Source organism: Cyclopterus lumpus, chromosome 17 (assembly GCF_009769545.1).
Source record: "Cyclopterus lumpus isolate fCycLum1 chromosome 17, fCycLum1.pri, whole genome shotgun sequence".
Taxonomy (NCBI): Eukaryota; Metazoa; Chordata; class Actinopteri; order Perciformes; family Cyclopteridae; genus Cyclopterus; species Cyclopterus lumpus.
The window spans coordinates 3,591,410-3,735,588 of record NC_046982.1 but is presented as its reverse complement, the minus strand read 5'-3'; the positions used below and the strand labels follow the sequence as shown (position 1 = coordinate 3,735,588).

At 41.5% G+C, this 144,179-nt stretch overlaps 1 protein-coding gene across 1 annotated transcript; it reads left to right on the top strand.

Annotated features, from left to right (window-relative positions):
* The first annotated feature begins 33,372 nt into the window (after positions 1-33,372).
* brinp2 (bone morphogenetic protein/retinoic acid inducible neural-specific 2) lies at positions 33,373-139,859 on the top strand. The gene is made up of 8 exons (XM_034555872.1): positions 33,373-33,725; positions 66,842-67,032; positions 68,794-68,975; positions 83,208-83,313; positions 99,528-99,764; positions 133,331-133,553; positions 137,401-137,707; positions 139,038-139,859. The coding sequence occupies exons 1-8, from the start codon at positions 33,373-33,375 to the stop codon at positions 139,857-139,859; spliced, it is 2,421 nt and encodes an 806-aa protein (XP_034411763.1).
* Positions 139,860-144,179: the final 4,320 nt, after the last annotated feature.

Sequence of the window (144,179 nt, the reverse complement as noted above, 5' to 3'; positions counted from 1 at the left end):
CTCATAGTTAAGGTGCATTTATGCTCAACATTTTTTAAGGTACAATTTCACAATTACAGTACCTGTGTTACTTATAAAGTAATGCAACTGGAATTGGTGAAGTAAGGAAGTTACACAACAAAAATAATGTAAAATAAGTCAATCTTTGGTTATTTCCTATGTTTGTTTAATCCATTCATATTGACAACTTTTTGATCGGACAGTTTTCACTCTGCATCATCACCACCCATGAGGAGGAATCAAAACGTCCTCTGACTGACTGAGGGCCACACCTTCTTTTTTGTCATATCCTGTGGCGTCACAAAGCAGAAAGGGAAGAAATATGAAAATGATTAATCAGTACTGCAATATAACTTATTTTTATGAATACCGGCGACCATGTAAAAACAGTATAAAAAAGATAAATACTGTAAAACTGGCTGTGCTACGTGCTTAGTTTAGCTCATCTTATCTGTCAAACAAGCTTACTGTCAGATACTCACTCCCATGATAGACGAGACAGTCTTTGCCTTTTAGCGGTACACAAATGGATACCCCTTTTAACCCCTAACAGGTTCCCACAGAGCCTTTAGGCTTGTTCTCAACCTATAACACAAGTTCGCTCACTGCAGCTGATCTGAAACTGAAATCTTTAACCTCTTGTGTCTCCTACTGGCAAAGCTGGCAAAGACACACATCCCTATCAGCAAGGTGGAAAGGTTAAGACATAGTCGTGACTTTAAGCCGCATAAAGAGTGGCTCACTTGTGTTCAACTCATTTAACAGGAAGGCGGCATATTTAATGTACTCGGTTGGGCTTTTTCCCTTCCTCTCCCTGTTTAAATAAAAATAAAATTCAAAAAAAGGATTCATGGAGATGGAGAAGCAGGCAGATGAAGCCAGGAGGCGGAATAAGAGCCTGAAAATGATGTTGCTCCTCCATTTCCTGTGAAGCTCAAGAGAAGATACGGAGAATGCCCGTGGATATAGATTCGGAGGGCGAGAGGAAAGCGAGTGTGAGAGAGGGAATGAGAGAGATGTGCGGAGCCAGACAGAACAGAGAGGCGGAGGGGGGAATAAGGAACACAAAGAGAGTAAGCGCGGGCGAGGTGACTGGCGGATACAGCACAGACGGGATGCGGCCGTCGCCACCATTGCTTTCCGATACATCTTTTTCCATAAACTATTTTTTTCTTCTTCTACCCCTCGGGAGCCACTTTAAACAGCGCCTCGGCCACAGGAGGAGGAGCGAGGCCATTTCCTCCTCCATGACTTCCGTGTCTAATCGTGGCCTCTGTGCTGTGGAGCAGAGCTGGAGAATAACAGCTTTCATTAAAGGGCAGTTCAGTAATCACTGCGGCCATTAATGGACACTTGTACAGACATTGTGGAGTTTCTACTGTTTAAGGTGGCCAGTCTCTCTATTGGAAATATATACATCATAGGAATTGATAATCTGATAAAGGGGATTGTGCAAACATTGATTACTACACACTGTTATTGGATATATATACTGTATATATACTTTGTGGAAGCTAAACTCCGAGATCTAGACGTTCAAAGAGCACTTGGGTCATTAGTATTTATAGGGCGTTATGTCTAATATTCACTTCTCTTTGAGAAAAGCATCTGCATCTTTAGCTGCCAGATGTTATATATACGTATATATACACACCGCTATAGTTGCTATCTCTTTTGTTGCTGGGCAGTGCTTGTATCCCTTTGTTTTCCTGATGCTCCTTGATACCATGTTCATGAGCTGCAGTCCCCAGAAACACAACTTTGAGCTAAAAGACCATTTCCTGCAGGATTTATTGACACGCGTCACATCACGCAAAGTCACTTCATCTGTGAGTAATGCAGCTTTAAACGATAGTATCACAAATTAATTAATTCTTTTAATTTGACTTCTATACTTTCAAGCAAAAAGCTAGATAATAAGATAAGCAGAATAAAGTACAATGCAGCTAAAAACTACAGCCTGACCTATTGCTTCACAGAGGCAGCCGCCAGCAAATTAAGCTCTTTTTCAGTTTGCTCTCTCGTTAAACCTTCCGGCCTTTATCTCAGTCATCTCTCTCTCTCTCTCATTGTGACCCTCTCTCTCTCCCTCTCATTGTGACCCTCTCTCTCTCTCTCTTTCTGTGGCCAACCCTCACTGAGCATCAAGAACTGAGAGGTGTTTGTTTCTCGTTAGCTGCTGGCTTCATCCTCCCGGGGGACTCAGCTGTTTTGTAGCGAAGCGGGACACATGATTGGAGTTGGCATGGCAGCGTTGCCAGGGGCGCTGTGCTCCCAGCATCACAGAGCCGCTCCTACACTGAGAGAAGTGACAGCGGACAACTTAAAAAAAGAAGAAAAAGTGCAACATTTTCACCTTCAAGTCCCCCCTGGCAGTAATTAATATAATCACCTCTTCTCAGGTCTGTCCGACATGCTTTTTTGCGTCTTTACATTCTATGTTAACATCACACAAGACGTCACCAAGTGACTCAATATTTTTTTTAAGCGACTGACCTTTCCTCTCTGCAGCACCTCCTTTCTCCTCTCTTACCCTGGGGGCCAGTAGTTGGCATGACAGTGCTGCTCCAAGGTTCAGCACCCAACCCACCTGCTCATAATTATTTAACGCCACAGTTTGACAACGCTGGAAATAGTGCACGGCGGAGCCCTAGAAAAACATCCAAAATGCATTTGTGCTTGTATGAATCCAAAATAAGTTATGAATGTGCTGCGCTTTATGCAACATTGATAAACAGCAGGAACGACTTACCGCTTTCTCTTCTTGTCTTTACTTTATCTAACCAAGTAAAAGTCTCAGAGATAGTAAATGCTCTCTCAAGAGAGAAGGCCGCATTAAAAACACAACACTGTCAAGACAATAACTACAATATGGCATAAAGAGAGTGGAAAATGTTACTCATGGCATAACAGAGCATAAATAAATATCTGCTTTCACTGATCATAAAGGTGCATTAGAGTTACTGTGAGGAACCTTTTAACTGGTTATGAAACAATTTAATACTGATGACCGTCAGCGAGAATATTTGCTATTTCTATAAAGCAGTCTCACAAAAGGAAATTCCTTGTCGGAACTTTAACTCGAATAAGACACAAATACTAACCAAGAGTGTAATATATCAAATCGTTAAAAACATTGTTTAATAACCTTTCATTCCAGCTGGAAGAGGGTTTCTGGGCATATGCATACAAGTAAGGATGGAGCTCCCCAAGGAAGGATTATAATACTAAAGTCAATCAGTGAGTTAAGACTATTGTGTTTTTTTTTCTACAAATACAATGCTATAATGACATACACATTTCTACACACAGGACTTTATATACAGTAGTAACAGAATATTCAACCAAATGAGTTTCTTAAATGTAGGTGAGAAGGAGTGCAGGGAGAAACTAAAGGGACAGAACAAAAATGGCTCAAATTAAGAGAACAGTTAAGGGAATATTCCCAGGCCCACGACACCACTGCATACATAAATAAGAGTAGCCTTGTTTAGTAGATACAAAATGCCACTGCTGCTGTACTGAAAGAAAGCATGCGACATCCCTGCAGAGCAGATAACTGTGAGCGGCGGAGATTCTGATCATTTCTTTGCAATGAAGTGATTTCTTGGCGAACCGACACTATATATGAAGAAAATTAATGCAGCTCTTGAAGTGCCATCTTCCACATCCTTCTACGCTCACATCGCTATTTATTTTGAACTCAGCTCTCATGAGGTCAAGCACTGTATGTGCTGAACAAGTTTAATTTCCCCGGAGCGTATGATGATAGATACCAATCTAAAAGCTAAATTTGGAGGCAACTTCTCCCATCAATCTCTGTCTACACTTTGTGTTGAAAGTTTCTTTTATCCAGAAGCATCTTCTCTCAACCTTTCCTGTCTTTGTCACACACCTGCTTCCTCTCTCTTTTGGTGCAAAATACCAGCAAAGCACTCTGGCTATTTATTGATCTGTCTCCTCAGCCTCCCCCCCCCCCCCCCCCCCCCCACGAGTTGGAATTGGAAGTGGGAGGGGAGGTAGAGGGTAGTGTACCGTCTGAAGTCAGCTGCCCCATGTGTTGTTAGCAGATAATAGGAGGGGGTGATGGGAGAAAGAGGTCAAGGAGGAATACATCTTTAAAGAAGGTGGACCAGGTTTGAAAGGGATTTTCCACTTTAGTAAAAAAAAAAAGAAAACTGAGGGAAATGTAACATTGTGAAAGCACAGAGGTCCCAAGCTCTTACAATGCATCAGAAACAGGAGCAGTTCAAGACATTTTGAGCGAGTATGTAAATGAGCTCTTTTTGTCTCTTGTATCTGACAGAGTACAAGTCTTTGTACTTGTCCTGGCTCCTTGAAGCAGAACACAAATTTCCAGACAAAAACAATGACACACAAATACAGCTCATCTAAGTAGGTTCTCAGAGTAACTCATAGCACTCGTGCAAACATGTTCTTTCTTATTGCACGATGGATTTAAGGGCAACGTTCACATTTTATTTTCGTCTTTTCTCGGACAAAGTTTGAGGGGTCCAAAGGGGGCCATTAAGTCTACCAATTCTTCCCTGTCTGTAAATCCCCCCAAAAATGTTTTGGGCAAATCAGCATGTTGATTAATATCTGTATTTCATGCGCATGATCTGAGATGTTAGCTGTATCTACTACGGACATTTAATTGATCTAACAGCTCTTTAATTCAACTGGAACACTCTTTGTCCATTATAGTGACCTGATTTTACTCAGCAGTGCCCTCCTCCCCAGTATTGTGTTATCTGTGAGGCCATCACCAAGCTCCTTCGGTCCCACTCTGTTTTCCTCCTCTCTGCTCAGTTCAGCTCAGCTTTGTGTCATTAGGGGTGGAATGAAAGTCCATGTACACAGCCACTTTACAATCGCATCACTTTGGGGGAAATGAATCATCGAATGGCTCCGGCAATTCTAAAGAGCCTCGGGTAAAAGTTCCGACGTTTGCATAGTGGGAAATAAGCAGCTATGACCAAAAAAACAACAAAAATAAAACCTATTAGAGCTGCTTAAATCTGGGGCCTGGGAATAGTTGGGGTGATCAATTTCTCTTGTCTGAGATCCAGAAAAGCACCCTCTCACCGATTTCTGATAGAGGCCCCATTTAGCAGCCAGTTTCCCTCCTCAAACAGGTGCAGGAAGGAAACCGCATTGTGCACTCACCACACACATGCAGACACTGCAGAGGCGCCGGCGGTCCTGACCGGCAGAATCGAGCAACTTTTACCGATTGCAGGAATAAATGACTTCCCTAAAGAAGCATTTTTAGCCTCGCAACTGCACTGGAGTCAAGCACGCCAGCCCGTGTGCTAATGATTCAGAGCCCCATGCAGAAGTATTGTTATATCGATCAACAAAGTGCAACCCCAGAAGAAAAGCTAATACATGTGTTATTGATAAAAAAAAGAAATAGCGGCATGACACGGCAAGCTTGGTACATACTGCTGAAGCCAGAGTGAAAGATAATAATATCCGTGACTCAGTATGTTCCTTAATTCAGGTGAATGAAGCCAAACCAGTACCTGTAATAGTAGCATCAGCACAAGCCACTAATGATGTGGCCACACTAGTTTACTTGGGAGCCCAGGACCCCAGATGTGAGCATCTGTTGGGGATGTTCCTGGTTTACTCATGGCATAATTATCATTGATCATTTGAGTAGATATATTTAGGGGACATTTGTTTTTTCAGTTTTGTTTAAATTGTTCCAATGCAATATCTTCTTGCCGACTCAACGTGTCACTAGTTCACCATCTTTCTATTTGTTCGGCTTTTGTAGAACCTTTCCATATCCGCTGCCTTTTCATCTTTTTGCTGATCTTCGCTGGATATTGCAGTTTATTAGAATTAATTCAAGACTTAATATTGTCAGAGTCTATCTTTGACAAGGTAAGACCGAAAGAAAATTACATTATTAATATTAACTTTAGACCTTGGACGAGGTCTGTTGCATTTAAAATTGGATTCTTTGAACTTTTTTTTTTTTTCAACCGGTTCACCGGTTCAAATGCAGATTTCCGTGCATTCGATACTGTGATCAGCGGGGCATGCATTGAGTTAATTTTAGTGTTTTCTTGTGGGTACACCAATATGCTGAATTATCATAAAACATAATACATTTCTGATTAGGCTGTGAGCTAAGTTACGCCTTTCCAGAGGCTGAATCCAAAGACTGCCGAGGCCCCACTGTTGGAGTTCTCCTCTGCAAACATCAACATTTGGAAAGCTAAGCTATCGGCAGCTATTAGAAGCCACCAGCATACATGTAAGCAATGCTTTAGTCCAGAATTAACAAATATTAGATGTATTGCCCCAACATTTCGCATTGACATTCATTATGAATTCTAATGACTGTTGCTATCATGGAAGATGAACCTTCATTCATGACCTTGGAAACAGTTATTTTGTTTGTTTTTCATGCTAAACAACAACATTGTGAAAATTAATTAATAACTCAAGGTTGCCTTACTGAGTTTTTCTCAAGCTTTCAACCAGGTGTCATGGTCTTGCTCAGCATGTGGTTTGCTGAGCAAAAATAGCTAGTACGTGGACAAGATTTTTACTGCCAATTTCCTACCATTAGTTACCATTGCATAAAGGTACAGTTGTCTATCCAAATGAAACATATTCTAGAAAGACAATAGGAGGAAACTATGGTGGCAAATTCAATGAGGGACAGTGGGACTCTATATGCCCCTTCCTGGACATAACCCATGTGTCTCACTAAAAGCTCTGAACCATTTGAGTTAAAAGGCCAAGTAAGACCAGTTAGTTGCCAGTAATTGCTCAAACCCACAGCACACATACTATATGCATATCTAAACATTAATAGTGAGATGAGATAACTTAATCCACTAAAACACTGCACTTGCACTGGGACACACAGTGATAGATTTAACGTCACCTCCAATATGACAACTGTAGCTTCCTTCTCACCCACAGAGACACTCTGCCATCTTCCTCAAAGCTATAAATGGTCTGGAGCTAAATTAGAGCAATTTGCATCTAATTTAAATCATTAACAACATTTCAATATTTCCAAGTCAGACTCTTTCTCATTGTACTGGCAGGAATAAAATCAGCAACAGAGCAGTAATGTGCAAGTAATGCGTTTGAATAATGTGTTTCATTAACAAGGCAAACGCATCGAGATACAAAAGCCTTTCGGTATTAATGTGCTCGCCAATAAGTTGTCTGCCCGACAATGTTCTTCTTCTCACAAAAAGTGTTGAGGTTAAAAAGATAAGATAATAAAGTGCTGCAAGAATGAGTCTTAACACCTGGAATGAGTCAGAGTTTTTTGCAATTCCTCTTCCCTCGTCTCAAAATGTTTTTTTTAATGAGTTTTTACGGTTAGTTGTCTGAAATGTCTGTGGTTAACACAAGCTTTTGATTTCCAGATCCTCCTGATCTACAACATACAATAAGTCAGTAGATACCCCACTTGTTAGATACCTCCTTTTTAAGACATGTAAAAGCTTAACAATTCACAAGTGGCTAGATGAGACTACAGAGGTGTTCATCAAGCTTAGTGGTGGTGAAGTGAAGCCAGGCGACCATGGTGTAGGTTGTTTACAGACGGACATCAGTACTTTGCTTGTGGCGATTGAATTTACACTTCAAAAAGGTGTGTTAATTTACATTTGTGAAGATTATTTTGCAGAACGAAACATAAGTATCATACATTTGTTTGCCACAAAGATAATGATATTGCAGTAATCCAAACTCCAAAGGATACTTCCCATTTGCCAGGGCGCCATCCCTTCAGCAACCTATAATAAAGAAACAGTACGAACAAAAGGCAACAAGCCGAGAGAAAGAACAGGCATAACAATATCCTGCCCCCTGCCATAACACCATGTGTTCATGTAAAACAGAATTACTATGTGGACATCACGTGGACAAAGAGGGAAGGGGACAGGAAAAGAGCCCCACAGAAGAAAGAGTAAACTTCAGTCCACAAGCGAATGATAACTTGGCCCTAACATTTCGGAGACATTTACAGTCCAGATTCCATCGTAAGCACAACAATACACTTGTGCACGGCCCCTAGGATTTCAAACATGTTCGGCTGTTTACGGACATCTACAGGGTCCTGAACTGTCCTTTGGTGTGTGGAGGATTACAGAGACTGCAGATACAGCTTAGAGCAACGAGAGGCTGGGCTGACGTGAACTGTTGTTCTGACTGACAAGATTAGAAGCCCTAATGTCAGCAGATGTGGCAAGGTTTTTTGAAAATGTTGTAGACTGATAAGTAACTTGAAAGCAAACTCACATTGTTTGTCACAGTTTTGGTTGGATTTTCTCAATAACAGCCTGTGAAAGCAACGCGCAAGGGAACTGTTGCCTGCATGTGCTGGTCTTGGTCTGCATGCACACATTTCTCATAATTGAACATTTTATTATGAGTTTAGTAAGACGACATTGTTGACTCTTCTCTTCGGTCTTTTTTTATCAAAACGATGAGACATGATGTACCCTCTTAATCAGCTTTGTTATTCTTTTTGGACACGGCATCCGGCATGTTGTTATGAAGGTATATTTGTGTCTTTATTACGCAAACAAACAACAAAATGTTTTGAGAGCAGATTTCTCATTTGTAAGTAAAAATATATAAACTGGGAATAAAATGATTTGTTAGTTTTTATTATGAAACTAGAATTTTTGGATGCAAATCAAAAATCGTTGCTAAAAAAACAACGTTTGCTCTAAAAAAAAGAAACATACACAAATATACCTTCATAGTTTGCAGTCACAAATGGTTAAAACGTGTCATTTTGTGGGAACTTGAGTATTGTATTCTTAACTGCCACTCACCTATTGTCATGAGCGTCGAGTTGTCTCCTTTAGAGGTTTTCCAGGCCCATTCAACTGGGATATGGCTTCAAGGTAGACCTAGAACAAGCTGCAAAGATTATGTACCTCATCTGGCCTGGGACGGCCTAGGGGTTCCCCAGGAAGACCAAGAATGGATGAATCCAGAAGATAATGGATGGATGGCTGCTGCACATCTACTTTGCTCACAACCTAAATCCTCCATCGTGCATGTGTGTTAGACAGATATGTAAAAGAATAAATAAAAAGAAACCTTGAACAGACCTCAGAAACATCATCTGCAGCAGGACTGAGTGGATGCACATTGTAACCTGAGGGGCCGAGAGGAACAAGACCGTGATAAAAGCTTGCACACACACCTCATGTGAACCCGCGCCCGAGACATCAGAGGCGAGGCAGCCATGCTGAATGGGTAAATAAACTTGCTTGCATTTCAGTTTTCTAAAGTGCTCATAGGAATGAGCACAAATGTGAATGGCAAAATTAAAGGAAATGTAGCGCACCCCACCCCCTCTCTTTTTAGCGTTAGCTTCAAGATCGGGACGCAAACTTGCAAACTCTGCCCCGCGTTGCTGTTGAGATGTGACGTGAATACCGTGGCGCACTCTTTCAGTAAACTCTCATTTCTAGTGTGAGGAAGAAAAAGGGTGAGATAAGGTGCGTCTCCACAGATGTCTTCTGTTGACAGTATCTCAGGTGGCTTTGGGGTAATCGCTCTTAACGGGAAAAGTGCTGAGCATTCAGATGGAGAAATATTTGCCAAGGGCACTTTTGAGCAAAATAGCTTTGATGTAGTACATCTTTTCTGTAGCAATTAGTAAAGGAAGTAAAAAAATAAAAATAAATTACAAATACAGTCCACTTTTTATTTAAGATATATACATATATTGTATTTACTTTTGACCATGCTTTTAGAGCTGAAATTGCTTTTAAAGATTCAGTCTTCCCTTTATTTATGATTGGCTCCTCTTGAAATTAATCCTCGTCTTGTTCTCATGTTCTCATCAAGATCTTTGAAGTGTGCGGTTTAGCCAAGTTGTTTCTGTTGTGTACTGATCGTCGAATCATATTTTTCCTTTTAAAATGTTGCTCATTGATCCAAATTTGGAGTGGACCAACACAAAGGCTCCGTAGTATGAAATCATTCAGCACCCCCATGGAATGACCAATTGTTTCACCCCTAATTTCATCAATCCAATCCCATTGCAATTTAATATAAAATTTAATTTCCCTGAATGAAGTAAAGAAATAAAATCCAGACTCAATGTAATAAACATACAGTACAGCTGGGTGGATATATACAAGAAGTATGAGCAGTTGTGTATTTAGATCACTTGCATGTTGGTGCGTCTCCTTCTTTGGAGACGCACCAACCACTCGCACATCGTCCTCCCCAACGTGCCCGCTCCCAGACTGTCTCAGTGATAGAGCGGGGTCTGTTAGTCCATGTCGATGTGTCCTTGGGCAAGACGTTTAACCCTAAATTGCTCATGTAGCTGTGCCTATGGTGTGTGAATGTTAGTTACTCCTGATGGGCACCTTGCATGGTAGCCCCTGTCATCAGTGTATGAATGGGTGTGAATGGGTGAATGATGTCATGTAGTGTTAAAGTGCTTTGAGTGGTCGGAAAACTAGAAAAGTGCTGTACGAGTACAGGTCCATTTACCATTTACCAGGCAGCACCCTGGCTCTAGTGGTGGATTTTTGTGTACGATAGCCTATGGCAATATGAGTGGCTGCACTGGTGCTTTATGTCCGCGGGACGTCGATGTATTGACCCTTTCGACCCAGAAACTGGAGTAACGCTCCATTAAACTAAGTGGTGGGGAACTCTCGCAGGACGGTGTCAATTAAAAATACACATGCCTAAACACACTCACCTATATACAAGTAGAAAGTCAATGAGTTCTGCCCTCTGACTGTATTGCGAGTGGGTTTTTTTCTCTTCAAAATAGTGGTTGGAGTCATTTAGAGATATGTCGATGGATGCATCGCCATTGATCCCTCTGTGTTAACCTTTACCACCCATCCTCCCACCTCACGCCATCTAAATCTCATCCACCAGAGTGGTAAGGCGAGGGTGAGAGAGTGCACTCTTGCATTATGGCTGCGTGAGCGGAGTTACACCGAGTTACAAGTGTGTGAAGTTGTTGAGTTTAGGCACTCGTTTTAAAGTCCGCGATGCGACTTGTAGCTGCGGTCTGAAATCCAGCTCTGAAAAACACTGGAAAGATCTCTCTGTGGGTTCAGTGTTTTCACCTTGACCCCCGCCTGCAATCACGGTAAAGAACGCCTCGGCTATCATTACGTCTCCCGGGTGCCGTCACATTAAAAGATCCACCAGACGCAACGTCTGGCGCACATGAATGGTGAAATTATGGGAAGGAAGCGACACAGACCGGCAAGGTTGTTTTGAAATATGCTCTAAAAATTACTTTTTAGCAGCCCAGTGGTATGGAATATTTAGCTTAACCTTCAGAGTTTTACTCTCGCTCTAAGTGAAGGCTTCAGTGGATCTTAATAAGTCGCACATGAAGGACTCAAACCGTTTGCTTTTTTTACTAAATAATTACACTGATTAGGAAATATGAGCTCCAGTAGTCTCGACCAATGCTCAACATCACTAATGTCTTTCTGAAACGCGTACGGTTCAGCAACGTGCTGCACGAGTGACTGGAATTATATTTTAGTCACCACACCTCTGACTAGCTGCCCACATTGCCGACCTGTTGAGGGATGGGGTCATACCCACTGACAGCTGTTTCCTCCCAGATGTTGCCGTCATATTGTTCGACCATAGTTTAGTGGTCATCTTCCTGCGGGTCTGTATGAGATCGATGCAACTGTGCCGGCTATTCTCATTATAGTGATGATAATTCTTTGATCAATGCGATGAACATTAAGTTTCTGCCAGTGCACCTCCGGTGTTGACTGAAAACGCTGGGTACATCACTCGCCGCTCATTGTTCGGGGCAGGCGGAACTAAATAACCCCTCACTAACAAGAAAAATGGCTGACATGAAGACAGGGGTCAGGCTGAATGGATGATGTCTGTTATTATTTCGTCTTGCTTTGGACCATCCGTCTTACAGGTGAGAAAGAGAGCAAGATTTCCCTTCCCATCCGTTTCTATGTGAAACGGGGCGAGACACAGGCGTGACACGCCTCCGTCTGTCTGATTGACGAGCAACATCGGCAATGATCTCCAATATCATATAATATTGTGGTATGGAGGATTGTGATATCGACCAAATGTAAAACACGGTTTGGTCATATTTGACAGTTCTTTGATTGTTGCAATTTGCGTCGTAGCGGTCGTCTTGTTTATGTACATTATTTTAACTTTTTGCTGTTATCTGTGTTTGTATGCGGTGCTTGTGTGAAACTTTGTGCTGTCAGCCATCTTGGCCAGAACCCGTTTGTAAAAGAGATTATATATATATCAATATCAATGGCATTATGCTGGTTTAATTCTAATGGATGTATTCTTGTTTTTTTTACCACTATCATCAGCACTGGCTATTCTTCCTGGGGTCCACACACACTCATTGAAACCACAGAAACATGCAACAAAAAAAAGCTCACCTTACTGCATTAGCAATCAAGTACTGAATAGAAACAAAAGGGCATTTCTGTAACACACAACTATATATCAATTATAATTATAAATCAATCACAATTCCTAATAAATTCCGAGCAAACTGAATAAAAAAGAAATGCAAGCGAGCGAGAGATGAAGGGCTGATTGGCTGCAGTGGGTTTATGGACAGAACAGATGTTATGGACAGTTGCATATTTGATAGAATGCTGTGTGATTTACAACATGGTGTGCTACGATTCTTAACAGAGCCTCAAACGCAGGGACAGACATGAGAGGCAACGTCTTGACTGTAGAGATAAGCACAGGTGGCAAACAAATATAGGCAGGGAATATGCAAAAAAATCCAATAACCAGGGGCATGATTTCTATCTCACTGCCGCTTTTGACCATAGACACCAAGTTGTTTGGTATTCCTCCACCAAAAACTTTTTTTTTCAGTCGACACCGCCTCAAAGCGAAAAGGCCCCCATGTGTTAATTATAAACTGATACAGGAATTAATTCTGCCGCTGTTAATTAGGCTCTCTGAACCTTCTGCCGGGCCCGACACGGTTCAGAGCAGCAATGTTTCTCTGGGACGGCGGCAGAGGTTTTAGGACGTTTTCCGTGAGCGTTTATCCTCATTACATTAATTGTGGTTTGGCAGGGTCCCGTCGGTAACTGCTTGCTGTAAGAGTTGCTCATGAGGCATCATAAGCACTCAGGCTTGTTATTGGGAGCTTAAAGTACATTGTAGTCTAAACGAAGCGCTGGTTATTCTCACAAAGCGTCTCAACTTGCCTTCATCTGGTCATTTTCCATCTGAAGGGGTTGGAGGCCTCGTTTACAGTGGCCATTTTGCTTTGAAGCCTCCTTACCCACGAGGAGCCGATGTGTAAATGCCTCTATACCCTTGAGGATATTCTGCACTTGTCATTATGAGTATGTTGGTGCTGCAACCACAGGAAACACAAATTAACAGAATATCCTCGTGGGTATTACCACTTTATTTATATACATAGTGTGCAATGGAAATACAACACGTTAAAAAAAACACCTCATTAGAAATTCCAATTAGATTAATCTATCTTGTAATGCATTGATATGCATGCTTTTTTTACGAGGTAGGAGTGTATGGATGTTTTAAATATGTGTATTCTCAGAAGTATTCAGATCATTTACATGGTTAAACGTACTCCTACCACACTGAATATACTCCACTACAAGTACAAGCCCAGCATTCAAACCCTCAATTAATGAATTATATACAAGTATCGAAGTATTAGTGTACTTAAAGTATTGAAAAATGTAAATATTACTGCTGGAATAATGCATTTTACAGCAATGCATCATATTCATACATGTTTGTACCCTGGATTTTCTAGCTGATCCAGAGGTTTTTTTCCACGAGTTTATTTAGCTTTGGAAGTTGAATAATCAACACAAAAAGGAACACTTCATACTTGAGTTCATCACAAGAAGAGAGGTAGTGAAGTAGAAGTATAAAGTACCACAACACGGAAATACAGGGGTGAAGTAAAGTTCAAGTACCTTAAATTGCTATTCAAATACTTCAGTAAATCTACTCAACAGTTCACAGTTCTGCTTAATGTGCGTATAGTTTGAAAGTTCAGAAGGCCTTAAATTCCTTATGGATTTCACTAAAGTGGACCATGGAGACATGACAGAAACTCATAACTGTTACTGAAAAGGACATCTAGCTCTACAGCATTGCCTGTTCACTTGAGACCAGATTTAAGTTTCAGGAGTCCTGCACTCCTTTGTTAAAGGAGCTAATCACGAAACCTATTGCCTCTCAACATGACGACGGCTGAGCACCGAGAAGCTAACAGCACTGACAGAGCCAGCAGTGTTTATCTGAGGGGTTTCGTATGATGTATCATGAAAGGTTTCACCTGATTTCTTCACACATACAGTCTTTTCAAAATGAACGTAACACAGGAAAATACTTTGTTAGGTTGAGGCAAGGAAAATATTGTGAAATACTTTGTTAGGTTTTGGCAACAAAACTAATTTGTGCACTTTCTGAAAATGTTGTGGTTTGGGTTAAAATAACTACGGAAGAGCAGCCTCCTGGCTAAACGCCTTTTGCGGTCTTCATACTTCCTTGATTATGATTACATGGAAAACATACGATATGATTTTGTGTGGTATCTATGATTTAGGAAACCTTATTTTTTGTCTGTATAGCTACGAAAGCTGGAACTGCCAGCGTAACCAGCTTTACCTTAAAGTGTCAACATAGAAGCCCCTGGATTCATCTCTCCTCTATGCTTTCGGAGATGTTTGTTCATTATCACAAATCTAGACTGAACAGGCTGCTATTAGGTTTTTCAATCATGCATTTCACCATAAATAATGACTCTAAGCTTTGTGCAAATTTTTAGCCCTGCGTGTCGCTTACTCGATAATTGGGCACTCCTTGGGGCTCCGATGTTACCGGAGCTCCCAAGCGCTAATCCAGCCATGCTTGAAGAACAGAACAGTGCTGCTAAATGGTTTACAGTAGATTCTCCTCAAGGTGAAGATTGCAGAAAGATAACGCTTCATATTCACAAGGGCCAAAGATGAATTGTCTGCGAAGAGCGATAATGAACTGTGTGGCAAATCCAGCTTGGAAATGAATGCGAGGGCAAAGAACAGCATGTGGCTGTGAAATTACATGTCTATCATGGCTCACAAGGTTAATAACGGCCTTACACGTGTGCGTATCATTTTTTCATAAGTTACCGATGATAAGGGGAAATACTTGACTGACACTTTTGTGTTTCAACTGACCTGATTTAGATTGGTGTGATGCAATTCAGGGAAAGGTTCAAAACAGCCACTGTTGTTCTATTGGAGGTTGAATACAGTGCAGATGCACCAACGGGCCATTTTTAGTTTAGCAGTTTCCCGCTCGGCCGAATGAAGCCTTACCGCTGTGGCCTGGTGAAGCAATTACAAGATCTCTTCTGGCTTTATTGAGGAGCAGCGCTGCTAACTAAATGGTTTTCTATAGGAATCCCGGGGGAAGGGATCATTAAGAAATAGCTCTCAATCTATCTGTAATGCAGTGGGAGATACACTCCCTGTGTGTGTGTGTGTGTGTGTGTGTGAGGTATCCATACCCACTGAGACCCAGAGACTGTAGAGTATATCTGTTACAGATGAGGAGGCTTCTTAAACACATTTCAATGAACTGACGCTAAGCTGCTAATGCGTTCCCGTAAATGGAGGCAGGTTGCTGCTGGTGATGTTGAAAAGAGGAATAAGCCTTCAATCAAGCCTTCTCCTTCACCGTGGTCCAAGAGTGTTTCTCTCTTTTTTTTGGGGGGGGGGGACAGATAACTCTGATGCATCTTGAACAAATTGAGCCGGCCTGTAAAAAGGCCTTGACTTGCTAGTCTTAGGAAGCGCAAATAACACACGTGTCAAACATGCGCTACTCTGCTGGGAGGGATGAGACGATGTCCTCGCAATTGGCCTTGATTTCCTGTCACCACCGGAAGCGATACAGTTACAATGAGGAACTTGTTTCTGTGATGACAGGGTCACAAGGGTTCCTGTCCTGTCACGCTCATCCCCCGTGAAGACGGGATCAGCTAGCACTATGCATGCCCCTGGTGACTGGCACGGCCCACAAAGATTTTAAACAACACATCCCACACATGCACTGGATAAGGCCCTATTCTCTCTTAAACTATGTGCTGGGACATACAATATTTCACGGCCCTGCGCTCTACTGGGGTTCCCGAATGACACCTAGTGGCAATGAAAAATGAGGCTGCTTCGGCCCCACGGGATGGGATTCCATTTTTCATTTTGGTGTGGAGAGGAAGTTTTAGGACCTCTGAATTATGCAACAGATGCTCCACTGTTTATCAAAAGCACTCGGGTGTAGAGGTTTTTTGAGAGTATGGACTTTTTTCTGAACAAAAAGATGAATCAAGGTTCCACATAAAACCTTTTCTCCTAATGATAAAAGAACTAGGAGTACTAGAACAAATGCAATGCGACCCTTATGATGAGTACAATGAAAGGATCATATATTTGTCTGGCCATGTGGAAATAGAGGAAGCAAATGAGAAATGTCTTCATAAAATACCAAAGTAATGAAAACAGAATGTAATGTTTACCAATGGTGACTGGTCTGGCCCCACACGCTTAGTAAGGAGAACACAACACATTGTCTGGGCCCAGAAACTATTTGATATAGAAGAGAATGATCATAGTCAAAGCTAGGATTTATCACTGTGTTATTGGGAGGATGGATAAAGACATCAAGGAAGAGGCCATCTGTAGACCCATGCTGTCTAGCCATGGTAAAATTGGTATGCAGCAGTTGACACTTGACTGGGGTTGGACAATGCAAAGTTTCGTAGCTTGTGGTTACAGTGCAAGAGACCGATCCCAAAAAATGTAAGTGTTGTATGTTTCTTCAAAATACGTTGCATTTCGATGTTTCTGGTCCAAAAATGTGTGACAACGTAGCGCAACAACGTAGCATAGCAATGTAACTACAGAAAATAAAGTACAACTGCCATTACCAGGAGAAACTGAGACCAAGATGGAGTAGTGCCAGTGAAATGTTTGTGGCTGCAGGAGTTAATACTTTCCAAGCTGTTTTAAGAAATCTAATTATTTTGATTGATGATTGATACCAGACTTTCTTACATAACTAAAAAAGACAATTGTTTGCGTTAAAATAATAACTTAAAGCCACATAACATCAGTGACATCAAATTACCGTAAGACTTTCTTACGTTGGATTAAAGTTTAACAACCAACAAAGTGTTGAAGTGTTAAAATGATAATGCCACAACGTGATTAACTACCATAAATACAAAACAACGTTACGTATGAGGGTGAAAATGTAAACAAGTGTGAACTCAACATTTAAATGTGGTGTTCCCTGGGACAGCAGTCTCCTGGGTGAAAGTCCAGTGTTTGTTTGACCAATCCACCAGCTTTTATGCAGGTATTGTGTCGCTGGTGCAGTGTCAAAGCAGCTGGATGAGATGAAGGTACATGAACAAGTGAAGTCCTCTTACAAAAGGCACATAGCTGGTAGTTTAGTGATTGAGAATAGCACTGGTATTCATTTTTGTTCTCCAGCAGTTTGATGTTGATGTCAGCCCTGGGACATCTATTTTATTTTTATTATTTTGCTTTGTTCATGCAGCCTCATCAGATAACGAGCAGTCCGATACTGTCAATGTCGACACTTTACTCTGTGTGCCGTAATCTGAGCAGAACCTCACTGCCCGTTTTGTTTGCTGTTTATGTCTTGTTCTCTCTCCTAGTTTATCTTTTCTTTGGCCAAGTCTTATACAATTTCCTTGGAAATTATGCAAAATTAACTTGTTTGCTTCCCTGCTAAAAGGCAATCCTTGAGATTGCAGTCCTGGTAGATTTAGAGTCTAAATTTGAGTGAAAACAAAAGGGATTGTGCAGGCTGGAGTCTTTGGCTCCCTTCAAATTTCCATATTAACTTTTGTAGAATTGGGTGCACAGTAGTGTTTTTCCTTAGAACTGCAATACTTTCCTCAGTTGGGCTCATTTAGTGAAAGGAAAATCTTCAAGATACCCACTTTAAGTAAGAAGATCATTACCAGTTGTTTGTGCATTCAATACAGAAGTTGTCAGGTGACATGTAAAGCCTAGTTTAGCAATTGCCAGAATACATAATCTCTGTGGTTTTCAACCTTTGCTCGGCATCCTTCCAAGAGATTTATCATCCTGAAAGTGCTTTTTTTTCCTAGGCGAATCTGAAATTTCATCTTTATTTACTCTTAACCAGTAACAAATATACTAATATTTACACATCTGAACAAAAGCACACATGGGTTGCCTTTATTATAACACAAACATTATTCAAATAGCCTTTGTGGTTGCTGAGATACACCTTTTTTAGTTTGGGTATGTTATTTCAAGCAGAAACCTAAAAAATAGGTCGATTTTCAAAAGGTTAAATTATTTTCAGGCTCTGAGAGATAGTGCGTCTACTATTCTCATGCCTGTACAGTGGATATGGATCAGTTGCCACCAGCGGTGTAGTTAAGCTAAGACTTAAAACTTGATATTGCATAATTTTTGATTTGTGTAAAGATGTGATATTGTTAGGTTCACTAGCTTCCTGGATTTCTGTTCTCACGTCCTGTAAAACTGCTTCATTAACTAATTGGTCTTTAGTGTAACCCTAACCATGCTGTAGTTGCCATGTGCAGATTTTGTAGGAGGAAATTCTTTTATGAAACGCAGATGTTAAAAACAAACAAATGTTGGCATGCTAATCGGTTGTTTGGAATCTGCCACCGCACCGTTAGATGCCATGTAATTCCTCCACATTGTCCCTTTCAAAGAAATACTTTCCTGCATCCTCTGTACTATGACAATTTCAGGCCCGTAATGTTATTTTGACTGAAATTTAACATCGCAGGTACAGCATTAAACATGACCAGGAGAATTAACTGAAGTATGCACTTTTTATAACTTGACATTGAAATAAAGTTTTGATGTCAATCACCCACTTGGTCATGCTTGCTCTGCAGAGTTCTTTAACACCGTGCTATAAGTGAGAGGACAATTAAGCTTATATAATTGAATGAAAAGACACGGCACAGCTAAACGTGGCTATTACATGTTATTAACCTTCGAGGTGATTGAGTGTTGTTTCATAGGTCAAGCAAAGAAACTGTAAGATTAAACTGTGGCTTAGCAGCCGTGTGGGCGAGCGCTGAATGAGCATAAACATGACAGTTTTAGAATAAACTTGCTTGCCTGTATAGGCTGCCAGACGGCCCGTGGCCCTCCACCTGCCTGCTCAACACTTATTGAAGATGAATGAGTTCCGGGTTGGCCATTACTTACCTTGTGAAATAGCCTTAAAAAGGGATGGCATAGCCCTGTCAGTGTGAGTGTGACCAAAACACCATAAAGTCAAACTCATTTAAAAAAACATCCATTATGTCTAAGGAAATGTCAGCTCATAATGCACTAGAGATCCAACAGTAAATAATAAACAGGTTTTCCGTCATGCAGCAGAGCATGAAAAAGGTCAGTTATAAAGTGTAACAATGTGTTAAAAAACAGTGTTTTTAAAGGACATGATTAATAAATGTTCAGTTTGATATGATTTAAACATACAACTACAATTTCTGTAAATATATATAGCTGTCAGATTAATGTAATGTAATAACGCATCTGAAATATTTTAGTCGAGCATGTTAGTATTGTAACATTTGCTAAAAAGCACTAAACATGAACTGCAGCAGAGGATGATGGGAATATCATTTGGATGGCTGGTATTTACTTTATCAAAGTATTGGACACATGTATATTGACCTGATGATGGCACTACAAGGGAAGGCACATTTTCAGTAAAGTAATGTAGAGTAAATCTCATGACATAAAAGAAATAAAAACAGTCAATCTCATGTTGGCGCTAGAGGAAAAGTTGGTCTATTACCATAGTCAGTAGGACTTGTTAGGGATCAATGTCACATTTTCATCGAAATAAATCTAATAGCTCTTTTTAATATTTCAGTCTGGACCAAAGTAATGGACCAACCAACTACCTGTCAAACCAACACTGCCATCCCTACAACCACGCCTAAAAAGTACAATCATTTCAACTCAAATGTAGTGAATTAGAAGTACAAAGTAGCAGAAAATCGACCGACTGAAGGACCTCACATTTGTATTTATAGGTACAATACTTGATTAAATGTACTTACCCCACTGGCTGTGGCTTCCTGTTGGATGGGTCTTTTTTAAATCCGAGCCAATTTAATGGCGGAAAGTCACATTCCCCTAAATCATGCACATTAGAAATTAGAAATTAGAAATTAGTCCACCTCAATTTCCAGGTTTGTCTGTGTGGATCAGAGCAATTTGGCAAGTGGGAACATTGACCACCTTTATCACTGGACTCATTGGAACACCATGGTTGGCCCATTAGCCCACATATGGCCTGCCTGGCAATGTTCTGATATACCATCAGAGCTTAAGGCAGCACATTTTTTTTTAACAGCCAACCGTTCCTTGAGAGTATTCCTTTGACATGAACCAATATACCCAGTCGGTAGTGCTAACTGTTCCATCAGTCCCATTAATTGTAAACACTAGTACCGATTGTATAAATAGCTTCATAGATTTGTGGATGACAGTACTTTGGCAGCCTTTAGCTGTGGCTGGCCTGATGAATACAACAACATAAAGCTCAGAGATCACATGTGAGCATCATCATTTATTGGGTAAACGACTGGTGGAGGAGCTTTATTCTATTTTCATAGTCTGGAATGACGAAACATGAGGCGTGGGTTTGTTTGAGTAGCAACATATCCTGCACACCGTCCTGTGGTTGTGGGTTTGGCTTGTGCTTTATGTTTGTCAGACTATCAGGATAGCTTCCGATGGCTGTAAGTGATCATCAAGTGGTAAATATCCAGCTGTTTGGTTGGTAATGGATTTTCTTTAAAACGCGATGGGCTCTTTGCTATGGCTTAATTCAAGCCATTAATGGTTTATATTGTCAACGTAGCAGTATTGGCAGATGGCAGAAGTGACTACACGGCTGATTAATGGACGCTGCCGGTCAACCCGGCTGCAGCCGGCCATCACAAATTGCAGTATCAGAGGCAGCTGAAAATATTATTAGACTGACACCATCACTGATGCTTTTAACCAATGCAAGGGGATCTATATTAATGGTAATTTGAAACACCTCCAAAATCAATCCACCTTCAGACTGACATGAAATGTGCCAGCAATCTTCAGTGTAATAACAAAAGCATATGATTGCACACAATCAATCAGGGATTGGGATCACGGATTAAAAACTAACCCCATGACTCCAATATCATCCTAATTTCATACGCCAAAGGCAGCCTAGTTAGACAGTACCTATTTATAACTCTCCAAGTAGCACCTCTGCAATCCTACAACTAGAATCTGGAGGCAATGTACACACACTCAAACAGCTGTGTGTCCCCAAAAGCTGCCATAAGCTCATTAATGGATGTGGACGGTTCCCAATGTGGTTTCTATTTGTGGCACTGAATATCTTCGGAATCAGCTTGTCGAGCTATTATCACAACATTGTGGTTAGTTAGTGTTTTCGGTCAAAGCCCTTTTGTCTGCGTAATAGTGGGAATAATCACTGCAGCTATGATACTGCTATGTATGTCATGACATTTTAATTTTGATTCATTATATTTCTCTTCTGCGAGCCTGTGCACTGGGAAAGTAGAAACTTCTCCCCTCCAGGCAGTTAGCGTACTGAGGGTATCTCCTTCAGCCAACTTCCAGGCAGCTAGCAAACCTTGTTAGCTTACATATAGTTTAAATTAGGCAATTGGCTAACTTCATATTGTAAAGTTGTAATGGCTACTTAAATATAAGCAGACACATAGCAACAAAGCATCCTTGTGTGTCTGGCCAGCTGACAAATATTCACTTTCCTTTCACTTCTGTTTTGGAAGTAAAAACTTTGTTTTCCAACCCCTGAGTGAAATATCTGCCCTGTTAGCTTGTAAATGCTGCACTATGGTTAGCTAACGGCTAACTTTGTCTCTTTGTAGCAGAGGTTAGTACCCTGTTCATGTGGCAGACTTGAGCTCAAGTCTTTAGAGGCACATCTGGCCTCAAATGAGAACAATAAGAATAACGTTTGCGGACTGTAAGTTGCTAAAGTTAAGGGTAACTTCAACATTTGTTACACACACATGAAAAAAGAGTGATTAGTCCAGCTTTACATTTTTATTCAAAATGACGTATTCACGTATTTTTTAAGTACTTGACTTACAATATTTGCCAGCTCTCATTACCATTCTGCCACGTTTGGGTTTTATTTTATTTTTATTTTCTCCAGGCAATTTTCAATGTGTGACGAGTGACTACTCTGCATCATTGCAGAAAAGCAGGAGAGCAGATTGTTCACGCCAATGGATAGATTGGCTTAAGTGAATCTCATGTATATTCCAAGCAGAGCCTCAGGTGAGCCCATAGAGCTGTATGCTATGGTGTAATTTGAGTTTCCCCCCATCCCCTACGGCCCTCTCTGCTGCCGCCTGCAGAATATCAACTGAGGCCCAGCCGACTCTGTGTGGGCCTATTTGGAAGGGATTAAACTAGCAACTGAAAAAGGAGATGTTGCAGTGTGCATGTATGGGACTGCATGGGGCTGCTCGACTACGTAGTGGGCAGCTTGTGTAATTATTGGACTCAAAGATGGAGAAAAAATGAACGAGGGAGGAGGAGAGGGGGAGGAAAAAAGGAGAGAAATGCTCAGAGACGGGAGAAAAGTGCTGTCATGGAAGGAGGAGGGAGGTAATTTCGGGATGAATCAAAGAGATTTACTGATATAGTTGAATATACCTGTATTCTCCTTTATGGAGAAGAATATTATCGAGTGAAGAGGACTAACTGGTTTCTGTTTGGAAGTTGGTTGTTAGGCCTCCATACAACATGTTTCAGTGCTTACACTTGACTCCTTACAATTGAAGAAGAAAACACTACAGGTCTTTCTTTGTTTGTGTGTGTTTGAGCCCAATTGAAAAGATGTACATTATTGTGATCTGCAACACTGTATCTGTCGGGATCTGTAGTGGATCTGTAGTGTTGTGTCGTGTTTCCTGTTTTATTTTGAAGTCCTTGTCTCTCGTGTCCTCTGTTTCTCTGCACTTCCTGTCCCTGTGATTGTCTGCCCTGTCCCTGATTGTTTCCTCCTGTGTCCAATCACCTGCACCAGCCCTCTGTATTTAAGTCCTGTTCATGTCATTCCCCTTTGTCGGTTTGTCTTGTCTAGATCATGGAAGATCATGTGAGTGAGCCTGTTTTGTTTGAATCCTGTTGAGCAATAAAGTTGCCTTTTCCAGTGTTGACGGCGTTTGGGTCCAGTGTCCTGCAGCTGCGCACATAACAGTATCAACTCAAACATTTGCAATTACAGTGTGGAAAGGGTACCTTGGCTACGTACAGACCATCTGGTGAAACTCTTAACCAAAAGAGAAAAGGTTGCCTCTCTGTGAAATCATTCATAATTCAAGAACATTTTACAAATAAAAAATTAAATAACAAATCTGTTTTTAAGCTAATCTCTACTACTTCTCTGATAATCCTTTTAAGGTGCAATGACACCAAACAACCATGTCCCTTCCAGGAATTTGAAATAACACTACCACACGTGCATGGAAATTCCATTTTAACAAAGATGAGTAATGCGATGTTAGATGCAAGAAGTGCTTTACAGTTATTTATACATTTAGAGCCCAGTTATTCTGCACATAACTGATCGATATCAGATTGTTCCTCTGATTCTTAATACCAGTTTGAGGCAGGTAATCAGCAACTTGTAACTGATTGCATTTTTAAGCCCACCGGCTGACTACTTTTTCATTAAATATTGAAGCTTTACTTCAGTACCTGTCAACAACCTTCCAGTGGATTTAATGAATGAGGCTGTAACGCGCCAGTCATTTGGGGAAATGCTCGTCTGTGGTTGGGCCTCTGCTTCTATCTCACTCCGGCTGATGTGCAACATACGGACGTCATACCTTGCAGTCTATTTATGAATGAATCATGCAGTGTGTTGAGTGACTGGTGACAGATTCCCAGATGCCCCATAGTCCTGGGATTTGCGGTTTATTAATGGATCTATTTCTACTAATAATACTTTAGTTTATATTCACGTATTGGCTTGGATGGCTGAAGCGACACCCATGTAAAGGAAGAACCAGAACCAGGCAGACTGACAGACCCTGCAGCAGTAGAAAGACTGATATTCCTGAGGGGAGGGTGCTCTGAACACCGACCAGTTTTCTCTACAGAGACAGACAAATTCAACATTAAATGAAAGTTCCTCATAGTCGTTCTAGATGAGAAAATGTCATTTTTTCTTTGCACTTTCTTTCCTGAGTAGTACCATGAGATTTTTTGTCAAAACCAAAACCAATCCGTCTTGGCTCGAGAACAAGTTGGGACCAAAACCCAAACTACAAAACAGGGCCTATTTCACATTTTAAATTCTTGTTTTTGTGTCATGATTTCTCCTGGTGAACTCATCAGAAGTATTTTTTTCTTTCTTGAATTAGCCTGCTAATTTGAGACAGTAAAGACATAATTATGACAAAGATAATGGCTAATACTGTGTGATAAGTCAAGCAAGGTCTTAACATTTTGTTACGTGAGGTGGGATAATATGATTTTCAGCAATGCGAGCTGCTGACAGGCTGTGCTTTTCTTAATTATCAGCCGGTAAAGATGTTAGCGGAGGTATTGATGGGCCTTAATTGACCATATGGCTGCTTGTTTGTCTAGCTGGAGGATGACCAGAGAGCACTCTGATGAGGCGGTAACACACATGGATGTAACATGTGCTGCACAGGGGCGTGAACACACACACACACGCACGCATGCATGCACGCACGCACACACACACACACACACACACACACATACACATACACACTTCCATCTCCCAACCCCAAACGCATCAGAGTGTGCCTCCCTACATTATCGCCATTACGCTGCTGCTCTGCTGCTTCGCAATCCAGATGTTTGTGTGTGTGTGTGTGTGTGTGTGTGTTTGAGATGGTTGAGTTTCCACTACCTGCTTGTTTAAAAACTGAATCAGTCTGTAGGCGTTCTGAGGCTGAAAAAAAGGCAATTACATGTTTCTCTTTTTCTTTTCCTTTTTTTAATCAGATGCCCTCTCATGCCCCTTTCTATTGTCTCCTCAGCTGATTAATCCCACTTTTTAATTGCGGTAAAACAAACATCTCCATCCCTAATCTTTCCCTTTCCGCTTGATTGTTAACACATTTTTGTGTTGTTGTTTTACGTTTTTTTCCGCCCCCTTGAGGCCAGTTCAGTGGACGGGGCCTCGGCTCCTGAATCGTCTCCGAGGGTTTTGGAGATTGGAGAAAGCCTCATGAAATATTGACGGCTAAAAGTCATTATTTCCCTGCTTGACTCCTGTAGTTTTTTCTGAAGATTTACAGTCAAATTACCTCCTTGCACTGAGAGAAAATATTACCAGCTTTCCTATCATAAGACCGTATGACTGAACACATTGGCGCACAAGCCGTGTTTTATTATTCTATTCATTCATCCGAGGACTTCTTGGAAAAAAGGCGGAGTCGTCATTTCCTAAACAAGCTCGGCAAATATCACTTTCTGCCGAGATGATTGCGCTGCTCATAAACGCTGGAGCATGCGGCAGCTAGAAGATGCGAGAATGTGGCAGGTTTTTAAGATATTAGGAGCCAGGAAAAAGATCCACATGTGCACATCGGTCTACGCACATCAGCTCATCTTCCCTTCTGGTTTGCTCCAAGAAAGAATGTTGCCCACACGTGGAGGCCATTCCGGCCTTTCTGTGGAAATAAATTATTCTTAAAGGATCTTGAGCTGCATCAACGTGTGGCTGGTATTGTTATCACCTAGTAACTGTGTGTGTGTCGTCATGGCAACATGTGGTCCTGGAGTTACCTGCTGCAGTGGGAACTACCAATAGAGGAGGTTTTGAGAACTTTTTAAAGGTTTTCATATGTCTGTGTGAAGAACGTCATCGGTGTGTGTGGTTACGATCACAATGATGGCAGAGTTAGAAGATGGGGCGTGGTTCGGAAGTGGGGAGTGGAGAACCTTTCGACACTGATTCGGCATTGTGGTTGGATTTAATCTCAAGGTGGTCCCCTGGTTCTCTTTCCTTCTGAAGCGTCAGAGATCAATCTTGTAGAGCTGCAGAATAGTTTCATTTTTGATTGCTGAATCGTTTTAATCTGTGAATATAGATATTCAGTCGACAGCTTCTTTTTGCATGGAAAATTGCCGCAACGATGAATCAGTTGACTTGGATTCATTTGCAGTCGGTCAATTTCTTAGAAGAGTGGTGATGACCTTCAGTTTGTCCCGGGTTCCAACAAAACTGTCAAACACTCCCAGAACGTTTCTCTCATGGAAATCACTCGCTTCTATGAAGTAAATAAAAAGACGTTGAATTAAATAAACTTGACAACCGAATGTTGGCGGGAGGCTATAGGCCATAACACGTTTCATGCATTGAGCAATTTTCAAGATATGTCATATTATTGTGACTTTTTTACATTTTGATGCTTTGGCAACAACAACTCCCATGCCAATAAAGCCACGCTGCAATGAATTAAACTAGAAAGAAAATACAGATTTAGGTGATCATTTTACGACTAAATTCATTGTTAGGTAATGCCTCATTGGCATAATTAAAAACATAAAATGTCTGAAAACCTGTAATACAAATATGAATTTCCTTGATGCAAGTAATCAGCTGGAGAGGTTTCATGAGGGTATCTAGTAAAACACCTGTGGTGTCCCGGAATATAAAGTGGCTCTTCTGTTGTCCTTTCCAAGCAGAGAATCCTTGCTTCCACTTCATGCCCTCCAGCCAGCGTTTGCTCTTCACCCCCCCCACCGACTTGAAGCTCACGTCAAAATGTAGATGGAATCTCCTCTCCGTCTCAGCCGTTCTCTCCATGTCTCCTTTGTCTCTGCCTCTGGATGCATACGTCTCTCCTTCTGTCTCTCCCTCTTAACCTCCATGTTTGTCTCTCCTCGACTGTCATCCCATCCCGTTAGCGTCAAACCTCCCCCTCCCCCTTCCGCTCGCTTCCGTCCAGCTCTCTCTCGGTTTTTCCCTCACCCCCTCCCTCGGCCTCAGTGTGCGGTGATCCTAAATTACAGGGCAGGAGCAGGTGTTCAGCTGGCCGCCTATTGCTGCATGCTGACTCGCGTAATCGCCGAGAAGTGAGCAAGTGAGGCTTGAGGGATACAGCTGGCCTCTAATGCTGATGGCCCCCCTTCTCCCCCCGCCTGGTATGATGTTTGCCAAGGGCCCGGCCAGGTGCCTCTGTAGCATAAGTGCACACACCTACACACACCCACTCACACACACACAGAATCAGCGCAGATACACAGGTCCGCAGCGATACACAGATGCGCATCAGATCTAATGAAGGATTCCCAGCTGCTGTAACGTTCTCTGCGGCAGGGAAAACTGCAATTTTATTACTTAGAAAATATATTTTTTAGATGTAATAAAATAAAAAGGGTAGGACACTGGCGTCCCCGTGAGTCAGGAGGCGGAGCTGCCGTGCCCTCGGTCTCTGTCGGTGACCCGGGTGAGAAGTTCGATAGCGACGGGACAGACTGAGCTGCATTCTTCCAAGAGGCACATTTTGTTCTTCTTTTTCTGCTTAACATGCTGTCAATCTGTGTGTGTGTGTGTGTTGCCCCCCCCCCCCCCCACACACACACACACTTGTCTTTTCATCACTGTTACAAGCTTTCCATGTTTCTCATCATTTCCCCCCCACCCATCCTCGCCACCACCCTCCCTCTTTGTGCAAACAGAGTACTACAACTCTTTGCTCACTGAGCTCCGCGAAGGCGACGAAAGGAGAAAAATAAAGAATCCAATAAAACATGAGCCGCCGCTCCCCCCTTGACTCTCCGAGATGTTGTTTAAACGCGACACGTGGTCGATTTTTCCATTCCACCGGGACGACCTATCCTTCTCCCTCTCCCTCTCCCAATATGGATTCGGGATGTTCAGTTTTTTTTTCTTACCTCTCTTTACCGTTGGGAGAGAGAGGGAGAAGGGTAAATACGCAAAGGGTGTGTGAATAATGCAAGACGAACATTAAATGTCAGGTCTAAGAATTCACCATTTCTAACCCCCCCCCCTCGCTCCCTACATTGTCTCGCTGGCATTCGCCACATGTTTTATGCATTTTATAATTAGCAGGGGGTTGGGGGGGGGGCAGAGACTCGGGGTTGAGGGAGGCCTGGCAGTTATGGGGGATCACTTATTTCTGAGAGGGGAGGTGTTTTTTAAAGGACTTGCAGAGCTTCATTTGAAAGGCAAATCTCACAGCTCCGCGGAGTGGAAAAACCAGGGCACGAATTCTCCTCGGAATCAATACCACTTCCAACGTGTTTAAGCTGCCTCACATATACGTTATACTGCTCCTCGTAGGAAGGAATCTGTCCGTCTGGGAGTGTGTGCTCCGGACCCAGAGGGTCATTTGGCCAGATGAAGGCGCTACAGCAATGAACTTTATGCTTTGGTCTGGAACTTTCTAACTGCATCTCGGAAACAACATTTTGCTCCTGTTTTTTTTCTTGTGGGTCCAGACCAGGTGGCAACCTCCTGCCGAGTGAAGCCGATGCGGAAGTGTCCTAAACCCTGCATTCTCTCTACTGACCAGCAGGGGGCGACTCCTCTGGTTGTATAGAAGTCTTTGAGAAAATGGCTCTACTTCTCTCTGGATTTATCCTCTCAGTAAATATTGTAAATATGAGTTTATGGTCTCAATCTCTAGTTTCAAGTCTTCTTCAATACAGCATGATGTTCATTTAGTAAATGATGGTCCATTTAGAGTCAGATGGACCATAAAAGCAGAACATGCTGTAGGGCGGGCTTACTGTGATTGACAGGTCGCTGCCACTACAAGAGCCGTATACGGCGTCTCTACATCACTCTTCAGCATTCCAAATATGTTAATTACCGTTCATTGGTTGCCAAAAAACAAACTCCACAAATATATTTGCAAAGGCCACGCCCGTTTGGGTCTAGATTGATTTTCAACCTTTTTGAAATTAAGACCTCTTCTTAAGCGATTGTCACAAGATTTAGACCAAGACTCCCGACCAAGCTGGAAATAGTCCCTTTTCCGCCCCTTCTTGTTTGCTCCAATTTTACAACAAGGGTCACATCTCCTGAACGCTTCATGCTAGTGTGACCACATTTGGTTCGTCATGCGTAGACAGGATTTCCGAGTGACCATGATACATTTGGTGGCATTTGGCCAAGAGGCGACGCTGTAGCAGCATCAGCTAACTATAAAAAGAAGGACTGGCCATCTATGTGTGACTTTCCTTACCTCGCCCACCGTCCATCCAAATCGACTTCACACTTTGGGGAGGTAAGCCGCCATAACGCTCAACTCCTGGGCGCTGTGCTAGTATTTATAAAAAAGGAGGAATGTAAACGAAAAGCGAAACCATTTTCAGGTTTTGGTTCAGGTTTTGGGGCGGATAAGAGAAAGAAAGAACAGAATGAAAAGTTGGAGAACAGGCAAGAATAAACTAGGGGAGAGAGGAGAGACTGGTCTGCATTCTGCAGCTCAGTGGTGTACAGGGTCGTCCTTCAATCACAGGACCGGCGGTTCGATCCCCGTCTCTGCAAGCCCATGTCGGTGTGTCCTTGGGCAAGACATTTAACCCCAAATTGCTCCCGTAGCTGTGCCTACAGTATATGAATGTGTATGAATGTTAGCTACTCCTGATGGGCAGGTGGAACCGTAGCTCCTCCCATCAGTGTATGAATGGGTGAATGATGTCATGTAGTGTTAAAGCTCTTTGAGTGGTCAGAAGACTAGAGAAGAGGTCCATTTACCATTCTCTCCTCTGTATCTCCTTTGTAGAAGAGACTTGACATAAGTGAAAGTGCAGTATGGGCACACACTCAAGGTCTTTGAGACCAACATTCCTCCCTTCATTTCTCCACTCCTATAGATTTAGCTTCTCACTGTTCAATCCCGTCATTATTTTCCTCTCATAGGCTTTCTCTCATCTTCGGTGCTTTTCTTTTCTTCCCTTCCCATTATTCATCTCACCTCCATGTTTTTTTCTTTCCAAAAGCCTTTGGCAGAGTCGTCATTTGTTGTTTCAGTCAGCTTCATGAAGGTGCAGCTCAACGTCTCTTTTCAGCTCAGCAAAACACTCTTATACCGTCTTAAGACAATGTGGTCAGGCTGCAAAACTATTTGTGTTTGTGACTCAACACGTCACGAGATTTGTGAAAGAGTCGTTATATGTCGTGGCTTGCTGGTTGGTTGGATTGTGCTGCTCTCACTTCTTTTGTATCTGAAATCTGTATGCAGCGTGGATCCATTGATCATGATGAAGATCATTTTTTGTAAAACTCAGATAGGACCGACAAAAAATATTTTGCTGTTTTACAAATATAGACACACACACACACAAGAAAGAAGAAAGTGCAAGAATACAAAAAAAGTAGCATTTGTTTTCATACAATAATGAAAAATAATTTTAAAGTGAAAATGCCTTTCAGGTTATGCTTGCACTCGTATGTATGGTCAGATGTAAGCTTTTCCAAGTCTTTTATGACATAATAATAATGGCAGTTTCAACCAGGTCGTAATAACCTGAATGGACATTTGGTTTTCAATCAGTGTGAGGTGAGAGAGGAAGGGCAGATTTATTGGAATATAGCCTTACTTTTCATTTGTGAAAACTGTCTAATGGTTCAAGAAAATTCACCTAAAATGACCTAAATCCATTAAATCAAATAAAAAGCCCAGGAGCTAACACCAGCCAATTATTAAAAGGAGCCACTACCACTCTTGTCCACAGGGGGTGCAGGAGAAATTGTGCAGAGCAGAAGCTTTTTTTCGAATTGTCCGAATACAGCGCTTGTGAATTCGTAAATTTTTGCAAATCCAAATGTAAGTTTATATGTTACATATTATGCACTAGTACCTGTAAACACTCTTTTCAGTATCATAGGACACATGTTTTTGTTATTTCATAATTTTCAAAAATTAAAATAGAGAACATTTAGGCTATTTACTTGTTGTTTTTTGCGTGGATTGGGTGGCTTTCTTATTCTATGGTATGTGATTCCCTCAGAAGGACACAGCAAACAGAGAAATCAGATATCCACCAGGCAGCACATTCTTTATTTACACCAGCTTTACCTTTGAGCCAGCACAGTACACGGAAACTGCATCAGCACACCGTCCCATTCATCGAGCTCTCATCTGGCTTTTAGTTGTATAAATACATTCGTTTGACAGAGGACTTCGCTAATTGCCTTTTCAAACTGCAGTAATCTCTTGGTGCAGCGAGCGAAAATTAAAAATGCAGTGCCCCGAGTATTGTTTTTTTCATGTCTGAGCCTGCATTTATCCACCTGAAATTAATTCTCTAATTTGTTTGTACGATAAACAGGGAATACTCTGCATCCCAATCCAGTTAAAGCGTTCTGTGCGCTGCTTTACATATCCATTATGATATGACGACTTGTCCCTGAAGACTCCACCCAGCAATCCTGCGAAATGAGGGGCAAGCCTCGACTTTTCTGAAGGGCACCGTAAAGTCTTGAGAAGTGTCACCTCGAGGAAAGCGTGAACACAGTGTGTGTTTGTCTGCACCGACTAAATACAAGCAGATGTACACTTGAGCCGTGGTGTGATTTGTGCCGGTGTGTTTGGCACGTGTGCTGATGACACCCCGGATCACATTGGAGGCGGGTGATGACATCGCTGTCCAAACACACAAAGCATAAAAAAATAAATAAATAACTGAAAGCAGTCAGTATTGGCGGTGTGGCACACGTCTTACACTGGTGGGCGAATAAAAAAAAAAGAAAGAAAAAGGATTGCGTTGCTTTTCCGTTAATAAGACAAGGGTGAAATGCACCCCCAACTGCCCCGGCAAGCATCTCGGTGCTCCCTCGTGATATTTGCACATATTTAAAAAGGAGGTAATATGCAGACATTTGGTGGAAAATTGGCCCCTTTCTATAAAAGTTAGATTAGCATCTTCAGAGTGTTGCAGGTACCTGAAGCACATTTGTAAACTGGTCTCACGCCTTTCCAGTGATCATGGTAGAATTGAATTATGCTTTTTTTTTTGTCCACTTCAAATCATGCCATCTTCTTTTACATTCTGAAGGTAACCCCAAATATGTTTTCCGTCTGTCACGTTTAAATTCCTTGCCTGAAGTTTGGAGGAATGCCTCTCTTTGTCGGTCAAGACCTGCAGCTAACATTTAATCTTTCTTTCTCTCAATTGTTCGGTCTACTGTGTTCTCGGCTCAAATAACAACCTTTGTATTGCCCCGACCCATTACCTGCAAATTAGAACCTCAAAGTGTTACTATTCCTCTTCCTAATACCTTTCAATCATTCAGACACTTTTAATGAGGTCATCAACTATGAACTAGACAAACACAATCCAAGAATTAATCGATTATATTGGACACCGTCAAGATTCGTTGGAGACGGTTGGGCGGTTGGTTATAGTACACCGATTCATTTCTTATGAGAAATGAAAACTTTATGGTGTGCTATTCATGAAAATATAAAAGGCTAATCATAGGCCAATATATATTCCTTGTACTTGGGGTCCATTGCCGCTAAATGACCTCCCTACACCTTCGGCCGTTATGTCGGGTATGAAGATCCTTGTTCTCCCAGTTTAGAATGATAGCAGCCCATGAGAGATTACATTTTAGGATTAACTATCAGGTGGATGATTTAGTCTGAAGTGTAACAGAAACCTCTGTCACATTGAAAGCCCTCACAATCAACAGCTCCTTTGATATGCCACATTGTGTTATAATGACCGGCTTAAGCTCGTACACATGACCAACTCTAATAGATACATGTGTTTAAGTGGAGTGCAAATAAGAGTGAATAAAATTCACTCTGGATTTGTCCAGAAATGAGAAACTCTGAATGGTAAGCGTAAAAAGACAGCCAAGATTACGCAGTGCCCTCATCAGTAATATCTCATTTCTTTGGAGGGATGAAAGCAACGCCCGTCTGATTTGTGTATTTTATTAATGCTCAAAGGTTGCTAACAATAATTATGCGTGTCTTTGAATACCCTTCATGTGCACTTTTAGAGCTAACATGAAGACGCAATTATTGATGTTATTTTGAAGAATACCACTTCGGGGAACATTGTGTGTGCTGCCTTCATTATTCTGGACTGGAATCACAATAGTAGTTTCCACCAATGACCGTGACTCAAATTTAAATGTTTCATCATATAAGTAAAGCCACTTTTCTTCTGTGTCTTGTTGTTCAGGCCAGTGGGAGGTGACTGTCAGAAGAAATGCCGGTCCTAGGTGCCCTAGTACATCACCACCTGGACCATGGCGACTCCTTGGCCAATGAGAAAAAAGAGGTGCTCCGCCTGCCTTGCTAGATGGTCGGCGTCCTCCTTGATGCTCCTATGGTTGCCGTGGGTGTTGCTATGGCTGCCGTGGACCGCACAAGCTGAACAAGTGGGCGGGGTGAGCGGTGGGAAGGTACTCCACGGTTCCCTTTCGTCCTCCTCATCTTCTTCCTCGTCCAGCTCCTCAGCATGGGGCTTCAACACGAGGCAGAGCGGGGGGCAGCTGGACTGGCTGCTGTCGGAGAAGGGACCTTTCCACAGATGTCCGGAGTACATGGAGTTCAGAGAGAGATTCCAGCAGGGATTTTCTACCAGATACAAGATTTACAGGTGAGAAGTGTCACTGTGTGTGTGTGTGCATAAAAAGACCTGAAAAGTACATGTTTTATTCGTTTTTTGTTTCTTCGAAATGACCAGAAACAGCAGGGTTAGATTAGCCTGGAGGTCCATTGTTGGGAGTAAAGGAGTGTATGTGTGTGTGGGAGGGAAGGAGACTGAAAGATACTTTGTGTATTTGGATTTAAAAGAACAACGAGCGAAAAGAAAAGGGTCTGATCTCACTTATATCTCCGTATAGCTACCTGCCAATTTGTTAGACCTTCCTTTCCCAGAAAAACTCCATACTTCCATTTCTTTGTGTGAATAAAGTGTCACCTTTACAGATAACGCCGATGTTATTAACAACTTGACACACACAGAACTCAGTATCCAGCCTTTCTTAACAGGAGAAGTAGTACTCCTAGTGGTTAATATACTGACCTTCATGTGTAAAATTGAGTACCGCGAGGTGTCTACTTGGAACCTTTCGTCGCACATTGAACGTGAATGTGCTGTGAGAGCCGGATCTCCTCTTCTCTTGTTGAGTTTCAATGGTTCTTAGAGCCCTGGAGAGGTTAAATGGTCCAGTATTCAACAAGTAATAGAAGAAAAATGTACTTCCCACGTAGATATAGTCCCAGATTTGTATCCATCTCGTCTGCTGCAGTCCAGAGTTAATGCTGGCCCCTGTCACCATCATCAATATTCCAAATTGAATGTCCAATGTGATATACGCCATGTCCGCTGTGGCTGTAATTTGAATTTTCATTTCCTCTTAGAATATATGTTTTTAGAGGTCATAAAAATAGATTCGCTTGAAAGTTGTCACGAACGTATTCGCCGTCAGATAAAACTAGAAGCTCTGGCAATCTGGAAGAGCAGCACCCCCAGCTGTGTCAGTGACCCCTGGCGTCTGATACCAAGGCAACCCTTTAGTGTCCGTACGCCACGCACTGGGCCTTCAACGAACTCCAATGGAAACACATCTGTGTCAATATTAGACGGTCAGAGCAACGGGCGTCCTTCAGTCATCGAGGAAGTCAAACAGTTTTGTAGCCTAACTAACAGACTTTACAAACCATTAAAACTAAGTAAACCTACGTTTGAATTGTATTTATATAAAAAAGACTGAGCATGCATTCCAGTATTTGTGTCTGTAATTACCACTGCTGTAATTTGTGATTTAAATATACACTCTCCACAATTGGCGACAAATCACACACACTCTCTCTCTCTCTCTCTCTCTCTCTCTCTCTCTCTCTCTCTCTCCCAATTTAATTCTAAACGATCATTCAAACCCCAGAGTCTTATTCAAGGTCATAGACAAGGTCATAAACCCCTCCCCCTGTCATTTTTATTGATCCCTCACAAGAGATGTGTGAGAAGTTTTTACATTATTTTAATAATAAGGTAAATGAAATGAGACTAAGATGATGAAGATAATAAGATGAAATAAAATACCCCCCCAACCCAAGTTTTATATACCAGTAGGGACATTCAAAACTATTTTAGTCATTTTAAGCCTGTATCATTGCCCTTTTTATCCCAAATTATGAAACTTATCCCAACATGAAATCAGCCACATGCAGCCTTGATTTTATTCCTACTAAATTTTTCAAAGAGGTCATTGGCACTCTAGGGCCCAGTATTTTATTAATTATAAATAGCTCCTTAGCAAGTGGTACTTTCCCATAGATTTTTAAATATGCAATCGTACAACCTCTTTTAAAGCTTCATCCTTCTGTTGTTTCCAATTTTAGGCCAATTTCAAAACTTCCATTTTTATCAAAAGTTTTAGAAAAAGTGGTTTCAACTCCTAGCTTTTATGAATCATAATAATATATTTGAGAAATTTCAGTCAGGTTTTAGAGCACTTCATAGCACAGCAACTGCCCTCCTCAAGGTAACTAATCACCTCCGTTTAGCAGCAGACAGGGGGGAGAGCTGTTTTAATTCTTTTAGACCTTAGTGCAGCTTTTGATACTGTAGATCACGCCATTTTAATCGATCGCCTCAAAACCTGGGTTGGCATCAAGGACACTGCACTTCGCTGGTTTTATTCTTACCTTTTAGAAATATCGTACTCGGTCACCATAGGTAATCACTTGTCTTCCACAACTCACATTACCTGTGGTGTACCACAAGGTTCAATTTTAGGTCCACTTTTATTTTCTATCTACATGCTTCCACTCGGCCAAATCCTCCAGCGACACAATGTATCTTTTCATTGCTATGCAGACGACACACAGATATTCCTTCCGCTGAGACCTGGTGACCCAGAGAGCCTGGCTGTTGTCTTAGATTGTCTCTCTGATGTTAACTGCTGGATGGCTCAACATTTTCTTCAGCTCAATAACTCCAAATCAGAAGTCATATTATTCAGTTCCCCAAACAATAACACCAGTCTCATCAAGAGTCAACTTGGTCCCCTGGCTGCTTATTTAAAACCTGTTGCCAGAAATGTGGGTGTAATGTTTGACTCTCAATTAAATTTTGAATCACAGATCAAAAAAATTGTCCAGTCCTGCTTCTTTCAATTAAGAATAATCTCAAAAATCAAACCCATATTGTCACGCTCAGATCTGGAAAAAGTCATTCATGCACTCATTTTGATGTTATGTTTTTACCTTGCTTCTATGTTGAGCACTTTGTAAACTCTGTTTTTAAAGGTGCTATATAAATAAATGTATTATTATTATGTACATACTACAATACACATGTACACACAAGGGAAAAGGAAAAGGCCCAATGAAAAGGCAGCAAATCACGGTGCTGGCGGCGGTGGCGAAGCAGTCAGCTGGGTGGATCCATGAGCTGTCAGCTTATGGTCAAACACATATTGGCTCACAGCCGTGTCTCCCTGGCTGCCCAGGGGCTGCTTAAGAGCAGTGGGTGACGAGTCAGCAGTCCTATGCAGTTCGTTGCTGCAGGTATGGCAGATTTGCCCTGGACAGACACAGATGTGCACACACACACACACACGCACACACAATCTCACTCGCCTGGCAGCGATCAAAGTTAATACTCTAAGCATACATAAGGGCATAGATATTTTAATATTCCTATTTGATGTTGAGCAGCCAACTATTATTAAAACAAACATCACTGAGTGAAAAATATATGCCACGTCGTGACAAGATGATTAACATGCACAGAAACAAACGCTGGAGGTCAATATGATGATATTTATCTATTCAGCTTTGTCTTTTGTATATACAGAGAGATCCGTTGCAGCACTAACATTAGAATTCCATCAAGCCCCCGTTTGTGTATGAGAGCGTTTCATAAAAAACATGCAGCACTTGTACTCCGAATGTGCATTATTGTGAAAACACAGCTCGTCTGGATTCAAATAAAAATATATTTGTTGTGTGGAGGAAGGATCCCCAATATCCCCTTTTTCATTCTAAGATGGTCCTTTGTTTCCAGTGCTGGAGGAGAATGAAAGGGAAGAAGAGAAACTTTGGATTTGGAGAGTCCATTAACTAATTACTTGGATTGTTTGTGACTGAATAAGTGTTTTAATTTGGGGGCAAAATGTATTTTACTTTTTTATTGTTCTTCTATAAGCTAGAGTAAGGCAAACCTTTGTGATGACATACTCTATCGTCTCTTTTTTTCTATTGAATATAATCTGTTTCCCTTACTTTGATTTGACTAATTTTATTGTTATTGTTAACCTATTATACTACTCATAATAATAATAATACATTTTATTTGTTTTTTCTTCACAAAAAATACTGGTATCGTTTTATTTATATTGTTTGAAGAAATGACTTTGTATCATGTACATGAGTCGATGAAACAAGTCAATAAATTAAAAGTAATTTTCTGAAAAAGAAAACAGATTTTGCAGTAAGCTCATACTCGTATATCCTCGCTAATTTAACAACATGAAATGCGTTAAGAGCCTTTAGGTAAAGAGCAACCGAACAGAGATCAGAGGAAATGTAGAAATTAGTATTTTGTGTGGTAGATTAAAGTCAGAGCTTTAAATACTTTAAATCTGTGAATAGATTAAAGAGGAGCCTTTGTTCATTTTGTGCGGCGGGCGCAGAGAAGAGCTATGAAACTAGTGTAGGTTGTGAGATTTCTTTTCCTCCAAGGGCCGGGCTGAACCAGTTGAAAGAGCATTTTATGAGCAAGCATTACAACTTGTGATATTGAAGTATATATTCATTACAGTCAGAGGAACATGACTGTCCATGCATTCAACTTTCACTAATCTCAGGCGACTTAGACTTTTTTCAAAAAAGGTGCCGACCGCACATACGACTTTACAGTCTGGCTCCGGAGGAAAAGCGGTAATCTGGTATTCAGAATCCCCCCCCCCTCCCCCCCCCCCCCCCCTTCCATAGAGGCGGTCAAAGTGTCCTCCACCAAGACTGTGAATCCCTAACCTCCTCATGAGTGCATCAATCAATGTATGAATTGTGTTGCATACCACTTTGAGATAGAAAAGGACTTTATAAATATCATTTTTTTATTTTGATTTACTCACTAGTATTAATATTTGTTTATTTCCTTCATTTTTTGTCTTGTTTTTTTCCCCTCTCAAAGAAACTGTTATTGGTTATTATTGCTTATTTCATGGCATGTTCTCTGTCTTGTTTTATTTATATTGTATGAAGAAATGAGAACGTGAAAAATAATTTGAAGAATAGATTGATATTGGTGAGTCCCAGCTGATGCTCACTGATATCACGCGGTTCTGTTTCTGATAGCGGAGTACACGTTTCCGTTGGAAATGAAGCTTGAACACACGGGCCTTGAGCAGGATGAAACATCCACTCTCCACTCTGGAAGGACGGCGACAAAGCTTTTTAGTTAGAAAAGTAGAAAACAAAACCCGCCTTCTTTTTAGGCAGGTTTTAAGAGGAGAAATAATCTGAATTTATTAATTTACTGACATATTTTCCGATCAGGAAATGAAACCAGCTGACATAACCTTTAAAGTTATTGATGTTAATAATGATAATGCAAATCTTGGGTTGTAACCTACGGCAGGGTCTGGAGAGAGAGGACACTGTGTGTGTGTGTGTGTGTGTGTGTGTGTGTGTGTGTGTGTGTGTGCGTGTGCGTGTGTGTGTGTGTGCAGGCTGTTAGCCGCGCGCTGTATGAATAATGCAGCCAGGTCCAGAATTCATGCCGGCCCCTGTCACCATTATCCCAAATTGAATAGCAAAAATGTGACGGATATACGCCGCGTCAGCTGAGGCTGCAATTTGAATTTTTCATTTCCTCTACTACGAAATATATATATATATATATATATATATATATATATATATATATAAAAATAATCGGTTTTAACTTACCCCTTCTGCTCCCTCAAGGAGCTCTTTAAAAATAGATTCTCTTGAAAGGTTTTGCAGGCGTTTGTACTGTCAGAAATGTAGAGAGCTATGCGCTCTAATTATTGGGGACTTTTCTTTTGTCTCTGCCTTTTGTTTAGTTATAATCATAAAAAAGAAAAAAAAGTCTGCTGACGATGGTCTGTTTTTGTCTCGCTGGTAACGGTTACTCATGCACACACATGACCGATTCCTTTCGCCGTTCCCTCTCCGACTTGAGGTGTTCCTTTCACTTAAAAATAACTAACTGCTCTCTCTGCGCCTCAAGTTGAGTGGAATGGAGGTGACAGCATCACTTACAGATGAGGGTGTGTGTGAAATGACAGGTGACGGTTCCGTGACAAAAGGGGGACAGATTGTCAGGAGTCTGCCTTTTAGCTGCGGGACACTTCCTGTGATCACGGCGAACTGAGGGAACATGGCAAACTCTTCCTCTCTGCTTTATACTCAGAGCTTTTACATTTTCTCTCCAACCAAACCAAAAAAATATATTTTTTTCTTACAGCCAGAAAATGTAAATGCAAAAAAAAAAAATGCAATTTTCTCGCTAGGTTGTGTGGTATCCCCGACATGGACTATTTGTATTTATGCTCCGCTTTAGCATTATAATTCAACAGGCAGTGTGTGAGGGATCGGGTTCAGCTTTAATGCGGCGTATGAATGAATGAATGTTTTTATTTCAGCCAGACAGAAGAGAAGAGCAAAAGTTCTGAATTATTTGAGCGTCTGATCACAGGAGGCTGGTTTATTGGTAGTCCTGAATCTTAATTTTCTGAAGACTGTAGTTGAACCCCTGATGTTGTCGTGTTTCGTATCGTTCCTCAGATTAAATGGGATGGACTTTATTGATCCGATGCATGCGTCACAGCAAAACAAGGAAGTGCAAGATCAGCTGCATGTTATAGAGAAGTAACTCAAAAACCTACAATAGGTTGAGCATTACTGGTAGTAATTCTACATCAATGAGGGCTTATAGATAGGCGGTCCGGCGCTGCAGGTGAGTAGAGACAAAGATGCTGAGTCTTTTTTTAAATTTTTTTTACTAATAAACACAATGAACCAGAGCAGAAGAGCAAAAGCCCTGAGAATATTAAGAGCAAACTTTTTCAATTCAGTTTAGCCCAATATCACAAATTACAAATTTGCCTCAGAGGGCTTTACAATCTGTACACATACGACATCCCTGTCCCAGGACCTCACATCGGATCAGGAAAAACTCCCCCACAAACTTGAGCTACGAGCAACCACTCACTCCCTAAGTGGCTTTATATATTCCCCACCTGGCCTCACCCTAATTGGACTGAACCACTGCATGAGGTAAACCAGCGCGGGGACTCCCCACTGAAAACCTGGTTCTAACAGGAACATAGCAAACACTTGAGCTGCAACAATATTTCAAAGTGAGCAACTATTTATGAACTGTTCCCTGCAGGATGATTGTTACTCAGACTCCTGACATTTCGAACAGCAACCCCTGTCACCAGGCTGAGCCTGGGACAAGATAAACAGGGAGACCTTCTTACAAGTACGTTGTCATATTCATGTAATGTGTTTATGTAACTCTGTAATGCTGTTCATTCTGTACACATGACATCTATTGCATCTGTCCATCCGGGGAGAGGGATCCTCTTCTGTTGCTCTCCTGAAGGTTTCTTCCCTTTTTTCCCTGTGAAAGGTTATTTTTGGGGAGTTTTTCCTGATCCTATGTGAGGTCCTGGGACAGGGATGTCATATGTGTACAGATTGTAAAGCCCTCTGAGGCAAATTTGTAATTTGTGATATTGGGCTATACAAAATAAACTGAATTGAATTGATCATTTGTGTTGACGCACAATCGCAAATAGTTGGGGGACCGTTTTAGATTGAATTAATAGTTATAGCTCAGAGCTGAATTCAGATTGCTCAAAGCAAGAGGCGTCATAGTGTCTGTTCCTCCTCTAATGTTATGACACCTCCCTTTGAGTCAGAGAAAGAAGTAGTCCGTTTTTCACTTCCTTTTACTGATGGAAATGAAGTTTCTCTCAGTTACTCAGCAACCAGCACAACAGATTGAAGCATTAGTAGGGATGCTGCATGAGGTCACTCATCTCTGAATGAAGTCCTAAAAGCGAAAGCAAGTGCCTCCATTTGAGATCGGATCAGGTCACGGCTGTAACGGCTTCCTGCTATGTCAGAAATGACTGCTGCTTCTCATCTCCTCCCCCCTCGCCCATCAGAGATTCCTCTTTGCGTATGTGCCTTGCTAATACGGCGGGATTGTTTTTTTTTGGCCTTCGATTTGATTTCTGCATCCCCCCCCCCCCCCCCCCCCCCCCCCCCCTTTCACGCTACCCGCCACAACAAAGCACTTGCACATTTCAGCCAGCGCGTCCCACTCAAAGTATTTCTCCAGAAAACTGGCACACTTCCTCCCAATTTGTATCAAAACAATGACAGTGGCAGTGAAACAAGGCCAGCGGGGGCCTGACAACATGTGCTTCAAGGACACAGTGCCAGAAGACTTTTTCACAAGACACCCCCCAAAAAAACTATTCCTGTTTCATGCTTCGCATCCAGATAGTCACACTTTTTTTCTTGCATAAAAAAGGCCCTTGTTGTGACTTTTAATATGATATATTAAACATTTTACATGCTTTTCCAGTCGGATCAGTGATGGTGGAGATAGCGTCTTCGGTAGAACAATGGATGGCTGACTGAAAGGACTGGCGGTCTGGATCAAGCCCATAATGTTTTGCAATTAGACCATAATTATGATCCTACTTATTCTGCGTCTGGTGGACAAGGGCAAGAAGCGAATACGGCAACGTCGCATAGTCACTGCGGAGAAAACAACACATATTGTCTCCTTCACATGTGAAAAGCACCTCCCTTGTGCTTCTAATTACACTCCTGTGACTTTATTGATATGTGATTATCATTCGGGGGAAATAAGCGCCGGCAGTCTTTCCTCTGCATTAGCCTTCCACAGAGTGGGAGCAGCAAAATGGGCTGCTCTCATTAGCTTTTTAATAAGGGGTAATGGGGATGGGAGCGCACGTTAGCCACATCCATCACTTACATGTGCTCACCCACATCCCATTCAATTCTTTAATCTCGTCGTTGATATCGGCCTCAAACAAGCTGGTGAGCTACTGACGGAGGGGTCGTGACCTCTGCGCTTTTCCTCTTCTCTCCGATGGCTATTGGTGCTAGAGAACTCAACGTTATTTTTTGCTCTTGTAAATGTGTCCAACGAGAAGAAGCAACCGAGCTTGTTTGTTTCCAAACGGGAGTCTTGCATCCATCAGGACTCTGCAGAGCTTCTATGAGCAGAGGAAGACGAGTCTCTTCCTCTTTCTATAGGTTAGATCAGTGAGACCAAGAGTTCAGACCAAGTGTTTTTTTTCCATATTACAATATCAGCTGGAGAGCTGAAATAATAGTTTAATAATTTGATTAATTCGATGAATGAACAGAAAATGAATCAGCAAAAGTCAATTATCAACCAAAATAGGCAAATGTGGCTGCTTTAAGTGTCTTAAATATGAGGATTTGCTCTGTTTTATATGATAATTAAACTGAATATTGGGTTGGACAGTCTGACAATAGAAAATCTAAGAGTTCACCTTTGGCTCTTGTGGTAGACTTTTTTAAAATGTTTACAAATATCTGAGAAATATCTAGTCTATACTATCAATTAGGTAAGAACATTTAAATAATATATTAATTAGTTAAAGCCCTAATCTGTGGCCATCGTTTTTACAATTTTTTGAAACCTTGATCCTCAAACATCCCATCAACCAAACAATCTATTTACTAATTACATTTTTATTTCAGTTCCCGCAGTTATTAATTGGTTCCCAAAATGAAACCCTGCAACTTTCTTTCCTATTGTGTCTTTGCTGCTGTTTATAAAAAGCGTGCTAATTTATTGTATGCATTTATAGTGTCATGTTTGACACTGCATACCAATCAGTCCCATGGACCAAAGTACCCCGTCTAACCCCTCAAACACCCGCAAAGAGGAGTAAAGAGCCTCCTCTGGGTGGATTTGGATGTGAAAGAACACCGCACCGAGCGCAACAATCACACTCCTTTCAATTTCCATCTTTCCTGAAACGACAAAGACAAGCCGTCAAGCGGTTCTTATGGGGACAGAGGGGGGGTCTCTGGCTAATTTCCACCACTACTTATGGGAGACTTGAGGAAGATTGGCTGCTGATGAAACCCACAGGATGGGGGTGGGAGTGGGCCTTTTTCCTGAGGGCTTCTTCTGTGGCCCGCAAGAGACACAGAGCGCTTAGTGGGAACTGAGCAGCGGGCTCTGTGATGGAAACAGTCAGGAGGCAAGTCGCGGGGAACAGTTGTAAGTTGGTCACACTGTGTGTGTGTGTGTGGTGGCTGACCAACATAACTCTCACAAAAGATCACGTGTCACACACTGCCCTGCCACACACACACAACGCAGAGTGTTGTTGCTGTTTCTGTTAATCTCTTTATTTTATAAAGTCGTGCAACAAAAGAAGCACCAACTGCTGCACATATCACCATTGGTCTTTGGGCCTTTTCACACCTTAAAGTCCGAACGAAGAGCCACTTTTTTTTCTTTTTTCTTTGCCTCCGCATATTATGCTATCAGGTTGTCCGTCTATCCATCGGGTCCATTCCTCGTGAAAGCGAGATCGGGACATTTCTTCACATTTTGCACCAATGTCCTCCTGGACTCAGGGATGACCAGATTAGAATTTTGAGGTCAAAGGCCAAGGTTACTGTGACCTCAGGTCCGTCCCATTCTCAGCTCATTTTGTTCCGTTGTTATACTTTTTTTCTGGGTTCCAACGGTGGCCGGCCAGAACTCAAAAGTCTGAACCATCCCGAAAAAATGTCATTCTAGGAATAAACTGATACTGATTACCACTGGTAACACTGTCACGTGATCATTTGTCTTGTGTCGGTTTATCGACAGTTCTCCCTCATGCTGCCGCATCCAAAGTAGTCTGACGATGTTTCGCTCCACATATGCATACATGTAATTGAAAGAACAAGACAGATGCTACTCGTTTTTGTTTCAAGCCACTGAAGGATTCTTTGAGCAGAAAAGCACAAGAGGCTTCGATTGTGCGCTCATAAAAAGTCGAGTGAATTCAGAAAAAGGAAGTCATTGCTACATCAGAGACTCGTGTAATGCATTAACCTGCGCTCAGGGAGATGGCCATAATGACTGAAGTATTACCTTTTTAAAATGAACAGTGATTGTGTGAACTAAAGCGTCTGTAAAGCAGCATGTGAATATAAAAGAGACCTTGTCCCGTCCTTAGAAAAGTGAATAACTACAAATTGATTTAAGGCTCTCTGAGAGCAAGATTTCCCATTAACCTTTAATATAAGCCATCAAGAAGAGGCATTGCTTTTAAAAATGGAATGCAAAGCCAAATCTGTCAAAACAAAATATTTCTAGAAGACTGAGTGAGAGATGAGTGTGTGGGTGTACATCTGTATACATGAATCTTTATGCCTTTCCATTTGGCCTCTATCCAACTGAAAATCAGGAAATAACTCTCAGTGAAAGTCTTCACTGAAAAATGCCTCGATTCCTCGGCTCAGAGAGTTCACAAAGAGCTGCACATTTAAAAAGGAACAGTCCATTGAACATCAACAACTCAAAATGTGCCTCTGAAAAGTTTGTATCTCGCTTCTTTGCAGATGACACTGCTACCGTGCATTCCAATGGCAGCGTAGTGTCAGTTCATATCAAAGCCTCCGTGGGCCCTTTTTCAAATGACTGCTATAGCATCAGCCACTCCAAGCTTACAACTTATCGTAAGCCAAACTATGATGTGTTTTCGAGACCTAACCGCCAGAACGCTAACCACATATTACAACGTTGGCCACCATCGCTTCACAACGTTAACCATGCGCGAACCTGCAGCCTCAAGTCACTGATCATCAGGCGACTCGGGGTCGACTGCAACTCAGTAGTGGAGCAGGGTCGTCCTTCAATCAGAGGATATGCGGTTCGATCCCCGGCTCCGCTAGTCAATGTCGATGTGTCCTTGGGCAAGACACTTAACCTCAAATTGCCTCCTGTGAATGGGTATGAATGATTGATTAGAGTCATGATGGGCAGGTAGCACCTTGCGTGGTAGCCCCTGTCATCAGTGTATGAATGTGTGTGAATAATGACAAGTAGTGTGGTCGGAAGACTCGAGATGCGCTATACAAGTACAAGTCCATTTACCATCTGGAATGTTTATCTTTGGTCCAATATCTATCCCTGTTCTATAAAACCATCCTTTCTACACATTTCTAACCTGGGTGTGACCTTTCATATTCAGGTCCCTTCTCTGTCGACTTGATCTTGAGAAAGTCATTCGTGCTCCCATTTCATCTCGGTTAGATTACAGCAATGCCCAGTATTGGAGCCAAAGGACCAGCTCACACCTGCAGCTCTTAGAGAACGCAGCAGCCCAGCTTTGAACAAACACTGGAAGAGAAGGTCACATCACTTGTGATTTACTTCATAATGTTTTACAGTAAGTACAAGCATGACAATGGGGGTAACATACACAGATTGACAGCTGCTGAAATGTGAACAAAATCAAATTGTTGTTATGAATTTAGGCAATAATCTTCCTTACATGCATTCCTTGTTTCGCCTTAACCGACTTTGCCGCTCGCAAGCCAAAACAGAAAATTGGAAGGAGGCCTGCCTTGGAAACACGTCTCATGTCTCACGCCTCACGCATTGATCCGCACACCGACTAACCAGAAGGTGCACAGATCGTACGAGAGAGTAGCGGAAACTGCATTTCCTAGTTCCAACGCACAGATTCCCAGTAGTGCCTTGTGCGAAATGCAAGTCCTTTTGAGAACAATCAGGCCACACACACACACACGTACATTTCTAACACACATTTACACCCTCAGCTTCCTGCTGTGTATGTGTGTGTGTGTGTGTGTGTGTATGCCTTAGAGAGAGAAAGAGAGTAGAGAGAGCGAGAAAGAGGGAGGGATGTGAAGGAAAAGAACTCGGAGCTACACAGACAATAAAACATCAAAAAGAGCTTTCCGTCAAAGAAGATTACATTAGATACAACACTGATGGGATGAAAATCCAGGCAATATTTTCCTCTTTTTCCATCATCAAAAGATTAGGTTTTCTGTATAAAAACACCTACCTCTCCCCCACCACCACACACACACACACACACTCAGATAACCACAGCAGAACACAATTGACTTCTCTCCCCGCCTCCTCTCTGTGCATCTTTCTCCAACAGCATTGCGCGGAAGAGCGGACAGGTTTCAAAGAATCAGTCGATCTGATCGACGGAGTTTGGAGACATCTTTGATTAGCGAGCTGCTCACATTCACGTCCAATCAGGCTTTCTGTTGTTGTGAATGCCAGTTAATTGCCCCCCTCCACCTCCCTTCAATATGACACATGAGAATATAATTATTATTTGTAGGGTATTTTACTGGAAGGGATGAGTTTGACCTATGTTTTTCATCAATGCATGCATTGTCCTGTTTTGTGCCATGCGGCGTTACTTACAGTCTACTATTTAGATACATGTATACATTTGTATATCATTTGATAATTATAATGGCGTCTTATTGTTTGGGCATACAGGGACATTTGAACGCATTTAGTCTGTGTGCATATTTGCTTGTCACATTCACACAATTTGCTTTCAACAGTCCACAAGTTCTTCTTCTTCTTCTTCTTCTTCCCTACTGTACACTTACCCTGCATCCTGCTGGTCTTTCTACAAGAAACTAGATGGGGTTGAGTTTGACTTGAGACCCTGAGTTACAATCAATTTAAAGAAACCTTGTATGAATATGGACCTTTTACCTTAATAAAAATGATGGGGGTAATTGGTAAAGGCAAACTCACATGGTCCTTTGTTAATTCAAGTAATTTTGCCTTGATTGAAACCACTTCAGGGGATTGTTGTAGTGCCATGTTTTTTGCGCTCTAAAATCCATTCTCACAAGAGCAACGCGGTGCGCAAGCGTTACCATGACTCCATTTTTCAGTGTTTTTTTAAAATGCTTATTAACAACAGGCGGGACAGGATTGAAACCCCCCAAGCACCTCAGATAAAGGGATGAAAGAGGCACCGCTGTTTGTTTTTTCCCGCAACGTATGAATGGCAAAACGTTGTTAGAGTTGTGTTCATCCTAAAATCAAAAATAGATATTTTTCCTCTTAGCTGTAGTGCTATTTATCTATTCACATCAGCCTTGTCCTGAGTCTATAAAGAGTCAAAACTTGGTCTTCTTTTGGGTGTAATAAGAAACCTCCAAGTATTTGATTTTGAAACACTTTAATTATTACCAGTTTAAAAACTCTTTGGAAACTTGGTGGTGATGAAACGTTGGCGGTATTGAAGCAGAAGGCAGAGGAGGGTAGCTGCAGCTTTCTGGCTTAATAAACGGCCTGCTGATTAGTGATTGGCACCATGCAGTGGGTGCAAGCATTTGGGAAGGTGGTTTTGAACCAGAGGGGAGTTTCCTCATGAATTTCAAATTGAGGGAAGCGAGAAAACATGTAGATTGGAGGAAAGCCAAGAGGCAGAGCTGTGATGAGTCTCTGATTTAACTTCGGCTAATATACATTTAACTGATTTGAAAATTCAAATCTCTGTGCCGGTGGACGTACGGCGCTTTGGAGACGGACCCGAATGTTGCGTTCCCTCAGTAATTAATGGGACTCATATATCGCCTGGTTTATGTATCACCGACAGAGTGTGGCTGTAGTAATTGCCATTAGCAACACTGTCCTCTAATGCAAATCACTGTGGTATGTTTATTCTTCATGGGACACATTTCTTGATGCGCTCAAATGATCAATCACCACGCTGGAGAGGACGAAAAACCAAGGATAGAGCCAGATGGTGACTAAAGGCCCAACACGTCGTCAATTTCTTTATCTTTACAAAACTGACAATGCAACTTTAACACCAACTTCTGGTAAAAGGAGAGAAAGGGAGGATGGACACTTTATGAATGCCTTTTCAGGAGAGTGAGTGTGTCGTAAAGTGTGTGCTGCTATCCCCATCTTGTAATTATTATTGCCAAACTCTTAATTACTTCGAGGGACGGGGGTCAATGTGTATCCTGTTCACACCCGTCTGTTTGAATTTGTTAAATCAACATATTCTCACTCCCAACTTGTCGGAAACTGACTCTTTGTCTGTGGCCGTCTACGCTTTAGTTGCCCCTCTAGCATCAGTGTTTGACGTGTCAATTTCATCTCGTTAAATGCATTATGTCCTTTCAAAATCGACTCAACCAAAGAGTTTCCCACTACACATGACTGAATTGAGAACCGTCCGTTTGAGAAAGCCAGGAAAAACTAAATGCCAATGTTCTGTTCTGTGTGCCAAGGTGGAGGATCAGTACATGGCCAGCCTGCGCGCATCATTAACCACTAAAGTTCTCTTTTTAAATGGTCAATCGCCAGTTTTGATTTGGCTGCCTCTCGTCCGGCTACATTTCCGTCTCACATCCAGGAACAATTTCCTTGTTTTCTTCACTCACAATTTCTGAAAGCCTTTTAGAACAAGTTTCAGTGTAATGCCTCTGCCATGGCCTTTAACAAATACACCGTTCAGTTCAGCAGAATTATGCTCTTCTTTCTCCAAGAAAACCAAGTAGAATGTAACAGTCTTTAGTTTCAGCTACACAGCTGCGTGATCAATGTAACCATTGGCAACCATCCTCAGAAAAGCTCATGACAAACCCCAGTTGGGTATTTCACATTGTTGCCATGGACGTTGGCATCTGATGCTATTTTAGCAGTGTTATACAAGCAGGTTGACACGTTTCTACACCCTACTGTGTCTTGAGGCAGGATGACTCATGATCTGTCTGACAGAAAGAAATACATAAAAGGCACAATTCCACTGACATCCGTTGTTACACTGATGGATGTAATATTTGGCAAGTATGTCAAATAAACCAATTTTGATAATGATTTTTTTTAATTTAGTTTTTAACACAATGTTGAGTCAGGAACTAGGCTAACATAATGTAATTTTCCTTTTTTCTGAACTTACCCTCTCGTCTGCTTTCACTGTCCAGAAAAAGAAAACCCTGACTCTTCTCCCCATTTCCCTTTCATTTATGGCCTTAACTTATTGTTGAGATAACGCTTTTTGCAGCAGTCATTTTGCTTTGTTTGCGCATATCCCTCGCTCCCATGATTCACGGACAAATCTCTGGGCAGAATACACTCCCCGGTTGAGATAGCCAAAGGGCTTACTTAGCAACTGACTTTGAAACAGCATACAAAAGAGTTTCTCTAAACAGCGAGACACAGAGGCAACCAATGGGCCAAACGCACGTCCATATATTACGAGAGAGAGAGAGAGAGAGAGAGAGAGAGAGAGAGAAAAAAGACAGGAAGGAGGTAAATTAACAAGAAAAAGAATGATTGGTGAAAAGAAGAAGAAAACAAAAAGTTAGGATGCCAGTGTTGTTTCTTGAAAGGGGTAGATGTGGTTGTGTGTGTGTGTGTGTGTGTGTGTGTGTGTGCGTATGTGTGTGTGCTCATTTGTTTTCCCTTCAGTGTGAGAGCGGAAGACAAATTGACCATATGGATAAGAGCAGACGGTGGCCAGGTTTTGCGAAGAACCAGTTAGTTCTTCCACATTGTGTTGTTTGGCAGCATGCCTAATGTTTAGCACACTGGGAACTGGCAAACTAATGGAAGCAAGCAAACTGCCACGGCACAGACTTTTGAGGGCTTTCTAGGACGCTGCAAGGTGCACTTCCTGGCACAGATTTGGTCCGCTGGAGCTGCAGAGCAACGGCTGCATGCAAATGCAGTATGATAATGTAATTAGATAAAAATGCTTCACGGCGATGCCAAAACAAATATAGATTCAGTTGAAGAGTGGGCAGTGTTGATTTGTGGTCATTCGATGGGCCCCGTTGGAATTTCATACATTCAAATGTAGCCGAGGAAATAAAATGGAACTAAAAGCCTGTTTTATAAATGATTTGGTCACAATACATGAAATCCAAGTATTACACTATACATGGAAAACTACAATCCTAAACACTAGAAAGTTGTCAATGTCCATTGACATCCCTAGCTTAACTGAAAATACAGATTACATTTTTACACGGAAAAGATCCACTTCCTTTATTTCACAATGAAAGCCCCAGCCATATAAACAGTATAACTGTTTACCAGAGGGAATTCAGATTCACTCAGCATCACTTCAGCATTTCGCTAAACAGAAATAGCCTAAAGTAGCTTAGGCTATTGTTAATAATCAGACAGACTGCCAAATCCATTAAAAAAGCATCACAACTGTCAAAAAAATTGCATATCATGAACAGTTTAGACGCAAAATATTTGCAGGCGAGTATTTCACATTTGTGTCTCTGTCTCATCAACTTGTTCCCAGCTGTTTTCAGTGATAAACAAACATGCTACCTGGCTTCCACCAAAGGGCAAGAGATAGCTGGTGAACACAGCAAAACATATTGATTTATCAGGAGTTGGTGGAGACCAAAACAGAGCTCAGAAGAGAGTGACTATTGGACGTGAGGCAGAAAGAAACACACCCCTGACTATGAAAGGAATGCTATTGTTCCTCTTTGTTTACGGGCTGTGTTAATTGAACACTGTTTGAGACTTCTTGTCTGTTTCCATGTTCCAGTGACATGTGTGCGTCTAAAAATCAAGTTACAAAACCAATGGCTTTTGGCTAACATGCTAGCAACAATAATGTTGTTATTTGTTTCAGGTCACCTGTAAGTCTATTATTATTCATGATCTACTCTCTTGTTTTTGTCCACCAAGTTCTGAGATAAAACATCTGGCTCTTCACCTGAGAGACAATGTTCTTCATTAGCTAGCTGATGTTGTGTGTACAAGGGTTTAATAATGCTTTTATTGTTGAAAGCAGCTGACTTCCTCCACTAGAAACAAGGTGTAAACCAAGACCGCCCGCTTAAAGAGCTTTGATAAGGTTTGTAGAGGATGGGTAATGCATGGATAATTCATTTTCATTTGTTCTTTTATTTATTGTTGAAATAAAATAATATTGAGGAGCGGAGCTTTAAATTACTTTGGACCATACACTATTATAACACAAGTTATTGCTTTTTCTTCACTAAAGCATAAGCAAAGATCAACTGATCTAAACCTGGTTGGTTGCTTGACGCAATATATTGCAGCGAGCACCGTGTTAAATTGGAAGTAATATAAGAGCAGTTGCCTCCTGTTAGAGGGGCGCTGCATTTATCAGGGCTGCCATCAACCGCTTCTAATAACCATTATATTTTGGAAGTCTTTTTGCAGCAGTCAATCTTCACCCCATACTCGTGCACCGGGATTGGATTGTAATTGGTCTTCATGCCCACATATCCGTGCACGATGTGAATGTGCAGGCAAAATGGCATCACACCAGGACATAGTCAACTCTCACAACAATAATAAGTGCCACCGGATCTGTGTTTTAACACGTACTGAGTCGATTATTTCATCCCAGCTGGAAAAATGAAGAAATTAAAAACACAAACAAAGCCATTCCTTGTGATTCTGCAGATTGTCTGTGGGGAAAAGCCTCCAGGGCAATACAGTAGGACATTTAAAACAACACACATTTGTATGCTGGCTACTGGTGCATGCTCTCTTTTCATTTAAATCACAGTCAATTTGAATTATGATTCCGAGGTTCAGTCTCAATTCACAAAGTGGTGGGTGGAAATTGGTGGTGGAGGTCACATTGGTGGTGGAGGGCAGGTGTCTCTCACAATGCCAGATCTTATTTGGTTGAAATTGTCCCGATAACAAGATAAGAGAAACAGACTTCTCTCTTTTTTTCTTTTGTTGGCAAGCTGAATTATTACTTTTTTCTGATGAAGCAATTTAGGTTTTCTGACAGGGTTTGTTTAAGTGGGACGAGAAGTGGACTATCGAGGATGGACCAGAGAAAGAGAGGCAATGTGGTGAAAATTGAAGTGGTGTAAACTAATACATTATCATACATTACTCGGAAATTAATAGAAAATGTCCTCTTAACAGAAAAGTTTTGTCCATGTCTTGTTCTTTTGATGCAATAACATTCTGCAATATGAGCCAATTAATTATAATGGGCCATTTTTTACACATTTCAGACCCACTTTACATTCATCTGACTCAAGCCATTGAAACGTCTCTGGGGCTCAATGCGAAATGGGGTTTGTTAAAGGGCAATGACAGCTAAAATAAAAATTCCAAAATATTATTTCCATGGCCCAGGAAAGTTCAATCAATATTTGTGAACATGAGCTTCTCTCTTTCAAAGCCAGAAACCAGAAAAGTAAGTCTCAAAGTTAAAGCTGCTCCATAGACAATGAAAGAGATGCTGATTTTATGGAAAATCAGAAAGTTTGTTTTCTTTTTCATAACATTACTTTATTCTATTGCAGCGTTCTCTGCTCTGAAACAGAAGATGTAGCCATATACTCAGAACATTCCCCTGGGTGCTCTGTCTATAACAACTCTCTCAATTCATTGTATACAGAGCAGTTCCACACTTACTTGATGACATCAGTAATTTGAGTTCTAGCACCCTCACACTTTTTGGATTTGGAAGGTATGTTTAATAAGTTTGTATACTGTCTTAGACCATAGAAATAACATGTATGCATTTTCAAAAACATGTATTCTATAAACATAGTGAGCCACAGGACACACTGTTGAGAAAGGATGTATTCATGTATTGGTTAATAGCATTGTGACAAGTATCAATTGGTTTCTGAATGAGGTTTTCTTTCTTCATTATACAGTATACACAACCTCCAATGTTTCAAGACGAATTATGCAATAAGATGCAAGTCAATTCTGACTTGTATTTCCCCAATGTTAAGTCCTTCTTTCCACTATTTATATCCAGCCTGAACATTACCAATTACAGGTTTTATTTAAACTTCCTATCACTTCCTTGATTTGATGGTGAGATGAGATGCTGTATTACTGAATTAGTGTAGCTACTTGTGGCCAGTTACACCTTTACATGTTTGTACGAGGAGCATAAATGGCAAACATGATCTAATCTACATTCTGCATATGTGGAAGTTAAGGTTGGAGCCCTGGAGTATCTATAATGACAAGAGTTGAATTAAGCTAAGATTACATTTTTTATATATTTTTTTAATGTATTTTTTGCAAAGGCCAGGCTTCCAACAAATTTCATATATATATATGACGTATAGTTGTGAAATAAACAGCAAAAGAAAGTAGCCATTGTTACGGCCCTACTGCAGACACTGAAACATAAAGCAGCCAGCAAGCCACACAGACCATAATGAAGAGCGGCCTGACAGAGGAGCTGAGAGCTGCTTCGCAAATATATCCCAGTGAGTATTTTACCAGCTCATTCTTAATGCTATTAAGCACAAGGGAAAAGGAATGTGCTTCTAATTGGCCGTGTCTTTTCCATAAATATTTCATGAATGTGCATGTGCCCGCACGCAATCTATGTAACCACACTGTAGTACGTTCATTCCATTACTTTAAGAACTTTCCAAACTTCCTCACCTTGTGATTTGGGGATACCTATGCACATCAATAAGTAATCTGCCCTTGCAGTAGGAGTTATGAATAATGCAACTACCCATATACATAGCGATGCCTTTTTAGGAATGTGCTATTGGAAAGCCGCAGAAAGTACCACACAGTGACAGACAGAGGGTATCTCAACAAATGAACAGTGGCAGGGCACTTTTTATGTCAAAGACAGGCAAGATATTTAATCTCAGTTTCCTTCAAAGCAATTATTAAGCCTGAGAAACAATCAAATTGAAGCCTTCTCATTTGAAATGAATCCATTTCAATGCAGACAAGGGTGTCTCATGGTGAAGTGATAGACCTCGTCTCTCTTCTGGGCACTGGAGCAGTGGATACAAATATTAATAAACCCAAAACCTAGTTTTTGTGTGTGTTTTTTTTTATGTTTTAAAGGGAAATAGGACACATCAGCCTCCTCTCGCACACACACTCACTCACTCACTCTCTCTCTCACACTCACACTCACACACACACACACACACACACACACACACACACACACACACACACACACACACACACACACACACACACACACACACACACACACACACACACACACACACACGTGGGGAGATTGGCTGCGGCACTCGAAATAGCTCCGAGAAACTTAACAGGGAAAGGTTCAGCTCCTTGATTTCTCCGGTATGATACTAATACAGGAAGGCAGGTAGGTTGGCGAGCAGAGTCGGAGCACGCCATGCATCCTCTGGGTTAACTTATTCTTTTTTTTTAATCTTTCTCTGCAGAATGTGTCCAGAAAGGCTCTGTTAAAGCTGGAATAAGCTCGGCAGTATTGAATCAACACCATGTCAAGCCTTTATTATTTCAGGATGATTACAAAAAAATATATATATATATATATATATACGGTATAGCCAGTGCACAAGACCACATTGCTGCAGTCTATTACATTCTTTATCTTCTGATAAAACTGGTATTATTCAACACGACATATACATTTTTAAAAAGGAAAAGGATACACATGTCAGGTTCTGGACATATGTTCCATAACACATCTATCCTACTTGTATTTCTTCTGTCCTCTTCTTTTTACTATTATGTCACGTCCACCTATAAAACTGACCGTTTAGATTTAGTGTGACCTTAACATGTAATTCCAAAGGTTATGTGGAATGTGGAATAAGTACTTTACTGAAAGAGCACTTAATACGCTCTTTTCATAAATTTATGTGGACAAAATAACTAGATTTTCAATGGAAAAACAAGAGAAATTTGGTTGTCGTACCATAAAATGGGACACGCATCAACTGATGATGTCAGTATGTAACAATGTCACATACTATGTCACGTACGTAACCTAGACACATAAACACTTATTTTAAAGCCATCCAAGTAGTTCCATTTTACAACATAAGCCACATCCAGAAGTTCATATGTCGTTTTGATAGTCCATCCACCTATATGTATGTGTTTAAGTGTAATAATGTGACTGAAGTTGTGTTTATTGGAAATAACCATCTCATTTGGTACTAAGTATAAGACAATGTAGATGTTTTTTCACAAAATGGTTATTGTATTCACGTTATTAGCCGTGTTAAATGTAAACCTGCAGGTGAGGCAATTTGAGAAAACAACTTTGACATCTCACCACAGTGTGAATGGTTTATTTTCTTTTTTTTTTACATTTATTTTGTAGAAAACAACTGTCTGCCGACAAATTGAACATTTTCTTTTGCATTTTGAAGTCATGGTCTGGAGTTTTTGTTACGTTTGTTTCCCGTTTCGGTTTAAAAGTTCTCTTCTTTAATTTGTCTTATTTTACTTCCTGCCTTTGTGTGCTTTTCTGACCCGTCATGATTTGCTCAGTTTTTTTTTTTTTACATTTTGCAATCAGCTTTTTGTTATTAAAGCGTTTTGTTTGTTTAATTCGACCTGCCTACTTATTCTTCTCCATCTGGGTCCTCCTTTGAACTGAATAAATACTTGAAAATAATTCATTAGAACACTGTCTGTTTTACCCATAATTAGTGCAAAATTCTGACTCTTTTCTAAGAAATGAACTAGCAAGTGAGTCAGAATTTCCAGACCTGCAACGTGAAGTGTAACCCGTCAGTATTGTATCATTGCTAGTGCCTGTGTGTTTGGTAGAATTCTGTGAACATACAGCATCCAGCAGCAAAAGGCGCACAGCAGTCAGTGAGCCGCAGCTGGTAAAAAAGCCTCTAGTGGGTTGACCTGCAGGACTAAGTCCACTGAGCCCTGAAGCCCCGCCCCCTGCTCTTGGACACAGCATTAATATTGACAACTTTGACACTGCACGTCCTTGGGTTCCCAGCAATACACCCACACATGCAAAAGACACACACACACATATGCACATAGATGTGCAAATGTACAGAGTATGAGATTCCTGCCTTTAGTTAAGATACGCTGCATTTCTTTAATTAAAATTGCTGGTGCACGTAGCATTTTAATGCTACGTGCACGTGTTTATAGTACTATATTGGTAGTACTATAAAAAAAAGTACAACATTTTCATCTGAAACCATTTTCAGTATATTTGATCTATGTTATTACATAATTATAATTAGGACCTTATTACTTCTCAACCTTCAAGTGAAAGTTTCAACAAAAAAGCCTTATGAAGTAAAAATGGCTCCTTCAATTTCCTGCAATGATGTATAAATAAATCCCAGCAGTGTCCTTGACATATTGTATAAAGTGTGGTGTCTTAAGCCAACAAGATTCAGCTGAAGCGTGACACATTTTTTAATAGCTGACAGAGACACTCAACCTAGATACGCCAGCCTGGTAAGTCGGCAGGTGATGCCTCGTACAGATTTAGGACACACCGTTCAAATTTAACATTCCCACACATTCAAATTGGATTGACTTCCCCTGCGTGCAATAAAACTCTAACTTGAAACTCACTAGAAAAACTTTACCGCGCTCACCTGGAAATACTACTGAATCAATCATAAAGCGATAAAATAATCTGTAGCTTTCCCTTCCTGTCATTAGCTGTCATAACGGGATCCCCGGTCGGGGTCCCTTGCAGTCAGCCTCTAGTTTAATCCCTTTCAGGAGACGTATAATGACTCTGGTGGGAGCAACTCAGACATCATTAAAAAATCATGCGCTGGCTTCCACCCGCCGGGCTGGGCGGAGGGTCTATTTCTAGTGGGCTCCCAAAAGACAGCAGGGACTTTTAATGAACTCAGATCTCAGGACAAGATAATGGACTCCGGCTCTCGGTGTTTAAAGAGTAAAGCGGCCCTGGTTCATTTATTTAGACCATCGGGGAGGGTCAACTCTCGGTTGAGCGTTTGACATGGCGGTTTGACGAACGCTAGGTCATTTTGAGGTTCAGGGGCTTATGACTCCTAAAAAGTGGGAACGTCATTCCAGACTGGGAAGAAAGATTTCAATTTTAAAAAAGTTCACATTTTAGCGCTCCAACCGGCTCCCTACATTCCTGAAGAAACTTGGGATTCAAATAGTGGCATCGAGCTCTTAAAAAGTCGGAACCCGTCAGCCTACTTCCAGATCTTCCGGTTGTAAATGCGTAAATGATGGGACACATCTGTCACATAATGATGCATCCAAATAGGTCATGTACTGCAGCATCCAAGAAGGGTCCAAGAGCTGTTCGTCAACAATGAAAAGATAATGACAGCAGCAACACACATCGGGGTTCTGATGGCAGCTCTGATAATGAAGTGAATATATACTGTAACATTCAAGTATACTTTTGACATTTAACAAAAGGGTCAAGTTTGTTACCAACCAATAAAGTACGTCGTCCGTGGAAACAACACCGCCGACCTACCAACATGGATTCATATTTAAAGCAGATTAAGTCACGGTTGAAAGTTGAAATCATGTTGCATCAAACTTTTAAACTAGTTAACAATTGCGAAACAATTAACTTTGCACTTAAAATGTGATCCAGTTGAGGAGATTTAACTTTTAAAATATGCTGCACTTTATTTTAGATGAAAAATAATCAAGTTCCTCAAAAAAAGGTTAAAGGGCAAACTCAACCCCGTTGAGTTTTATGACGCTGTTGCTGGATTTTGAAATCGTGGAGCTGAACAGGGAGATTGGACCACCGGGCTGTGTCTTTTTTCCTCACTGCGAATCCACCCCTTACTGTCGGCTTAATTTTAATCCGGATTTACTCATTTAAACAAAATTTAGCTAAACTCTGATTAGAATTAAATTTAGATTAAATGAATCCTTGTTGGTGCAGCCCAACCTTATTTTAAATGACTATGCTAATTGTGTTTGCATGTCTTAGCTCCTTAACTTCAAATGATGTGTAATTTACATCTTTTGTTGCCCGTTTTTAAATACATCATTTTAGATTATTTCCAGGCAGCCACTGGTTGCCATGGTTTTCAGTACAGCATGACAATCAATGAGCTTTGTAATCCGGCACAGTGAACATCATACTTTTTTGCCAATGTCAAAAGAAACTTCAAAAAGAAACTTTTGTCAACATAGTTTTTGGATTTCCAAGTGCATTTATGTTCTTGTCAAATAGTCATACCTGTTGTTCCTCAGGCTGTAATTAATATCATATATGTAATTAAAAGACCCAATGTGTATTTCCTTTGCCATGTCAAACGACCAAGATGGCGGCGCGTGAACATGGCGAGGCCCGGCGTCTCTCCAGATGTGCAATTTTACTCTCTGTTGCACTTCTGGTTAGATGCCAAACTGCATTTCGTTCCTCTGTACTAATACATGTGTAATGACAATAAAGTTGAATCTAATCTAATCTAAACTACACAAATCAACTGACTGATAAAAATATGCAGCGACATGGTTTGCATTACATGCAGAACCAAACTCGGCGGACATGTACAGTAGCTACTATACATTCAAGGTTTGTGGAAAGATAAAACACTAACACTCTGCATTCAAATTCAACAATTTGATCTAAAAGATCCTGATTTGACTTCCAATCTCACGTTCATATCCTTGCAGTGGCGGGAAAATGCGGTTATGAAAATGTGCTACCGTCATCTTGGCCGTAGCCTCAGAAAAGCTAAATAACAACTATTGTTTCAAGAGTATATTTATTAGTCGGAGCGCTCACTTAAGAACATAGAACGATCAGATGGCTTAAAAAAAATAGCACAAAAAAGCAACATTTTACATTATTTTTGTTGTTGTTATTATTGTTAGCATTTTTACATTTATATTTATTCATAATTCTAGTGAACATTATTCCAATCCCACTCTCAGTAACAAACACTGCATGACAAGAGTCATATCCGGACAGGGAGACAGCAGCAAATATCCCAGATTACTTTGGGTTTAGATTGAGGACAAATCTGCAGATTATTATAATATTTTTGTATCACCCCTCCATCTCGCAAAACCAGGCTCATCTCCGACCGAGGATGAGGGTTGAGAGGGTTGAGAGGGTTGAGAGGGTTGAGAGGGTTGAGAGCGCCGGAGCTCGGCTCTCACGGTGGATCTTGAAGGGTGGTGCGCTCCTCCACCAACAGTATCTGGGCCACGAGTACCCGATTCAGGTGAAACTGCTCATTATAAAGTCGCAGCTCTGTTCACTTTCAACACCACAAACCTGTCATCATGACTCCGAGTTCAGAACAAATAGGCTTGTGGCGTGCGGTTGGAAGGGGGGGAGGAGTGCAACTGAACTCGTGGTTTCTCTCACCTTCTCTTTGTTTCCTATTTAATTAATTTCTTTAATGGAACGCTCAACCTAATTTTACTTTTCTCCTTTACCTAAAAAACATATTTCTCTACTTAACAATGATCAAAGGATGATGGTGATGATGGCAAACACTCATTTAGAGATTCACGTATGCTTCTGCTGCTCGATACACAGTGTGTGGAAGCTGAAATAGAAGCAATGTGATTTACGATTAACAACGTGACTATGAATCAGCTTTTTACGGGCGAACGCAGTGAAACTTTTAGCAACTCGAGAGATGGATGTTTTTCCAGGTCGTTTCCGATTGTTTTTCCAATCTTATTAATACAGCACTTTTCAAAATATAACAACAGTGTGCTTTATATAGATTATACAGAAATAAAATCAGACAATTAAACAATACAAATGAAAATGTCAATAAAATACCCCAAAGACAGAAAAGAACAAAGCATTAACATGAAAAAGGATTCTACATGTTGGAATTCAATGGATGTACTGACTTTATTAAAAAGCTTTTTTTTTTACCGATCTCAAAGAGTCTCCAGGTCTCAGATGGCCCAGGATGTGTGTGTATGAGTATACAAGTACTGACGTTAGTACAGCTAATACTTACTGTGGCTTTCAATATTTTGAAGAGAAGAAAATATTGATGAATCAAACAAAAGTAAATGTGTTGCTAAAATACAAGTTCAGATCAATGCTGTGCGTATGGATGTTTGATAAATGATGCCCGGTGTATAGAGCAAGGTAACATTAAACAATGCACTGACACATGTAAAACACCAGAGGCCCTCTCAGTGGATCCCCTCTCAGTGGATCCCCTCTCCTCGCAGCTGTGAAGAGTTAATACATACAATCCACAGCTCTCTCTGAATCTGATAGCTAATAGCGTCCAGATGATATTTTTTCCCCAACACGCTTCCGGGAGGAACATCCAAAGGGATGTTTGTCCCCTGTTCAAAAACATAAATAAAACCAAAGATCCCCTCTGCTACAGCGAAACCGAGCACCGGAGCTGCAGGTGCAATCAGCGCAATGCTAAAACCTTTTAATTAACACCATCTATCACCATTAGCCAAATAGGCAGCCCGACGGTCTCCCACGTTAACTGTCGGAGAAGCGAATGATGCACCGCTCCCCTCTGCGTCTCCGGCCCTCGTCGCCGTCGGCTCTCCTCGGCCGCGCTCAGTCACCGTGTAGCGGCTCAGAAAACACACATCCGTCTCCATCAGCTGCGGTTAATCAGCGCGCAGCTCACGGGGGCCACCGTCCCGTGACTCGCCGGACTAAATGCTGAGCTAAAAACTAATGCCTGCTGATGCGTACTGCAGACTAATTGTTGTCTCATATTCAAATGAGATTGACCTTTTCGCTGGGGATATTTGTCATTTAACTGCTGTTGGAAATTAGAATATCTATATATGTTCCAACCAACACAGTTGGATTGACTTTGGCCAGTTTTTATCCACCCAATGTCATAAAAAAAAAGAAAAAGTATTATAACTATTAAAATAGAAATTGAAAACAAAAAAGTCTCTGGTGTGAAAGGCTTTCTTTTTGAATTTGTATATTTGGATTTGTCGATACAGTATGTTGACAATATAATACATTTTCCTTGAGTTCCCTTTAATCAGAATTGTGGAAACCAAAACTTTTCAATTCAATTTCAGTTTATTTTGTATAGCCCAATATCACAAATTACAAATTTGCCTCAGAGGGCTTTACAATCTGTACACATACGACATCCCTGACCCAGGACCTCACATCGAAAAACCTTTTCTCTACACAGAAAGATCAACTCAGAGACCGAGTTATCTCTAAATCTGTTCGCTTATGAAGTCCATCATATATCTTTTCATAGAAATTCTGCACGAGGAACATCTGGCTCCATCAAGTCTCACTACTTTATGAAAATCAATTGCTGGAACAACACTGCTGATGATCAGGGTTGCTACAATTCCCTTTCAATGTCATACCAAACTGTATGAAAACTGGCATTGTCTCAGAAAATTAAATGGCATCAGCTTCATAAATGGTGGTATTTCTTTCAGATACATTGTGTCGGTTTGTAACAGACCACGGCAGATAGCAATCGCCTCCCTCCTATTGTGTCCAGCCTATTTTTGAAAAACAAACAGGTGTGTGTTTGCAGCAATCAGCAGGGTCGCTGTGACGGATAAAGCGGCGAGGAACAAAGAGTGGAGGGGAAACTCATGCGGTTATCAGCCTGGATAGAGTAAGATTTCTTGGATCGACTGTAATAAAAGAATGAACTGGTAGGTGGATGAAAAATGCATTAAACTGTAGATGGAAAACCTCACAGTTATTACTCATGTGGCAGGAGTGGGTGTTCAGAAGAGAGTCTCCTCCGCCGCCTTCAACACGAGTGAGTCATATTTAAGCTCCCAATAAAGATTGAACTCAAAAGAACAGGAAAGAGGGAGCATATTACTGTGGCATCATTTGGTTACGCAGATAATTGTTCGTTTTAATGCCATTTATTTATTTTTGTTGGGATTTTCAGTCCTCGTGTTAAAAGGAAGTTGCTGCATCTCACCTTTTTTGTTTTGTAAATACATGATCGAGAGCCTTTGGACATATAGACATGCAGGCGAGGACAAATCTGGAAGCGTGAGAATATGCAATACACCTCAGTGAAACATTGATCATAGGAAAAAAGATACTCTGAGAGGAAAGTAAGAAAACAATTAAATGTAATAAAAATAAGTCTGCTCTACATTGTTTGCTCTGTTCTGTTTTACGACATAAGAAGTGCAGTAAAAACTGTTTTGCCAGGAACATTTATCCAAGTAACTTTTCCTTTTTCCCCATCAGTGATTGTTTTCTTCTTCTTTCATGGTCATTTTTCATATAAATGTTTGTTGTTGTAATTATTATTTCGGCCACAAGAGGCTGGACTGAGCACTGTTCTAAACAGGACTAAAAACATTAATGTTTTTGGTCCATGCACACTAACATATATAGTTTGTAGTGCACTTCAGCCTCTTGTGGCCGAAATGAGAAAATGTTCACCTCTTTTTACAGATGTAAAAAATAAAAAAGACAAAATTGGAGTCGTGCTGAGTGATGAAAGGGAAAATTTCCTCTGGAAAGAGAGTTTTAATAATAATAATATTGCTCTCTTTTAACACCCTGTTATAAACAAAAAGGCAAATTAGCTCCTCTGGTGTGAGCTTTTAGTTTCAGGTTCATGTAAAATGATAAATTATGATCTAGTAGAGTGCAGTTTGAGTAAGAGATCTATGAGTTTAAAGGCTTATCAACCACTAAAATACTACTCAGCTGTTTATAATACGAGACAGGGTTTCATCACAAAGTTATCACAAAGTCAATCATTGTATCATCCGTCACAGTGATTGAAGGTAAACAAAAGAATTAAGCTGCTCATGTTACAAGGTAATCCAGGAATGTGCACTTGCATTAACAGTATTTTGTGTGATGGTTTAAAACTAAATGGAACGTGGGTTAAGGAGTAAATATCATGATGGTCCACTGCAGTATGTATTATGATGCACTCACAACCAACAGCTGTTCACAATTTAAATATATAAAATATATCAAGTACTTTCACCTGCGACCCGATATACATTAAATTGCTGCTTATGTGCCCAAAAAAGCTACTAAATATAAATAAAATATACATGTGACTGAATCAACAAATGTATTATTGCAAATATGGTGGTCACAATTCAAGGATAATTACGAATGAAGTGCTCATAAATACCAAAATTAAGAAACCCTGCACAACCCTCTTTTCTCAACATATTGTAATTGTGAATGTGAGGTTCGACAACATTGTAGAACATTATTAAACAGCTTTTCATCCCATTTACTCAGCCAACAGTTATAGCTGATTTATAATGAAAATGTGAATTCCAGACTTCCAGAGTTTTGCTCCCGAGTGCCTTGCCAGTCCTCGGCCCTGTACCTCGCTTTCTGGCTCACGTTATTGCGAGCAAAATACAACAAATGTGAGTTGGCTAGCTTGCCAAATGACTTCCCCAGTTATCTTTATCCATGATACCAACATATGTATTATGACAAAGTGTGTTGATTTAAGCCAACAATAATGGTACAAAGCAAAGATTTGACTAACATTTGCGCGAGCCGAAAGCCATTGATTGCAAGGTGGGGACGGCCAGCTAGCTAACCGTAACGTGACCTAAGGTTAGCCAGCTAGCTGCAATTAGCTGTGTAGCATGGACCTAACATTAGCTGAGAAAGTTAGCTAGTAAGTATCACTGAGCCAATGATCCAGATTAAATATAGGAACAATACAGATAGTAATGTTATTCTAAATATGATATCTGTAATGTAATGTCTTGTTACTGTTTTGTTGGATGCCAGGATGACTGCAGTTCTCTTTATGGCCACAGGTGTCATTAACAAAGGATCTTCTGAAAGTTACATATAGTACCTTTTGAAGTCTATATTTGCGGTTCATGTTTCTATAGTTTTATGGCAAAATGTGGATTGAAGGACTTTCACTTGTAACATGTGTTTGTTGTATTACATTTGAAATCCAAGAACTGCTTTGTGGGATAATCATTGAAAAAAGTTATTTACAGTATGCGAGATGGTTCGGATAAAGTAACGGCCACACACTGCGGAGGAGCAAACAGATAGGTGTTGGGAAGGCTACGACAGCTCTAGCCCCTCTTGTGTTTTCTCTCTAATTATCCCTCTACACGTTTCGCTGACAGCTCTGAACTGTGCCCTCAGTCTCCCCGAGTTGCCCTGCTTTCATGAAAGAAAACAACAACAGTGCGGCCAGAGTTAATGATACAAGTTGCACTGTGATTGTGGCCGGGCCACAGACATTAATTGGTGCATAATGTGACAATGAACATCCTAATGAAGCACTAGTTTGACCATATGCTCCCGAGGGAGGGGGGGGGGCTTACTCATGGTGTGTGCTAAATGGTTAGAAATCTGAGCTTTCCTTTGAAGACTAATATGCAACACAGCTCCTACAAGCTAATTACAGCCCATTGCTTGCCCTTTACAATGCTGCTGTCTCAATGCGTGCGTATTATTAAGAAACTCTGCCTATTGTATGTCTTCCTGTGTTGTCATAATGCAGTCAACAGCATAATTACAGTATTGTGTTGTCGGTGACAGTAAACTATTCACCGCAAACAGGCACTGTAAGAAACAATGATACAGTATATGTACCTCCCTCTGTGTATTTTTCTTCCTAAATGTGTGTGTGTGTGTGTGTGTGCGTGTGTGTGTGTCGGGGAGAGTACTTATGGGAAAAAACTGTGGCACCGCTGGTATTTCGCTCAGAGAGAATGCATACATAGTGTGCTAATATTCAACGGCTCTTGTTTTACCAGCAAAATTATGCACATGAGGTGGATCTGTACATTTTCTTCTGGTATTTTCATAATCTTCATGTACCATGGGGTTCCACTGTGGCAGGAGTGAAGTGGTGAAATGCTGACCAGCTGCTTGAAATGGACGCATTTTCCAGACTCATCTCTCTGCGCATAGATAGGACACTGCTGTTTAGCATGTATCTTGTTGTCAACAAATCATCTGAAAACACACCAAATCCAACATTAAATTGATCATACCTGTTGGGAGATTATTTCTCTTTGCAGTGTGGCTCATTATACATCAATGAGCCACACTGTTCCTTCATGAACATACAGTACACTGCGTTGATGCCTTTAATATTGTAGAGCACTAAATCTGCGGCTAAAAATTGCCCCCGATAAATACACTGTTTACTTCTGAATTAGAATTTTTTGTACAAAAATTCAAAAACAAAACTTGATATATAGGACCTGTTTACCATAGAACTCAATGGACTGAGAGCCTCAGTCATGGTAAGCAACATTGGCATACATTTAAACAGAACGGGGCATATGGATGCTTTTGGTGCTTACTACGTCAGAAATAAATTATGTTCAAATAACTAATTACAGAGAATAGACAAAAACATCTTATTTTATTTGTTATTTTCGTCATATACAGATATGCAATGAGGATTGCTGGGTAATATGTTTGTCGTCCAATGTCAAGTATACCTTTGATCACGTGAGAAGTGAATACAATGTAACTCGCTAGTTTAGGTCCAGAAGCGTAGCATCAACCTTCCCGTCCAGCCTTAGGGAACACTAGTAGCTAGTGTTTTGCACTGTTGGTGCTATTAGCACAGTTAGCTTCTAGCTGCGGGCTCAGCCATTATACATATGGCGTGAATTTGCCTGGTCAATGATGTCCTCATAATGTTTTTTTGTTTGATTTTTAACATTATCATATTGAGAGTAATTGATTGACATTGGAAATACCTGACTGGATTTGAGTTTTTGGCGAATAAGGGCAACATGACTTTGCATTTGAAATTTGCAAATGTAATTTTACACATCGTGCACAGATTGTTTAGCAAGCACAGAGCAATGTTTTCATTCATTTTGTGTTGTACTTCTACACTAGGAATTACTTACAATATCCATTCTCCTTTTGAGCTATGTTTTGGTCTCCACCAACACCTGATAAAATGCTTGGCTTTTTAGCTGCTTCATGCTAAGTTATATTTACCACCTAGCTGCGTGTTGCTTCTGGAAAAATATTTAGGACAGCTGTGAGACTGGATCAAAACAATTTGCGAGCTTTAAAACCAAAAATAACCATCTCAAAGTGTGAAAATGGTTTGTGGGGTTGTTGATGAGCAACACCTTTCACTAAAGGGATTAGTAATTTGACCTTTTTTCCACATAAACATACCAGATAGTGCCGCTTTTACAAGCGTTTCACTTGAATCAAGACTTGGCATTTCGATTAGCACCTTCCTCGGCAGTGACTGATCTAAAGGTCCTAGATATTGATCCCAATGATATCACCAGCAAAAGGAAAATAATCTAATTTAATGTTCAAGTCCCACTGTTAACCGTGTAATTATGAACTCATTGAGAAGTCATTGAAATAAATGTTAACAAAAAAGATCCATTACTGAGGATTCTGTTGTCTCAAGTGGCCCTTACGTTGCAATTATATATGGGAGCAATCAGGTTGGATTGGGTGGGATATTCCGTTCGATTGCTTGTATTCTGTGTCGCGCCCCCCCCCCCGACGAGGCATCTATGCGTTTCTTTGTTCTTGTTCGTTATTGTCTAGTTGATAGCTACCTAGTTACACTGCTAAATTGCATATGTTATTCTTCTTCAGATGTTTTTGGAAGTTACCATGTAGACTTCAGGCGCATAACCATCCCTCTCTGAGCTTCAGCGCCAAACCTAATTTGCATTTAAAAGCAAGACAGATTGCGGCTAACAGAGATGCATATATATGTGGACATATAGATTATATCCTCATACAACACACTGGAAATGACAAGCATGCATTGTATGGCACGAATGAAAAAGGTTTAGGGCAGATATGGTCACAATTAATTTGGACAGATATGTAGCACCTCCTGCCGGAGTACATTTCCAGCTTCTTTTGTGTTTGAAAATGTCCATATGTCCATCATTCTTACCTGAGATTTGAACTTGAGCCAGTACTCACCGTTTTATCGCTTGCATCATTTCAGGGAGTTCAGCCACTGGAAGGTGAACAGCCTGGCAACAGAGAAGAGAGATTTCCTCAGATCTCCGCTGCCTTTAGCGCCGGAGTTCCTGCGCAACCTGCGGTTACTGGGGCGACGGCCGACCCTGCAGCAAATCAACGAGAACCTCATCAAGAAGTACGGGACCCACTTCCTCGTCTCTGCTACCCTGGGAGGTGAGGTGACACACTCGCCTTTATTTTCGGGGAAATGTCGGGATGCACCAGAAATAGAGGAGCTCCTCATTATACGTCTCAGAGGTGTTGTAGCCCATGTAAGTGCACTGCTGCAGAGGAGTGTGTGATATACTGTATGTGTGCGTGCTGGGTTCTTCTTTTCGAAGGGGAAATGGTGAAAAGCAGCAATATAGATAACAATATAACACCTTGCACCTGCAGCATTCAACCAAGTCTGTTTTCCACAGTAATGTTTAACTCATCCTTCCCTCTGATGAACGTTGCGTGCGACTACGAGAGCTTTACAAAGCAGGCGGGATTAAATTGACACATTTCTCAGCATATGTCTCTTTTTATTGGATTCCTTTTCAGCCTCAATCTCCGAAGACAAAAGTAACTCACAGAACGGAATCGCGAGCCGTATCGATCGGGTGCCTTCCCCCCCGCAAAACAGGACAGAGACCTTTGTTGCGTTAAAAAGGGATGACCTCATGATACAGTATTTATACACCGTTGATCTCATAGCAGCCCAGATACACAAGTACAGTTTTTACAGTCGGTTGGGTTTTTTAATTTTTTATTTTAATTTTGTTTAGAAAAGGGACTTTGTAAAATAAAATTGATAGTGAGTATAAATATTTCCGCATCTAAGCATTCCTTTAATCAGAGTCAGGGGGATAAATAAGCCAGGCTACTCTGTAAAACCAAGCGTCAACCTCTGGTTTTGTAAAGTAAAGACAACACGGAAGTGCTCTAACCTGCATTCTTTCTAATGTCCATCAGGGGGCGACTGTGAGAAAATGATGATGTTCATTTCGTAAATTATGGTCCATGTAGAGTCAAATAAACCATAAAGCAGGGTATGCTTTAGGGGGCAGGGGCTACCTTTTGATTGACAGGGTTGCTACCTGCGTTGTCTGCTGTGGGTGCTATCAATTTATTTTGTCTTTCATAGTGTTCATAAAGTTCATAAACTTTAATTGAAACTATTTGGCTGCCAAAAGTGTCTTGTTTGCTCACCCTTCTTCTGTCACCTACAAGATGGTGACGGACAAAAACCAAGATGGAGACAGTCGAAATTCTGAACTTGCGGCTTCAAAACATCCACAAACCAATGGGTGACGTCACGGTAACTTTGACTTATAGACGGTAAAACCCCACAGTGAAATTATAAAATGATCTCTGATTTTTACACTAACTTATAACAAATGTAATGGGCTTTATGGACAAAACTGAATCATTTGAAGCCAATATTACCCATTCATCTTCCAAAACAGGCCACGTTGGCTACCATTGAACATTTCATCCCCGGCCATCTAACTGTGGCACCAATTATCACTGGATGTGAGCATCAGCGTGGGAGACAGAGGATAAAGATGAATGCAGCGGCAGACTGATAGTTAGATTCTATATGTAATTAACAGCCTCCACTAAATGGGCTGAGCCTGTCTGCATGCTGATTAGACCGTGGCTGAGCGACTGCACAATGATCCACAATCTCGTTTTTCTTTTCTCTTTTGTTCTTTTTTGCTTGCTTTTATATGTCCGTCTCACCAGCCGGGTTTACATTGAGCTGTGAAGTATATTTTGCTGTTTATAGGAAAATGATTTACACACACACACACATATATAGTCAGTAATGGCATGGTGAACTGTTAAAAAGGAAGTCACCCTTCAGTAATTCTCCCATTAACGAGATGACGAGAGTTTAGGTAACTAAAAAAACTGACCAGATTTATCCACTGATTATTGATTCTGCAGGAGAGGAGTCTTTGACCATTTTCCTGGACAAGCAGAAGCTGAACAAGAAGTCTGAGGGTAGCAGCAACAGCTCGGTGGTGTCTCTGGAGCTGCTCCATCAGCTGGCCGCTTCCTACTTCACGGATCGAGAGAGCACCCTGAGGCGACTGCACCACCTCCAGATTGCCACCGCTGCCATCAAGGTACTGTACAGGCCGGTGGGCGACTGAGCCTTCTGACATTAGGCGCCGTGTCCACATATATATTCTACACTACACTGTCGAACCGAGCTGGAACGTGTCCGTTTCAGTACAAAGCCCCGGTGAAAATACTGTGTTTATTTGCTGCACGCAGACTTCTGAGTTTGCAGTCCTCCAGGTCCACAAATGGCCACGCTTCAAGTTAGATGCACAAACATTAAGGCTCCTATAAAACTGTCCCTTTTGGACGTATCACTCCGTGCTGCGCCTGTAACAAATAGCCCCAAGAATCCCCTCGCTCTCAAGGTATGCACACAAACAATCCATTTAAAAAAAAGATTATTTCCAAGGTGCATCATTGCTCAAAAGCTGCGGGAGATACGAGAGAGGCAAAGAGAGAGAGAGCGGAGAAAATATTCTTTATTTTTTTTTCATAAATGGCAGGCTGGATTAGAAGCACACTGCAACCCACAGAGGCACTAAAGCGAGGCAAAATGTCAAGTTTCTTTAAAGTCCCAGTTGAGGGGGGTAGAGTGTATTTCTGCATACTGTACTTGACTGTATGCCATCTGAACTGGGTTACAGGCTGGTGTGCGCTCTCCCGTAGGTGTGCGTGTGCACGTGGGGGGTTAAAAACACCTGGTCATTTTCATCACTTCTGATAAAAGCTGCTGGATTTATAGCACAAAGTGGCACTATTTCTAGAATTTTAAGTGGTTCAACAAATTAATTTTTTTCAGCACGCAAGTCAGTTCTTGTTCATTCTGTGTACCATCTGCACACGAAACTCGACTCACCTTGACACGGTGAGGCGTCATTCACCCGAAACCCATCACCGAGCTTTAGCTCTTTTCATCGTTAATTGCAAAGAGGAACGGATTTATGTTGGAAATCCACTCCAAGAACTCCGAACAAATGAATCCCATTATCTGCTGCGCCTGGTTTCACCTTGTTTTTCTCTCGACGACTAGAGGCAAAGCAGAACCAATTGCTACTTCTTTTTTTTTTTTAGAGCAGATCGGTTGGCGCTCGTGCCACGGCAGCAGGTGAGTGGGTGGGCGGACTGTGCTTTCGTGCTTCAACTTAAATAGCTAATCAGATTTAAAAGGGTGCATGCTGGGCGCCAATACCGTGCGTTAACGGTGCACGCTTCCAAGTCGCCGTGTGTACACAGGTGAGAGCGACCTTTTACATTGCCAAGAGTTTGTTCGAAGATGAAAACACTTGATTGCTCAACACATTTTCTCACAAAGCCTTGAAATGGTTCTACATGTTAGAGACGTGATTTGATGTGAGCACATTCAATTTGAATTTAAAGAAAGTCTGTTGTAGATAAACTCTAATCTAACTAATACAGCTTTTGTATCTATTGACAAGCTTTATCACAAAAAAACACAATTTTGATGGGGAAGCAGAAGTAACACAGTTTCAAGTATGCTGCATCACATAACAGCTTCAGCATGAGGCCACAGAATAGGCCACTGCATTATCTGCACAGCCTGTATTAATAAGGAATTGAAATCTTTGCTACAAATTTGCTACATTTGTGTCTGTGGGGGGAATCAAGTTAGTGGAACTGAATCAATCTCCTTATCTTTTGCAAAGAAGGCTACAATTATAAATAAATACGTTGAATAGCAAGCGACCATTAAGATCTGTTTACCGCATCAGTTAGTCTGGTTTCAATCGATCCAGTGATATTTAATAAAATACACTCAGAGCTGCATTTGTACAATTTACCAGCATGACCTCAGTCACTTTTTTCAATTCAATTCAGTTTATTTTGTATAGCCCAATATCACAAATTACAAATTACAATCTGTACACATACGACATCCCTGTCCTAGGACCCCGGATCAGGAAAAACTAGAAAATAACCTTTCACAGGGAAAAAAGGGAAGAAACCTTCGAGAGAGCAACAGAGGAGGATCCCTCTCCCCGGATGGACAGAAGCAATAGATGTCATGTGTACAAATGAACAGTGTTACAGAGTTACAACACATTCAATGAATATGACAGAAATTATGAATAATTTGTAGTAGGCATGGACCACGATCCAGACCTCCACCAGGCATCAGACACCTCCAGGTCCAATGGACACTATGAGACATGAAGTCACAAAGACTCCGGGGAGGAAGCAGAGTTAATAAGGTGCAATGGAGAGATGTAAATTCATCCATAAGGAGAGAGAGAAGAGGAGATAGGTGCTCAGTGTATCCTAAAACATCCCCCAGCAGCCTATAAGCCTATAGCAGCATATAGAGGGGCTGGACCAGGGCAAACCTGATTCAGCCCTAACTATAAGCACTAATAAAGAGGAAAATCTTAAGTCTACTCGTAAATGAGGTGACTGCGTCTGCCTCCTGGACTGAAAGTGGAAGCTGGTTCCATAAAAGAGGAGCTTGATAACTTTAAGACTCTAGGAACCACAAGCAGCCCCGCATTTAGTGAGCGCAGCTCTCTAGTGGGGCAATATGGTACTACAAGCTCCTTAAGTTATGATGGTGCATCACCAATCAAGGCTTTGTAGGTGAGGAGAAGAATTTTAAATGTGATTCTTGATTTTACAGGGAGCCAGTGCAGAGCAGCTAATACAGGAGTAATGTGATCTATTTTCTGAGTTTTTGTGAGTACATGAGCTGCAGCATTCTGGATCAACTGTAGGGACTTAAGAGACTTATTAGAGCAGCCTGATAATAAGGGGGTTGCAGTAATCTAGTCTAGAAGTAACAAACTGCATCTTTTTGAGACAAGATGTGCCTGATTTTTGAAATGTTACGTAGATGAAAAAATACAGTCCTTGAGATTTGCTTCACGTGGGAGTTAAAGGACAAGTCCTGATCAAAGATAATGCCGAGATTCTTTACAATGGCGTTTGATGCCAGGGCAATGCCATCTACAAGAAACCACATCACCAGATAATTGATCTCTGAGGTGTTCAGGGCCGAGTAAAATAACTTCAGTTTTGTCTGAGTTTAACATCAGGAAGTTGTAGGTCATCCGTATTTTGATGTCTTTAAGACATGCTTGAAGTTTAGGGTTCTTGTTTGTCTCTTCTGGTTTGATCAATAGATATAATTGAGTATCATCTGCATAACAATGAAAGTTTATGGACTGTTTTCTGATAATGTTGCCCAAAGGAAACATATATAAGGTAAATAAAATTCAACAGAGAGGTGCCAATTAAAGGCAAAACTTCTTTAAGCAGCCTCGTTGGGATGGGGTCCAAGAGACAGGTAGACGGTTTAGAAGTAGAAACCGTTGAAGACAATTGGTCTGGGTTAATGGGAGAAAAGCTATCCAAATATACACCAGGGCATACAGCCGTTTCCAAGGCCACTCCACATGAGGACAGATCGGCACTAGCTGACGGCAAGAGATCATCAATCTTGCCTCTAATAGTTACAATCCTTTTATTGAAGAAGTTCATGCTACTGAGGTCTATAGGAATACACAAATCCACAGAGCTGTGACTCTCTGTCAGCCTACAGTGCTAAAGAGAAACCTGGGGTTGTTCTTAATTTTCTCAATTACTGATGAGTAATAGGCGGCTCTGGCATTACGGAGAGCCTTCTTATATGTTTTAAGACTATCTCGCCAAACTAAGAGTGATTCTTCCAAATTGGTGGAACGCCATATACTTTCAAGCTTTCGTGATGTTTGCTTTAGTTTTTGGGTCTGAGGGTTATACCAGGGAGCAAACCACCTTTGACTCACCGTCTTCTTCTTCAGAGGGGCTATCAAGTCTAGTGTCATTCTCCGTGATCCTGTTGCACTATCGACAAGATAAACAATCTGGAACGGACTAAAGTTAGCACAGGAGTCCTCCGTCACATTGAGACGTGGTATTGAATCAAATGCAGAAGGAATCACTTCTTTAAATTTAGCTACAGCACTGTCAGTTAAACATCTGGTGTAGAAACTTTTGACTAACAGTGTACACTCCGGGAGTATAAAGTCAAAAGTTATGAGGTAGTGGTCTGACAGAAGAGGGTTCTGTCGGAAGACCTCCAAATGCTCAATGTCAATGCCACATGCAAGAACAAGGTCGAGGGCGTGGCCAAAGCAGTGAGTCGGTTTCTGTACTCTCTGACAGAAGCCATTTTCTGACAATTTGTCAGATTCTGTAGTTCTGTGTGCGTTTGCCAAAAATGATTTACCATATCAATTTTATTTGAGTGGAATGCAAAAGTTGCAAAACGATATGGAAAGTCACATATAAAGCAGTGGGAAATAGGGGTATCCTAAAAGTAAAGGCACATCATGCAATAACAGTTAAGATACAAATTAATCTTCCTGAAGGGCCCAAACAATCCCAGGTGTACTATATGTCAAATAGTTGTGATTTTAATAGTTACACACTTTCTCCACAAAATTCATGTATCAGTTAAGATGGAACCATCATTATTCTCACCTCCCTTTCAATTCACTTCAATTCAGTTTATTTTGTATAGCCCAATATCACAAATTACAAATTTGCCTCAGAGGACTTTACAATCTGTACACATACGACATCCCTATCCCAGGACCTCACATCGGATCAGGAAAAACTCCCCAGAAATAACCTTTTCCTCCTGCGGGCCATGCAATACGGCCTGGGTCTCTAGCACTTTAGTGTTGGTGTTGCCATGATTTCATGTGTTTTTGTGCGAAGTCCGACTCGACGAGCATTAAGAATAACCATATGAAAATAGACAATCTTCTCTCAGATGGTCTTGTTTACTTATGTAGGTCACATGGAGTTGTCGCTATTAAATTGAGACTGTTTCAGAAACAGTTAAAAGTTCCTCACTTTGTGTCAGAAATGAATCATTATAAACCAGGCAACTGACCTGGATCCCAAAACTCCCAACGGCCCTTAAAGTCCGAGGTGTAATTACTTTATGTGAAATTGTCGTACATGATTTTTACAGTTTCACATTTTCTAAGAATCAATAAAAGTGGATCCAGCCTTGGGAATTATTAAGTGGCCCTGTATAGCACCTAGTTTTTGTATTTAGTGAATTAACAGCCGATGAAAGATTGTCTTTGCGTTAACCTCTTGTTCTGCTGCCAGAGAACAAATTGGCTTTTATCTTTGCTGCAATACGCAAAAATGCTTTAACTCACGCACTAAATCATGGATAGCTGTGTGGGGCCGTTATGACTGTATCCATATACATCTCATTGTAAAAGACTGGATTAGCCCTTCCAACAGACCAAAGCCCCCGGTCATGGCTCCTGTTTTTCTCAGTGGTAATTACTCACTGTGGTAATTTGATTAATTACAATTGTGTTAACAAACATGCACCGCTAGTTTACTTTTCCTCCAAGGCTTTCCCCTTGTCAGAAGTTAACACGTTGAATTTAAAGATTAATGGGCATTGAATAAGTTTTGGAAGTAAAGTTTTATGTTAGATTGCCACAATTAGAGAAATATTAAATGATGTATTATATCCTAAACCTTTATGTTTGTGTGTTCACCAACAGGAAGCAAAATGCATCATGACTGGGATCATTAAGGGCGCTTTGACAAGCCACAGTCGTCTAGTCTTGTCGTCTGAATCAGAGCGGAACTTGATACCTTTTGGTTTGTTTTCTATTTAGTCTGAGGCGGTTTTTACAGTACGCAAATCACAGTGGAGCAAATTGATAAATGAATATGCTGAGAACGGCATGCACGAGGGAGCACATTTATATTTTTGTTTGTTCTCTCTTTGACCAGGTGAACAAATCCCTTCTCCAGTTGATCTGTTAAGTCTTCATGGACGTCACTATTTTTGTGCACTGCCATTGGGTCCGATTATATTCTCGATGCCAACACTAGGGTTCTACCCAAATGAACCGCACCCCGAGTTTGATTAAAACAGACTAGATGTCGGCTTGTGAAAGCACCCTAAAACTATAGTTGTTCAAGTTTTAAAAGATGGATTAGTTTCAGAATTTCATGGTAATTTTTCTGTCTCGTTGTATCATGTGTGATTCTTGATAGTATTTTAACTCTTGTTTTCAAGGGAAAAAAACAACAGCTTAAAGATCACTCTGCATCACGGTTCCTGTGCACAAAGTGGAGGAAAAGGACATAAGAAAAAATAGACTTGCTCTAAAAGGCAAGGTGGCATATTTCTTCAAATTTCACCAGCTGTCAGCAGCAATGACACACCGACGACTCTTTAAAAAAGTAGAAAGCCATCCACGTCCGTCCACCTCGTATATTTCTAGCAGTTTTGCAACATTAGTAAAAGTCACATTAAAATGTTGAGAGTTGAATGCAACAGCAGAACATGAGGCAGGAAGACAGCCCTAGAAGTACCGTCTGTGCAACGAAGAGAGAACCCGAGTGATCACAGCCAGAGCCCAAGACACTCCGAGAGGACGGGAAAATCAACCCTACATTGCAATTCAAATGTGTCCGCTCTCTGAAAAACAACAACAGAGTCTGAAACGCAAAGAACTGCATCTTCAGTGAAGCAGGCGGTACGGTATGCCTCGTGTATGAGTTGTTTTCCTCTGGCTTAAGTCTGAATGAATCAGAAAGGAGAAACCAAACCGAGAATGAAAAATTAGTTGTAATCCCTGAACACCACGGGCATAACGAGAGAGCAGAAAAGTCCAAGCTGACAGCTCAAAGTGACGGATAAGTGATCTAAATGACCAGCTGAAGACCAAAGTTAAAGCCTGGAAGGTCCATTGTGTCATCATTATTTGAAACAATTACTGAAACAATATCCACTTTAAATTTACAACTTAAAGCTTTTGATAGATGTCAGTTAGTGTCCGGCTGTGGTTGTATGTCAGAGACAAAAAAATGGATTGCGGGTATCTCTACTCTGTCTCATTTGATAAAGACAAAAAATTCCCCCGAAAAATAATTCCAGAAACCCCATTTACTCAATCAAGTGCTTACTATGAGTAATGCTTACTATGGCTCATACATAACACATACAATTCCCCAGTTTTGGTTGGTTATTATTTTACATACGGAATTGTTTTATAATTAATCTATTTATCTCTTTTCTGCTGCTTGTCTGGGACCAGGTCACCGTGGCAACAGGCTAAGCTAGCTAGCTTCTTTCCAACACATTTCCAAACAGTCATCCAAAGCAACAAATGATTGTTGGTACCTTTACTTTGTCTTTTATACTTCTAAATATCCATACCACCTTCTCTATATTGCATGTAAATACAAAAATGTGTGAAATGTTTTACACCTGAGGCCATGTATCAAACAATTGTTTGCCTCCCACACCACAGTTCCCCCTTATGACAAATAATAATGATTCTATGTGCCTGCAAACATTTGCATATCAACGATATAATGCAACAAAATGGATCTTCATGAAACAATTCAATTGTTTCAACACCTTAAGAGAAGATCATACCAAACATATGTGCACAGAGATTCAGAAATGTTTAAATTACCACATTTTTTTCACTCTCATGGTCATTAATGAATCACTATCACCTGAATAAAAGATGAAAAAAAACGAAAAAGAATCACGTTGATGGGGACAGAAATAAAACAGTTTTCCTCCTTGAAGACAGTTCAGGTAAACGCTCCAATTTTCCAGCAATTTCATTGCTAACACAGTGATTCAGCATGCCCGGCCTACACACACACACACACACACACACACACACACACACTTACAAGTGCAGAAACACGCCACCACTCCCACTTTAGAGTGGAGCATCCTTTGCATGTCTCTGCTAAATGAGGATCTGCTATGCGAGCCACCTGCTGCGTGCGTGTTCTGCCAGATCAACTCATCCCCCAAGAGGAAAGCGACACTGAGTGGGAGGTACTTGACCTGTGTCCATGTACGCCTCTGGGCTCTGTGTCGCTGCCGAGTGAAATACACTATCTTTATCTCTGGCAGTAACGCGCAGGTTCTCTCAGTCACGCATTTAGTTGAGGCTCCAGACAATAAAAAAAAGGAGCCTCTGTAACACCTGTGTGCAATTTGCTGTTTGGAAAAGAGGGAGAAACTGGCTGCGTGTGGTGCAAAGGAGTATTTTTACCGCAGCGCTGCCACTTTCTAGAGCCAAAGTCAGCGGGGAAACTGCAGCCAGGCACTTTTATCCTCTATAAAACCTCATCATGTTGCAGTAACAAACATTTTGTACCGATGAACATTTTTTATTGACCGATATACTGTTAAAAAAAGAACTGAAAAAGAATACACCTTTGAATCTCGACACCTTCACTGCTACTTAAATGTCCCGTAATGATTTGCGGTGTCAAAAAAATGCCGTTTGAGGATGTCATATAACAGGAGAAGCGACTTCTGGGTAGTGAATCTGTGTGTTTGTGCACACATTGTGCTTTGCAAATCACATTTCTATTAGGTCCGGTAGAGGACGTGGAGGGATAGAAAAGCTTGACTTTTCTTTTTTTTTAAACTGTACATTTGTAAGATTTCACCAACGTTTTGCTTACATTTCCTGAAGGATCAGGTATAATTCTATATGTTTTGCACAACCAACAATGTGTCAGTCCCAAGCCCATACAAGAGTAAGTAATGTCTTAAAACAGCTTGGCACTGTGGCTTTTTGCAAATATTACTCACACAGGAGGAGCAAGTGTATTTGTTGGAGGGACTTTTTTCAGCTGCCAATCAATACACTTGACTAGTGAGTATTTACAGCAGTTTGTGTGGGATTGAGTCAAAACAGACGTCCATGGTGATTACGGAACATGTTTCATGGAGCCTAGGAATAGGATATACCAGGCTTTGGATGCACATATAATACTTTGTTTGTGTTTTTTTACGATGTTTGTTGACAATAAGTATAACAATCTATTTAATATGACAGCTCAGCCATAGGTTTTACCTTCATGAAAGGTTTTGTTGAGATTGTTAGGTTTATTCAATTATGTTCCTGAGGCCATAGTTAAAGATGCTATTGTACAATATGTTGACAGGGTGTTGTTTTGATCCTTTTCGTCAACATAAATGAGCTGCTCAGAATATTAGAAACAATTCTCTTTATAATGCAGTCCTGTACACAACACCTCCACAGTCTATGTCCTCAATGCAAAAACATATATCGAATGTATCGAATCCACATTTTCGTTTGAACTTCAAAGAGAAGGGCAATCTTTTGATAAAGTGGTTACATTGGCGTAAGGATGCAAATAAAATCAGTTTGTTAGATCAGTAATCATAATTCTTCTGAAAAAGGGAGCGGAATAGATTCCAAAAAATAAATTCAGTCTCAGGGCCATTAGAAAAAACACCACTACTGACTGCAATGTTTGAATAATGCACATTGTTAAATAAACATACCAAAAAAAAGAAAATACTAAATGGCCCAGGTTGAAAGATCGACTCAGTGAAGGGCTCTTGGGACTTTTGAACAAAGGCAGAGACGGGGGTGGCAGCTCTCAGGCGCGTTATCATTGAAGCTGCTCGCTGAGGTACAAACAAGCCCAGCGTGTATTCGCTGCTACGCAGCTCAAAGCTCTCAACTTTGAAACAGTCGTGGGTTCTGCAAACAAAGAAAGTCAAGTGTAAAGTGCAGACAACAGGGATATAACTTTTGATAATAATCATAATCAACACTCTCAAACAGAGATGAAATGATGGCGGAAACATAGAAATGTAAATTTGGCATTGAGAGTAGTTTTGGGTGGATAACGGTTTTCTGTACACTGCTCATGAGACAATAGATCCATGGTGACTTCTCGCGTCGTGCCGTTTGTCCGTGATCCAGCTTCAGTGTGTGGCCGGAGTCGCGTGGTCGAAGACCTCCGCACCGGTGTGTTGCCATACGCCATAATTCAGACGGCCAGCAGGAAATGGAAACAGCTGGACTGCCTGCGTTGAGTTAAAGCTCGAGTTTTGGACATTGGACCACTGTGAGACAAGTGGTTTTGGCCACACACTTTATTCATACGACGGATGGTACGACATCCTACAAACATTTCTCAGTTTTTGTGCGTTCTACGAATTTCCAGCAACACGAGCGACAGTGAATGAACACAGTGCCGAAACAGGACCTGTTCAGTCAACAAAACTACTTGGTTAGGTTTGTGAAAGGGTTGTGGTTTGGATTAAAGTATGGATTTTTTTTCCTGAAATAAATACAAGTATATGCATCAACGTCGATATTCAGACTACAATTTGTAGTCCATGGGTACGTCAACCGAAATTCTGAGCTTCCCGCGCTTTGAAAGATGTCCTGAGACCAGTAATTTAAAATATAAAGTATTTAATAAAAGAATAAGGATCATAAGCATATATTTCTGTCCCAGACGGGCGCGCTCACGTGTCGTTGGGTCCACAGGCTATAATAACAATTTATATGAATCAAAATCTGTTAAAATAGTTCACTGTCTACCACCTTCACGTGAGAGGACAAATGCCACGCCTTACAGAGTTTCGAAAGGTTAAGTACAATCCATACACTGAGCATAAAGCTTCTCCATTGGTTAGTATCAGGTATGCATGCTTATACCTCAACTACACAATATGCTATTTACCTATCACTACAAAGAGGCAGACTTCTCTAAGCAATAAACCACGATGCTACTTCCCTTATCTCTTCCCTTTTGGCCCTAAACAGTAAGATGGGCTCCTTCAAAATAAATGCCTATCTTCCAGTCTCTTAGGGAGACCACTACTTTGACTACGCCTCCTTGGATCAATACATTCCATTCATACCTGAGTCATCTTTATAGTTATGATAACCATAAAACAATCAGCATACAGTTACAATAATACTTATTCAATGATTACACCTTTACAGTAACATACTTATACAGTGACAGTGACTTTTCTCCCATGTTTTCCTAACACATTCCTTCAGAATATTCTTCATAATATCCCTTATTGATTATCATATCCTTCTTATGTATTAATTTAAAACATGGACTTTCCTATTTACATGTGCAAGTATATATAAAAAACATTACAACTCTACAGTCCCAAGTCTCTTAATTGCACCCTTGTTTCCCTCACTTGCGTTTTTTCAAGGAACCCACATAAGGAGAGAGGAATCAAGGAAATGTGTTTTAAGAGAAATGAGACAACCTTTCTTTTGAAGCGTCACGTGAAGCCACGCCTGTTTCTGATGAAGGCGGATCAGCCAATCACAGCTGGATCAGCTGTCAGTCGGCTTTAACAGCTGGAGAGACTTTTGATCACTGCATTTATAATAATAAAGACACACAATAATCATCACTGTAGGAGTAGAGGTGTTTTCTCTCTGTCGCCTGTCAAACAAACTGCATTGAGTATTTATATTGGGTTCTATTACATTTAAGCGCAGGGACGATTTTTAACGGCGGAATACGTTCATCTTATTTATAATTTTTTTGCGTCTGTGTATTTTGTAATTCTGATTGTGAAGTCATCATTAAATAACCGAGTATATGATTATGGTTTCTCTTGAACACAAATGAATGAATTAGGCTCAATGTTTCGAGAGAATATGAAATGACCTAACTCATCAAACCCGACTCAGCCTCACGTGAAATGACGATACATAATGTAAAAACTGTTTTGTTTCTCCAGCTCTGATTCTAATTATATCCATATTATATATATATATATTATCATATATTATGATGTTTATTTAGTAAATGATGATCCATGTAGAGTCAAACAGACTATAAAGCAGGTTATGCTTTAGAGGCGTGGCTAAATTGTGGTTGTCGGGTTGCTAACTCGTCGTTGTCTACGTTTTTTTATCTTACAACTTTCACCTTTTCAGTCACAAACCGCAGTGCCACACACCAATGTGGTGACCTCACGGTGACTCCGTCCACTTCGTATACCCAGCCTATGCTTAACATACAGTTTCTCTGGAGCGCCCTCATTTTTCTTCCTTACTCCATAATATGTTTATAACTCATACGACTCAAGGACAAGCGTACATTTTCCACTCAAGTTGAAACATTTTAATTTTAATTAGCAACACCCAAATAGAAATATTCCCTTTTAGTTCCATCTGAAAACACTCGTAGAAGGCTGAATTTAACTAGAACGGAGAGCTGATTTTGTTCCCCAGTCAAAACAAAAACAGCAATGGAATGCAACAGTTGAGTCTTGTTCATTATTAAAAGCAGAGATTATCTGCGCCCTCATCTCGAGCAACAACCCAAAACGGCATCTCCCCCGCCGCTAATCACCCATTGCTTCTCGCCTTTATGTCTCGCTTATCTTTGACTACATCTCAGCTATATTAGAGAGATGTATCATTTTGTTGCGCCTTGAAGGCTAACTTCCATTTCTTTGGATAATAGATGCCATCTTCATGCAAGGCAGAGTGTGGAGATGTGAGACACAAGGCTATTTTGAGGATGTCAAATTCGCACGGGCGGCGCCATTTGCCAAATGGCGTGATTAAGCTGGAGAATGGCTCGGCTAGAGGCGTCACTCTGGAAATTAACTATTTGTTGCGCCCTCGCTCATTCATTCTGGATGTCCTTTTTTTTCTTTCTTCCCTTTCTTCCCTTTCTTCCCTGGTCTTTTGTCTTTTTTTTTGTCTCCGGCTTGATCTTTGAACATTTGTCTGCCCTTTTGTCTCTTTATATACACTTGACTTTTGTATCACTTCCTCTTACGCCTCTCTCGTCATTGTGTCGCCCCAATTAGCAGCGGACCATCTCTTTCACAGCATGTCGAGTGAGATGCTCTCCATGTATCACATTTTCCATTGCATGTATGAAGCACTACTGATGTCTGTGATGTGTGGCCAATAATTATTTTGTAATGGAGCTTAATGACAGAAATGTCAGGGGCACCTCTTCAGCTCGGGGGCTTTGTTCAATCTTTTGGGAGCAAACACACAATTTACTTCCTACTGAGTGAGGGACTCTCTTCTTTGTTTTCCTCCACACAAAGAAGTACGAGAGGGTCGAGTAAATGGTGTGTAAGAGAGACAGCTTGAAGACAGCAGTTGGGGTCGCTAATAGTAGACTCTTTAATCCAAGGAGCCTCATCCGGCTGACAATCCCACAGGGGAATCACCACTGTGGTGGGAAAATGTAGTTAGGAAACAACGTTTTTTTCCATTCTGGCTATTTGGTGGTTCTGAATGCTGGTTGTATTGAAATAAATCATGATATATATATATATATAGCCTATTTTGGTTTAAATATCAGCCTGTTAAAAATAGCGTTAATGCAACATTTTAAACGACTCATGTGCTTTCAATCAATCTCCATAGTGTGTGTGAATAAATCTATCCAAATTTGCTGGACCATCGGAGCAGCATCTTGGCAACGGCCTCAGAAAGGCTAAATACAAGGTTGGAGGAGGAGACTACTGGGCCCTCCCCTTCCTCTTCAGCTGCAGATTGCCAGTGACTGCAAAGAAGCTTGTGGCGCCTAAGGGGAGCTGCAGGTTCAGGTGATCAGTCTCTATGGAGACAGTACCTAACGACAAGCCCTTTCACATTGTCTTGTTTGCCAGATTTCTATTAAACAAACATAAATTACAGCCTCTTTAAGCATGGTTTTACTGTCATAAAAGACATTTTCTGATGCCGAGGCGTCAGCTCAGTAAACGTTTCTCTGTGTCCTTCAAGAGGGCAAAGGAAGTACATTGCTGTTAGATTTGGAAGACTTGTTGAGTGAAACTGTGGAGCAGAGCTATGTTTTGTAAAAATAGTTATACTGCACACCTGCCAGCAAGGCTGACATACCCTGGTGCCTGTTGCAATAATTGGTAGTATGTACCACGGTACCAGTGCTAAGACTACCATGGAGACATGGTAGTCTTAGCACTTGTTGTTACAGGGATTCTAGGTAAAATACAAACGCCTTCACATACTGCATGTAATCTGCTATTTGAGCATAATAGGTCCTGAAGGGCAGGATACAAACAATGCAAATCGAGTGGGAGGATCTCTGGTCATGGGGGTTTAAATCCGCCCTTGGGTCAAAAACAAGTCGTGTTTTTTTCCCTCATGGTTATGATTTATACCAAAAAAAACATATTAAAAAAATGATGCTATATTTCCTGTTTTCTCTCTCATTAGTAAAAAGAAATGATATAAATATTCCATGAAAGTCAACTTTTTTAATTTGTAATTCTGATCAACTAATGGAACTTTGTGCACCCTATTCAATTAAATTCAGTTTATTTTGTATAGCCCAATATCACAAATTACAAATTTGCCTCAGAGGACTTTACAATTTGTACACATACGACATCCCTGTCCCAGGACCTCACATCGGATCAGGAAAAATGCTGCAACAACAGCAACATATATTTTAAATAGATCTGTCCTTCCTCTGTTTCCTAGGTAACCGAGACAAGGACGGGCCCTCTCGGCTGCAGTAACTATGACAGCTTGGATTCAGTTAGCTCGGTGTTGGTGCACAGCCCGGAAAATAAGATCCACCTAAAGGGTAAGGCTTGATAACACACACACACACACACACACACACACACACACACACACACACACACACACACACACACACACACACACACACACACACACACACACACACACACACAAATAAAAAAGTCTGCAGACGGATTTCACAACCACCCTGCCAAGCCTCTGACCTCCTGTGTGTAGCAGTTGGCCGGGATCACCCTTTACTTTACGCTGCAGTAGTTCTTATGACTGTTGTGTCTGACCGGCTCTCAGTCTCTCGGGGGGAAAACTGTTATCTTGCCGAGCTGTAGATGGACCATATCCAGCCACACTGACCCCTCCCTGACCCCCTTCCAACTGCACCTGGATCATTCTGCGCAGAAGGAAATCCCACACAAAGCGGTAATCCGTGGACAAGCCCTTTGTGTTAAATAGAAGTTGACATTCTATCGGGCCATGAAAAAGAAGCCTGGGCAATGTTCTAGGCTTAATAACCTTTAATAAGCTCCGCCAGGCGTAAGATTGGGTTGCACATGTGCATGGCTAATATTGTTTTTTTGTGCAGATTTATGACCACTGTGGTTGCAGATGTTCACATTTATTGAGCGACTGGCAAGGGGCCACAATTGATCACTAAGTGCTTTAGTGGCAACACGTAACTGATGCTGCAGTGCCAGAGAATACAACAGAGGAACAAGAAATAAAGGATAGGGGACAAATATAAACAATATATAAAATAGGCCGACAGTAAGGTAAGGCTCAAAAACGGACATCCATAGAAAAGTTTGGTCTCATTTCTTTTCTGCTGATTAAATCCATACCCAATATGTTATGAGCCATTAAAGCAAGGCCCCCAACAAAATGAATGAGTCCCTGTTTTTCTCATATGCACTGAAAGGGAGCTGGGAGGCACACGTGAGTGACATTCAACTCCTCTTTGTTTGGGAGTGTGGAGGCAGACACACCTGGTGGAGACCAGCGGTCTGCTGAGTGCACGTTTCCTGTTGACTTTGCAACACCGCGGCGCAATTGTGTTCCACGTGCAGTGTTTCACAGCAACACATACAGAAAAGTCTTTGCTTTTACTATTTACTTTGTGGTGAACAAGCCAGTGTCACAGTGTCAGCCGGGCACACATTCCCATTCAGCAGAGCCATAATGTCTACATTTCACTCGCGAAGATCTATTCCATCACTGGAAGTGCGATTTGTTTTTGTAATTCATTGCCGTGATACGAGTATAAAATAATCACCACGCCAAGGGGGAAATCTTTCACAGTGATTGGGAGCATGGGTGTAAAATCTGTGGGCTAAGTGAATAGATATGAATAAAAGGAATAAACAATTTAAGGTGACAGAAAGGACCGGTCATTAGCATGGCTAATTCTAAAAGGAATTAACGGCTGTCGATCTGGGAAATGAGGCTGTGCCTGTACTGGATAACGTCTGATGTATTGTTCCACGTCTGCATCAGCAGGTCTGCTTGGATCCTAATTAAACCGCCTAATGGCATTTTGGAAGGAACCAACCCCCGTCCACCCCCCACCGGTCCGTCAGGCTCCTGTTCGTATCCAAATGTGAACACAAATTACTGCATCAAAGCACAAGTTACTGCATGAAATAATGTCATTGGAAGCTCCTTAAAATAATGGAAAAATATACCAGGATGAAGCAGGAGGCGGGCGGTGAACAGCGAACACTACTGTACATACACATCCAGTGCATTATGGGATCAGTATTTGCCATATATAATATATATTTTTGCTGAGCATCAATATCTCCCCTCTTTCTGGTAGCAGTGAAAGCCTCCTGCAGAAGACATACTAAAATTAAAGCAGGGGGCGACCTCCAGTTCTGTGTCTTAAAACGTGCACTCCCTCTACTGACCAGCAGGGGACGACTCCTCCGGTTGCAGAAAGAAGTCTAATTGTAAAAATGTGAAAATGACTCTACTTCTCTTTTGATTTATTCCCTCAGTAAACATTGTGAACATGAGTTTGTGCTCTCAATCTCTAATTTCAAATCTTCTTCAATATAGCATGATATTCATTTAGTAAATTATGGTCCATTTACAATCAAATGGACCATAAAGCAGGGTATGCTTTAGAGCGGGCTTACTGTGATTGACAGGTTGCTACCAGAGCCATATCCGGCATCACTACGTCACTCCTCCACATTCCAAATATGGTAACTTCCGTTCATCGGTTGCGAAAAAACAACATGCCGACGGCCTAAATACTCAAGACTTTAAAACGGCAGTCCACAAACCAATAGGTGACGTCATGATCAGAATCACACGTTTTTATTGCCAGTTACGTTGAATATATAAGGAATTTGACTCGGTGAAAGGTGCAATGTAAAATAATGAATAAACTTTGAGTTTCAGTCCGACACATTCTCAAGAAGAGTGCGCCTACTGAGGAATCAGCTCACTGTTGAAGAAGATTATTGAAGCAATTTTGTACTATGCGGCTTCATTCACCTCGACTCAATGGTGCATTGTGCTCACCTAGCATCTCTAAAAAGGTTAATGTTTTTTGTTTTGTAATAATTAGTAAGTAGGATAAGAAGGATGTAATTATCCTTACCGTTTGGTTTTGTTAATAAATAATAATAAAAAAAATAGATCTTAAAATATATATCTTCTTGTTATGGGCTTGTGGCATATTCAAAGATTCAGGATATTTTCATCAGGGAGAACAATGTGGAAAACCCATATTTAATGCAAAATTGTGTTTGTGTTTTAAAACAATCTTTTAAAGGCGATTCAGTCTCGTTTCCCCTTAAGTTTAGTCTTGTCCTGCCTCCGGCTCACACTCCATGCCAGCATCAATTTGAGCTTTAATTTTTTTTACATCATTTTTAAGGGTCACTGGCTCACAGGATCATTTCCCTTGGATTTTCAATGGGGTCAGCATTTTTAATGTTCAGGGCTGTCTAACCAGCTCATCGCCATTTTATATTCAATGAAGCAGAGAAAATTTAATTTCTCAGGCAATCTGTGAATTGTATCACTTAATAATCCAGTAGCAGATACTTCTTCTGAAATGATTATCAAAACTTTCTTGCAGATGGTTTTTGGCACGCACTGGAACATCAGAGGCTTGTGGGTAGACTGGCTAATGGACACAAATATTAAAAGAGCATAAAAGAAAGGAGAGAATATCAAAATACCATTATGCTCCCTGGCCACCCAGCCTTTTCCTTTCCTTTAAGAGATTCATTACGAGCACTGATCTGTAACCTCCTCCAAAAAAGGAGTCAAAGGAGGACCAAACTCTTCCCCGTCATTTAAGTTTGTCCTTGGGACCGTCCTAATCCCAAGTGCGAGGTATCACACGTCTCATTGAGCCACCGCTTCACAGCTTCACAGTGGCTACACTTCAGGTTTCTCCAAAGCTGAAGTGTAATTTACTTTGCCATGTCAGGCCAAAGGCAATAGTGTTGGAATGCAGTCGACGTGCTCTGTGCTTCTGAAGTGATGAGTATCATCAGCATGGGATCTGGCTGCGGTGCACCATCTAACAGAGTGAGAAAAATAACGTCTCTTTGTCAAAACCCTGTATTGGATAAGGCATTTTGAAACTTTCCTTTCTATGTATGAGTGTTTTAGACTTGTCATACCTAAGTTACGCCACTTCTGTGATTAACCCATTGTGACCATTTGTTTCCTAACACCATTTCTGTGGTTATCTTAACCCAAACGTTGACGTATTTGTCACATCACTTCTGCACTTGTGTAACACCAGGACCATTGTTATTTGAACCTAAACGTTGATGTATTTGTTACATCACTTCTGCACTTATGTAACACCAGGACCATTGTTATTTGAACCTAAACGTTGATGTATTTGTTACATCACTTCTGTACTTATGTAACACCAGGACCATTGTTATTTGAACCTAAACGTTGATGTATTTGTTACATCACTTCTGTACTTATGTAACACCAGGACCATTGTTATTTGAACCTAAACGTTGATGTATTTGTTACATCACTTCTGTACTTATGTAACACCAGGACCATTGTTATTTGAACCTAAACGTTATTCTTTTTACGAATCTTCCGTTTTTAAGTAATGTCACTTCCGTCGTTATTTGTAACCCACATCCCAATCTTTTCTGAACCTCACCAGGTGGCGTTGACCTCTAAACACTGATCGCTCAGATATTTGTAGAAAAATAACAAAGTAGCTCTTCGTAAGATATCATACTGACTGTTGTCTAAGGACATGTTGCACTAGTAGAGAAGAACCCAGAACAGTATCTCTCAACTGTGCTGTCCCTCAGATGTACAGACTGTTCAGTGCTAGTGAAAAAAACAGACAATTTCACACTGCAGTGTCAGCTTCAGTGTTGGAGAACCCACAACAATAAGAACATATTAATAGCACAGCTCTCGACAATGTGTTATAAAAGCAGCTCTGCACTGTGCCACGAATAAAGAAGGAATTGCTAAACATGAAGTTAGATAAAACACTCCTGTTGCAAAGTGGCCCTTGACTAATAAGAGAGGCTGCCATCGAGATATAAGACGGTATATTGTCGACCACAGTGAAGGTACAGTAAAGTTACGTTGTAATATAAACAGAGGATGATACTGAACGGATTCCTAGTGTTTTAAAAGTCCTAATAGGTGCATGGAAACCACTATAGACATCACCAGCAAAGGCCTACCCACGTTCAATCAGACAGAGGGAGAAGCATGTTAAACAACCATTATGTTTCAGAATACACAAATAATAGTGTGTTTGTTTAGGGCCACACCACTCCTATTAAGAGGCTGGCTGAGAAAATTAATTTTCAGGGCATTCAAAGTTTCACTGTGAGCTATACATAATAAATATTTGTATATGCAGGTCAGGAACAAGGAGTTTAGACACCTCATTCGTCAGGTCCAGTCCTAAGGAAGATGTATTTGTTGGTAAATTAAGATATTGCTCGTAGATTAACTGTATCTTTGCTAAAATGTAATTTCCTAAATGCACTATATGTGTATATATATACTTTCTGTATATAGATTGTATTGCACGTTACAGAGCTAAAGTTTCCTTCTATTTGCTAATGGTGTAATTCATGATGCGTTTGCTGTAATGGGATTGGAGATACACCGCAACGTCCGAGGGTAAACTCAATCTTCTAATTCCAGCCAATTAGCCTGATGGCTTCCATTTGACTGGAATTTCAGAACTCCTATCCCGGCAGCTCAATCAACAACAATTAGGTCATGCAAGTTGTTTCTGGCTTTCGTAGGGCTAAATAAAATCGGTATCTAGGTGCCTAGTTCATTAAGGAATGGGTTTGAAGCTACTTTAAAATAACGGGTATATCTGTGGTAAGACACATTCAAATGTAACAGTTGTTCATTTGGCTCTGTTAGTATTTCCAAGTAAAGGCATGTACACACCGCCTGCCAATATTTAGCATCAAAACTATTCATACATGATGTGAATTTCCGACATTTTCACAATAACAGCGATGAATAGATTTGCGCAGACAGAGGACAAACTACTAGGATCCTATTGACCCACAACAACGTCTGGTCTGTCTGAGGTAAACTGTTGGACAGCCTAAACTGCTGGAACCTATTTTATTTAGTTTCCTTTAGCAAATGAATTTGAGTTCCCTCTAATAAACAGATGGGCAGTGTATATGGGCAAAGCTATTATTGTAAAAGGTAAGAGCAAAAAGAGCGGATCTTTTCTGCACCACCAAAGTTTGCCGTCTCCGTGTTGTGCAACATAGGTGCATGTCATGAGTTGTTCCCTTCCCTCAAAACGCCTTTGTCACAAAGCTCAGAAGAAGTAAAAAACCTTGCGTCAAAAACCTACTGACGAGCAGATTAATAGCGATAAAATGAAGTGTGTTAAGGCCGCCATCGCTGCATGTAAACCCCTCCGTTGTAGGAGGATAAACCGCTCTAACTACACAGCCCCTGTGTGTGTTGAGCTGATAAGTCATGGAGGAAAAGAAAAAGCAACCATATCTGAGTTATGGGACGGAAACGGGTTACATCATTTCGTGGTGATACGGTGGAAATTTGGAATCTCAGAGCTGTACATTCTCCAGCCGAGTAGAAAAAGTCTCTGTGTGTTGTCTATTCCCTGAATGCCTCAATGCTCCACTGTCCTCCCTCTCTCTTACTGTGTGTGTGTGCGTGTGTTCGTGTGTTGTGTACCTTCCGGCTTCGCCTGGGTGTTTGTGTGCCTCCGCGACTTGAAGACCGCTGCTTCGGTGCCAACAGTGGCCGTCCATCTCTCATCGTTAATGATTGTCAAAAAAACAAACGCCTGACCTCATCCTTGACTTCAGAGGCATGCTTTGAAGTGGACTCGCAAAGTCATTACCATTTGTGCCGAATGTTTTGTTTTTGTTTTTTTGTGAGGCGTTTTTAGCATTCCACTTGGGGTTATTAGTCGTGCAGCTCTGTTGTGAATGTGAATGTGTGGGTGGTGCGCATGAGTATGAATGCATCAACAACACATCCAGAGCCCAGACCGCTAAAAACGCAGAACTGTGGGATCAGTAATGTGATCAATATCAGTTTATTTTGTATAGCCCAATATCACAAATGACAAATTTGCGTCAGAGGGCTTTACAATGTTCTTAATTCTCAATTGAGCAGCTTTCAGCTTACATAATCTTCTCTCACGAAACCAAAGAAAGCCCCCCCCCCCCCCCCCCCCCCCCGCCCCCCCCCCCCCCCCCCTCCACACTCCTGTGTGGACAAAGGGTTACGGAGGACCAACTTCACCCGAAGGCAGCTGCACTCATGGCCTACATGTGGCGCGTCGCTGAATGTCAGAATGAACAGCTGACAGAAGGTTTCGTAGGACCTGCAGCGATGTCTTTCACCCAGCAATGTGTTTAGAATAAAAGGAGCATCTCCCTTGGCTCCCCAGAACCATGGTTTTAAAAGATCCATCCACTCTCGCAAACGTTAGCCGGTGTCTGTCTTTTTCCAAATGATTGTAATTGAAATATTGCCGTTTCAAAACATGGAATCATACAGAAAGACATGCTGTGATGGTCATGCCAACACATCCTTAATCCCAACGTCGTCGAATAGAGACACTTGGTCGGTGGCCCTAGGCTTGAGACCATTTTGCTCTTTGTACCCCTCTAGCATCCACTTTGGATGTTTCAGGGGCGACGGGACAGTTTCCGCTCAGAACAAAGTGTCTTTTCCAAATAAACTTCCAACGTCTGTTTACTTTTTCGTTATGTAACTGCAGTCAATTAGGAATGGAAATACGTAACTAAACTATGGTGAAATAAGCCAACATTGGCTTTTGATTTCACGAGGAACAGCGGCCCCCCTCTGTGAAAACCCATGTTTATTTTACCCATCAAATGTCATAGAGAAGAACCCGCCCAAAGAAGACTTTCTCACTCTTTATACTACATCTTATATAAATAATGATGCGGATGGGTTTACTCTGGAGTTAAAAAAGGTAAAAGCCTGTCAAGTCCCGTACAGACGCTAAAGGGCCCCCAGGAAATGATATGTCTCACGCATCCATATTTAGAGCCCTGATAGGAGGTAACTCTGAAACTTCAGTGTAAAGATTATAACATCAGGGTAAATAATAAAGATTTAAAAAAAAGAAATCCATAGGTTTGATAAAATGTAAGCCTGCAACAAGCTCAGGTGCGGATTTGATAAGATAAAAAGATTAGAACGTTTAAGATGTCCACCCTGTCGCATTTATCTGTTCACAGAATCAGCGTCTCAGTACCGAGCATAGTCCACAGTGTGCCCTCTCCTGCGCTGAGAGCAGCAACTAAGACACCTCACCCTATCTCTATCTGAAAACCCTATCTCAGCGATGACTTTGTTGAGAACACTGTCCACTGACAGACTTTGTGCTGTTACGTATGCGAATGAGTTCCTTGGAAAGCGGAGGTGCGATGAAAGGGGGGTCGGTGAGATTGAATAAGTACACGGAGATGAACAGAGGGTTGAATGAGGAATGATGATGGGCATGGGCCAGGAAATGTGGCAGCAAGGAGACCCCCACGGAGTGACACTGAGGATTGGTGCAACATCTCAGTGTGAACTCTTGCTTCATCGCCCTCCTGTGGTTCCTGTGATGAGAGCGAGGAAGGTGTAGAGTCCTCTGGAGAACATAATGCCCTGCAGTCTTTCACTGCCCACAGCCCTCCCACCTCACTGTCACAAAACAAGCACTGCTTTTGTTATTTCCCTCAAGAAACACTATGTAACCTTCCCATATTTGCTTCAGTATGCACATGTCTGTTGCAATGCTCATGTGAATAAAACTGAAGTGTAGTGCATTATTATGGTCCTGCGAGGCACCAAAATGCGTTGTATAGCGAAGCCAGGCACATGGTGCGCTCGACATAAAAAGACATACGTCTGGAGTTATTTTTCAAATGCATATGCATATGCTTCTATCTGAAATCTCCATATTAACATGTGTTCAGGGAGTGCAGTTAGTGATAGGGTGGGCTCCGTAGTAACGTAGCGGAGGGTCAATTGCAGGTCGGTCACAGGAGGCAAACATAATTTCCTGCATGAAAGTCCACTTCACGACATACCAATTCAAAACTCCGACCTTCATACCCTTCCCATCCACATTAGTACATACATATAGGGGCACATTACTTCCTATATAGGCACTGCACATTGTCATTGGACGCACATTTTCGAGGTACAGAATTATCCGAGCCAAAAAGCTTTCTTCCACCTCAGGCTGGAAATAACAAAACATACAATGTAAGTCCACCAGACTTTGATCTCCCTTTCATATTGGCAGGTACAAAATGGGCCTTTTAGTCCTCCTCGGAGACCATGAAGAGTATTTTCAGGTTCTCCAGCACAAATAACTGATGTTGGGTCGTAGAGGCAGTCGCATTATTTGTAGCCAGGATTCTACCCTGAAAGGACTTTAGCAAATGAGCCCGACTATTTAATGAAGGATGTAATCTTATTCCCTATTCCTTTTTCTCCATTCTCCTGTAGAAAGGTACTTCCCTGGCACCCTCTCTCGTACCCACCAACTATAATTGCAAAAATCCTTGATTGTGTCCACCGCCTCACGGACACCCTCTCATATGCTCCCATCTGCGTCCTTATCGACGAGGCGCTTTCACACGGCCCTGCTCAAGGCTTCGCGCTGTACTCGTTTCAGTTGTAAAACCGTCCGTCTTTGTTCAACAATAAGTGCACAGGTTCTCTGGGTTGTAAATGCAACCCAGAGAACCTGTGCAGACCTGCGAACAGCTGACTCAATCCATCACAACCTCGACCATAACACAATCGCCTCAATGCAAAAAGGTTTCCCACAAAATTGAGAACCCTCTCCTATACCATGAATTCATGAAAACTATGTAAACGTACAGTATGTACACACAGCCGCAGTCCGTTTTGAATTCCTTTCTCAATTCCAACTGTTCAGGATCCCAGTGACGTAAATATGCGTGCATAATAGATGTCCCTGGAACAAAATATAGACGTGCTCAGTGTATTACACAGCCAAAGTAGTTTATCTGTGTGTTAGCTAGAAAGGGTTTCATAATGAAAGCACAAAAATTAATCTGCAGGCCCCGCTTTCAAGTCAAAAAGGACAGCATTGCCTGCTGACAGCTGCTAGGTGGCCTTCTCAGAGGGACTCCAGGAAAACCTCTAACAGACCCCCACTACCCCCGTCACAGCACCACAAATGCGCCTTTAGAACTCTGCTGGAATCCCATCAATAGCGGGAGCAGGGCCTAGGGACAGATGCTGTACGACACTTGTGAGCTCCTGCAGAGCGAGAGGCCTGTCAAATGCCTCCCACTGCTCGGGCCCAACTCTGGGCAGTCACTGAAACAAATTCTCAGCACACCACCTGTCATTGTGCAACGGGGCACATAAACATCACCTCTGACATCACCATCCCTAAACGGGGGTCTCAAATGTAAGGGTTGTTTAAAGTGAGGGAGAGATGTAGAAAGGTGGAAGAGTGCCGGATGCAACGGCATCCTTTGAAAACGCACTTGGAGGCATTTGACCCTTTTTAGACTCAAATCTATCTATTCCCAACATTACTGCCCTGTTTTTTGCACTCGGTGGCAATGCGGCTGAATCTCTTTTCGAAAGAACACAAAACTATCGCGAGAGAGCACAAAACAACCCCCGGCTGAAATTGGTTTTGCATTTCCTGCTTTGCAGCAAGTCTGCAGGAATTCCAAGTGACAGCCTGATGGAAAAAAAGAATAAAAGACAGTTTGGCATGGAGATAAACATGAAATGAGACGGAGCGGCATCCTCCGCCCACAGGACCGTGCGTTGAAGCTGAGTTGCCGCCAGAGCCCAAGGCTCAGAGAGCAGGCGCATCCTCCAAGGGTACAAGCAGCAGCATCGCCTTTACAACAGGGAGTGCATACCGGCAAGAGAGCGCCAAGCACTCGGACACACGCTGGTAACAGAGGGGTGTTGGTCGAGAGGGAGGCTTAAGAGCTTCAAATTGCCCAAAATGTAAAAAATAAGTGTGGTCTCTGCTGGAGATTGAGAGAAAGAACAAGAAGGGACTGTGAGTCTGTTATTTATGGTGTACTGGGGGGATCCAAATCTGTGGCCTTCTGTGTAATGACCCTAAAAGCTCCCGTCAGAAGGAGAAAGTCCTGAAATCAACGGTAGGGACTGGAAACAGGTGCCAGACAAGAAATATGACGGTTGCCGGGCAAAAAGACAAATTATGATTTCTTCCATAATCTCTATTTATCTAATAAATAACAACCTATATCTGTGACACCTACCGAATGATGTTTACTTTGCGGTCATTTGGTCACCCCGAGTTACAGCGGCTAATGTTATACGTCACGATACCAGTGAGCTGATTGAGTTCATTTGTTCTGTGGGACCACCGCAGCTGTCCAAGGAAGGATCCTTTCAACAGATGAATCTCCAGGATGCTTCGTCATACACTGCCTGCCGACGGGCATCCTTTGAATTCTACCGAGGACCGAGTCCTTTGTTTAGAGGCGAGAATTCACAGGTGTGTCATCTGTGCTCAAACACCCACAATGCTATGCGCAGGATATGCATATCCTGTCCAAGACTTGGAAAGAGGGGAAAAGTAAAATTTCCACATCACCTCAGCAGTCTGCCAAAAATCAGTTTCCGGACCAATTTGAAGGGAGAAATAGCCAATCCAATTTCTGAATTCTCACTGAAATTCGGTCTTTCAAAGTTTGTTCAGACCTCCGTCTTTAAAGTGAACCACTGATAGCAGTGAGGCCGGCTATGGCAGAGAGAGAGAGACGGTAGGGTTGAACCAGAATATGTTCACATAGTATGGCTTTATTCCCACCAGAGCTGATAACTGCTCAGGTGCATCGCAAACTCAGACTCTATTGTCAAAAGTAACACTAAATAAAAAAGTAAAAGTAGATAATTGTATACCACTGGGCACAGTGTCCATGATGTGGCACCTCAGTGCCGGGGACTTGTTTACCTCCAGTATTTCCCCCGGTTCATACATATGATCTCCTGAACCCCTCATCCAGCAGCAGTTCCCCCTTCCCTCATTATCTCCCCTACACATTTACCAGCCCTCGTCCCCCAGTCACTTTACAGATCCTCTCATGCATTATGCAGCATAATGCAGTTTCCTGCCTCCCTCTCGCTGACCACAGCCTGTTCTCCGTTTCTCCTGCCTCCCCTCTTTACTTACATTGCCCTCGCTGACAGATCACCTGTCGGCGAACTCCACTTTGAACTCTCACAGAGTAAGCGATCGATCGCGTTAAACTGCTCCCCTCTCGGAGTGCTGCTCGGGCTCACAACGCTGCAGCATGGAGGGTTGGTGATTGATTCATCTATTGAGTGATTAAACGAGTGTCTTAATACTGCCTCCACAGAGCAGTACGTAATTAATAAAACGGCACCCATGTTGGATTGATTATAATTTAAGTTAAAATAGGCTATAAATCAAAATGGAATACAATGGAAGGCAGCCACCTGGAGGCGTTTTCTTCATCACCATGCCCTTCTATGTGCAGCAACTCTTGTGGTATCCACAATGGGGGTGAACGGGAGTTGGCTAAATATTACTGGCCACTGTCATTGTCACATTAAACTGTCCGACAACTGTCATACAACACTCCGCCCCAGCTCTACACCCAATGTAACACATAAGCAGTCCTGAGCTCAGCTAATATACAGGGGGTTGGGAACAAGAAGGATTTGAAGTCCCCCTGTGACTTTTTGCATTATACATTTCCTTCTTTCTAAAACATTTGCAAATCATAAATTATAACAATTTTTTTAATAATACTTGTGCAGTGTCAAAAGCTCACTCAAACAACTCAGCAAGCTCTACCCAGCGGTGTTTCAGTGAACGTGTCCCGTAGATCTCACACTTTCGATTTATAACGTCCTCTTACTGGTTTCTATTCTACTGTTGGATTCATACAATAATAACATTTCCCCTACCCTCTTACTACATTTGTACTTTTATGTTATTGTATTACACCTTTTATTTATTTATATCACATTCATGTCTTTATTTGTTGTATACCTGTATTGAGGCAGGTAACAACCCATCGGCCTCCCCTGGAAAGCCCTTTAGATCAACTCCTGTGGCTTTTAAATGTGCTGTATAAGTAAACGTGACTTTACTCGGGGGTGAAATTGATCGGATGAACGCAGATTGAATGACACCTTGGAACGTCCAACCAAAGCTGGTCCAGAAGTGTTGCGGAACTTTACACTCTCATAGTTTTTTATATATTTCATTGACAATACCCCATTATACTAAAGCAATGGCTCAGGGTATCAATGTTTTCTCTATAATAAATACCTTTATGTCCTGGCTGCCTGCACATACTGAGGCGGTTGCTATGGGACGGCGGTTGCTAAGGAACAAACGCTAGCGGCAAGCACATGCTAGCATTATGTCGAATTTATTACTTGGCTCTTTATTTACATCATTGATTGTGCAACTTGGCTCTTTAATTAGATCATTTATTGTGCAACTATTGAGGAAGGGCCCAGCGTCAGCAGGTCGACTTTGATGGGTGTGACTTGTGGTGCTGAGGAGATAGTGGTGTTGGGCAACACAGGGAACCTCCTCTTTGTCATTCAGGAGGTGAATCTTTTTCTGCTCCATCCACTCCTCCATCGAACCTTTGAGGTTTCTCATTTTGTAGAAGTTTTTTTTTTAGCAGCTAGCATTGTATCTATAACCTGCTCCCTGTTGGTGGAAGTGATGGCTTCCGAAAGGAATTAGAAGTCATAGCTGTGGCATGTGTATATTGTATCACGACTATGAACCAATCAGACGGCTTGATTTGAGCTGACCATTTTATAAATAATATAATGCAAGTGAAAGAACAATATCATCCATCATCCAAGAAAGGAGAACAAAATATAAATGAATTATGTTCGAGGAACTGAGAAAATAAGAAACAAAAGAAAAAAATCAGCAGGTGCTCAGGAAAGAAAACAAACAGAATCCGGAATTCTTATTCCTGTATGTCACTGTATAATCAAACAAGAGTTCAAAACCGCTACCACCACGGCTGGAGCAAAGAAGCAGTTGGCGGGGTGGGGGGGCGAATGACCACATCGACTCTCCGCAGAGTGACGGAGTGATTGTGGCTGAAGGAAAAAGAAAAACAGGAGAAGTAGAAAGACGGCTCGACAAACAGCGAGATGGAAGAGAGACAGAGAGTTGGATTGCGATTGGTGTTGGGAAGAGTGTTATTTAGCTGTCTCCCAAAACTGAAGAAAGCTCTGCCAGGTTTCCAACTCGTACACACACACACACACACACACACACACCTCAAAGCACCTGCCAAAGCATGGAAGAGGAAAGAAATGTGACTAATTACATCGCTTTCCAAGCCATTGAAAGAGTAAACACTGGAGAAGAGACGTGCATATTCATGGAAGGACTGAACTTGGCTGCTGGAAGTCATCCGGAGTGAGGAGAGCGAGGGAGCTTCTTGGTGATTATCAGACGGACAGACGGACACAAACCAACCGGCGGGTTCAGGGGCGCAGCGGGAACACTGAACGCCGCCTGCTGGTTCCTCACGGATGACGACGCCCTTTTGAGGCATGGGCTTTTGATTTGGTTTTAATAGTCTGCGCAGTCATGACACTGTGGCACCATACTAAGCATTGCAGTATTATTATGTATTTTTTTCGTGTATGCATATGCACGTGTTTCGACTTATTGTTTTTACATTACCTGTGCTATGTGCTCATACAACGGTTTGTGTGATGTCTCACGAAAAGTAAATCCGCATTTCTTTGCGAGTTTTTCTACACATGTTGATTTCAGCTCATCACATGCATGCAGTCTGTTTGCATGGCTACAAACCCTGACCAGAGAACAGCCTGACCAGTGACATAACTTGTCTCAGAATAGATTTCATTGTGAGTGGAAGTGTGCCTGGACATGAGTTTCTGACACGGGATTCCTGCCCACTAGTAGAAATACAGAACAGATAGAGACGCATAGTGGCGGGTGTTTGACTCGTCGAGGGATGGATTCAACCTGACAAAACCCAAATATGTGCTTAAAAATGTATTTTTGCCACATCTCTGAAAATTAAATGTGTCAAAAAATATTAGTAGTCATCCATCCATCCGGGCTGCACGGTGGTGTAGTGGCTAGCACTGTCGCCTCACAGCAAGAGGGCCGCAGGTTCAATTCCCGGTCGGAGCGGTCCTTCTGTGTGGAGTTTGCATGTTCTCCCCGTGGCAGCGTGGGTTCTCTCCGGGCTCTCTGGCTTCCTCCCACAGTCCAAAGACATGCTGCAGGTTAATTGATCTCTAAATTGCCCATAGGTGTGAATGTGAGAGTGAATGGTTGTATGTCCCTACATGTGCCCTCGATGGACTGGCGGCCTGTCCAGGGTGTCCCCTGCCTTCGCCCTATGTCAGCTGGGATAGGCTCCAGCGCCCCCGCGACCCTAATGAGGATAAGCGGTATTGAAAATGGATGGATGGATGGATGGATGGATGGATCCATCCATCCATTTTCAGCCACTTATCCCTGGTCGGGTCGCGGTGGCAGCAGACCCAGCAGGCTGACCCACGCTTCCCTCTCACCCACAACATTCGGTGGGATCCCAAGGCGTTCCAGCCGGGAGATATAATCCCTCCAGCGTGTCCTGGGTCTTCCCCGGGGTCTCCTCCCAGTTGGACGTGCCAGGAAAACCTCTAATGGGAGGCGTCCAGGAGGCATCCTGATGCGATGCCCGAACCACCTCAGCTAACTCCTTTCGACACAAAGGAGTAGCGCCTCAACTCCAAGTTCCTTCCTGATGTCCAAGCTCCTTACCCTATCTCTAAGGCTGAGCCCGGCCACCCTACGGAGGAAATTCATCTCCTTACCCTCTCTAAGGCTGAGCCTTACAGAGGAAACTCATCTCCTTACCCTATGGTGACAATTGGGGGAGGTCACTGACCCCCTTCCCCTCCCAGTCCATTATTTATCCTCTATCCTTTATTATTTAAAGAAAGTTTCTAATTTGCACGTTCTAATTTATTTTCCAATGTGCTAATGTATGAATTTATCATTTACAACACTTTATCAAGATTGTGTTGTGCTTGTGGTTTTGTTAGGGAGGACGTCCTCCTTTGGAGCATCATTGTACGTGTTTTGGCCACGCCACACATGCAGAGCGTTGAAGTCCATGGTGTGGAGTGCTCACTTAACCAAAAGTCAATAAACACAGCCAGCTAATGAGCTGTTGTCTTTTCTATTTGCCTCAGATAATATAAGACAAGCTGTTAGTTTCAATATCTCTGTGCAGAAGAGCTCCAAAATAGCTCTTATTCTGCTGTATATATTGGAACACAATAGCTGTTGGTGTCATATACTGTGAAAATACAACATCATGTATCATCAAGTTATATGTTGTAAAAATGCATGCCCTTTAATTTGTTCAATTTGTAAACATAAAAAAAAAGTCTATACAACCAGTTGATTTCAAGCGGTTATGGCTACCGTGATTGTTTACTTTAAGGAAATGTGTTTTCTGAAATGTTCTGTACATCAATATTTGGGAAATGGTATACTTTTCGGAAATGGTATACTTAATAAATGTGCTATGCAAAAGATTCACAATGTTCTTTCATGTTAAAAATGCCGTTCCAAGTCTACTTTCAGCCCTCCCAAAAACAACGTGTGAAAGCGTGTGAGAAAAACTTGTAAAACACACTTTATTTTAAAATAGAAGTGATACCTTACCATGTGTTCCTCCTTTTTTTTTTCAGGCTTGCAAGATGTCCTGCCAGAGTTCCTGCGGGGGCGCTTTGTGGAGGCGGCCCTCAGCTATGTGGCGTGCAACTCGGAGGGCGAGCTGCTCTGCCGCAACAACGACTGCTGGTGCCGGTGCTCGCCCCGCTTCCCAGAGTGCAACTGTCCCTTCGCTGACATCAAGGTCATGGAGCGGAACCTGGAGAAGAGCAGAGACGCCTGGGACAGCTCCAACCAAGAGTTCATGGAATCAGGTACGGGCTGGAATGATATGTGAAACTCGGGCTGCTTGAGGGGGGTTTGATTCAGCTTATGTTTGGTAAAACATCCAGATATCAGCAAAGAAGCCTGAAGCACTCTCAGCCTTTCATCAGATCAAATGAGCTGATACCGTACAGTTTAATGCACTCCGACAGCTCTTAAATACAATACCAGAATTAGTTTTTAAAGTTTTGAAGGCATGTTTTTTGGGTTACATAAATGAAACATTAGTAGAAATGTTCTCTATAGTTTAAACCTTTCAAAAGAAGCTTTCCCAATAAACCGCTTTCATTAAATATCTTTCTTCTTCATTCCTGTGAATCAACACATATTTAAATTGTTCTTTGAGGCTTCACATTGCGCAGGCCATCATTATCACTTGACGGTGTTGTTTGGCTCGCGACAGGCTCAGGATGTGCTGACTGTGTTACAGTGAATAAGCGAGAGGAGCTCTGGACAGCTAGAACAGAGACTGTGTTGTTGTGACACTGCTCAGTTCCAGATGTGGCGGATAGGATGTTGATGATTTATAGCTCCAAGCTGGATGCAGTTAATTCTCTAACAACAATTTGTTCACGCAGCGTATACCTGTGAAGTGTTGTTCCGTCTACGTCCAGGATCACTTGTGATATTTACCGACGAATAAGGGGCAGTCATCGACAAAGTGCGATGCTAACATATCTGGAATACGGCTCCGTTTTCTTCAGATAGACACATCATGCCATCTTGTAAATGTTTTTCCAGAGTCTCTGAGGGTGCTTGTGGGGCTCTGGCAGGGCTGTTCATGGGAGTAAAGATAGATCAGGGGGGGGGGGGGGGGGCATTTTCTTATCAGTTTATACTCTTTATTTAGACTGGGATGCTTTGTCAAGTAAGCTCTAAATGAGCAAGCAACTGAAGTGAATCCAACATATCTCTGATAACAACATGTGGTTGACAAGGACCGAGCGGCTAATCAGGAGAAACGGGACGATTCCCAGTGGGATGGGCTGGTGGTTGGGCCATGTAGGATGCTGCATTAGGTTCTTTAAAATCGATCACTGCGTTAATGACTTTTATTCAATAACGACTTCACCCGACTTTCATTTGGCTGTAGGCCAGCTTGACCACGACTACCTCCACTTGGATACGCGCATCTGAGCCCTGAAGCTCTGAGTCTGACTGGCAGTAAAAGATAGGAGGGAGAAAGAAACAGAAATACAAGTAGATTCAAGATCTACTTGTAATTTCATCCATAAGATGGAGGATAGAAGAGAAAATGGGGAAGTTGAAAAGGTCATAATAATAATTAAAATGCAGCCATGTTACAATGTTTTCATATTTGGGGAACTAAACACTTACCTGTGCGGAATTTGAAATGACGATGTTCCAGTAAGATACACTGTGAATAACAATGTTGTAGATATTCTATTGCAGAGCTATAGTTATAGATCTCCAGTAAAAAATAAAAAGGTGTTCCACCAAAGTGGGCAGACATGAAACAAACATGTCAGTGTTGAGTCCAACTTTTAAAAAACCATGTCCCATTTGCAAAACAATTCCCAGAAGTTACAACTGACGGGGTGCACTCAGTAGAGTTCAGATCTCTGCCAGGTGTGTCTGCAACAACCACATCTGCAATGGATCGTAATGTGACTCAAAAACAAGGGCAAAAATGTCTCAAAGTCGTCATGTGATAAATGTATTTTGCGACGATGCACTCGGCAGTGTATGTGTGTGTGTGTGTGTGTGTGTGTGTTGGTAGTTCCGTTAGCTGTTAGCCAAACACACCGTTCAGACCAAGTAAGATGTGCAGCGACTGAACAAGGGCACATTTGACTGCTTATGAACTCGCTTAATATTTAAGAGAAAGATCATGTTTTTTCCCATAAACATCGCGAAAAGGGATGAGAATAATAGGGACAATTTTAATTTGATTACAATATGAATTCATGTAGAGAGAGTGTGGGGGGTCCTCTCCCACTTAGATTGAAAGGATAACTAGCTGTCTCATCAGTGTGTGATAATTAAGGAGACGTTAAATGTGGATTTACTATTGTCTCAGCGTGTTCCTTCTGCAAACACTCAAAACCCACGACTCCAATGATCGCTCTGGGATCTGGCCCTGTTATCTGCTTTCAGCTAACTTTTGGAAGCTGCTGCATTATTCGACATAACGGCGGTGTGACAAAGTTCAGCGCTTAGCCGTGTGGAGGTTACGCGCCAGCGTGCTGAGCCACAGTGACGGGCCCCATCAGGTGTGCAGTCTGGATTTCCTCCTTCGCCAGGCGGCTCCATCAAAACCGTTCATCACGAAAAGATGAGAAGAGACATGTGTGTGTGTGTGTGTGTGTGTGTGTGTGTGTGTGTGTGTCGGCGCCGACCATGCGGAACAATTCAGGTGTCACTTCCTGAAGTGGCTGAAGCGTTGTTTTCTTTTTTTCCGCGTGTGTGTTGCTGCTACGTGTCAACACATCACCAGCTCATTTCTTAATGACTTGGAAGGTGAAGGCAGCATTTAATTGGAGACAGGTTTCTGGCAGCTTCTCTTAAACGATGTGTGTGTGTGTGTGTCTGTGTGTGTGTGTGTGTGTGTGTGTGTGTGTGTGTGTGTGTGTGTGTGTATTCCGCGCGTGTCGCCATTTCTTCGTAAATTGCCTAGCGAGTAATATTACTGGGGTAAACAGCATTTATGTGCATCCACTTAGTCTCATTCTGACAGCACCTGACTTTGCAAAGTTGCTTTTTTTTTTCTTCAATTTTTTTTTGCAGCATATTAAATCTTTACAAAGATGCACCGGCAGGGTATTGAAAGGCGATGGGGGTAAGACACGTAATTGCGAGGCCTTTTTCTTGTCCCGCTGACATTATTATTTTGTTTCTTTTTGTCAGGAGCCTAACTTTGTGCTGTTTGTCGTAAAATAAAAAAAAAGAGGCCTCGTAGTACTTTTAGAGGCACGTGTGTTTGAGTAATGAGCTAAAAATATCTCCTTGGTTAGTCACGCGCAGACAAACACACACACACACACACACACACAAGAAGAAGAAGAAGAATAGGAAGAAGAAGAAGAAGAAGACAGGCACATGCAGTCAGACAGAAGTTGAGATGAATGCAGAAAGGTGAGAGGACGGTAATTTACACAGCAAATATTGTTTGACTTTCAGATCTCTCTCTCTCTCTCTCTCTTTCTTTGTCTCTCTCGGAGGGAGGAGAGAGGGGGTGGGGGAGAATTACTCTGAAGGGAGCGTGCGAGCCGCGATAGAGATTGTCCACGCGTGTGTCAGAGAGACAGAAGGAGGACAAGGAAGACACTAAATGATTTTGTGTGGTTGCGTGAGAGGAAAGAGGAGGATAATACCCTCAAAACAAAGCTACACACATATATATATATACATATATATATATAAATATATACAGTATACAAATATATATATATATGTATATACACATATATACACTTTATATATATATATATACATATAATAATAATAATAATAATGCATTTAATTTATATAGCGCTTTTCATAATACTCAAAGACACTTCACATAATTAAAACATCCTAAAAGCTAAAAATAAATAAATATATACTTATATATACATATACACATATACATATATATAGACATATATGTGTATATATGTATAAATACACATACATATATATATACTTATATATATATATATATGTATATATATACTGTACTTATATATATGTATATATATGCATATATACTGTACTTATATATATATAAGTACATATATATATGTATATATATATGTGTATATATGTATAAATACACATACATATATACTTATATATATATACTGTACTTATATATATGTATATATATATGCATATATACTGTACTTATATAACTATATATATACTTATATATATATATATATATACACTGTACTTATATATATATATATATATTCATATATACTGTACTTATATATATATATATATATATATATATATATATATATATATATATACATATATATATATACACAAATTACAAGAGCTCTCTCTCTCTCCCTGTGAGTGTGTTCTTTACTTGCCTTTTGGGATGGATCTCATCTGGGAGGCAAGATGTCCTGGGAAGGTGTGAATAAGTCTGGAACATCGCAGCTTTTGGTTTTGTGAAATCGTGAAATGAAGTCAGCTTCAAGGCTAACTACCTGGTTGTGCACAGCGTCCGTTTCGAACCAGCGCTGCATTGCTCATACGGACACTGTGCTGTTCTGACAGTGGACTTTGTCATCGATGATACAACATTTCTTTATCCTGTATGTGGTTTCATAGGACATTAAACATCATACATGTGTGTCCTACATTTTTTATTTCAGTGTCTTACCACAAGCCCTTCCACGCCAACGTGAAATAGTTTTCCAAAGAACAAATACCATGAAAGCACCAACGACCACGACGTGTTGGTCTCTCTTTCAGAGCTCTGCGGTGGCGATGGAGGCGCTTTTAGGGAGCATCACCCCTTGCTAACCCGCCATCTCGCTCCCTCCATCACGCACTAGCAGAGAGAGTGCAGGGGCAGAATATGTTAGTCCACTCTGCCTGAGTCATCGATCCATTATTCGACTGAGGTTTGTGCAAGTTAGAATCCACGGCCCCCAGACCACGGCTCTGTGTGTCTGACGCTGTCCGTGGGGCTGAAGTAGCAAAAGGATTTGTAGTTTTTCTTTACATCTCGGATCTATAATATCCTTGTGTGTGTGTGCGTGTGTCTGTGTGTGTGCGTGCGTGTGTGTGTGTGTGGGTGTGTGTGGGTGTGTGTGGGGGGGGCCATCCTCCTTATTAAAAAAGAACAAATTGCTTTATTTAAAGTAAAGTAAATAGTGCTTTAGTATATCTATTTCCATATAACATAACATTATATTATTTGGGTGCACCAGTGAAGTATTTTAGGCGGCAGGCCAGTGCACGTGGGATTGACTCTGCATGAACTACAGTGCCCGTGTTCATCACAGTGCAGCAATCATAACCACAAGGCACTTTGCAGTAAGTAATACGCAATTCACATTAAGTTGAAATAAACACAAGAGCGATCAGCAGCGCTGCACGGACCTGGGTTCAATCCTCCTCTCAAAGTGTGACCTCAGAAGTTGATTAACCGACCTGAGACGCAACTCTGCAGGTGGAAGTGCCAAATGTAAGAGGCTATAGTATAATGGTATTCTCAGAGAGGTTAGTTTGAATTACCATATTAATAACACGTTTCACCCAACAACCAAGCCATTAAGCTGGATCTTTGAAATATTATACCTCGGCTGGTGTGGGGAATGCGAGTTCTCGGCCACCATGAAAAGAAGGGTGTAAGTGACTAATGAGGTCACTCATACATGAAACATAAGACGGAGCTTTTCTGTAATTGAGGTTCAATTCCCTGCTCCGAGGGTGGGTCAAAGGCAGCGTCAACCCCCCACCGAGAGAGACGGAGTGAGGAAAGGGAAGGAAATCATTTTAAAAAAAGAGAGACTTTCATCTTCCGTTGCGTTTGGTTCATGTTGGTCAAAGACGTACCAACAAATGTAAAACAATCTGGACAATGTTTGATCAACCATCAAGCAACGAGACCGACCGAATATGCTTTCAATGCGGTTCTTTAGATTTTTTTTGGGGTGTATTTATTGTTTTTAATGATTACATTTGCCCTTTTTTAATTTAATTGTTATACATAAAACCCATTGACAATGTTTTGTATATATACATATTCACAAAAAGATGTATTTAAAAGCAACAGTACTTGTCGGATGAAATAAAAAATTTCTATAACTTTCTCTTCCGTGCTTATTTGGACGTTAGCAAATATTAGCCTGCTATGATGCAAATTTTAGGTAGTAAATATAACCTGGTAAGCATCCGTTTGTTTGCATTATCTCTACAGCCACTACCATTCCAGCCCTTACTTTAATACTTAAAGAAGTACAGTCCTCAACTGTTATCCGTCTTAAAAATAAGTTTTCTTTATAACGGGCGAAATAGCCCCAGAGAGCAATTAGTGAGGCTGTGGACGCTTTAGAGCAGCTGCATATTGTCCAGTCCTCTTCATTAGCAGAGGAATATTGAAACACTTGTTATTTTCACTATATATCACCATGACATTGTTAAGAAGACGACCATGCAGCCGCTGTACCTCACAATGCTCGAGAACAGTCACACCGCGTTAATTGGATGTGCATTGCTGACTGAACCAATTTCCAACGTCAATGTCCAGAAGAAGAAGAAGAAGCAGGTCGGGAATGTGACCATTTGGCCCGCCAGTCAGACCAAGCTTCTGCTTTTCTGCTTTATTTGCGTGATCAATACATCTTAATCAAAATAACTTTAGTAAAAGTAATCGCTTTAGAGTTTTGCTTCAACCTGATTACATAAAACATGTATCTTCTTCAGTTTTCGTCTGTTGGCATCTAGTCATGCAGACAGTTTTAGTACAGTGTCACGATTTGCATGATTTATTTCTTCTGACCCAATACAATGAAGGTCAATGGAATTTCCCTGGTGACATTCACAGCATTGAGAATATTATTATTAGTTTCTATTAAATAGCAGTCACCTGCATTGTATTGTGCTAAAGGGAAAAATCTCTGAGATGGATTTCTCCAAACCAGCGTAGCTGAATATTACTAGATGTTTTTTTTCTTCTTCTGGGTGAACATACGCTTTAAATAACCGAGTGCATCGCGTGGCTCCTTGTGTAGTTTAGTTTAGTGATGCAGTACAAATGGTCTAATTGTCTTCCTCCATTGTGTTAATTAAAAAGTATCCCTGCGAGCTAACAGGAATGTGTTTGATACTTGGTTCCACCTACAAATAGTCCTGGCATGGATTCCCCTCAACGCTATCAGGAGCTCGCTGCTTTGAATCTCTGCCCATTTTTCCATCTCCATTGGCGCCTCGGAGCACGCCGTCTCAGGGCGTAAGTGTAGCACACGCACTTCCGGGACTTGTAAAAACAACAAAAGGAAGGAAGGATTATTTTTGTCCCATGGATGGATTTCGCCTCGGCTCCAGATTTGGCAACACTTCCTCTACCTTGTCATTTAGTTTTTTTTCTCCTTTGTTTCACAGATTGCATTTGGCACGGACAGTCGTCTTTGCTTCTGCTTCATTTCTTCTTTTCTCTTTCTGTTCTTTCTTTCTTTTTGCAGGAATCCCTGAACCAAATCGTACTTCCTGCATGCTTTTGTCGTCGTAGTTGTTAACATTAGTAGCTTTTGAGTGAAAGCAAACGTAAGCATCTGCTTATACTCCAGAATAAGGGATTCATTACAGTCCATCGTGTTCATCTTGCCAGACGCTGAAGCGTTAAAGCCTTTACATCGTTGCATTGGGTAGAATCCCACTGCCCTTAGACATGAATCATTTTCACAGCAATATTTATTTACCTGGATACACCACTGAGATAATATCGCACCAAGCATCACTCACATCACTTACTTTAAGAATCTGAAATCTTTTTTTTCTGTGAGACTGACAGACGAGGAAGGAATTTTGTAAATAAGATTTCTGCATTAATGAGTCACACTGTGAATCAAAAAATAGTTTTAATTTGTTATGTAAAATGCAGGAAACATTTTTTAAGATATGTTTGATCTGCTGCTCTTAGAGAAAACTTTACTAGCATTGTAATTAATCACGAAGGACAAAATGTAGGCAGGAAAACGGTGTTTCAGATATACTGAACGTGAAATGGGGATGAATAGGATAAAGACCCACTGGATTAGAGCATTTAAACAGTTCCGCTAATAAATTCAATCTGATTATCCTGCATATTTGTGGTTGGTTAACTGGACAATCTACATGGGGAGAAAACCATTAGTGTTGTAATTCCACTCAAGAACCCAAGAGGGAAATAGGAAACAGAATCTGAGGGCCTCCGAATGCAGACATCTCTGTAAATGACATCTTCCTAATCCAGAAATGAAGGGAACGCAACTTCAAAATACTCAGCCATGAAAAAATAATACATTTTGGCCCTGTTTTTAGGAATACAATGTTGTATTAATCAGGCTTTCAATGATATATAAACAACTCCTCCGTGAAAATCTTAAGAATATAGATTGTAATGACACTGGATGTTTTGGTGTATGTAGTTGCTACTGAAGTGGAGATTTCTTATATATAATAATGAAATCAAACCCTAACAGTTTTTGGTAATATTGTCTTTGAAAGATTAATTGGTAGCTTTATTTGTATTGACTGTCTTCCTGAATATTGCCAGGTTCAGCATTTGGTCCTGAAACACGTGAAGACACATTGCATTGGGTCCCCTTCAGGGTCTCACCTTTGCCCAGGCTGTAAATCAGAAGTAAACCCAAACTTTGAAAAACTCAAACCAAACCTGACTGTTTACCTCGATCACAATAATTACCATGCACAGATATTGTAGAAACCATTGGAAGTGAAGAATATCGCCACTGGTTTGGCCTAGTGTCCAATATTGGCATTGCTAGGTGATAAGCTTGTGCCTATGACAAGTGCTTTGGTTTGCATTGACTCTCCGCCGAGTGTCGGATTAAGTGCCTGATAATCGATGATCCAGTGAGGATGTGAAGTGTGAAGGGAGCAACATGTCCTTGCTTCTTGGGGGCAATCTTCCCCGTCTCACAGGCAGGCTGGGAGGCTCGTTCTAGTGTGAACTATAGCCAGTCGTGAGAGTGATGAGCAGCAGGAGAATCTAAACGGTGGGGGGCATAGTTGTAAACATCCATAGACGTTCATTATCTTGGGCCTCGTTGAATTTCCCACTGGTTGCTTCTCACAATTGACTTCTCTGTCACTCATGTAGCTCACGCATGTTCTGCAGTTTGCACTTGTTTAGATTTCTTGCTCAGAGTCTCAGAATAAACGGTCTCTGAAAATATGTATTGTAAAAGTCTGTACATTCTGCAAGAAGCTACACGTGAAAATGGTAAAACAAAAACTAAGTACCACTACAAAACTAGTTGTTTTCTGAGATGTTATGTTTAAATATGCAAATGAGTCATCATATAATGCTATTTTTTTGGTGAATTGAAGATACATCTACATACACAAAAAGACAGAGTATTAGAATAAACATAAAATGTTTTGTTTCCAATACCCCAAAAGCTCCAAATTTCCAATAGCCCAAAAGCTCCAAATTGACCAGTGCATCAAAAAAAAAGAAGTTTTTGCCGTGCGTGCAGAATAAAACAGTATCATCAGCTTAAAGATATATTTTACAATAATAATAAAAAAAAGGCCCAAAATAGAAATACACAGTGTACTTAGGACCTGCAGGACATACATATGTTCCTTCAGCTGATTAACCAGCCAGATCTTAGACATTTGCTGACAGTTTTTAAGTGCATCACTATATCCATTTGTATGAAGAGGATACAACAGAGCCGCTCTTTCCCAAATGTTGGGGACTATGCAGAAAGAGTTTGGAAAGATAAAATACGTATGCAATATGCTCCGTGTGATTTCTGGAGACAGAAATAAGACAAAGAGATCAAAGTTCCCTTACGCATTGAAATCTTGACAACTTTGTCTCCGAGGGCCTCAGGTTCATTTCAGCAGTGAAATGCTGAACAGCAAACGGACACTTGGGGTTGGCTGCACATCCATAATTGCTATTTGCAGTAAGAGTCCCTGTGCAATCATTCTCAAACAAACAGCCAGTGGCGGACACATGTGTGTTGAAAGCTGAACAGATACAATGATGACCTCGGGCTGAAAACCTCTTTACCTCAAAGTATGATTCTTATTTGTTATCATTGTTCAAATACAATATATTACACTGTAAGTTGCACTTTAAAACATATGTATTCACTCACACAATTATATGGTAACTCATATAAAGCTAAGACAGTTGTTGACATAGTTTATGTTTTAAGCCCAACCATAGTGTTGACAAATGGTTTAGTTGCCTGAACCTCGGTGCGCCTCGGTGAGCTTACTTAGACTGCAGCCTAAACATAACGCAGAGTTTCACAGTAGCGACGTGTTGGTAAATGAAACCTAAAAGGAAGTGGAAATCGACAATTCAAAAAGTGTGTGAATGTCATGCCATTTGTACGCCTTCCTATGAGATTGTGTTTCTTGTGCCTCATTAACAAGGTTAGATATATTACTGTTCTATTTTCCATTTTTACAAGGGTTACATAAGTCAATTGTATTGAAGGAGTTTTAAATTAGTTTTGACTGTTGACAATGTCTCGTTCCAACCAGATGCAAGCCAGTTTTATAATAATGAAATCAAACCCTAACTATTGAAGTTTTTGGTAATATTGTCTTTGAAAGATTAATTGGTAGCTTTATTTGTATTGACTGTCTTCCTGAATATTGCCAGGTTCAGCATTTGGTCCTGAAACACGTGAAGACACATTGCATTGGGTCCCCTTCAGGGTCTCACCTTTGCCCAGGCTGTAAATCAGAAGTAAACCCGAACTTTGGAAAACTCAAACCAAACCTGACTGTTTACCTCGATCACAATAATTACCATGCACAGATATTGTAGAAACCATTGGAAGTGAAGAATATCGCCACTGGTTTGGCCTAGTGTCCAATATTGGCATTGCTAGGTGATAAGCTTGTGCCTATGACAAGTGCTTTGGTTTGCATTGACTCTCCGCCGAGTGTCGGATTAAGTGCCTGATAATCGATGATCCAGTGAGGATGTGGAGTGTGAAGGGAGCAACATGTCCTTGCTTCTTGGGGGCAATCTTCCCCGTCTCACAGGCAGGCTGGGAGGCTCGTTCTAGTGTGAACTATAGCCAGTCGTGAGAGTGATGAGCAGCAGGAGAATCTAAACGGTGGGGGGCATAGTTGTAAACATCCATAGACGTTCATTATCTTGGGCCTCGTTGAATTTCCCGCTGGTTGCTTCTCACAATTGACTTCTCTGTCACTCATGTAGCTCACGCATGTACTGCAGTTTGCACTTCTCTCCAAACATCGCTTTTAAAAGATCATTTGCGAAAATAAAGTTATTCTAAAAACTCTTAGTTTTGACAACATTCTTGACTCCAACATACAGTGGCCGACCCACACACACATACACGTTTCAAACATTAATTCACCTCTAATGGATTTCATGAAACCTTCGGTGAAGGTCGCCCTCACCCATGTCACCCAACATGTTGTTATTCTGAGTGGTAAAAGATTAGGTTTCTTCTATTGCCAGGCTTGAGTGGCTGGAGAATCACATCAGAGATCACAGCAGAATACTTGCAATACTGACTAGATGAGTTAAAAGCTTTATCCATTTATATATATATATATATATATATATATATATATATATATATATATATATATATATATATAGAGAGAGAGAGAGATTCATTCTTTTCTTAAGATGAAATGTAACAGCATAGTCAAACAGAGTGGGAATTTGTACAATAAGTCACTCTCTCTTTAAGTCTGCTACATGTTTTAGAGCGGTAGAAGTTCAGTGTGGGCCTAAATAGACACCCTTGGCCTGGACCCCCTGATTGCCAACGGGTGTTTCACACACTGTTTAAGTTGTATCCTTCCTCATTGACCGATGTTGGCTCTGCAAGGGGATTCCATACATGCTTTGACTTCTAACTTGCGTGTGATTATCATAGTTACAGATCATATCTGACTGACTGTGTCCGATGCCGACGTGATCCCAGGGGGGTTCATTAAAGAACCAAAGGCATTTCTAAGAATCTTCCCTTCACGTTTGTTTTTGCTTCCATTCATTATTAATTTTTTTCAAGTGCAAAGTTTGCTCTGCTTCTCAATGGAAACACAAAACGTTATAAAGTGGCGTCTTATGAGTTACACTGGAACACAAACGCGTTGCTGGCATGCTTAACATCAGGCATTTCCTTTTCGAAAGTTGTTGCCAATGGCAACAGGCAGCCACCGACTTTTTTACCTGGCCTGTCGTACTCTCTTCGTGCCTCTGGATCAAATACTCCGGCACACGACATGTTCAGTTATTGACCGCTGTGGTTCAACAAAGGAAAAAAAAGTGGGATAGCGTAATAAAGATTTGGCCAAGTGAGGCAAAGGTGCATGTCATTTTATGGTTATGGGGCCTGGTAAGTGTGTGTGTGGCATTTGCTGGTCCTTTGTAGTGTCTGTGGGTGGATTAGTGATGATGACAAAGCAGTATCACACTTGAGCTCTGTATTTCTGATCAGTCCAGTGTAACAATTATATCGACAATATTTTTCTGGAGGCAGTGTACATTCTGCCTGTTGACAATGAATGGATACATCTGCACACATACGCCATACGATGGTGTTTTTCCTTCTCTCTCTTTATCTCATATACTCAACAGTTTAATTGCTGAGGTAAATGACTGAGAATGCAGCAACATTGCAAGGCAGAAAACATCAGCAGTCAGATGGTCAGTCAGGTTATACAAAATGTATTTAGGAAAAGAAAATGACTTGGGTTTTCACCCAAACTGTCACAAATTTTGAAATTAGTACAGTGCTTACTGTGTTTGTATGCGCACAGTTTTTCTTTGAAATCAAGAAACATTCAGTTTTACCTCAACAAAGTGGTTTGGACTATTATTTCCCAAAATAGGGGATAAACTTCTTGAAAATGACAAACCATCACAACCCAATTCACAACAGACGTCAAATCTTTGCATAAATGTACGTTCCTGACATTTCAAAAGCAACTTAAATTATCCTGGATAGATAAATAAGCTTTTTAGAAGAGATAGTGTTGGATAAAGCTCAACTTCACATTGGATTTAATGTTATAGGTTGGCTACAATTATCAGAACAATACGAACATTAAGGCTACCTCCTTTGGCTTGAAGATGTACTGTGGATATAAATGTGAAATAAAAGACTATTCAAGACATTCTTAAGTCTTGATAAAACCTCCTGTGCCCACCTGTGGGTCCCGATCCAGTCTTTGTAGAAGTTTAGACTTAGACTTAACGGCTCATGATTCTCGCCCCATCGGACTTCTTTGTAACGGTGTTGCTGTGTTCCCAGATCCAAGCAATTACTTTGGTTATCGAAAATGTAGCTAATTATTTAAAAATCAATATCTAAATTGTAATAAACTGACACTGTGCTACCTTTATATGGATGGATATACTTGTAGACAAGTGTGCATCTTCCATTAGAAGACCATTGGTCTGGAACAAAACATCCCACAACAGGCCACATTGACATTAAAGTTGATATTCATGATCTCCAGAAGATTGATGACTACTCATTTCCCCTTTCCCTTGTATCTCCGCTGTCACGGCAATGTTTCTCTTCAACCAACGTAACTGCTCATTTATGGTGCGCTATGGCATTTGCTGATTATATTCCACTCCCTCAGAGGAATATTTGTGACATTTTGGTGAGTCCCTGACCTTTTTTATAGCACCACCACCAAGGCCAAATGTACAGTCAGACGTGACAAACAACTAAATCTCATGGCCGTAGACTATTGCTACGGCATTTGCTGTGCATCATTATCCTCTCTTGAGAATGGATCATTTCCATTCATTCTATGAAACAGCCAGTCTACATGTGCATTTGCTTTACCATCTCTTTAAGTGTCTAACGTCCAGATGCTCCGCCGTTTATCGGCCACAGCTAATTAGGCAAGTTTAGGAGAAACAAACTTGCAGTATGTTTGTACTTTATTTTTACACTTTTTTTGGTGTAACACGAGATCTTTCACTTAAATGACCATGTGGTCTTGTTTTTTGTTTTGCTGACGCGGACAAGCGGTTTGATTATTGTGGAGCTGAAGTTTATTCAGACGATCTCGGTCTAAAAACCAGCCAGTTAAGTCAGTAAGTTTGGCAGGAAGCATCTGTGCTCTCCCTCTCTGGCTCACTTGCTTCGACCCCTCCTGCTAAACACAGAGCGGCGGCTGGTGACTGTCTGAGAGTTGCGATAGGAAGGCAGAGCAAAAGCATTTAAAGGGGCCGGTGGTCAATGGAGGATTAAGGAGTCTGTGCGTGTCCATTTGGTGATGGAAAGACATGGACATATAACGACACACGGTTACCAGCCACTAGAATAGCAAACCATTTTATTTCTACCAATAAATAGGAACATTGTGAAATGTCTAAATCACACATCCTCTTTTAAAGAAATAAATGCTGTGAAAATGTATCCACCAGAAAATGTATTCGCTGACTATGAGAAAAGATACAATGGCATGAGCTATAGTAAGTTAAGGAAAGGTATGGTGATGCTTACATGAAATAGGTTTTTGATGAAACTTAATTTATTGACAATAACCATTACCATACCAATGATATCCTCCATCTGTTAATTTGAAGAAAAAAAAGGTATTTATCCCTCTTCCATATTACAAGTCAATCTCACTTTGAGAGAACCATACTCACATTATGACAACATTTCTTTGGGGATTTTGTTTGTTTGAGGAAATTTGATCTTAGCTGCATGCATGGGCATGTTGGCACGCAAAATGACTTGCTAGACCTAGCTAACATCACAAACTAAGAAGGATTGCTAACATTTTAGAACAGGCTTCAGTGTTTGAAGAGATGCCGCTGGCTTGCAGCAAACAGTGCTGATTGAGCTAACCCTGAGTCAGCGATTGGTGTCATTGGTGGGTATCGAACTAAGTACTCTGTTGGCATCAGTATCACTTTAAGGTTGCTGGTTTTGGTTCTGGCATCATCATATTTCAAATGACACCCAGTCCTAGGCGGGACTCAGAGAAAAAGTTGCTATTACAAGCGAGGCTAGGTGTTGTATGAAAATCATTCAGGACTTCCAGATGAACCCCCACAGTTTTAAACATAAATCTAGTCTGTCAAACTTGTGAAATATCTTTTTTTCTTTTGCTGACATTTCGCTTGTGAATAAAAAAAAATATATGGTTGGTAGTGTACATAGATTAAATTGAATTGTGGCCTTATTCTAATACATATTTATAAATGGATATTATGCACATTCAAATCTGTTGGAAAAAGTACTAAATAATAAGATTTATATGCTCAAAACCTGCCAGGTAAAAACAAACTCCCATACTGAAAGAACAAGATTCTTACTTTTTTCAACTATAACTATACTAAGTGTATTTCATTTGGCCTTTTGGCTTTTGTTATCTCTTTTACGTAATCTCCCTTCATCTTTCTTATTAATGTCGGACTTCAGAGGTCAGCGGTTGAATCTATCTGTAGTCCAATGTCTTGCCTCGACAGCTCCCGCGACTCCTAGCTGATAAAAACTCCTCATCACAGCAACACAGTGAAGGCAGAGAAGGAAAAAGGCTGTGGAGAAGGAGGAGGACAGAAAGAGTGGGCAGTCGCATGTCCTTCGTCTGTGTGTTGATCCCCAGAAGACTTGACTGCTGGCACTGGCTAACCAGCACAGATGTCTGTGGAGGAGATTTTGGCGGGAGGGGATGGAGAGAATAGATGATTGTATAGAAAGACCGAGAAGGAGATGTACCCTAGAGTGACGGACATAGGGAGTCTTTTTTTGTTGTTGCCTTTTTTGGCCGAAACAACATAGCCCCAAGTGAAGGGGGACAGAAGCAAGAAACGCTCCCATGAAAAATAGAACAGCTCATCAGTGGCACTCAATATTCCCTTTTTTCCCTTCCTTACTTATCACAACCCGGGCCTATAAATAGCCCAAGGGCACAAGCTGACAAATAGGCAGCAGGCAGCAGTTCGTCTCAGGACGTTGCTCCGGGTGAGAGGAGGTGATGACACCGTGGCTCTGCAAGGCATAACCCGGTAGCTATTAATCCTTCAACACATGTAGAGGAGAAAAAGGATGTGATGGAGCAGGGGAGGAACGTAAATCAAGGGAGAGAGAGAGAGAGACATGAGAAGGGAGGACATGAAAGTAAAGAGGGGAAAGAGATGAGATTATAGGGAAGGAGGGGGGGGGAGCAGATGAGGAGTGAGAGCAGAGGGGAGGGAGAAGGAGGAGAGAGGGAATGCGAAGACAGAGTAGGTGAATAAGTAAAAAGTCTTATTCACCAAAAGGAAAGTGCGGAATATTAAAAAGGAAGGGGAGGAAATGGCATGCGAGAAGAGAGATGATCAAACAGGAGAGACAGGAGTTTTCTCCTTCCTCGGTAGCTCAGGTTCTTCCTCCTTTAAGATTTAAATGACAGGGCCGTACTTTTAGATTTGTTTTACAGTAAATCAAGCTCTTTGAAAGCAGCCAGGGAGAGTTTCTTTTCTTTTCTTTCACAGCAGGGGATAAGAGGAGACTCTTTGCTGTAGCACACACACACACACACACACACACACACACACACACACACACACACACACACACACACACACACACACACACACTAACACGTGAATGCACACAGCCTGGACCTTTATACTCTTCATCCCTAACCCCTACTCCTCCCCCTCAAGTTTGGAGGAAAAACTCGCCCTCTTCACGAAGATAGAGATAAGAGAAGAAGGTACCTTCCTTTCCTCCAGTGTGGGGTGTGTGTGTGTGTGTAATGAACACTCTCTTATTGCTTCGCCTGGCTCGCTTCCTGGAGACGACCTCCGTGTAGCGGAACTAAGGCGGCGGTATAGGGGCGCCATGGGGATACGTCATGTAACACGATGGTGCGAGTTGGCCGACATCTCTCACCGCTACACCGAGTCGCGGAGGGCTCGACCACGCAGTCGGACGGAGACCTAAACCCGCGAGGGTTCATCCCGAGGTTGCTCACTGGTAAACGTGCGCTTTGAACTCAACAAGGGGGTTGGTTTCGCGTCACTGAGGTATGCTGGGAGAGCAAAATGAGGATTTAGCAAGGTGAGAGAAGCACACACAGGTGACAGAGGATTATGAGCTCCATTATAATTAATATGGCTTCACCAGTGATGGAAACAGGATTATGAATGAGTATGTCATTTTTCACCGAAAGAATGAGTCATCTAATACAATAACTGACGCCTCTATGTTGCGTTTGAAGTTGCACCAATTCATTATTTTACATTAACACTGAAAAATTGTATAACGTCATAGTGACGAATACCACAGAAATTATCACCCTACCCTGCAGTTCACTGTCAGCTCTCTAGACTTTTTTATTAGATAGATAGATACTTTATTAATCTCACAAGGGGAAATCATCTCCACCTGGATGATAACGCGATCATTCGTGTGTGCGTGCACCTCGCCGTCTGTCCACGGCCAATCTTCTGTTCTGCTGCAGCAAGCTGCATAATATTTATGGAGGTCGCTTATGGTTGCACGCTCAAGGACCTCGTGTGATTGTGGTGACTCTCACTTTTATTGCTGCCATTGACAGCCTGCTGACTTATCACTCACCACTCAAAACCCACTCCCACCGCCAGTAGGGGATAACACAGCTGAGTGCATGGCCGACCCCAAGCTGCTCCTTTGTGTCCAGAGACACAGTGGGCGATAAAAAGATACTCAAAGATACATTTTGTACTCCTTTCTTTTTAAACACCAAAGGGCGATTACAAATCGCGTTGCCGATAGCACGATGAACTGCGTGCGCAACTGCCGTCTAACTTTGTGACCCAAAATGGATGGACTTAAAAGAATAATAGTGAAGATGGACAGGTTAAACCAATCGGATGAAACTCCGGCTGAAGGGATTCTTCTGAAAGGCAAACTCGCGTAGAGAGTTTTTATCTGGTGGCCTGACTGGCTGGACCGAGGCTTTTCTGGTGCCATGTGCCAACAAGAATCTCTGGAGAGTCAATTAGAACACAGACACACACACAGCCTATCAAATGTCATCACAGCGTGTGTGTGTGTGCGCTTAAGTGTGAGTCACAGCTGCATGCGGCCGTGCAGACAGGCCTCCCAGTTAATGAGGTGCTCATTAAAGAGCCTCCGAAGCTTTTTCTTGTCAGGGCCTTGTAAAGTGCGTCCTCTCTGGAATGAACTTTTATGAGGTGAAGAGTTTGAGATTCCGACAGGGGGATATGCACCTTCATATTTCAAATAGATGCCATTTATTCAGAGACACAAGCTCAGATCTATCGTTCCCATACTACAGAGTAGCCCTGGAGCCTGATAAGTCGTAATGAGTTGTCCCCAACTACTTCTAAGGTGCACTTTGAAAAAAATCTTAAAAATGCCGTAAGCATACAACTAAGCTGCATTCTTGATTACGTTTTAAATTATTATATGAGACTGTTCCATAACCAGTTTAAAAGTATCCGGAAGTAGCTTTGGTACGAGGAGCAGACTCTCCAACGAGTCATCTACATTCGCCGCCTGTTCCACCTCGAGCCCGAAAACCCATTATAAAGACAGCTTAAACAATTAGTGTCTCCGCCACTCAGTTAAGCTGTGATTTCATTAACAAAGCAGCCGATTCATTAACCACTTTATATCTGTTTACATCAGCCGGTAACTCAGCCAGGGCCAGTCGGCAGACACAAGTCATCATGATGGGGCGGTGATCACCTTTTCGTTTCACGCCAGATGACATCAGACATTTACGACCCCTCATTACTCACCTTTAGCAGTCGGCACCTTATTGGTCGGAGATGATTGGGACCAAATTTGCTATTCACAATGGGGCTCTTCATTTGGAACTTTTAATTATTTCCCTTCTGTGTTGAAAGGTTAAGCGTGGGGAGGAGGGAGGGGAAGTCTGTTTCAATTCTCCGGCACAAGTTCGGCCTCCGAGCGACCAGCGTTAAACCTGCTCGCCAAATCCCTTACGGTGATCTCTATCTCGGCCAATCTCTTTAAACCGGCCCACCGGCGAGGAACAAAGTAATTCCCTTTTTGCCTGAGCACAGGAGAGCTCAATGCAGCCGAAGCCTCTTGCATCTCCCCCCTTTACTTCGCCCTGAGCCGCCAAAACATCCTGCTCCTGCCGCACTGTTAAAACAAAAGATGGATGACTCCCAATTCAAGTGATTTGTCGTGATTTGAGAGACGTTCTCACCTGCAATCACCGACACGCTTGCCACAGAACACCGTCTGCTAGGCAGCCTCAAGGCCGGCACGGCAGGAAATAGACGCGCTTTGATCCGAGGCTCAATTTGCCATCTCCGGATTGCATGTGCATATTCAGGCTGTCAACACTTCAATCGCCATATCATTGACCATCAAGGATGAAGAGGATGATTAATGTCAACAAGAGGGTGATTATTGTGTGTTGTGTAAGCAGCCTGTGAGTGTCTCCGCAGAGGCAAACTGTGACTGCGTTAGCGTCTTTCAACACTTCCACAGCCTCGACTGTTGCTGCGGTTTTAAGAGCATTCTGTACAAGCCTCAGATACAGATACAGGATAATAGAAAAAACATTAAATATGAACTACAAAGTGTGAGCGAGGGAGTGATTTCACCTTGTATAGTCATTTTCAAAAAGCATAGCTTGTAGGAATCACAAGGTGAAAGCTCTCAAGGCTTGAAAAACAAAATGGCTCTCCTTCAGGCGGAGAGAGGAGAAAGTAGTATTATTCGGCGTGTTGAATCATTTCAGGAAGAGGGTGCAACTAAATGAACTCAAAATATTATAATTTCAGTTCATTTAGTTGCAAGGTTGACCTCCTTACTTACTCCCAAAGGCCTGAATTAATGTGTCGCTGATTTTGGAGGGGGCAGCATATTAGGTGACAATAAAACTACTGACGCCTACTTATTCATACAGTCCAAAGGGCTTTACAATTTGCACAGCATACAAAACCCTTATTTATTCCTTTTAGGGGACATATAACACTCATTTTCAGGTTCTTACTTGTATTTTGGGTTTCTACTTCAACATGTTTACATGCTTAAATGTTCAAAATAACACAATATTTGTATCCTACTGTCGGAAGAACATATGGCACACAGGATAAGGAAGGTGTCAAGCTATCGGTGGAGATACTCCTATGTGACATAGGAAGGGGAGCCAAATCGTATTGGCTTGTTGAATTATATGTTTTCTGATAAAAGGCAGCCCACAAAAAAATGACTCGGTTGTGGTATTTCACAGTTTGCAGGTTGGATGTGCAATAAGTGCCTAGAAAGTGAGACACCTAAATAACAATAAATGTTGATAAAACAAAGAATTCCAATATGACTGTATGTAGTAGATACATGGCAACGTCATTTGCTTCTGATTATGCTTCTCGGGTTAGACAGCCAGAGGTTAGCACCAGTTATTGCAATGCATCCTACAGGGAACATGATTGCATGGCAGTCCCACCAATAGCCGTGGAGACATTTCACATGATGAGACATTGGAAACATCAAACCCCTCTTGGTGGTGCCAGATGATTACTAAGGGGATTCATCTTCTGGGGACCATGAATGTCTGTACAAGGTATTGTGCAAATCAACCCGGCAGATGTAGAATGTGAAAAAACAACTAGTGGACATGGCAATCCCTAGAGCCCCGTCACATTGTTGAATTAAATATAAATGAGAAGGGAGATAAGCGCTGGGTGAAGTCTTCTAGTCTGTTGCACGGGATGAATTTGATGATTGGGTTTTCAGTTGCTTTCACTGAGCATATGGCAGGTCTTAATATAAATATTGAAAGTGCAGTTTGTAAAATCCAAATATTAGCATGTAAAGTGGCTCCGACGGCAAATCATTTTTGGTGGTGCCGATCCCGTAAATCACTGACAATACGGATCGCCTACTTCTCCATTTGGCTTCATAACCTTCACACATAAAGGAACCTCAGCGATAATGTAAAAGGTGTACAAAAAACATAAACAGAGTGCGGCTCTAACTCGGGATCATTTGCAGCTTGAGCGGGTGCACTGTTAAAACCCATCTGTCTGCAGGCAAACGCGGCGCCGGCCCATCTGGGTTGCCTATGCTATTCGAGACCTTGGGAGCATTGAAGGTTAATGCCCCCTTATTAGGCAAAGCCATCAGACCCCGGAATGGCTCCCCCTTAATGTTTGAGGTCTCCATGTTAAGGAATGCCTTACAACGGTTAAGTAGGGGTTTGCCATCATGCACCTGTCCTCCATTTATCCTTTATTAATAATGGGGAGGCTGCTGCAGGGTTTTGCTCACATGCTGACGAACAGAATCCAACAGACCTACAGTACAAGAAAGTCAAGGCGCAATTTCCAGATTCCTTTGGGCAAGCATGGCAGCAAAAATGATTGCAATTCACTGATGCGCAATGCGTGCCGGAAGGAAAAATGTTAATTGATGACTATGGTGGCACGCCTGATTGAATACTGAGTATTGTTGGCTCAGGGGCGGCAGATTAAATAAGAATAAACCGTTAAAGAGCGATTATAAACAAGCAAATAACAATAAGAGACAGGAAGTAAAATAGATGATGAGTGAGTAATGGGACACCAGAGCAGTCCGTCTCCGTGTAGTTATATGAACTAGAAGGTACACAAGCTCAGACAGGTAAAGAGAGTCAGAGGAGTAATGAATGAATAAGCCTACGCTGTTAACAGCACACTGGCTGTGAATTATGGGGTTGATCGTTACCGCAATACCCAGCCAGAACTGGACAGACGTGTGGTTCCTTTCCTTTCTCTATCAAAGTAACATTCCTATAAATTAAACTGTATTTAATCGCAGTAAGTTTGTTTGTTTTTGAGGCACCTTGACCGAGTCACCGTGTAATGTGACTTAAGGCCTCGGTGTGCTTCAAACCACACAGTGTGTACAACTGACCAAGAGACCCATGATCAATCTGTCCCAAATGGCGAGCTCCAGGACAAGCTTTCTCTCTGGCGGATACAGGAATTTTTCACAGCCACGGTTTTGTATCAGTATCTTTCAGCCTCTTTTTATGTCAATGGAGAAACATAAAACTCCAGATCTGCTTCAGTGGCGTTCTTTGGTTTTGTTTTTGTAAACAACGTCTCGTTTTTTAATGTCGACATTTATGAGCTCCTTGGTTTGTGAGCTTCTCGGAGTTCCTGTAACTATACAACACTTTATTATCAAATGAATAGGCCCACGTTTTCTAAATGAGAGTATATTTGATATATTATATACAATGCAGCCTTTAATTTGTTAATGTCTGTGTTGCAATATTAAATGTCCATCTCAGTAGCAGTTTATGAGTAATGCATTGTACGAATGAGGATAACTGCTGTCCAAACTAAATGTTACAGTTTTGTGAACAATGAGAGTGAGGGAAACAAGGTCTACACACCAGTAGGCGTGGTTGTCGGTTTCTGAAATGTACAGAAAATGTTAGATGCAGCCTTTTGCTTCCATCGCTGGAAAGGAGGCTTTACATTTTTTTTTAAAGAAAATGAACAGTATGGATGTACTGGGCTGTGTGCTGTTTCATCTGTTTCAACATTTGGGAAAGAAAATCGTTTGTTTTCATCTGCATTCTTGTGTTGCGATAACAACAGACATTTAAATGACTCTCAGTTCTTGCTGGGGAAACAGATTGATTGTGTTTTGGAGTTACTTATACACTTTGAGTCAAAGATGTCAGTGAGCCTTGCGCACATAAAAAGACGTCTCTTTTTAAAAAATGCCAGCGTCGTCTGAAGCGGTGGCATTTAGGTAGATGAAGACTTGAATGTAAAACACGCATGGAACTGGTAACATTTCCATATCACAGAACTCAATGTTGCCTGAAGGTGATTTCTCAAATCCTTCATCCCCACCCCCGCACCCTACCCCCACCCCTACAGCCACACCTTATAGTCTGACAGACACAGACAACACCTCAATCACGGTGGATGACAGCGGAAGAGAACCAACAACGTTCTCCCGTTCTGACTGCTGTCAGAATGTCCTTGAGCGACCTTCCCGCTCGCAACCGTGCAATTGTGAAGAGGGACATTGCTGTAAAGAGCACCTGTGCTCTGAAAGCCCTCTCCGCAGGCAAATTAAATAGTTTCTCCCCCCCTCCTCAGGTGGAAGCAGCTTGAAAATAGCTAGCTGGATATCAACGACTGACCACCCCCCACCCCCTCCCCTCCATCCACCCAGACCGGTGATAGCCTAAATCCATTATCCATTTCTGATCTCCCGGCGTGAGTCAGGAAGGTAGTTCATCTTCAAACAGCTATGTTAAAAGGCACGGCGGCTTCCTGAGGTGTTTGTTTCAGCTGAGATCAGCCGAATCTGACCCGGAGGATAATACAGTGCCGCTGTGAGGAGGAAGAGTAGTGATATTTGTACTCATGCAAGGCTGGAAGTTGAAGGAGGCTACGGAGGTCCCAAGGCTTACCGTGTTGGTCTCCACTGAAGGGTGGATTGGTTGAAAGGAGAGGACTCGGATGAATGTAGATTATTCATGTGTTTTGTTGAGGGAATTGGTTACATTTTTGACGGATAAGATCATCCAACACTGTTAACACTTGGCAATATCTAACTGACTTGTGAAAAGTATATGAAATATTTATTTCATTTCTGTACTTTTTTCGGAGGTTACAGTCTGGCACCAGCCGCACGCTTCTTGTCGGTCGTAAGTGATGATTGACAGGGATTATTTTAGAATGAGGCTATACATTGTGTTTTTTTAGGAACATTCTACTCCTTTGTGCCTTTTTAAATTTGCTTTATTTTTTATTTGTGCAGGGTACCTGGTTAACGGAGTCAGTTTGGGCCTCATTAAAAGATGCAGGTCATGTTTTTGAGCATGGTATTGATGGTGGTCAGATAGAAAGCTGTACCCAGAATCACTCATCTCATCACAGCTCTCATGCAGGCCTGTATCCAGGACTCAGATTTTAACCCCATACAACTCGGCTCTCACCGTATTCATTCTAAAACCAGTTCGCTGTGCTTGTGGAATTGTCTCTAAACATTTTAATAGACTGAATATATTCATATTTCATTTGAGCCCTGCAGAACCAAGAGCATGTTAACGTTTGATTGTATAGAGCTGACTTTTGATTCATCCATTTGCATCAGTGAGGCGGCTGAGTTCTTGGTCTTGACTGGATTAAGAATTAGAGGTTTTGGTCTTGACCTGATTTAAGAATTAGGAGTTAAAAAGACCTATTGCACTGAGCCAGAAGTATAATTATTACCAAAACGTATCAGTGTTTAAAAGGGCATGTAATAGAACAGTGCAAAAGTAAAGTCCAAAACACAAGTGCTGTGTGTGTGTGTGTGTGTGTGTGTGTGTGTGTGTGTGTGTGTGTGTGTGTGTGTTTCCTTAGTAATAAATACAGTACCTCCGGCCAACTGACTGTCAGATCAACCTTTACTTATGTTTTATTATATTCCCTTGCGTACTTTCTCTACTTACTCTTGTTTGATGCATAGTATCTTCTGATCCAGGTAACCCGATAACTTTTCTAGAATCCCGTTTTCAATTAACCTGACCTGAGATTGTTGGTAAAAAACAACCATCTGAGGGGCAGGCACTTTCAAAGAAATAGAAATACTAATAGAACTGATGCTGTTGTATGCTAACCTGTCCAGGAGCAAAGTTCAGTGAAGAACCAACAGTTCTAGCTGCTGATTGGTGCGTGCTCTGGCTTACAGCGCGGATAGAAGCCGCGTGGACACACGTAATTGACGCTGGTAAGAAGTACAGTTATTAAATCAGAAATACTTCCGCTGGATCCTGAAGGGTTGGACATTTTGCAACGTCTTCCTGATAAACTTGGAATTAATGTGAATTCTGAACCTCTCTCAACCCCAGCACACACACATGTTCATAAAGTCAAAAGCAAACACACACTCGCTGACACTGACAATAATTATCTAAGGCACCAGGCAGATTTACATAATCAGGTTGGGATTGTGAAATAAGCCTTGCAGTCAGTGTAGACATTTGACGCACCGTATAAACAGGCTGTCGGGCTCCGGATGCTTCTGCTGAGCTGTTCACTGTGTTAGCAGTATTAACTTAGCAACACTTCACTGGGACCAGAATAACACCTCTTAGTCCTACAGAAGAATTGTGTGTGTGTTATTTAGTTTGAGTGGTGCCAGCATGCAACTGGCGTAATGAAAGTAATATTTTCCCTTATGTGTGCATACAAATAAAGTCATCCGTCAACAATGAGGAGCCCTACAACCAGCCCGGTTGTGGATTTCTACACCAAGGATGCCACGCTGGCTGATGTGATCCTCGCTCTGGCTTTGACACCTCATCTCTTTTAAACTACTTTTACATTTCTCTCTGCCTTCAACGTCAGCGACGAGGCTTTTATGCCCCCTCACCAACCTTGAATGAGAAGTGTGTGAGAATACGGCGCTCCTAGTTGAGATTGATCTTCTTTATGACTCGGTGGAGTCTGGAGCATTTTCCTTCCTCCCTCATGTTACAATCACGCACAAGAGGCCAATAACGGCACACACACCGATAGCGTTGCTTCCAAACCGACGTGTTGTGTCTCGCCGGTGGAATGATGATGACTTCGAGAATGAAACGTGGCGTGTTTGGGACGTGGGAATCCGTCACACACGTTTGGGTTTTGCGTGTGTGATACTGACATGTCGGGCTCGACTGAGGCACGCTTCAGTTTCGTTCAGGCCGATGTCACGCCGGTGAAAAAGTATGTTGTCTTTTGTGGGTTCTAGTTGACCAAAGTTACCATTCCTCAGCTTGGGTGAGCCCCCCCCCCACCCACCCCCCAGCAGCACCGCCTGACATTCGAGGGAATTGGGCTGTCATTTGGTCTATTTGTATTCCACTGAAAGCTGGAGCTCGGTGATCCGGGTGCAGAATTTGAATGAGAGCTGTTGGTACACGGTGTCCTCTCGGCTCACGGTGAGGGGGGCAACGAGCACACCACTTTTATTAATCAGATAGAGGTCGTGGTACTTTGGTAGTGTTTGGTGTGCCAAACTGCTTTTATGTGATTATAATGACAAGCAAGCATTTTGTTTGTGGAAAAATTAAATCCAGTGAATGGGCTGTTGTCTGCCAATACATCGCCAGTAGTTGTGCAAACTGTTGTTTGCCTAAAAGTGTGTTTTTATTACTACCACCTCGAGATGCCAAAGTCACACATTGACAAGGCCAACACACACATGAGCTTTGAAAGAGATTGTCCTCCTCCGGGACAATGCGGTCGGACTCACTATGAAAATTGATGCGGCGGAACCAGATATATCGTCTTCTTTACTCAAATGAGCAGATTGGGGATAGATACTATGATAGTAGTGGGTCTTCAAGAGGTCCAGTGAGCTCACTTCTCTCTCACTCTCCAGGTAAAAAGAAGATGATACAAAAAAAAGTATGATTTGCAAAACAACAAACTTGTGCCACCTCTTCCAATATTATATGAACTCAGAGTTGTGGAGTTACTGCAAACATCAGCATGCGTCAGTGTCTTAATCCGTCATCAAGCGAATACACGTTCGGCATCTGTACTGCATCTGCGCTGCACTGTGGAAAGCATGAACCTTTCCTCCCTCCGCTTCCCTCCAACAACCTCCATTAATGTTGTCCATGTAAAAGTACTGACCACGTTTTGCATTTGGAGCACGGCGTTCTAAAGATATGACGCTCAAATTGAGGCCGGCACTTGATCTAAGCATGAAAAAGTCAGGTAATATTCAGAGGCAACGCTGATGTCGAGGCTCTGAAGTTTGTGCTGCTGGGATTTCAAACATAATGCGAGTCCAAATGTAGTTTTAACACATCAAAAGCAAGGTTTTATCACATGTAAAATAAGTGTTTTTTTCAAAAGAGCATTACTACAGAAGTCACTTCCTGCGCCCTTACTCCTATCTTGTGGGTATGTATGTTCTCCTTTCTAAAGCACATGATGAAACACAGCTCCAGCCTGTTTGATAAGTCTCCCAAAGCCTCCGCCTCTGCAGGGATAGATGCAACTTTAATACTATTACGTTAATAAGGAATAGTTCTGTGTATAGTTGATGAAGAATTTATGAGTTGAGCCCGAGTCAAGCGCAGACGGCGCCCTCGTCCTCTTGAAGGATTTTTGACTAATTATGGAAGATGTGTCTGGAAAAACTGCAAGTCTTTAAGGGATTATGGGCTAATCCGAAAACAGAAAGCTTAGTTTATTGAGTAGCAAATGTAATTAAGTGCGTATTGTGATGAATCAATCACTGCTGAATGAAAAAATACCTTTTTTTTCCCACCCTCTAGCTTTTTGACAGGATTCACAGATCCAGATGTGTGATAATGGACGCTGTGAACATTTACACTTTTCACTGTACACATACACAGTATATATACATACACACACATATATATACTTTGTTTAGTTTTTTCTAATATTTGACAATGGACGTTTTTAACATTTACACACTTTTATCATATACTGAATGTCTCTACAGTATATTAAAAAATAAATATATATAAACAAACACAAAATATGTATATATATTTCTTTTTTTTTTAAATGACATACATTTTGTTTTATGTGCGAGCGACAATGGATGCTGTTAACATTTACAAACTGTTTTGCATGTACTCCATAGGGTACAAATATCTATGAATTAAAAAAGTACATTTTATATGTATATATATATATATATATATATATATATGTATATATATATATATATATATATATATATATATATATATATATATATATATATATATATATGTGTGATAAAAATGTAGAAATGTATTTCCAGGATTCAGGGTGAGTAAAGTTTTTTTAAAGTAGTGAGAAAGTGTTCTGAGAGATCGATCAATCCACTGAGCAGTGACTTCAAAAAGTCTAGTTTTTTTTTAATACAGTGGCTCTGCAGAGAGACTGCCAGAAACAAAATCCTCCCTGCTAACTATTGTGTGAGGAGCGGTGTCAGCGGCGTATGATGGATGGTGCGTTTAATGTGGCACAGACGCTTTGAAGTGATGGAGATAGCAGCTCACTCGACAGCTCTGGACCCTCTGTTTTCCGCTCCGTCTCCCCCAGCAGCCGGCGTCACTGCGGATTGGAGGAGAGAGTGGAGGGGGGACGTCATAGTGCTCGCCTGCAGACATCCCAACTGCAACCTTATTGTCTGTCATGTTTGCAACTGAGTTAAAGGAGCGGGGAGAAGAAGGCCGATTATTGAAGTTGTTGTTGCGAGAAATCATGTGGGATTTAATGAGAGGATCTGAGATGTGACTGGCAGACAGGGGCACTGCGCTGGGAAAGAAAAGAGGCTCCTTAAGACAAGGGAGATGTTCTCGCCGTACACATGCACATGTATGACAGGCAGTTTGTAACACCCATCCATTCTAATTCCATCTGTGACGGTGACGCTGACAGTGAGTGAGAATGCAAGGGCTGAGAGCTGATTTGTGTAAATGTTTCAGAATATTTAAATTCTACACATTATGAACAAAAAAAATATATATATATATAGAAGAAGGAGAATCTGAAAGAGAGAGACGTGTTTTTTCAAAGCATACTGAATACGGAGATGACAGGGAAATATAATACGATTCAATAAGCACAAACATCAGGCTGGCAACCAAATATGTACACTTGAAGATTAACATTATCCCCACAAAGGAAGGTGAACGTTATTACGACGACACAAGCTCAGAATTCACATCAGACAGAATGCCAGCTGCGTGTAAGCTCCACTGAGGCCTCCATCCTTGTGATACAAAACGACACTGGCAGAGAAATCAGGGGACAAAATAGTTTTGAAGCTTGGGAACGATACAGGAAGGAAACGGCACGTTTAAACAGCGTCCCTTTAGTGCTGCGGGACGGGCCCTAAAACCCGGAAACCCAGCATTGATGGGGACCTCGTCTCAAATGTTGTGTTCGATGCCTGAAGTAAGGTCTCTGGTTTCCACAAGTTATGATGCGTTCAAGATCTACTCAGTAAAGGTAAATCATAATGTTGTCATGTGTTCAAATCTCATCTTGTCGCGTATAAGTCAATAAAAACTAATATTGCCCACCCAGATTTTTTTTATTCAAACCAAACATTTAAATAACAATAGTATTTGTAATCATTTGAATTGTGCCTTTTTGCAAACAAATATTACAGATCATAACAAAATAAAATATTAACCATTACAATGTTTTACGTTTTTATTTATGTTCAATTGACCAAATTACAGTTTATTTTAGTGTGCGAGTATGATATATATATATATATATATATATATATATATATATATATATACACAAACCATAAACCATCATAGTGTGTTCGTATAATATCTTAAGAAAAGTTATTTTCCATTTCTCCTATGAATGTCCAACATGAGAGACAGAGCAACGCCTGTTTAACTTCAGGATTTTTTTTTGTTATGTGAAGTAAGTAGTTTGTTACCGAACTTACGGAGGTGGCATTCGTTAAGTATGCAAGTAAAGTAACAAAAGCTAGATACATTTAGTCTTTGGTTTCATTGAGGACCGGTCAAAGTCAAAGTCTTGTTAGTTTGCTCACAATCACGTGGGTTTTATACGAATTACAGTGCATATGTTTTTCATAGGTATAAGTACCAACAGTGATTGGTACACTGCCTTGTGTGGGACATAAATGTTTGTCCCAACTTTTTATTGCAATACATCCAAAAGGTGTCCAATGGTTGGACTTCACAGCCTGGTGTGGGACATAGTTGTCTGTCACAATGTTTTTCCAATAGTTTTTTTTCCATAGTTGGCTTACACCAAACAGCGGTAGAGTTTGGTTGACTTCTCTCTCTCCACTCCACTGTAGCTGCCTCTTTGTAATATCTCGCGTCCTTGTGGGGAGTTAAATGAACAGGCCTCAACACAGCCAGTCACTTAGCTGTCGCCTGCACTTGATGATGTCATGAATCACTAACTCAGCCCGGAGATGGAGATTTCAGGGCGGCGCGGTCACCCATTATGGTGTGTGGGGGGGAGGAATGGCCTCTTTCTCTGATAGATTTTGAGTGAGCCAAATTGTCCATAAATTTGGGACACAGAGTCATAAATGTCAGGCAAGGGAGAAAAACAGACAGACAAATTCCTCCAGTGTGAAAGCAGCGCTAATGATTACTTCTTAGAGTGTGTAAGGAGAGAGAGAGAGAGAGGGCGGTGGAATAATGCGCAGGGAGTGTTAAAAAGGACAATGAATAGGGGGGGGGAGGTAGTTGGTGGATGTGTAGGAATGTGTGTGTGCCACTCTGCGTTAATCACTGATGGAGGGGGGAAAAAAAGACGGGAAGGAGAGCGTGTTGAAGTGTATGGAGGTATTGATCCCACCGGCTTGTGGTCACATTGACTCACGGCATGACTGTGCTGAGGAAACCAAAATCACATGGGGCATTCCAAATGAGATAACTCTATTACTAATGGGAGGTTTCAGATGAGGTGACCTGCCATCTCGGTTAGCCGTATTGGAAGAAAGTAGCTGTAGATAACGGGTTGTATTTCCACATTTACAGGAATGAACAATAAAGTAGCAACCCCGACAGCAGCCACAGTTAATTCCACAGTTTGTGTTCACAACAACTACAAATGATCGGCAGCCTGTTCAAATGTGCCAATTTATAACATTAAGATTTCATTATGAAGCGCATTGATTTATTTCTGACTGCTAAATGTTTCCCATCCAAACACACATTTGCTGTACAATGCCAAATCACAACTACACTAATATAGACCTTGTAGCTTATGATATTGTAGTCAGCCAACTGTTGCGCTCGTATCACTTTCATGAGCTTTGCAATGCAGCGTCTCTTTGGACACTTGAGTCTGTCGTCTAATCAGAGGCTGTAATCAGAAGTCAGAGGAATAAATGCTCAGGAATCTTGTGTTTGATTTTAGTGCCTTCTAGGCTTCAATCGACATAAAAAAAGCATGTTTATTTGCTTTAGAAAAACTTTGCGCCACTATCCAAATTTGTCTCCAAAAATACCATTTATGTGAGGCAACTTTTTTTAGGAAACTGAGCACAAGACGTTGAGGCACTAAATAAAAGCTGAATAATACAGACCATTTTCTAATAGTGAATATAGTTAGAAAGCAGTATACTATACAACAATGTCAATTTGAACCAAGAATCCAAAATTGAAAGCTATATCAATCAAAATACAAAAATACGTGTTCACTTCAATGTCATTTTCATAGCTAATTTTTTGTTCTTTCACTTCTGCACCTAATTATTTCAATTCAGATCTTAAGCATATGTCTTCTCTAATAGCAACTGAAAATAGTATTGTTCTGGTGCCTATATATTCATCAACTTCCCCGTGGCATGCATGTGAATGCATTTCGCCTCCGCAATGGACAAACAATGAAGTGAGTGTAGCTTTTAATGCTTTGTGAAGCTCAGTAGAGGAGACATGAAACAAAGAGTAAACGCAGACCATCTGAGGAATGCAGCCAGCAAACAGAGCGATGAAGTTAATGGTGCCGCACAGAAAGGCTTCAGAGAGAGAGAGATAAGGGAGTAACAAGAGACGCAGACACAGACAGGAAGCAGCTCGAAAGAGACAACGCCATAGTCCAGAAGAGAAACAGAGACAGACACAGACGAAGAGAAGGAAGGAGAGACACGGACCGGCGTGTCATCTGGGATCACCGAACACTGTAATAGGCTTGAGTCTCATCAGTTGGGCTCAGCTCGGGGAGGCTTGGCTGCAGATTTACCTGACCGCCGTCTCCCTGCCAACAACAGCGTTTGGGAATGGGATTCTCCGGCAGACCCAGAACAATCCGAGAAGGTCTCACTTAGCTGGCTTTGGGTGAAAAAGATAATAGGTGTCGAGTTTCCCAGAGGCTTCGCACTGGCATACTATTTGCCCTCTGGGTTCATAATGGACCTCCAATGATCCGAACACCGGAACGCTCTTGGCAAACCCAGCGCGGGAGTGCGCGCTGTGTCTTCTGCCCCGGTGTTATACTCCGTGTAATTTACTCAAATGGTCTGTTTTTATGTTGGAGATTCAGCACACACACACACGCACGCACACACACACACACACACACGCACGCACGCACGCACGCACGCACGCACGCACGCACACACACACACACACACACACACACACACACACACACACACACACACACACACACACACACACACACACACACACACACACACACACACACACACACACACACACACACACACACACACACACACACACACACACACACACACACACACACACACACACACACACACACACACACACACACACACACACACACACACACTTGTGAAATAACATCCATTTGATTTGATCAGTGTTTGGCTGGGGCCGTAGATGTCCATGCGTCTGGTACAACAGAGTAAGTGCTGTTATGACTTAGGCACCCTTCAGGGAAAACTTTGAAAATGTTTCGAACAGAACATTGAGAACATTTCCAGAACAGCATGAGGCCAGTAAAGCCGAGCACACATTCTTATTTTTTCAAATAATAGCTCTGGGCTCTTACTTTAAAACATTGGGAGTTTTCATTTGAAATAAAAAGCTAAAGTTCTCTCACAATAAAAGCAGACACACACCTTTTGGTATTAAAAAAAAGCAAAAAATGATCATTTATCAAAATTCCACTCATTTATCAAAATTCCTTGAGATCGATGTCATCTGGGTTTTTCCAGAATGGGGTTAAAGATGTTCGCCACATTCACTACAGAGAACCTGCTTTACAAACTAGCAGTCATGGGGTTAGAAAGATTGGACACTTGCCATAACCTTACCAAGCGGCAAACTCCAGTGCTGAAAACTTGAAAGTTCCAAAAACTGGAGTTCTTCAAATAACCACTTGAGGTCGACTCGAAAAGAGATTCAAAGTCCATTGACCTCCATGTTAAAATGGCCAATTTTACAGCAGCAACAAAAAGCATGTTTACAGCGTGGTACGGTTTTGATCTTTACAGCCTCGTTCCTAACAACATATTGTTGTTCTTATTCAATTATATTGAGGCTTTAGGTTATGATCATTAAGAACATGGCCGCTTTGACTGGCAGGTGGATGCCGTCTCCGGCTGCTAGTTGCCATATTTTAAACTATCAATGAACTTGATGGGCCAGATGATTTGTTGCACAGAACCATCTGAGAATACAGTAACTGGAATATGTTCTGGGAATGTAATATTTACAGGCAAGTCTAATGAAAGTGTTTGCCTCCTTTTAGCATTTCTCATAAAAAGGTAATACAACTCATACAATTCATGTCCATGCTCATTGCCATTATGAATAGAGTTGATTCCGATGCAGGCTTTGATTGACGTATTTTTGGAGGTTGTTGGCAGAGGTTTGAGTGAGATGAAATGCCTTTGACTGAAACTGAACACATGTATGTATTTCAAATTTGCTTTTGTTGCTGTTACAGAACAGTTTTTTATTTCTCTTCTGGGGGAGGGGGGTGATTTTCATTTCCACCAACCATTGTTACCACGTGTCGTAATTGATCTCTTCAGCATGTGATTATGGATTTTATCATAACTAGTTTGGTTTTTCAAAGACAAATGACCATCTTTAAGTGACACTATACCCTACAATCGTTTCTAAGTGACAATGATGAAAATGGCGCTACTGTGAATACGATGATCTTCTCATGGGGAGGTGAATGAGTAGAAGGTCAGACTGAAGCACAGGTGTTTACTCTGTAATTGCCAATCATTAGAACACAACAGCATCTTGTATTTTTATTCTAGTGACAGATGAAACTCCTCCAGCTCCTTAACTCATTATCTCTGCACGGCACTGGGGATAGAATAGAGCGTGGTGAATGGCTTTGCTCAAAAGAAAGGGGGTAATAACAACAACATCTAAACTGCTCATCTCAATTTGTTCTATTTTCTCTTTCTCCACCTTTCTGTCCCCCTTTAACTCCCTGCAGATGAATTCAAAGGCCTGCTTAAGCGCTTGCCCGCCGACCGGTTCTTGAACGTGTCCACGATCGCCAATTTCTGGTCGGCCGACTTGTCCCTCCAGAAGCGCTACGCCCAGCTGGAGTCCAACAACGCCCTGGTCGTGGGCAAAGCCCAGAAGGTCGTCAGGAAACTGTTCACCCTGAGCAAGCGCTGCCCCAAACATCCTCGCATCAGTCTGCCGAGAGAGAGGTAAGCCACCGTCACACTACAGGAATCAAACCCAACTAGAAATGCACTCAGAGAGCACTCAGAGACCTCCACCAAGGCTATTTCCATAATATAATGGGAGCATCTGACCCGTGATTCGGATTTTTCTGAATCTTTCTCGGCCCGCGGTATGCACCCAGTTTAATGATAATGGGGCTAGTATTTTTTCCGTAATCCTGCTGACAAACAGACCAACGAACTGATTCCAAAACTGAAGAAGACATCATTTATTATTCCGAGAAGTTTTTCGTGGCTGCTTTGTGCTGATTCATCACAGCTGTAGGCTCTCTAACAGCCCACCTCAAGTGGGGCACGTTGGGGAAAACTCGGAACCATCTATCTGGAAATAGCTCCGCTTCGAATTTGGCTAAAACCCCGAAAAGTGATACACACGGGAAAGGTGGGAAACATGCCAGTGGGGTACACAATTGCTCCCTTTAACCCGATTCCCATCCAAAACATGTATTTGTAGATATACATATTTGCGGCTTCAGCTATGTGTCGTCTCTGCTATCAAAAGATTGTACAACAGTCTCACTGTGTAAAGCAGTTGGGCATTATGACAGTCGTAGCATCACTGTGTAGATAGCCGAAGCCTGCATGTACTTGAATGAATCATCTGTATCAACGACCTGTGACTCTCCCAGATGGAGTGGCCTAGAAACAACTTCATGCAAAAGTAATTGTCAACATCTTATATAATAAATATCAGTTTAGATACTGGAAATAAACCAACGTTCCAGGGTGTTATTTTTACCTCATGAGCCGATATTGCAGCCTGCCACAGGAACAGAAACTGGGGACATCTCAAAAGTGATTTTGTCAGCGGTTTTATTCATCTAGACCCACTAATTGATGTTCATTATCAGGTTCAGGATTGTCCAGTTTGGTTGTAATTCCATCGCGATGCCGGGCAACATGTTTTTAATCTGCCAGCATACAGGTGTTTGGAAAACACACCACGCTGCCACTGCACTGATAAAGAAAAAGAAAAAGCACAAGGATGCTGTTGAAACCACCAGAATTTGGCAGGCTGACTGACTCCCTTTGCCGGAGTCAATTCTATAGCCGTGGTTGACTCGTCTGAACCCCCAAAAACACCCTTGCAAGCTTCACTCAGCCGTCGTTCCGTGGCAGTTTTGTTGCCGCGCCGACGGGGAAATTGGAAAAGCAGGTGAGACGAGGGAGGACGGAAAGTAAGAGAGTGTGGAAGAGAGATGTGCCGGCAGGTTGAGGACTAAGAGAGGGAGAGGGATGAAGGGTCTAGTTACCGGTTGTTGAAGGCCTTTGTGTGGTGAGGTAACGTGGCACGCTGTAATCAAGTCCTCTCCCAGGGTTGACAGCCCGGCACTTGCTTACAGCAAACTTCAATTTCCCTGACAGTCCTTTCCCTCTTCCCGCGCTCACCTTTATGTCGCCCCTCCCTCGCTCTCTCTCTCTCCGTCTCACCCCCGTCACTCAACAGTCGTAACCCAGAGTTCGTACCAGCAACGAGGCGGTATCAGGGGCCGCTCAGCCGCAAAAGCTCCACCGTTTTCTACTGCACAACCCATTTGTTTTATCATCATTCTTTTCTTTTTTGTCTGTCTATTTACATAGGCCTGAGGGGTAGGAATTGCTCGAGCATTTGGGCAATGTTGTGTGTGATTTCCTGAACTTAGCCCGGGGATAGAATCTCTCTGCAGAGCCAATTTCCAGTCTGAACTTGTTGCTGCTGTTACCGCGCCAAAGTGGATGGTAATTTATGTATGTCTGCATTTTCATCTCTCGCTGCAGTCATACCAAATACTCACCCTTCTATAAACGAAAAGAAAAGGTGTCAAATTGCCACGGATAAACAATCCAATTTTGAAGTAATATGGACTGTAAATTATATTTTCACCTATGGAAAATGGAAGGTGAAACTCAGTGTGGTTTATGGGGAAATCCTCATTTAAGGCTCTTATTCAAGCTTTTTCATCAACGTTGCCCTCTTTAACGTTAGTGTTTCACTAAGTTCATGCCTTTTGAGAATAATCTAAGAGGCGGTGGGATGAGGAATAGAAGAAATATATACATACATATATATTGAATACTTATGTAAATGTTATGTTTTCGTTCCACATCTCTCTCCAGTTGCAAGTGCCTTCAACTGTTAAGTTCAACCGAAATTCTGAGCTTCCCGCGCTTTTAAAGATGTCCTGAGACCAGTAATTTAAAATATAAAGTATTTAATAAAAGAATAAGGATCATAAGCATATATTTCTGTCCCAGCCGGGCGCGCTCACGTGTCGTTGGGTCCACAGGCTATAATAACAATTTATATGAATCAAAATCTGTTAAAATAGTTCACTGTCTACCGCCTTCACGTGAGAGGACAAATGCCTTACAGAGTTTCGAAAGGTTAAGTACAATCCATACACTGAGCATAAAGCTTCTCCATTGGTTAGTATCAGGTATGCATGCATATACCTCAACTACACAGCATGCTATTTGCCTATCAGTACAAGGAGGCAGACTTCTCTAAGCAATAAACCACAATGCTACTTCCCTTATCTCTTCCCTTTCGGCCCTAAACAGTAAGATGGGCTCCTTCAAAATAAATGCCTCTCTTCCAGTCTCTTAGGGAGACCACTACTTTGACTACGCCTCCTTGGATTAATACATTCCATTCATACCTGAGTCATCTTTATAGTTATGATAACTAGAAAACATAAAACAATCAGCATACAGTTACAATAATACTTATTCAGTGATTACACCTTTACAGTAACATACTTATACAGTGACAGTGACTTTTCTCCCATGTTTCCCAAACACATTCCTTCAGAATATTCTTCATAATATCCCTTATTGATTATCATATCTTTCTTATGTATTAATTTAAAACATGGACTTTCCTATTTACATGTGCAAGTATCTAAAAACCATTACAACTCTACACAACCCATAGACTGTATATAAGAAGTGGATGTAGTCACTGTGACATCAACGATTGGTGGACTGCTACTTTGAGCTCTGCGTTTTGGCCGTCGCCATCTTGGTTTTTACTGACATAATAAATCAAGTGAGAAATAGTCATTTTCTCATAGAATTCGATGCAATCAGACTTCTTTTTGTAACCAGAGTCCCCATTAGATAAAATGCCAGTCTGATCCAGAGTTACTTCCACACCTCCGTGAGAGACACACTCTCAAATAACAAGCTCTTTTATACTTTTAACTACTTACTTGGCTTCTCTGAAACCAACACTAGCACTACCATATGGGACCTTGAAATGGATAACATGTAGTTATATGCTCAGACAAAGTAGTAGTCTCAGTTAAAGGCGTTAATATGTAACAGACAGATGGAGTTTAAAACTGGCACTGCCGTTTCTAAATATTGGAGGGAATATTCTTCCCCCTGCCCCCCCTTCCCCAGACTGGAGATAGAGGCCGGTTGCCAGGTTGAGGACACTGAACCCGCAGAAGCGCAAGACGAGCGCAACATTACAATTTGCCGGGTTGCACAACAAAGTATGTCGGCTGCTCTCTAGAATCCAGTTTGTTTGATCCGATGGCTACAGTACGCCGTGGTTGCTTGCCAATTAGTTTCATATCTGGACAGGGGTCACACCGGTCAAAACAACGTTTTGCACTGGAATGGTATGACTTATCTGGTCATTTTATGAATAAACACAGTAAATATATATTGGTTGTTTAAATAATGAAAACGGAAAGTAAATAAAGAATATAAAAGCTTTCTATGTTTTCGTTTACATGTGAACATCATGTGGTCCGAATGTGAAGTGCTGTGCTGTATACACAACACATTATTGTGTTATTTTCTTCTCCCCCTCCTCCTGTAGGCCCGTTGGGTTCTGGCTGAGCAGGGCTCAATCTCTGCTCTACTGCAATGAGCACGGTGTGCAGGGCTCCTTCTCCGAGGAGGTGAAGAGCTGCAGCTGCCCTGCGGAGCAGCCCACCTGCCAGGGAGCCGTTCCCTGCGTGGTGGGCACCTCTTCCACCTCCTGCTCCTCCTGCGCCGCCGACAACGTCACCCGCTGCGGAGCCTGTCATCATGGCAACCTTCTCCATCTCGGCTCCTGCCGGCCGAGCATCGCCGCATCCCTGGATCACTACTTGAACTTTGACTTGGACATGCCGGATGCTGAGGTTCTCAAAGCTTCTCATATGCATTCCTTAGGTTGTCAAACATCTGTGGTTTCAAAGACAGAGTACCCCGGATTACACTAAAGACCATAGCAAAAATGTTAGCATGACACAAATATGTAACTAATAATAGCAAAGGAAAAAAACATAACACAAGTTAATAATAAAAGCAATGGCCGTGTACATTGTCAGTGGAAAAAGCAAGTTCAGCAAATTTGCTTGAGGGGCGTGTACCAAGGAGGGAATTCATCGTTCTTGTGTCGAGAGCTGTCACTTCTACGCAGTGAATGGCTTATTTCCTCAATTTTACTTATTACTTTGCTCATGAATCCCCTCTCCTCCAATTTATTTAAAACGACTTTATATAAATGTCACTATTATTGTGGACCACTTAGCGTATTCTGTATGTTCTTGTTAAGGCCCATCTAGGAAGCCTAGGGGTACACAGGGCGTAACAAATATGTATAAAAGAGACAGCCTTGGCAAGGGTGGAACAAAGGAGGCAACCAATAAGGCATGTGAAATACTTAAGCAGCAATAAGGAAGATTTATTGACAGCTTATGGATTAACAAATGTAAAACTAAAAAGAAAGCAAAAGGCGTCAGGGTCTCCAAAGCCAACACAATAAACCAAAACCCCCATGCTAACTAGAACATAAAGGTCACACTGGCCTACCGTAGCAAAAGGAAAAACAATACTGAGCTCCTTGTCTAGCCACAAAACAGGAGAAAACCAACAAAAATGGCAGAGAATCCCTACACAGCTTCCCCCAAAATGACACAAATGGTAGCCTGCACTCAGACACCATAACCATAGCAGGTCCGACCGTTCACAGCTTGGAGGAGAAAAGAGAAAGAGGAGCACTGGATCTGAGAGTATACATATCCAGCCCACTGATTGAGTGATGTCTCTCAGGTGGCGGTACTCCAAGCGTGCCAGACCTGAAACAAATAGACAGCCCTCTTCTGGGAAGAGGGTGGAGTTAAGTCAGGGGGCGTAACAGTTCTCTTCGGCCCAGATGTGAAGCAACTATGGGGCTTCTACAGAAGTCCAAGTCCGTCTTTAAAGAGGTCCGAGACACAATTGGGTTGGGTTGTGTTCTAAACGCAATGGAACCGCACTAGGGTTTAAAATATGGGTCAAGACCACCGTCTCCGGACAATTTAGTTTGGTCAGCACAAGAATACGATAACTGCCCAAACGAACTGCAGCAGAGTTCCATGAAAAGAGAATACATGTTGCATTGTGAGAGCATACTTAGTGATCTGTCTATTAGTGTCTGTCGACCTGTAAGAGTGAATGTGATCTCACTTTTCTTTAATCTCTCTCCAGGTGAAGTACCTGCTTCAGCGACTGGACAGCAGAATCGAGGTGCACGCCATTTACATCAGCAACGACGTCCGCCTGGGGAGTTGGTTCAACCCCGCCTGGAGGAAGAGAATGTTGCTGACGCTCAAGAGTAACAAAAATAAGTCCAACCTCATCCACATGCTGATGGGCATTTCTTTCCAGATATGCCTGACAAAGAACTCAACACTGGAGCCTGTGCCTGCGATTTATGTCAATCCTTTTGGGGGAAGTCACTCAGAGAGCTGGTTCATGCCAGTGAACCAGCCCGACTTCCCCGACTGGGAGAGAACTCGACTGGACGCCGTCGTCACGGCGCAGTGTTACAACTGGACACTGACCATGGGCAACACGTGGAAGTCCTTCTTTGAAACGGTGCACATCTACCTGCGAAGCCGCATACTCACAGACGATCCAACGGTGAACGAAACTCTCTTTTATGAACCGCTGGACCTGGACGACCAGACGTCCAACCTCGGGTACATGAAGATCAACACCCTCAAAGTGTTCGGCTACAGCCTGCACTTTGACCCCGAGGGCATCAAGGATCTCATCCTTCAACTGGACTACCCTTACACGCAGGGTACGCAGGACGCCGCCTTTCTGATGTTGCTAGAGATGAGGGACCGGGTCAACCGGCTGTCCCCGCCAGCGCCACAGCCCCTGGACCTGTTCTCGTGTCTGTTGCGCCACCGGCTCAAGCTGTCCGCCGGAGAGGTGGCACGCATCAAGGACTCTCTGCAGCTCTTCAACTCCAAGCTTCCCAATGCCTCTCCTGAACCTGAGCTTGCTCAGCTGTGCAGCTAGCTCGCTTAGCATGCGAGTCAGGTTCCGGAAGTGTTGTTAGAAAGTGGAGTTGCTGCTAGACTGAACAGGGGCAGTACAACAAAATCATCCACTTGGACCCAAAGCCTCTGGATTAATAGAACATCCAACCCTGAAAGCTGATTGCTGGGCGTTTCTTACAGTTACTCTTGGCAGGTTTTCTGTTGACATATCTCTGTCAGAAATTGCTACCAGAGCCTTTTGATAAACAGTGGAGTGATGTTGTGGACTTTTGAGAGAACAACTGCTACTTGGACTCTTTCAGAAGCTCTACTGTACAAGCCCGGAGGTTTACTTTTGCTATTACTGCCCTGCTTTTGGCAAACTGTACGACTGGATCAAGTTAAAAGACTCCCTCACACAGATTTTTTTTTTTTTTTTTGGAACCTCAGAGAGCCGACGTCATGAAGTATACCTAAGACATCTGCCTTGCAAAGATAAAGGTGGTTTTGATATGTAAAGAGGAATTATTAAGGGGTGTTCAAAAATGAGTAAATGGAAGAGAAGATTTCCCCTTTTCTAACACTATTTTCTTTGGCTACCGAACAAGCTTATGGGGGGAGGGGGAGGGATAATATTATATATGTGGTGAATGAGTTATGTTATGCTTCACAGTTTAAATTTGATATTCCTGAATCCTGTTACCGTCTTTGAATATTTCTTTTTAAACCCCTGCCTTCCATTTTATCTGGCATTTAAAAACGTGTAAGTACAGTATCTATGCTTAACATCCGAGTGAGACGCCCGTTAGTGATGTTCTGTCCTTGGTGGCGTGTCTATACCAAAAGAAGGTAAACACATTGGCAAACTATCTTAAGTGTTGGGCTATTTTGTTTTTGGGGAGGCGGAAATTGTGGAAACAAAAAGGTCTGAGGAAACAGCGCTGTAAATAACGCTCCATCTAACCCCAGGTGTTGACAAGTGCACATTGCTTTTTAGATAACCGAGTGCAAAGACCAAAAAAATGTTTATAACAAAAACAAACTCATGCCTTATATGGAGAGTCAATGTTAAGATAAGAAGCACATTTAGTTTCTGTGTTTGATTTTCCAGCAGAGGCTGTATTTTGCTTTTTATATTTCAATATTTCTACCAAGACAGAACAACCGACACATTCTCCAGAATACGTGGTAATGTCGCTTTTTCTTTTTTCATGTAAATGCCAGTCACACTTTCTGCAGCTACTTGTTTTGATTTGGTGTTGTGAAACTTTGAGTCACTAGTGCACACCAGCACTCGCATACTGTTATTGTTCTGCAAAAACCTTCTATCTCCAATTAGACAAACTCTCAGCAACTGATTGAACTGTTGAACTGGTGTATCTTATGTTTTTTCAATAGTTTGGTTTAGTCTCAGGTCAAAGAAACAATTTCTTTTTTTTTCTTTTATGCATGGGTCCAATGTCAGCTGCCGGTTACCGCGGCGACTGGAGCTACAAGGTTTCTACAGGACAGCGATGGTACTCTTGAGAGCTGCGGACTTATCAGGATGATACTTGATATGATTCTACATTTACTTCACTAATTTCTCACTGAAAGTCAGTAAACCTTGTATGTCATTTTCAGCAGTTATTCTGTGCTCAGCTTGCTTAAGTAAAAACAAAGTGGTTTATCTATGTGGGATCCTCTTCCTTGTTTGATTTCAATCCTCACTGATATACCATGTGTGCTATGTTTGCAGCTCATATTCAGAATCATCCCCCCAAAATCTTAAAAGTTTTATAAATAGTAGGTTTTATAAAAAAAAGAGTGGTTGACGTCAACTTTGAACAGCGTCAGGAGCCAGTAGGCTTCCTGTTTTTTGTTTTTTTTTCACTCATCCACCTGCTGGACGGTATTGGTATCCGCACCTTTCTGGGTGTTTATTATGATTTATTTTACCTTACACATTAACAAATACAATCTGTTTTATCTTGTAGTTAAAGCGATCCGGTTAATATATTCAGTACCAGTTAATATAGCTTACAACCCCTGCATAACAAACTGCTTTATGATTGAGTTTTGCCAATCATGCACATAGGGAAGCTGGCACGGAACCACCTGCTAATAAAAGACAGAGCCAGTGTTGCAGGTTAAACCCCAGAAAAAAAAATGAAAAAGAAAAGTCTTCATCAAAAGGAGTTAACTAATTGAGTTACAGCTGCTGCCTTTTTATTAGGTGCACCAGGCGAACACAAATGCATCCATTTCACAGATGTGTGTTGTAATGTACAGACCGTTAAGTTGAATCAACACCTCTTTTTTTCTTTTTAAACATTGCCAAACTGAAAAGCGCATCATTACAACCTTGCTTTCCATCACACTGCATCAGATTTAGCTTGGTGTGCCTAATGAACTGGCACCGGTGTGTTCCGTATGTCTCACATTCACTCTCACTATGAACAGCAGAAAGACTGTATAATAAAGCAGGGACATAAACATATGAGGGTCAGTTAAAAGAAGAAAGAAGAAGGCCACCCCTGCGCCCTTTATTTCCTTTCCTTCTCCTGGTGTTTACACACTTAATAAAAGTTGAGCTTTTAAAGTTCTTTAAAAGCTCTTGGCCTTGAAGAAGGCAGTAGACATCCAGTAAACATGCAATGGTGATATGCAGTTGGGACCACAAACTTCTTTTAATTTACATTAAGCTTAATGTAAATTATCCACGTTGTGTGTTCACCATGATATTGTCCCAACAAAAAGGTATTTTGGTTTGCTGGTATAATAATAACAATGATAATCAGAATTAGGGCAGCTATTGTTTTATTATTAATAAATACACAAAACTGATAAAATCAGTGTTTCCACCACTGATGATTTATAATTTTTTTTATGTATTTATCATTTTTGTATTAGAGGTGAAGAGGAGAAGGCTCTGTCTTATCTATTAAGGAACTCATTTTATATTAATTTACTTCTGACGCTTCATATCCAGGTCAATTCACACACCTGTGAGTAAAGCATAGTCTGCCATAAGAAGCAAACAATGCTGATCACGGATTTGGAATTATTACTACACGCAGGATTCACAGACCCTTTTTTGTCATTATGCAACAAATTGTGTTTAAGCTCATCTGTAACACAACAAACACACGCTGAAAAAAAATCAAAAAATTATGAGGACTGTAAACAGCAGCAACAAAAAAAACTATTCGCTGGGTGGATAATATGGCCGACATCTTCCCATTAAAGATGTTACATGAGGAAAAACATTGTGCATAAATATATTAAAATACCAAAGAGGGCAAAGGCTTGAGCCTCTTCAAATGTGCCCACAAAGTGTGCCAGATATTTTTGTGGCGAGTTCATATTTTTCGACCTTCCTCGCTGCTTGTGTAAAGACCTGCACAACTGTTATACACACACTTTTCAAAAAAACCAGAGAATCTGCAAAACTGACCTCAATAAAGCCTACAAATTACATAAATGATAACCTCTGTTAAAACACTGTTTCGCCACTATGTTCCCATGGGTCAGTATCTCAGCTGGTGCCATGCCATTGGTCCAACGGCTTGTTCTTCTGAACCACAATAGTGTGAAAAATAGCCCATTGGACGGACATCCCAATTGTCCGAACACCCATTATCCTGAAAACAAAACGGCCATTATTTCAAAGGCCCATTGACCGAAAAATAAAAAACAGACGCACGTGCAGAGCACATGGTTATTTATTTTGCATAATGACATAATCGGACCGTCCTTGTTCGTTGTCTCTTTTTTATACTACGGTAAAAGCCATGAACCGCCCTACTCTGTCTCTGATTGGCTTACCCTGATTTTCTCATCCAAACCAATCTCACTCTTCATGCCTAAACCAACCCCTTCAACAAGTACTTGTCTTGTTATTGGATATTGTAGTGGCACAATATCTCGGAAAAGTTCTCAACCTCTTTCAACATGGGTCAGGGTTGACGCTAAGGGGACATCTTTAGTGATTTAATTTAGTAATAATAGTGATAATAATTTTAATATTATTATTATTATCTGAGCACCCCCCCGGATCAAAATTATTTTGTGCATCTGGAAAGTGATTCGGATTAGCTTAAAATTGTTATGGGTTCTTCCTCGGCCCATGTTACACCCGACACCAATTTTTATAAAAATTATCCGCAATTCCCAATTGCGAGCAGGTCAATCTTTTGGGGAAAAAACTGCACAAAGTTCTTGGTAAATCTGGCCCCTCTCTGCATTGCCTTGAAAATTAATGCATAAACTTCCAATTACACCCGGCCCCTCATAATAAGATGAATGTCCTCTAATATACGGAGTGCAGTGTTTTTTTTGTAAGATGAAAAGCCAATTTCCTGGGTTGTCAGGGAACAAA

What these genes read in the sequence shown, in the direction of transcription:
- brinp2 (XM_034555872.1), top strand. Translation starts at nt 33,373, where the DNA reads ATGGCGACTCCTTGGCCAATGAGAAAAAAGAGGTGCTCCGCCTGCCTT. An exon ending in CGTCTCTGCTACCCTGGGAG is followed by an intron (nt 67,033 to 68,793) that starts GTGAGGTGACAC and finishes TTGATTCTGCAG; the next exon opens with GAGAGGAGTCTTTGACCATT. An exon ending in TGGACATGCCGGATGCTGAG is followed by an intron (nt 137,708 to 139,037) that starts GTTCTCAAAGCT and finishes ATCTCTCTCCAG; the next exon opens with GTGAAGTACCTGCTTCAGCG.